Raw genomic sequence first — 144,179 nt, 5'->3', positions numbered from 1 at the left:
TGTCTCCTATTGTATATATATACTGCTGGTGTATATATGTATATATCCTGGGATTTCCTGCAGAGCTTGTCATCTTTGGAACATTCACAGTGGAAAATAAAAGTATCCCTAGTCTTCTTGTTCCCTGTGGCTACGATAACACAAAGCTGTGTTCTTTAGATACTTTTTGCTGCTCAAGCAGTCCATAAGAGATTTCCTCTTTGTCATTAAGCCACCATCATGAGCAAATTGTTTTGTCAGTTGGCCAGGACCTCTAGATACTCAAGGATCACGTTAGCAGGAAACTCCAGCTGCGTGTGTGGAGGTGGGGTGGCCATGCCTTAAAGAAAGTTTCATTTTTGTTTCAAGTTGTCATAATCTTTTATTGGGCTCAACAACATCAGAGGAAAACACGTCCAGGGGTGTTTCTACATCTGGAGCTTAGCTGTCCCGCTGAGGATAGTCAGGGTGACTTCAGGGAATAACCATGGAAAATGATGAGGAAATCATTCTAAGATGATCCAAAAATATTAGATCCTGTGTCAACCCCACATGTGCCCTGGGAAGAATCAGACCCTACCAAGGTCCCAGTTCTCTTCACCTCATCTAGCTGTAGGTCATCTACTGTTCATTTCTTTAGAGATGGGCCAGCCTATGCCCTAGCCAGCGTCTGCTCTGGCAGGAAGTATATATGAAGCCTTTAGCCAAGACTTGTTGATCCATTGTACCCAGTTAATTGGAGCTGCCTGTGGTTTAATTTGCTTAACTTGCTGGACTCCCCATGTGTTTTCGGCCAATACTAACCACCTAGTTCTTGATTTTAGTTCAACCGTCTTCACTCTGGTTCAACCATACTGAAGTTCACCTATACTCTGGTACTCTAGATCTTTGTTCCATTACTTATACTCTAGTCTGTGATTTGATCTTTGGTTGTCACACTCTTCCTAACCTCAAACTTTCCCTTTTAGAGCCTGTACAATGATTCTCTCGCAGCCTCAGTTCCCACTGACACCCAAAGCCCACCTGCTCCCTGATGTCAGCTCTTGAAATCAAGACATCCTTACTCCTTGACTCCACTCCATCTTCCCTCAGGGTGGAGCCTCAAGTTCAGGGAAGAAGTAGAGTGAAGGATAAGGTTAGACTCCAGGAGAGTAATAGGATGGGGATGGGAGAAGGTGAGAGTCTATTGCCTACATTTCCTGGTAACTTACAAAACTGGACATTTAAAGGTATGATCAGGGCTATGGAATAAGTATGAATGTCTAAATAAACTCATCAAAATGGCTGAGTCCAAATAGCCCCATAAAAATATGTGCTTTGGCTGCCCATGTCCTGCATGACAATAAGTGTTACAAGGCAACATCAATAACTTTCATGTTGTAGCACTTCTGAGTTTAAAGATTGTCTTTACATCTCATATTTAACTGATTTTAAAATTATAAGATACATTTTTTCATATATATATATTTAATTAACATTTCTCAAACTATATGCATCTTACAATCGGTGTTTTATAGTCAGTGTAGGCAAGGTGTCAGTTGTTACCCTCACTGTTGTTGCCTACTTCTTTTTAATAATCAATTTTGTTATTGAAGCACAATTAACAAACAATGTTATATTAGCTTCCAGTGTACAGCATATTGATTCAACAATTCTATACATTATACAATGTTCACTATGCAGTCATGATAAGCATAGAGAAGTTGTGACAACATTTTTACTACTATAAACATTTTACTACATTACCTATGCTGTAATTTTCACCTCTGTGACTTACTTATTTTATAGCTGGAAGTTTTTACCTCTTAATTCCTTTTATCTATTTTACTAGTCTCCTTAACCCCCCTCCCCTCTTGTAACAACCATCTTGTTCTCTGTATAAAAGTGTCTGTTGGTTTGTTTGTTTAATCATTTGTTTTGTGTTTTAAAATCCACATGTGATAAGTGAGTTCATATGGTATTTGTCTTTCTCTGTCTGACTTATTTCACTCAGCCTACAACCTTCTAGGTCTATCCATGTTGTGGCAAATGGAGAGATTTCATTCATTTTTTTGAATGACTAAAATTCCATTATATTTTATACCATGTCCTTTTTATCCATTCATCTATCGATGGACACTTGGGTTGCTTCCATGTCTTGGCAATCGTAATTAATACTGCAACAAACATTGGAGTGCATATATCTTTTTGAATTAGTGTTTTCTTATTCTTTGGGTAAATACTTAGTAGTGGGGTTACTGGATCATAGGGTATTTCTATTTTTAATTTTTTGAGGAAGCTCCATCCTGTTTTCCACAGTGGCACTTGAAATTTGAAATTGATTTTCAGATTGAAATTGAAATGAAAATGAAAACCACAATGAGATATCATGTTACACTTGTCAGAATAGCTAGAATGAAAAAGACAAGATATAATAAGTGTTGGCCAGCACGTGGGGGAAGAAAAGGAGCCCTTGTGAACTATTGGTGGGAATGTAAATTGGTGTCATTGCCTAAGTTTTATAAATGCCAGCATCAAAGTTTGCAGCATGAGTGACAGCAGCCTGGAAAAGTCCCAGGGACAATGTAGGGCCAGATTCTTTGGTGGGAGAGAAAGGGAGGGAAAGATGGTGAATCCCATGGGTTTGACAATTCTTACCGAGGAGGTTCAAAAGAAGGCAAGATCTAAATAATTGCAGAGCCAATTTAGGAGATCAGTACAATTGGCTTCTTGCTCTTGGATGGATTCTTTTAGGATGCACTGTGGCATTAAAACTCTTCATGGCATAGAGGACAGTTTATATAGCAAAACAATAGCTTTTAACGATGCTGAGTCAAAAAGCAGTTTGGAAGACTTAGAGGAAGACTGTGAAGATATTTCTAATTTATTTCTCTCATGTTTTCCTCTTCTATATGTCCATATTATTATAAAACCTGTGTCTAAAGAAGACTAAAACAGCCCTTCCAGTACACAGAAGATAAAAACACTCCACAATGTGAAAATGTTATGTCATAGTTTGACAAGTGTTTCTTTTTCTTTCTTAGAAATGGTGCATCTTCTAGGCAGTGACTCACAGATCATGAAATGTGTATGCCATTTGGTCATTGAGAAGCAGACGATACTTTGCACTGTTGTGGCCCACAGGTCCTCCCTTTGACGTGACATGGATTCTTAGTTGACAGGATTCATTAGAGATGTGTCAGTTTCCTTCTGCTCTGGCGGACTGATTTGGCTGTGGCCACAGAACATTCCTTACTTCTTTGTTTCAGGACACTCGCAGTGGCTACCTACATCAAGATCTAGGTTGATAATGCCTTTAAAATTGCTGTGCCTTCTACAAAGCCAAGCTCAGGGATGGAATAGTGAAAGTACAACTAAGTGCAAAATATCTGCCAAAATGTGCCGTGTAGCCTGAATAACACAGGGAGGGACTGTCAGGCAGTTCCTTGCTCAGCCAGCAGCCCTAAGAAATGTAGGGAAAGTGTGATGAGGAAATATTGCAATCCAAGAGCATGGAAATCAAACTTTGTGTGATCAATGCTACCCTTCAAGAGTCCACAGTGCTCATGCTAGGATTTGATCGTAACCACAACATTTAATACTTATATTCCTTTGGGGAGAAAGACTGATATCTTATTGTTATATTCACTTTCCTTTCCAACAGCCACCAGTTTCCTTATTGGGGATTACACTCTCTTGTTGGACATTTTTTTGGCCCGAAGACCATCCTGGTTGCTGCCTCTCACTGCCTCTCCCTGCATCTCCACACAGTGGAGGCCAAGGGGCCAAATACTTCCTCCATCTGCCCACTGCTACGGCCAGAGTGTCAGCTCAGGTCAGTGACAGACATAGGCTTGACCAATCAGATGCTTGCTGTTGGGGACTTTGAATTCTGTGCATGTGACATAGGAAGGAGAGGAGTTTCAGAAGTTGGACTCATCACAGTGGTGAGTGTGGCTCACTGGTGGCTTTTCTGGTGCCAGTGACGTCTTGATCATGCTGTACCTGTAACAAGGCTATTGCCTTATTTTATACATTATGACCCTTCTCTCCAGGCCTTTCATGGTTCTTTCTGTCCCAAGACTGTACTTTCAGCTTCTCTCACATTCTGAGAGCCCCAAATAGTATTCCCTTAGTCCCTTATTGCTTGGAAGAGCCAGAGCCAGTTTCTATTACTTGCTGCTAAGAACCCTGATCCAATTCCGCTCATATGGGACAAGTGGTATTGCAAAGGAGAGAAGAGCCTAAAGAATTTTTCCAGGTGTCTTCTTTAGAGTTGTTAGAAAGGAGAGAAGAAGGAATGGAATCTTTCTCTAGAGATCTTTAAGAACACAATGACGTTGCATCTAACATAGGGTGGTTCTGACAAAAGGATAATAGATACGACGTTTCATGGTTTCTTTTCCTCAATATTAGGTGACTTGTGTGTTATACAGATGTTCAACAGAAGCGTTTAGGCTGAGAACACAGGAGTCCTTGTCTCTAATAGCTCCCATCCTATCTTTTTCTCCCCGAGGTGCCAAAGGAGGGAAAGCCAGATTGTTTACTATTTTAAAATTAAACTTCCTTTCTAGTATATGCACATGTCTTAGCCTTGTCACACTAAGAACTGCCACCCCCCCCCCCCGTGCCAATGAAATCATACAAATCAATGGGAGGGGCAGTCATTTCGGTGACAAGCAGATCTAACTCCTGGAAGAAGGTGGTGGGGTATGTACACGTATTTTTGGCATTCAGAAATGGTTCCTCTGTTTATAAAATTATCCTGGACACTTCATTACATATTTCATGGCAACAGACAAAACAGAAGTGGCAGCCAGTGGCTCATGATGGCAGAAAGATTAGTATACTTGGTGCCCTTGGTGAACTGTACCAACAGATCCATCAATGCAGGAAGAGTCAGAATTGCCCATATCTGAAGGTGGTTTGGAGGTGCTCAGCAGTCTTGCCCTAGCTTCTCTGCAGCATGGAGGACTATGGCCCCAGTTTCTTGAGTCCCCATCCATTTGGTTCTCTAAGTCAATGCTATGCTTTGCATGGGAATTACACTTCTCATCCCCAGCAGGAGGACCCAAAATGTGAATTATTCTTCCAGTTAGAAGCAACGTATTTGACTGGCTGGGCATATTTTTTATGCAGCTGCCCAGGCTTAGCAGTTCTACTCCAGATGCTGAATTTGCCTCAGAAGCACAGCAAGTGCTGACAACATAGCCTTGGCCAAGAGAGTCCAACACGCTGGCCACTAAGTTCTTCCTCCTTTTCCTTGGTGTTACAAGAAACGAATGTAGAGGGATTTTTTTTTTTTCAGTAACTCTTGCTCTAAAATTGGTTGGAGACATTAGCGCAACGGTGCAAGTTTCACTTGCCCAGTCAGGAATGTTTCCGTTAGTTACACATAAGCTAAGGAGAGATTAAAGATGAATATTTCTGTAAAAAGGAAAAAAAAAAGATATAAAGGAACTTGAACTTAATGGTAAGCATCATGGATAAAAAGCAAGGCTAAAGTAGTCAGTCTCCGGGCAGCACTTCCGAGTTTCACATTTAGAGATTTCTTTCATTTCTCAATGAAATGAAACTTGATGCTTTAAGCCTTATTTGCTCACATTTCAATTTGGGAAGGGTTGGCAGGGAACTAAAGATGAGATCCTGTCCCGGTGTGAAGTAGGAGAGATAGCTGGGAGTTGAAGAGCCCACTTGGGAAAAGGATAAGCTACTTTGAAATGGGTGGGAAGTGTCCAAGACAAACATAAGCCCCTCTATCTGGTGAACTTGAATCTGATGTATGTCAGAGTTCCCTGGGGCCTCTTTCCAACAGAGACTGCTGGACCCCACTCGCGGGGGTCCTGAATCAGTAGGTCTGGGTTAGGGACCAAGAATTTGCATTCCTAACAAGTTCCTAGGTAAGGCTGATGCTGCTGGTCTAGGAACCACACTTGAAGAACCACTCATCCAGAACCCTGGGTTGGTTAAAGCACATGTGAGGCAGAATATAGAGTTTCATGATACCTATTGTCTCCTAACACCCATGGCTGTCATAGCACCTGGTTTGCAAACCTATTTAAATCTGCACAAGGGCCCAACCTCTGTGATAGGTACTGGTTAACGTCTTATAAATCTTAGAAGGAAGTCAGGTATCTTTATTGACTCTCTAAAACACTCTAGAACTTTCTCCCTGTCTCAGGCAATATCTCTGCACACAGGAGAGGTTAGAACTTCTTTCCTGGAGAATAAGTGTAGCGGGCACATCAGAAGAAAGTCCAGGTCCTGTTGTTTATGGCATTATGTAAAAATGAGGAAATGTGACTTTAAGAACAGAGATGGTTCCTGTAATTCAGAGCAATCTTGATATTGTCAAGGTGCTGGCAGCATCCATCCTTTGAATCTCAAATTCCTGCTCTTTGACATGTTCTTCCAGGCTGCCCTGGCAGATTGTTGGTGGTCACCGTGGAGACAAGGATGTCATTCTGGCTCTTATTACTTTAGATGGGTTCTTCTTGTTATGAACAGTTCAAGGACTTCTCAGTGAATGAGGCAAGATTGTCTTGGTCTGCTGAGAAGGGAGGAATGTATATGTGTGTGCATTTTAAAATGTAAGTTTTCAACTATTCTGTTCTAAGGATCCCATTACACTCTTCAAAATTATTGATTGCCCCAAAGAGCTTTAGCTCATGTAGTTATATCTATCAATATTTATATTAGAAATTAAAATGGAGACTTTTAAAAAAATTATTTATATATTTTGAGAAAGAGGCACAGTGCAAGTAGGGGGAGGTGCAGAGGGAGAGAGAATCCCAACCAGGCTCTGCACTTTTAGCACAGAGCCCAGTGCAGAGCTCGAACTCATGAACCTGAGCCATGATCTGAGGTCAGATCATGATCTGAGCTGAAATCAAGAGTTGGACACTTGACTGACTGAGCCATATGGGTGCCCCTAAAATGGAGACATTTTAAAAATATTTATTTATTAATTCATTTAAAAATAAACACAACCTATATTTTCAAAAATAAAGATAATTAGAAGAAGAGTAGCATTGCTTTACATTTTTTGAACCCCCCTTCATGCCTGGCTTATAGAAGACACTGGATATTTGCTAGAATAGCTTGAATATGGAAGACCATTTTATTATCCTTTTCAGATAATTGTGGATATTCTTATTTGTTACTACATCAAAATTTAACCAGTGGCATTTTCTTAAAGATCAGTTGCAATGTAGAATCCAAAATCATATCCATGATCTATTAATACTCTGTTACATTAAAGTCTGTTGGTCTTTCTTATACTCTGGATAGAACTTTCCTTAGGCTTTTTGTTTGACACATAATAAAATTAGTAATTTTACTGCTTTATCTAGGGTATTTTCAATTGAGGTTTTTCTTCATCCTCTGAGTTTGTGATGGTGACGATTTTAATGGCTACTGGTAAAGCTGGTTTGTGCTAAGACATCAACAGTGGTACCCACCATTGCTTCTGTATGAATGTCAAGAGAGTGGAAAAGGTAAATAGCATTTTGGTATCATTCGGAAGGTAGTTTTGACTCCATGCACTCTCTGGAAAGGTCTCAGCGACCCCCAGAGGTTCATGGACCACGGCTTGAGAGCCACTATGCTAGAAGACTGAGGTAAGAACTATACCTTACATTTTTATCTTGCTGGCTCTCTGATCCTTTCATCTTTCAGCGTGATTAATAAAGAAAACCTCAAAATCACATTAAAACTCTTCTAATTTATTCATGACATCTAATTACAAGGCAAAACAAATGACCAAAAAAAAAAAAATTGGAAAGTCTCTGGAATGCAATAAAAATAGTAATTAGTAACCCAATGGGGAGTTACCCTCCTGGCAGTCAGATAATGAAATACAGTATAGTCTAGAATACGTGGGAAAATATAAGCTTGAACTTGCTGTAAACTTATGGGAACTATCATGAGAAACTTAAGAAAAGTGGAATGCAATCATGTCTGCTAGGTTTTTGTTCTTTCTGTTTGGTGGAAGTAATGGGTATGACTGGAACCTCTGAAAATCCCATGGTGCAGTGGGGGAGAGGCCAAGCACAGAACTAGGGGTTTGAGGAAGACCTCTAGGGAAGGGGTGGGTAGGAGGAACGCTTAAATGTAAGAAGCCCCGACATTGAGCCTAGGTACCCCTGACCCTGAGCTGTGTGCTCTGTTCCTCCCCAGCCACCTGCTGAACTGGATCTGGCCACTCCAGACTCTGCAGAGATCAAAGAGCAGCAGTCTAGCCTCTGAGTCAATTCCGAGGTAGCAGTCATTTTGCATCCATATCCTACACCATCCTAGATCCTTGCCTTCACCTGACACAGAGGCTTGGCACTCCTTGTCTTGACTTCTTGTCCTGTAGACCTCTAACTTGCCCTTGACTCTATGGCTTTAGAAAAAGCATTCCCCAGGTTTGACTTGGCTCTTGGGGATTCTGGCTCTTTTCTCACCCGTCTCCCCACATAAGCCTGGTCCCTGGTCTCAGACCTGAATTGAAAGCCTTGGCCTTGACCCCCACCTGACTCTCTGGACTATTGGTATTTTGATACAGATATCCAGTCAACAAATTTTCAGGGCCAATGGGATTCCTCGGGAAGCTCAAGAAACCAAGAGAACGATCTGTGGTGTCGGTATGGCCATGATAGTTAATGAATTGTCTCCTCTTAGAGAGTTTCCTTCAAAAAAAGTCTCCTCTTAGAGAGTGTGTTGGCACTGTCTGTGCTGTTGACATGTAGAACCAAGGAAACTCAGGCCATCCGGTTGCTCACCAGCCCCACCCCGTCAAAACAAAAGTAGCCATCAGGATTCTTTCAGAGGATTAAATTCAGAGTTTGACCCTTCACACACAGATTGAAATGATTGGAAATGAATGAGTCACTAGCCAAGGGAAACTTTTATAGGAACCTCAAAACTATTCATGATGGAAGCACAACCCTCCAATGACTTGCAAAAGAACTCCAGAGATCACTGAATGCAGCTCCAAGGTGGCATAAATGTTGTTTGCCCACCACTTCATCTTCAGAGCCCATCCAAATGTCTAGCACATAGTAAAGGCTCACTAAAGATCTAACGAGTAAAGGAATGAATTAATGGAACCTCTGGACAAGAGCAAGGGGACCTTGGACATAAGGAAGAGGGATCTGCTGTCTCCCTAGATCTTCTTCCCATGAGTTTGGATTTCGAGGTTCCTAAGCATGATCAATGATACTTCCAGGCAACGAAGATGGCCTTGGCCCTTTGGAGACCAGTAGGGAGTAAGAAAAAGAAGCAGGCATCCTAGAAAGGAGGAGATGACAGTATTTTGATGACACATGGTCTGATTCTGTTAGTTTCTTTGTTTATTTCTCTTTCGTTATCTACAAACTTTTAATTTATTATTCCAGTGCTGTTGCAAATGCATTGTAGGGAATAGATGCAAGAGTTTCTGTCCACATTTAGGTCAAAGCTTTAATAAGGGGCCGTTGGGGCGCCTGGGTGGCTTAATCGGTTGAGCGTCTGACTTCAGCTCAGGTCATGATGTCGCAGTTTGTGAGTTCAAGCCCCGCATCGGACTCTGTGCTGTCAGCTCAGAGCCTGGAGCCTGCTTCCGATTCTGTGTCTCCCTCTCTCTCTGCCCCTCCCCTGCTCATGCTCATGCTCATGCTCATGCACTGTCTCTCTCTCTCTCTCTCTCTCTGTCAAAAATAAATAAACATTAAAAAAAAAAAAAAGGGCAGACCCTTGTAGGCAGGCTTATAGTAGCCCTAAAAGCAAGGGTCTCCAGGGAGGCAGGCGTCAGAATTACAAGGGCCCAGCTGATCTTCCTTGGAGGTTCTTACTTCATTGATTCTATTTTTTTTTCTTTTTTTAGGAAAGTCAAAGTTTTGCCCGCCATATTATCTTTGACCAACCTGGCTCTATTACTCTCCACTGCTTGGCATGAACAGAGGATTTGTGGGAGGCAGCGGCTAGAGCACATGCACATGGCATTGACCTGTGAACTACCTCTAACATCTGACTGTGGATCACAGGGTTGTCCCCACTGCATCACCAGTGTCAGCATGGGGGTGGAGGACATGGGGCCACCCAAGTGACGGGAGCAAATGACTGCAACTGCTTCGGAAACATGTCACACGAGTGTGTACTGTTGACATCAGCATTGTTGGGCAACCACACTGAGAACACAGAGTGTCCGTTGAGGGCAAGACAGTCTCATGGGCAGCTTTCTGATACGACTGCTTTTAAGTTTTAGAGACTTAACCATGTAGCTGGACCCTCCAATGAATAGATATTTTTCAGACAAGTGGCCTTCACAAATGGAAGGTGAGCTCTCCTTTTTTTTTTTTTTTTTTAACGTTTATTTACTTTGAGAAAGAGAGAGAGTGGGGGAGGGACAGAGAGAGAGAATCCCAAGCAAGCTCTGGGCTATCCGCATGGAGCCCGACATGTGGCTCGATCCCACCAACTGTGAGATCATGACCTGAGCCAAAATCAAAAGTTGGATGATTAAACAACTGAGCCACCCAGCACCCTAAAGGTGAGCTGTTTCTAGTTCCTGATTAAAACAGCAGTGAGGAGCTCTAGGGCCAATTCAGCTCTGTAGCCGGGTGTCTACGCTTAGATCTCTACAAAGGCAGCCTGATGTTAAAACCCTCTGAGAAACTGGTGGTTGCGGCTGCCATGTTTCGTTTCGCGACTCAGCATATGATAATATATTTTTAAAGTTTGTACCAGATTTACTTAGAAACTAATGTGATACCGCATTCATCTGTTTGCCCTCACTCCCTAGACTCCACTGTTGCATTTTGTCACAGATCTTCTTCTCCAGGGCGGTCAAAATCTCCCAACACAGCACAAGTATAGTTCCGAGGTTAAGAACATGGGCTCTGGAGGTGGATAGACACGTCCGAGTCCCGCTTTTACTGTTTGTGCAACCTCACGGGGATCCATCTGCACAATAAAGATGGTGGCACCCACTCATCAAGCACCCGGAAGGATTAGTGGTAATCTACGTAATGCACTCATAACAATAAATGCCTGACCAATGATAATAAAGGCTTTGGGAAAATAAATATTAACATTTATGTCATCAATACACAGTTCCAATCCCCTAGGTTACTTCTACTTTAAAATGTTCTGTTCCCTTATCAGGCCAGGTGAGGGAACACGGGTTCAGGAGACGTGGTCATTTCTCGCTACCCTCCCCCCGGACGTACCTCATGCCTCCTTCAGGCAGCGGGTCAGCGTGGCCCACGTCCTGGGCTGCAAGAAACGGGTTTGTAAGAGCGTGTCCCTGGGGCTGACAGGAGACTGGGAACTCTTCTAAACACGTCCTCCTGGAAGAGTCCATGGTGCTGCTCGCTGGGCTGCGCCCTGCAGGGAACAAGCTGGGGGCGGGTGCCTGCTGGCCTTAAGGACCATCCATGTGGAGCACTCTGCTCCTCCAGAGTAGGCTGCATGGGTGCGGTGTGGGATGGGTGCTCATGTCACGGGTGTGGCACGTGTCCGTGGTGTGGCGTGGCGTGCATGTGACGTGTGTGTGTGTGTGTGTGCGCGCACTTGTGTACGCGTGTGACGTCGTTGGCTTCGTAAAGAAGGGGCATTTCTTGGGGGGGGGGGGTCTCAACGCGTGCCCGTGTGGGGCAGTCACCCCACGTCGGCATCCGGCCAGCCTTGCTGAAGTGCTTCAGGCCCTGGCACCTGTGCCTTCTGGATCGCGGGCCAGCCTCTTGGAGAGAAGGAAGACTGTGCCCCAAGATGGGGCGATGCCAGCCGCGTTCCTTTGCTTCCAAGCAAACCAGCCTTTCCTGAGCTCCACAATGACAGCCCCGCCTTTTTCCTGGCCCGAGCGTTTGCTCCTTTTCCTCCAGCATCCAGGGACCTCAGCGGAGCTGCCTCGCTCCCACCTCCTTGCAGCTGCCTGGGGCGGGCGGCATGCCCAGCTTTGCTCCCCGCCCCCAGCCGTCCCTGCTCCCGGAGACTGGGTGGGGTCTGCTGTGCGGGCCGAGGTGGGGTCCGCAGGTGAACCCGACCCCAGCTCTTGCCTGCTGCCTCAGAGTCTCCAGATTGAACCTCCCCGGGTCATCCGGGGATCAGTAGAGCCTTCAGGAACGCTGTCTGCACACGGTGTCGTTTACCACGTGGGAGGGCCCTGCAGACCCACAGCTGGGACAGTTGGAGTCAAATTTTCTCCAGGTGGGGGACCCAGAATAAAAACACCGTGGGGAACCCTCCATGCTAGGCCAGGGGTCTGAGGTTAAACTGGCTGCGGTGAGGTGCTTCTGGTCTTTCCGTGGGGGATTTTGTCCCCACGGTTACTTTCAAGGTAGGAAAATAGCAGATTTAGAATGAATGCTTCAGGACTAGATGCATGTTGGTTGTTTTTTGTTTTTTTAATGTTTATTTATTTGTTTATTTTGAAAGGGGAGGGGGGTAGGGGCAGAGAGATAGAGGGAGAGAATCCCAAGCAGGTGTCCAGGGTCAATGAGGAGCCCAACGAGGGGCTCGATCTCACAAACCTTGGGCTCATGACCTCAGTTGAAACCAAGAGTCTGACACTTGACCGACTGAGCCACCCATGCGCCCCCCAAATTAATCTGTCTTACAGTGAGCAAAATCACTCCTCCCTGCTGTCAGCAGGAATGAGACAGGCTGAACCCATTTGATGCCGAAGTCAAGGCTTGAGCAAGACAGATCACTCACAGGGACGGGCAGAAGGCATATGGCTTAGAATGAAGGAAAGAGGAGGGCAATAATCCGTTAAAAACATGCTGAGGCACCTGGGTGGCTCAGTCGGTTAAGTGTCTGATTCTTGGTTTCAGCTCAGGTCATGATCTCAAGGTTTGTGAGTTTGAGCCCCACGTGGGGCCCTGTGATGACAGCACAGAGCATGCTTGGGATTCTCTCTTTCTCTCCCTGTCTCTCTGACCCTCTCCAGCTTGCTCTCTCTCTCAAAATAAATAAACTTAAAAAAAGAAAAGAAAAGAAAAGAAAAAGATAGGTTAATTTAGTTTCAGCCTGAAACTGTTTTGGAAGTACTTACAGTCTGAGGCTATCACTGCTGAATCTGCATCTAGAAAACCACAGACATAAAATCCTAACTACCTGGAAACTTAGAAAATGAACATCCCATACCCTCACCACAGAGTGGGAGGGGTGCTTTGCCTTCTTTCCTTCTGTCCGTCCCCTCCACCTCCCTGCCTTTCTTTTCCATCCTCCATCCCCACCATCCCACCCCCACCCCTTCTCTCAACACCCTAGTGTCTGATTATCTTAAAAACAAAGAGAGTATGGCTTGTCCCGATGGATGCCCTCAAGGAAAGACTTAATTACTCAAACAGGAACTTCCTTGGTGCCTCAGGTTTTGGGATTATCCCCATGGAGCCTGGTGGGGTGGGACTGGGGATGTAGTTACCAAAATGCTGGGAAGAATCTCCTTTCACATTTTCCCTTTTCATTTGCCCTCCTGGCAAAATGCGAGGTGGGGCTGCAGTGAGGTTCTCAGGTATTTCTATCCCATCAGCGTGTCCTTTTTTGGTTATAGAGTGGAGTTTTGTGTTGCTTATGCTTCTGTGTGATGTCAGATTGCCTTAGGACCCTAGGTTTCTTCACCCCCCCCCCACATCTAGGCTTCACCCCAGGGTGCATGACTGTTCTCTGCCACGGCCATCCGTCACCCAACGATTGTGACAAACGGGAAGCCTGCCCTGACCGTGAGTCTGGTGGCTCCTGTCACCTCTGGGGGCTGCCGGAGACAATGTCTCATACTCTCAAGTCCTGACCAATCTCATGGTCAATGTGTGGGTGGTTGGACTTTGACAGGACCCAATTCTAGCTACCATATTCTGAGCACTTGTTCGGCTAAAGTACCTTCTCATTTAACCTCCAAACAATCTCACACTGTAGGCACTACTATTATCCCCCATTTTTCTGATGAGGGAACTAGGGCTCAGACAGGTTAAGTGTCTTGGCTAAAGTCACACAGCTCATTGATGCAAGCCAGGTCTGTCACCAGCACCAGAGTATTCTACTCCCGCTAGGGTTACAAGATGGGACAGTAAACACTTGAGGAAGGAGGGCTGACAGAGACAACCCCAAACCTCTGCCTGCCTTCCCAGGGACAGTGTATCCGACCCTTGGGGCCGGGAATGTTCACTGGGGCTCTTGTTTATGTCCACAGCTGAGCTTCAGGGAGCCCCTGAAAACCCGCCTGAACCTGTGTGCAAGATGTGGTGGGTAACGTGTGGTATGTTTTTTTCCTGAAGAAAGAATGCATAATTTCAGTGACCCTTGAAAGGTGTGTGTCCCCCAAATGTTGAGAACCCCTGACATTGTGACAGGGTCACATCAGTTTACCACACTGTCTGCCCCTCTTTTACGCTTTCTCTTGCCCCACCTCATCATCCCTGCTGATCATGAAGAATCCAATGCAGAGCTTATTTGATGGTGATGTGAGGTGAATGGCCACAAAGGCGGTCAAGCCTGACTCTCACCTGCCCAGCTGCCACATTCCTCCTGAAGTCTGCCCAAACTCCATGGATTCTGGACCAACTCTGGGTGGAGACGTTGGACACAGAGCCCAGGGAGGCTCCTGGCCAGCCCACTTGGAGGTGTTACAATAGGGTGTGAGGGTCTGGATTCACTGGTGTGAGGGGCAGTGGGCCAGCATACCAGCTGAGCCAGGGTCCCTGCCTCTGTGTGCTGGGCCCTCACTGGAAGCTTCACTTGGAATCATAGGTGGCCTCACCCCCACTTCCGGCAGGGTCTTGCACTTGAGGGACCCTCCCATGACGAGACTAGTACTGCTCTGCTGAGCAGAGAGAAGTTATGAGAGTCAGGAGACAGACCCCTGGTCCTTTTGACTCATTTTCTTAAAGTAGGAGCTTCAAGATGAATTTCACATGCAGCAAACTTCAGCGGGGCAAAGGGTACAGAAACGAAAGCGTCAAACACCAAACATTCCTAAACGATAAATAGTTTTCTTCTGAATAGAGGTCATGTCAGAAATAAAACCCTGTGAATTATGAACAATCACAAGCATGCTGGACCCCGATAATTGCGGTCCAAGTTAAGAGGAGCCTTGACAACAATCTGGCCTTCACTTCCTACGAACTCTTTTTCTGAAACTTCCCCGAAAACCATGACACCTCCATTCAGTTTTGCCAGTTGTTTTTGGTTGAAGAAAACTGGCCTTAATAATGGGGGAACAAATTTCTTTTCATTCTTCCTTCATTCCCACCCTGTTCTCCAACCTGAAAACAGCCTGCCTTTGATGAATTAAGACGATCTTTCACTCCACAAAAATGACCACGATAAACGTGTTTTGTTCTTGCACCTGGGTGGCTCGGTCGGTTGAGCGTCTGACTCTTGGTCTGACTCTTGATCTCGACTCAGGTCATGATCTCACGGTTCGTGAGTTCTGAGCCGACAGCACGGAGCCTGCTTGGGATTCTTTCTCTCCCTCTCTCTGCCTCTCCCCTGCTCATTCAGTCTCTCTCTGTGTCTGAAAAATTAAAAACAAACAAACAAAAAAGGAGTATTTTGTTCTTTTCCTTAACTTGTATGGTTGATGTATCCTGAAACTGGATAAGAGCTGAGTTTTCCACCGAATCTGGTTAACAGCAGGTAAATATATCTGAAAGTCCTGTGGGCATTGATTTGCTTGAAGCCAACAATTGATTTTAGCCCTGAGCTGCCTTAAATCATTTTGGGAAGAAGGCATGTGCAGATATATTAATAAAGGATTTGGACCCTGGTTCATAACCAGAATGTGGGTCCCAAGCTGGACCAGGAATTGAGCCAAGGGTCCTGGGTCACCCCTTTGTTGCCTGTTTACTGTTTGGATAGAAGAGAAAGGTCCTGGGGAAAGGCCCGATGTTAAAAGAATTTCTTCCCTCAACCACAAGTTTTATAATTTATAGAGAATAGAATACAGTGCAAATAAAGTACTTTTTATTCTGGCCTTTTGGGAGAACGGAGTCAGAGATAGGAATGAGGATTGCTTGTTTGGAGCCACCGGGGAGAGGCAGGTTCCCAGGATGGGTTAGCTCAGGTCATTCAGAAACTGACTGCTGGGCCCCTGTCCCTCCCCGACGTGTGACCTTGAAGAAGCAGCTTAACCTTCTTGCCCACCCATTTCCTTATCTGTAATATGCAGATAGTAACTGGCCTCCTGGGGTTGTCTTGAGGATGAAAGGAGTTAACATATAAACTGGCTCCTGGAAAGCACTAGATAAAAGCTACCTGTGATTGCTGCCCATGTAGCAAATATTGTAAAAATCACCTTCATTCTAGAGGATGCCAGAGCCTCACTGGTTGGACTTATGAGGGTGTGATCCTCACCACCTCTTCTTTCCCCTGCCAGAATTCTACTGTTCCAGACAAAAATCTGTTTCTCCTCATCTTAAAGGTCTTTTGGAAAGGAGAGTCCACCAATTCCCCAGTTATCTGATCCGTAACAATCCTTCCAGTCAGAAAGTTTCCTTATAAGTAAATTAACCTCTCTTCTTGAAATTAAAGCCATTTCCTCTCATTTAAACCCCTTTAAGATGGAGAAGTGTTCTCTCCTTAAAATAACTCTCCTATATTTAATTGCTTGATGAAATCCCGTTTCTGGCTTTTCTTCTCCTGAAAAGAATTGGAATCATTTAACTTTTCCCTAGGGTTCATTTCCATTACCTACTTGAATTGTTCTTGTTCTTGCCTTCCTGTTTTCTGTACCTCCCTCTTAAAAACCAAAGCCACGGCTGAAAAGAGTCAATTATGACAATTCTTGCTGATGCCGCGAGGGAGGGAGAGATTACTTCATAAGTCTTGTCCATTCTATTCCTTTTGTCTTGGTATCAGACTTGTTTTCATGGCCACGGTTAGACATACTAATGAATGACCCCCACACTTCAACTGAGGGGACCCTCCTTGAACTTCTTCAAGGTCTCACCCCTTTCTTCTACTTGTCGTTCACTATTTTCAATTCTTTCTGTGCCTGTTAAAGTGCTAGACTCACCTCCAAATGTGGACTTAAATCTATTGAGTGAGAAGGTGATAGAGAACAAACTGAGGGTTGACAGAGGGAAGGTGGGCGGGGAATGGGCTAGATGGGTGATGGGTATTAAGGAGGGTGCTTGTACTGAGCACTGGGTGCTGTATGTAAGTGATGAATCACTGAATTCTACTCCTGAAACCGATATTGCACTGTATGCTAACGAAAATTTAAATTAAAAACGGAAAGAAAAAAAAAGAAATTACTCAAAAAAAAAAAATTAGGTGAGCTCCTTGAGGCAGAATATTTGATGCTCTATCCCTGTACTCATCATGATTGATGCCTGGCTCACAGTAGATCTTCAGAATACATTGCTAGATGTCTTTTCTAAGCCATGCTAGCTATGTGAGGTCTTGTTAGGACTAAGGCTGGTCCTGAAGACTAATGTGGCATTCCTTGATAGACTTCCTCTCTCCCACATTCCCACATGGACATGGCTGGGAAGTGTATATAGATGTGACTTCCCTCAAGCAGTGTGTACCCATATGGAGATGTGGTGCATAGATTTTTTTTTTTTTTTTAACCCAAGCGCTATTTTATCTCAGAGTTGGATGTTCTCAAGAAGCATTTGCAAAACCTCACAAAGGGAAAACCTGATATACTTAGGGCCTGGATTCCATTCTGATGAGCTCTTTGGAGAGATATGGAGGGAAAAAGCCAGACATTGTGAAATCAAACCAACAATTACAATGTCTTATAACTCCAACTTGGTTGGGAATTATTGGGTAAAGTCACACTTTCCACAGGGTCACTGTCTCAGAATAGTGTTCTTCAGAGAGAACTACATAGCCACTTGTTAAATATACATAAACCAGATTTATTTCCATCTATGCCAATATGTGTCCCCTCCACCCTCGTCAGCTGGCCCTACTCCCTGCTCCTGGCTTAGTCTCTTTCCATGGCTTTGCTAATTCTGTTTTGTTTTTGTTTTTACCAGGGTTGCCCTGCCCCTTCTCCAGTCCAGGGACATCTCATGTAGCATTTAAATCCACCCTGAGCCCTCCTTTCTCACCGTCAGTATTCTCTCTTTGTTCATATGTGCAAGGTTTGTCTTCCCAATTACTCACTCCTGAAGATGAACCAGGGGATGCACTTCTTTTCCAATTTTAGCTCCCAGCAGAGTTTAGTACAGAAGACAGAGCACTAGATCAGTAGACTTCAAACCCAGTCAATTTCCAGAGTTACCTGAGAAGTTCTTAAAAATATCTACCGAATCAAAATCTCTGGAGGTGAAGCCCAACAATCAGCTTTTCACTTTTTTTTTTTAATTACAAAAATGTTTTAAATGTTTCAGACAGTAAGTCTGATGATAGGTCAAGTCTGAGAACTACCATAGTGTGAGAGGAATCTGTGCCAGGTCAAAGTTTTTGGTACTTAGGTGATATAGCTGCTGAGACTTTGACGTGGTCCCACAAAACCAAAAAGGCTTTCTTCCTAAGAGGTGCTCTTGAGTCGTTACCACTGGAGTCCCTGAGAACATTTGGCTGCTATGACACTGTATACATTGAGATACTGGCTTTTCCTTTCCTACAGATATTTATGTACTTACTCATTTTGCATCACATCCACCTCCAAACTAAATACCACTGGCCTTACTAGCTAATCGATTTTGCATCAAGATGAACAAGGCTTTGCTGGTCAACTATCATTTTTCATCCCTCCTACCGTGAAAGATGGCTTCTCCTTGGCAGACATACAGGATAAATTCTGTTCAGCTTAGCGCTTATTAGTAATGGTTTTGTTCATGACATGCTTGTTCGTTCTCAGAAGGTACAGTCCCAACCACTGTCATTACCACATTCACCATGCTTTTCTAGACGTGCCTACTTACATGTGGCAGTGGGCCATTCATTTGTTCAAGAATAGTCCAGGCTGCAGGCTCTAACCTCTAGACACACGCAGTCAGCTTTGCTCAGATGTTTGACTGTAGCCTTTATAAGCTCTGGCTTGGACTCTCCCATAAGCTTAGGATATGCTTTAATATGTTGACATGAAAAACTTTCTGAATCTGGAGGCAACAAATTTCACTTCCCATGTGCTATCCATTTATTTTATCTTAAATTACCATAATATCAGTATTAATAAAAACCATTTATTGAGAACCTCATACGTGTAGGACAATGTACTAGGTAGGTGTTGGGACTTCAAAGATTAATAAGATAAGGTCCTTGCTCTTTAGAGGACCATGCTCTGATGGGAGATATAGGATACCATTCATAAAAAAACAATTTAGAAAGCCACACAGAAGATATCAAGTATCAGATGAATGGCTCAGGATTCACTAACCACCCTTAGGTTTTGAAGGAAGGCTTGACCATCGAGTACTTGAAAGTTTCGTGGGGAACTTACTACCACATGGAGACTGGCGTATACCAAGCACTCAGTAATCCCTGCCAAATGAATGAATGAATGACTGAGTGGATGGCGCTAAGATAGGAGCTGTGCCTTGGAATATAGGTAGGGAATGTTCAAGAGAAGAAGAAGCACGCACAAACACACACACACACACACACACACACACACACAGCTTCTTTATCAATGGAGCATGAACTTATTTTCAGGGAGTAACAGGAGTGAGAATACAGCTCTTGTTAAGGTTCACCTTTTTTTATTGGTGGTAAGCACTTACTGAGCAGTAACTACATTAATAGCACTTACTAAATATTGTTCATTTAGTAAGTAAATTATCAGTAAGCAAATTCTTAGTGCTTGAAGAAGTAAATTATCTTCAGTATATAAACACTCACTGTGCAAATTCTTTGATTCACCATAGAACAGGGAGACAAAGAGATACCTATTCAATCAGCTGAGCAATGTATAGTCACTACCTGGTTTATTTTATAATCAATTAATTTCTATTCTACCTCTTTCCAAAACACATTTGATATCGAACAATGTATAAGACCTAAGATAGGAGTCTTCTTGCAGTTTGGGCTAAAAGGAAAGTACATGAGTGACTTAGAACGAGGAATCAAATAAGTTTCTGGGAGAAGAAAGAAAAAAAAAAACCTTTCTCCTTGCTCCTAATTTCTGAAGAAAACTTTTTCATAGGGCTATTTTTATTCCTAATCCCTGGTTAATTGCTGCTATTCCCATTTTTACCAGCAGTGGCTCTCCTCCTACCAGCTAGTTAGCCAACTTTTTATGTGCCTGGCACTGTTCTAAACCCGATACACACATTAAAAAAAAGTTCTTCCTACAATCGCCCTGTGAGTAGGTCCTCACCTCTTGCCAGCAACTCTTTTTATGTGCAGTCCTTCCTAAAAGCAGCCGGATACTCTCTGTGAGTAGGTCTTCTTGAGCCTGGGAATCCACAGAGGGTGAGCTGACTACGGACGGCAGGAAACCTGCCCAACGGGAGATAAGAAGATCCCACTGTGGAGACAACTTTGATCTCCAGTGAGGAATAGGCACACAACTATGTCTCATCTGAGCAGCTCAGGGAGATTCAGGAGGAGGTCTCAAGGCTCAACAAGAGAAGAAGCACCTCTGGTTGTCAGGGACACTGGATTGCTCAACCTCCGTCTTAGTTGTTTGGAAGAAACCATGTGTGGAGGCCGATGCCCTGAAGTTGGAGTCAAAGAAGACGTTTCCAGCTGTGCTCATCAGAGCAGGCCACTCCACATCTCTTAGCTCCAGTTTCTCCTGTTAACTGAGGCAGGGAAGGAGGTCTGCCCTCTCTTCCGGGGAAACAGATGAGGAAGTGTGTGTAAAGCATTGAATATGAAACCTACAACATATGATCCAGCCCCAATTTAAAAATTGATGTGTTCTTGTTTCTACATGAGACCTAAGAGTCACTAAAAGTCCTTATTATCTTCTTTTATTCTCTTTCTTACTTTTGTGTCCCCTTCAATATGCCCCAAGTCCTGGTAGCTGGCTGCCTTTCTGCCCTGCCTGTCCTCTTCCGATCCTCACTTAGGGTGACACGACCCACCGTAGATAGGAAAGGAACAAAAAAGAGACGAAAGGGAAGAATATTTATTGTTGTACGAACATCCTTATTTAAAAAAACAAAAAGGCAATTGTGGAACAAATAATCCACCCATCAGGTGTCACCCTAACCTGGCAACTCAGTCTTCCCCACACCGATTCTAATTTACTTATATGCATTAATGATTTTCAGATGTCTGTGATCACAGACAGGGTACATTTTGTGACTCGTAAGTTCTACTTACTGAACACTGCTATGAACAGTTCCCAAGTTGCTACATCACTTTCATAATTATTTTTGCTACTGGTTGTAAACTATCCCATGGGGCAAAGCATCTCATGATGAAAATCCCAATTTTATTACGGTTGGACATTTAGGTTTGTTTTAATAAATAATGCCATAATGAATACATTGTGTATGTAGCCTTTTTTTTTTCTCCTAATGAATTAGAGGAAAAAGTGTTTATAATCTATTTTTTCTAAAAGCCAGGCAGAGTTTTCTAAATTCTCCACACACTGGTATTTATCAGCCTTCGCTGACCTATTCTGCTTTATCTTGCTTAATCCTCATGGGATCTTCTGGTCAGGGAGGCAAGGAATTAGCTGCTGTTTCTAATCATGATTTTTTTTCTATCAACAAGCCTCTTAGAATGCTGTTTCTTGTTCTCTGAAAAGGACAGAAGAGTTATGTAGATAGCCTCATAGCACTTGCTTCATGGTCACCAACTTTGGAGACATGACCCTATCCAAAGAATAAAAAGGAAGTCTACCCAACAGCATGAACGTGCTGCACAGAGTCCCACTCAGGCTCCTGGCAGGTGCTGGTTCTTTGACCTAAAGCAGAAATGGCATTGATAGCTGTATCACTAAGGGTCCGACCAGGAAAATGAGAGCAATTATAAGCATTTACAGCAGGGTAGTGACCACAGATAATGGAAAAGCCAAGAAGCCAAATGGGGGTGGGGAGGCAATTGAGAGATCAGCCAAGGTGGAAGCCATACTACCCCCGGGCTGAAGGACAGAGACAGAATCATCTGGTAGAAGTTGGGCCCAGGGAGCCTGGCCCCACAGAGCCAAAGTCATGGGGGAGGAGATGTGGCCCTGCTGGCAAAACGATCAGAGGCAGAGAGAGAGAGAAGGAGAAATACCCTGGCTTCTCCTCCCTCCAGCCTTCCAACCAGTGCCTGTCCTTGGTTGAACCCAGCTGGAAACCAGGTGTCTTGAGAGTCTGTGACATACAACTTGCAGGGGTGAGCATCCCCGCCTCCCCCTTGATACCGAGTGAAGTAGGGAAAGGATGAGGAATGAGCCCACGGGCAAACGAGCTAAGAACGAGTACAGAATCACATTGTCAAATACTCATTCAAAATGGCGCTGAGGCGAGAAAGGAAAACCCTCTGCAAGTGCTGGGCAAGAAAGCAAAAGGTACTAAATGGTTTGGTTTTAAGTCACCGTATCAGCCACACACAAGAGCATTGTTAGTTATAAATGGTACCTCTAACTACTGGGAGCCAAAACATTATTTATTGAAGACCATCAGTAGGTCACAGAACCTCCAGGAGACCCAGATCAGGCAGAGAAGCTGCACGACCAGGAGGGAGCACAATACAAGTTTTGTTAGGGGGCTGTGGGCTTTTGCTACAGAGGCAGGGCCAGGCCCCTGAGCTCACCCAACAGACACCCAATAGACACGATGACTGGCCTTCCTTGGGGCTGCCTCTGAGAGCTGATGACTCCCTGCCAAATGGCATTGACCTCCTGTAGAATGGATTCAACACCTTTCCTGCCTCTTCCTGGTCTTTACGAAGTTGAAGGCAGCTGAACAACCAGCCTGTGACATACGCCTGTGCCCCAGCTGCAAAGGAGGCTGGAAGAAAAAGCCTGGTTTCTGCTCTGAGAAAGGGTGACAACCACGGAGTGAGTTGTGTTCACCTCACCCTACAAAAAATTCATATGTTGAAGCCCTAACCCCCAATATGACTGTTTTTGAAAGCAGGGCTTTTAGGAGATAAGTAAGGTAAAATGAGGTTATAAGAGTAGGTCCTAATCTGATAGGATTTGTGGCCTTATAAGAAGAGGAAAAGAGAGAGAAAGAGAGAGATGTTCCCATACGTGCAAAGGCCTTTGGAGAAGGTGGATGACAGTTTGCAAGCCGGGCACTGAGTTCTCATTGAACCTGAGGCTGCTGGCACTCTGATCTCAGAATTTTAGCTTCCAGAACCATGAGAAAATACATGTCTGTTGTTTCAGCTACCCAGGCCATGTTATTTTGTTATGGAAGCCTGAGCAGACTTAGACAAGGACTCAATGTGAGAAGTCCACGTTCACCAAAGGAAGACTGTTCACAAGCCGTGGAGTGGCCACGCATATGATAAATGTCCAGCACATCCACATAACCTTCTTTTGTTTACTGCAGAATATTATCAAGGTCTTGCCACCTTTGTGACCATTAGAAAGGATGCAAATAAGAGGAGGCGTAGCGGCACATCTACTGAGAAGGTGCAGCGCTACTGACCCCACAATGCAAGAAATCTGGCTCCTTTTGTGCCCCAGACCCACAGAGGGGACATCTGCATCCTTTGGCCATGCGATAGCTCTGTTCTGATGGGCTCACACCAGGGAAACTAGGCTTTACCAGAACTTAGCATGAGAAGTGAGCTTAGAGAATACACAGATTCTTTTCCACCTGGTGCCAGATCTTTCCAGGTCTTCTGACTGCTCTAGTTGTTACAAAGATTGTCTTTTTCTAACTGCTGTTGATCTTTCTGCAAGGAGACTCTTCCTCCACAAATTCCAAATTAAAGGACCAGCTAACGGGGCGCCTGGGTGGCTCAGTCAGTTAAGCATCTGACTCTTGATGTCGGCTCAGGTCATGATCTTATGGTTTGTGAGCTCGAGCCCCACATCAGGCTCTCGGCTGACAGCGTGGAGCCTGCCTGAGATTCTCTCTTTCCCTCTCTCTCTGCCCCTCCCCTGCTCTCTCTCTCTCTCTCAAAATAAATAAACTTAAAACATTTTTAAAAAAGGACCAGCTAACAAAGGATGTGTAAAAGTCAGCCCAACTCAGGGGCAGTGTTAGAAGGACAGACCCAGCGTCATCCCCGGGAAGGCTATTTCAAGAACACCTCATGTTAAGGGAGTGTCAGACAATCCTTTTGTTCATTTCCTTTAAGACTGGGTTCCTGTGGAGTAAGACTGACTGAGTTATGTTTGTAGAAAACCCCTAACAGAGTGTCCACTTTACATGTCTTTTACAGTATTAGGTTCTGGGGATAAAAAGTTGAATAAGAGGTCATGATCTCGCAGTTCATGAGTTCAAGTCCCACGTTGGGCTCTGTGCTGACAGCTCAGAGCCTGGAGCCTGCTTCAGATTCTGTGTCTCCTTCTCTTTCTGCCCCTCCCCCACTCAGGTGGGCACTCTCTCTCTCTCTATCTATCTCTCTCTCCCCCATCCCCCCAAAATAAATAAAACATTAAAAAAAATTTTAGAGGTTGAATAAGATATCATTCTTACTCTCAGAAAATGCATAGTGTGCTAAGAAAGGCAAACAGAGAGATAATTGGGGTAGAGCTACAAGAAATGCAAGAGAAAAATAAACAAAACATGATGAAATCCTGCAGGAGGAAGCAGCTAACTCTTTTGGAGAGACCCAGAGAGGGTTTCAAAGACAAGGTGCACTTGGGGATGATATGGAGAGGGCCTGAGGGTGCTTCCAAGGCTGCTGTTTGAGAGAACAGTTGGATGCAGCCACTGTAGTTTCTTGGGGATGAAACTAGGTAAGCTGAGGCAGTGTGCTAGGTAATGCCTGAGCGAGAGTTTCCCTGATGAAGGAATAATTGAAATGGAGACTCAGGGCCTGAATACGGGTTTGGTGGTATGAGGAGGTGTGTCTTCCATATTGAAAGAGACTCCTTGTTCATTTTTTCTACCTCTAAGACAAAACACCCTAACTCCAATCTCTGCCGCATCCACTCCACCCCGCTGTGGTAGTACCAAAGCAGCCATAGACAGTCCATAGATGAGTGAGTGTGGCTGTATACCAATAAAACTTTATTTACAAAGCGTCTGGATTTGGCCCAAGGGTCATGCTTTGCCAAGCCCACTTCTATAAGATGAGATCTGAAAATGAAGTCATCACTGACTCCTCGTTTGTGATTTTGTAACGTTTATTTTTGAGAGAGAGAGAGAGAGAGAGACAGCCTGAGTAGGGAAGGGGCAGAGAGAGAGAGGGAGACACAGAATCCGAAGCAGGCTCCAGGCTCTGAGCTGTCAGCACAGAGCCCGATGCGGGGCTCGAACTCTCGAGCTGTGAGATCAAGACCTGGGCCGAAGTTGGAAACTTAACCGATTGAGCCATCCAGGGGCCACCCTGGTTGGTGATGTTGAGGTCCGTTTTGAGGTTGTATGTGCAGGTACTGGGGAAGGGCGCTGGGGGACTCGGGAAGGAAAGCCACGTGCAGATCAGAGAGGTCCTGGCCCCAGGGAGGAAAGGGCCACGTCAGGAGCACGGGTCCCGCACATTCTTCCTCGCCGAGCACCTCTTGACCCGCTGTCTCACTGCCGCTGCAAACTGACTGCCTACGTCCGGGCCAGCTGCTGCTAGGCAGGAGCTGTGGTTCGTCCCCGAGGTGACCGTGCACAGGATAATTTATATTTTGGTGTAAACCCACCTCGAGCTCCTTTGAGATGAAAGAGTCTATATAAAACTGAATTATGACCCTGCTTAATGGGAGCACTGCTGAGTTTTTCCAAAAGTGGAGTTAAACCCCTCTGGCATCTGGGAAGGGCTGGCTGTAAAGGACTGTTGGCCATTTCAGCGGCTCTAGTTTCTGCTGTTGATCTGCGAACGATAAATCATTCTCCTCCTCCGAGTCCAAAGTGGCATTTCTATTTGCCAAGATACTGAGGAGGAAGATCTCCAACTGGTCTCAGCTGAGGCTGGATCTTTGCTTTTTCAGTTGTTTGGGAAGTGAGAACACACACGCACACACACACTCACACACTCACACATGTTAATCTTCCAGAATAACCTATTCCAGAATAGCTATTCCCTTACCCCATAACTTCATATGGCTTGTTCATGATACCGGTTTTGTTTTTACACAAAAGGTGTGATTTGGTCCTCCTCCTGTGTCATTCCGTACTTTTAACCCCGGAAGACTCCTTTATTCGTGTGGAGCAAAGCTGTCTCCAGGTGTCACGGTCTCCTATCGGTGGCCCAGGGCTCCTGAAGCCAGCTCCATGCTGGGCTTCCCTTTAGACAGTATCAGACAGGGCACACCAACGTGTCTTTTTTTAGAAAAGACCATAAGTGTCTTATCTTACTCCTTTGGAATTTTCCGCAGCTATTTAACCTCTAGTTTAGGAAAAGTTGGTTTGAGGGTTCTTCAAATGTCCCCGAGCTCTTACATCAGATCGGCGAGCTCATTTCACTCGAGGTGGATGGTGCTTCTGCTTGCCAACGTACCTCATTTCCATCTCTCCTCCCTTCTGACTAGAAACCTTGTGGTTAAAATAACACACAGCCTCTATTCACGGCTCAAACTCAGAGCTGCCATCGGAGGCAGATTGGGGATTTCAGGAAGTCTCAGAAGACGATTCCGAGTGGCTTTCTCCATATTCAGTTGTAGACCCTCGTGAAGACTTCAGGGATCTGGTCAGGTAAACGGTTTCTTTTCTTTTTCACTGTTTTATTGAAAGGGAAATATGATTAAGAAAATTGTGTCAGTAAGCGTTGGAAGAAGCCAGCTGATTTCTAGCTTTTGACTCTTGAACGGGGCTTGTGTCTGTTTTTCTGAAAGGGGAATCGAGTAAGAATCTCCTGGAGAGGAAAGTGCAGGGGCGATTCTGTTTCCGGAGAGAGGGCTGGGGGTTTGAGGGAGCGATGTGCCTCGGTGGGTCAACAAACCGCATTTGGGTGTGTGCAGGTCGTGAAAATAGGAAACAATAGTTGGGTTGGTCTTACTCTGTGCAGCTTTTGGAGATTGGTCACGTGACCAGGGCACAGGGAAGTGAGTCCCAGCCCTATCTTGTGATCACATCTTTTTATGGAATAAAACTAAACAGATTCTCCTTCCCTTGCTGATTTCTCCTCCACTAGTTGGGTGCCACCATAATCTATCTATCTATATGTCTGTCTATCTGTTTGTCTATCTATCTATGTATCTATCATCTCCCACTTCTAGAAATCTGTGAAATGTATCTCTACTATCTTATTTTTAAATATTTTAAACTCATGCCTTTCTCCAGTGATAGTACATTAAAGATTTATCTTATGTCTATTTGTCAAATGCATTAACATTTACTTTGAACACCTGTAACTATGGCATCTTGAAACAAAGTAACAATTCAGGGGCGCCCGTGGCTCTGTTGGTTAAGCGTCCAGCTTCTACTCAGGTCATGATCTCACAGTTCGTGATTTTGAGCCCCACATTGGGCTCTCTGCTGTCAGCACAAAGCCCTCTTCAGACCCTCTGTCCCCCCCGCCCCCCACCGCCCTTCCCTTGCTCGTGCTCACTCTCTCTCTCAAAAACAAACATTAAAAAAATTAACAAAACAATAAAATAATTCATTTGTAGAGTGAGCCATTTTTCTGAAAAATTTTCCACCACCCCTCCAAGTCCTTCTTCAACTATGCATTTTTTTTTTTTTGCAAACATTTATGCCTATGGAATATTTCAATATATCTCACCCTGGCTGGGTCAGGTTCTGTTTACTTGCTGATTTTCCCTCCCTCTCTCTCTTCCCTTCCCCTGCCCAGACATCTTGTTTCCCTTTATATTTTAATTTGAAGAAAATTCCATTCTTATTTGGTGATAGAGCCAAATCAATCAATCAATCAATCAATCATTGGTCAATTAAACATTTATTCAAGTGTGATCTATATGCTCTGTATTGAAATAGTTACTAGAGGGGCGCCTGGGTGGCGCAGTCGGTTAAGTGTCTGACTTCAGCCAGGTCACGATCTCGCGGTCCGTGAGTTTGAGCCCCGCGTCGGGCTCTGGGCTGATGGCTCAGAGCCTGGAGCCTGTTTCCGATTCTGTGTCTCCCTCTCTCTCTGCCCCTTCCCTGTTCATGCTCTGTCTCTCTCTGTCCCAAAAATAAATAAACGTTGAAAAAAAAAATTAAAAAAAAAAAAAAGAAATAGTTACTAGAGTCGCAGGAAGGTTATCTCAAAGTCTATAAATACCATCACTATGTTTATCATGTGTTCTGACTCCTCCATACATTCAATAAATAATTACTAAATATTATCAGTACAAAATGAAGTGGGAAATTTCAAACTTGGGATTATAGGAAATGCTGAAGCAGTGACCCGACCACCATTCCTGAGAGTTCATTACATGCCAAGTACTAAGCTCAGCACTTTGGTCATCTTGTTTTCTTCTCTTAATAGCCCACCTTTGATGCGGCAGGAAACTGAAGCCCAGGGAGGGGTCAGGTGCCCAGCCTCACATGGCTGATAAGCAGCAGACTCGACCCTCAGAGCCTCAGTCTAGCAGGTGCTCATGCTCTGGCAGGCGTCAGAAAATGTGTCCCAAGAAAAGGGCTTAGTGGGCTGGGCCCTAAAAGTGGCCAAGTGGCCAGAAGGAGCAATTCTGAGGGCGAGGCAGGGTGGGGGGAAGCGTAGGTGTGTCTGGGGGACTGTGCAGGGGTGCGGTGATGGGAGGCGGCAGGGAAGTGCTGGGAGGAGAGAGGCAGAGGTGTGGGCACAGAAGGAGCATTGTGCCCGACTGTGGAGTGAAATGAAGAAAGGGGGTCAGATCACCAGGAATATCGTACGGAGCTGCCGGCATGCTTTTCTAGTCCCTGCCTTTCCTGGTAATTGCAGGGCACAAACCCTCCTGCCCCAGGTCTGTGACAGAGGCTTCTCACCTCAGCTGAGAGGTTTCCTGGACTCTGCTGTTCAAGGAGCACCCTGTGGCCACCCCCATTTGCTGTTCTTGCTGTGGTAAAATGCACATAACACAAAAATAGTCTTTTTGAACCATTTTTACAGTGTGCAATTAAGTGGTGTTTAGTAGGTTCACAACATGATGCACCCATCTAATTCCAGACAAGTTTTCCATCATCACAAAGGGATATCTTACACCCTCTAAATCCTACACTCAGTCCCCACTCTTCTAGTCCCTGACAACCAACCACTGATCTGCTTTCTGTCTCTATGGATTGGCCCATTCTGGACATTTCAAAGAGACGGGATCATACAATATGTGGCCTTTGGTACCCGGTTTCTTCATCTTGGCACCAAGTTTTAAAGTTCATCCGCAACGTAGCATGAATCAATACTTCATTCCTTGGCATGACTGAGTGATATTCCGTGGTGTGCGTCCATCACGTTTTGCTCATCCAGTCATCACTCGATGGACGTTTGAGTCGTTCTCGCCTTTCAGCTGCTGCGAACAGTGCTGCGGTGACATTCATGGGCAAGTTTTTGTTGGAGCTCATGTTTTCAGTTATTTTGGATGAAAGCACAGGAGTGGGATTGCGGGGTCATTTAACTCCACGTTAAACTTGGTGAGGCGCTGCCACACTGCGTTCCACAGGGTCTGCGTCACTTCACGGTCCCGCCAGCATGTGCGAGTGCTTCGATGCCCTCACGCCCTCACCAACGTTGGTTACTTCCCGTTTTTATTTTATTACAGCCATTCTGGTGGGTGTGAAACACTGTGTCGTTGTGGTTTCGATTTGCATTTCCCTCATGACACTGAGCATTTTTTCACTCGTTTGTTGACCATTTGCTCCGTTCACATTTTATTCCCTTTATTCAGCTCTATTCTTTTTTTTTTTTTTTAATAAATGCTTTTATTTGTTTTTGAGAGAGAGAGAGAGAGAGAGAGAGCATGAATGGGGCAGGGGCAGAGAGAAAGGGAGAGAGAGAACCACAAGCAGGCTCTGTGCTGACAGCAGTGAGCCCGATGTGGGGCTCAAGTCCATGAACCATGAGATCATGACCTGAGCCGAAGTTGGACGCTCAATAGACTGAGCCACCCAGGTGCCCCTCGGCTCTATTCTTGATACATAAGTCCTGTGATTTACCACTTCTTGTCACATTACATGTTTATTTATCTGTCTCTCCTGTGACTAGGTGATCTCCAGGGTCAGGGACTCTGTTTTGTTCATGGTTGTGTCTCAGTACCTGGGACAGGGTTTGGTACTGCAGGGACTTGGTATGTATTTGCAGAATAACTAAGCATCAAATTATGCTTATTCCCCACAGCCCTGAGCCTGAGGCCTCACCTTCCTGCTGATGGGTTAGCAGAAGGGCAGCACTGTGAAGGGAGAGCCAGAGCTGGTCGGTACATCAGTCCTGACCATGCTCCCACCCTCCCGACCCTCAGCTCAGGTTGCTAGAGCCATACTACCCTTCTGCCATCCACCCACCCTTTGGATTTTGGGGAGAGAAGTGGGAACAACAAAGTACTTATAGAGATAGTCAAGGTTTGAAGTCATGAGAGCCAAAGCTAAGGCGGCAGCAGCAAGAACAGAGTGGGAGGAATACCTGGCAGGGGGATATTTAAGGAAAAATCAGTAAAACTAGATGACTGGCTGAAGTGTCAATCAAAGTAACTTCAAATTTTGAACTTGGAAGGTTGAGAAATCAGTGGCACCATTAGCCATTAAAGGAAGTTGGGAGAAAGAGTGTCTGGGAACAGGGGAAGGGAAGCTTGCTTTACATTGAGTTTGAGAAGAAAACAAGAGATGGGAACGTGCATGCTGAGGTGGCAGTGGCAGACACAGCCCTGGACTCGAGGAGACCAGAAGGAAGATCCTCTTGATAAGGGAAGGTCAAGCATCCAGGACATCAATGAGATGTCCAACTCAGAGAATGGACAGAGCTCCAGAGAGAAGGGAGAGAGGCATAAAGAGGGAGGGAAATGCGCAAGTGTTGCACTGGTAAGTGTGGGTAGAAGAAGAGGGGGGAGCAAAAGAAAGAGGGGCAAGGGGAAGGGCACAGGGAGAAACCTAGAGTTGGACAAGGTTGATGCAGAAGGGAGGAAAGTGAGGGGAGGTAGGACACAGATGAGGGAGCACAACAAAGGAAGTGGGGAGGGAGAAAGGAGAGGGAGAGGTGGGTTAGGAAGAGGAGGAGGCAGTGAAGGGTTGGTATTCCAGAATACTTTCCACCTATTCAGAAGCAAGAGAGAGAGAGAGAGAGAGAGAGAGAGAGAGAGAGAGATGGGGAACAGAGAGAGATTTGGCAATTGACTTGTGGGTCCACCTTTTTCCCTGCCCCCTCTGCCCCCTCAGTCTCTCCAAACACTGTAAAACTAGCCTCACCTGACCGCCTGCAGCCCAGGACCTTCCAGATGAAAGGTTAGTAATGAGTAAAGTCCGGACTTTTCATTCAGAGAGTTTATAAGGACATTCCTGAGACAGGGAGCCTTTGAAGCCTCACATGGCTTCTTTGCCCCATGGAGCAAAGTTCTGCCCTGCACATGGGTATTCTCTGCACTCTGTGGAACCATGGTAGAGAATGACCTCAGTGCACACGACGGAAGTATCTAAAGATCCCTGAGCACAGGGGCATGTGAGAAAAGCAGCCTGGGGAAGAATGAAGGAGCTCGGCCCTTGGAGGATGGTGGGGAGCAGCTCCAAGGGTCTCGGTCTACAGCTCTGGTTCATGTATTTCAACCGGCTAAGTTGGGCCAAGGACTCCAAGCTCAGCTGCATCCAGATGCAGGGGTGGAGACAATCTACTCCCAAAGTGTTTAGTGGGGAGCGTGTTTATGGGAACTTGCCAAAAACATGTGTGAGCTATTTTTTTTTTTTTAATATGAAGGACATGGGGGTTTTCTCTTCCATCAAAATGTAGGCTGACCTATATTTATGAAGAAGGCACTTATTACTTAGGATGGAAAACTTTGACTTGGGAAAGAGTATTTAGTGGCAGAAATCTCCTCTCACAGACTCCATGGAGACTCCAGTGAGGGGATGGTCCCTGCTGTCCTTCCCTGCTGGCTAAGGACACCGAGGAGGGTGCTTGGTGTCACCGGGGATGATGGGGATGATGAGCCTCTCACTTTGTGTCCCTGTTCTGAAGTCTTAATAAAGGGTCTTCTGAAAAGAGATTATGGAAGAGAAGTGCAAAGAAACCAGGTGCAGGGCTTCTTGCATACAGCTGTGGTCTCCCTACCTCCCTAGCACACCCAGCTAGGAGGATAATAACTGAGAAATTAAACGGGAGAACGGGCACCTTGTAAGTTATCCAAGCTTAAAGATGTATAGCCCAATGTGTTGATCCAAATTAACCCTCTGTGCTACTGCAGGCTTTGCAGTGATAAAATTCCAGAGAATGTACTCGCTTTTACATGATGCACCCTTCCCTGTTGTAAAACATCTGTTTAAAATAATAGATGATGTTTAAGGCATCATCTATAATAATGGTTTTAATGTTCTGGCATTGTGTTTGAGCAGAAACACTGGTAGGGGTCTTAGTGCCGTAGGATGTTTTATCCTAGATACTGCGGCTTCCTAGATATTGCCTCTAGGATATGAGTGATTACATGGGTTAGCACAGTTGGATTAAAGCTGGGTCTGAGCCATTTCAGGATTTAAGATGTAAAACCACCATTGTGGACTTTTGCACACAAACTGTAAAAATCAGCCTTTGATCTTTTATGTTTATCAAAAGTAGTAATGCCAGTTAATGCCAAAGCTAATTTATAATGGCAGATGATGAAAATAAAACAGCTACCCCACTGGCTTAATTTAGGCTTTGAAAAGTATTTTTTTAATGTTTATTTATTTATTTTGAGAGACAGAGAGAGAGAAAGAGAGAGACAGAGAGCATGATAGGGGAAGGAGAGAGAGAGAAGGAGAGGGAGAATCCCAACTGGGACTCCACACTCAGCCCTGGAGGCCGATGCAGAGCTCCATCTCATGACGGCCAGATCATGACCTGAGCCAAAATCCAGAGTCAGATGCTTAACCAACTGAGCCACCCAGGGCATGTAGGCTTGAAAAAGTATATGAGGAATTATTTTCTAATAGCCTTACCTTGCTGATTCTTAACGTTCTTAAATTAATACTGAAGTCATGTTTACGTTTCAGCACACACGAACTGAAGGTGAGGAATTGGGCCAGAAAACTGGCAGAAGGAGCCCCTTCGGGGTTAGATGTCACCCACAAGACAGGGCTGCAGAGAAGCATTGTGAAGCTCAGCTTTTGTCTTCTTGTCATCCTTTTCGATGCCAGCCGTAAAAGGGTGTCTAAAAATTAGTTTCACCTCTCCCCTGGGTACTCTCCTAAGCGAAATCATTGCCAACTAGACTTAGCAAAGCAGGGCAATATGGCACCACAGTTAAGAGGGTAGAGTTAGAAATAGAACCCACTAGGTTGGTTCCCGAGTCTGCCTCTTTCCTAGAACCTCAACTTCCCTAAGCTTCAGTTTCCTGATCTGTAAAATCAAAATAATAAAAGCTCCTAGCCCTCAGGAATGTTATGACAATTAAGTAAGTTAATGTATGCAAAGCTCTTAGCACATTCAATCCGAGTTAACTATTATTATCTCAGGTAACCTGTGAATAACAGAAGTGAGCTGCCATCTTTCAGCCAATTGCCAGCCTGCCTCTTTTTTTTCCCTCCTGTGAGTTTAGTTATAAAGCACAGCTCTGATGAAGTTACTCCCCTGCTCAAAACTGGGGGTGGGGGTGGGGGTGGGGGCTGGAATTAAGTCCAAACCCCTACAGCTGCCATGAGGGGCCCCTCCTGAAGGTGTTTCTCTCTTCCTTCCCACCAGCAACCCTCTCCAGCCCTGTGAGCCCTACATTCCAGCACCCCTAAAATCATAGCCCTTTCCTGCAAAAGCCCTATGCCCCAAGCCCTCTCTCGGTGAGTTAGCTCCCAATTCCCGCATTCTTGGTGCCCTTTCCTCCCCATCTCTGCCTGCTGGCTAGTCCCCATAAGAACCAGTCAAGCTGGAGTTAATTCCTTCTGGTGGGTTTCCATGATACTTTGTGCCTTTACCGTAGCACTAACCATGCTCACTTTGAATTATGCCTCCTGTTTTATACAGCAAGCTCCCTGAAACGTGGAACAAGATCTTCTTCAATTTTATGCCTCATGTAGTACTTTGCATGCTACTTTGCCCATAACCAAAGAGCAGAAAAGGTTGGTTGAATTGAACTGAGAAGTTGTAGGTCTCTAATTGTAGGTCATTCGAGTAACAATAGGGATAGAGGAAAGGTTTGTTTGGGATCAAAAGATCTGGATATTTAAGTGTGTGTGTGTGTGTGTGTGTGTGTGTGACTTAAACACACACACACACACATATATAATATATATAGATTTCCTCATCTATGAAATACACATACAACATACAAAGTTCCTTTCAACTCTAAATCTCTATGTATCTGGGTTACTGGCCTTCCCCCATTTTTTAAAATGTTTGTTTATTAATTAATTAATATATTTATTTATTTATTTTGAGAGTTTGAGTGGAGGAGGGGCAGAGAGTGGGAGGGAGAGAATCTCAAGCAGGCTCCTTACTGCCAGCGCATAGCCCAACGTGGGGCTTGAACCCATGAAACTGGGATATCATGACCTGAGCTGAAATCAAGAGTCATATGCTTAACTGACTGATCCACTCAGGTGCCCCAAAATGTTTACTTATTTTTGAGACAAAGAGAGAGCATGAGCGGGGAAGGGGCAGAGAGAGGGAGACAGAGGATCTGAAGCAGGCTCTGCACGGACAGCAGAGAGCCCAACGAGGGGCTCGAACCCACAAATCACAAGATCATGACCTGAGCCAAAATCTGACGCTTACCCGACTGAGCCACCCAGGTGCCCCTGCCTCCCTATCCTTATACGACACCTGTAAATATTATGGCAAAAGTATAACCAGGGCTCTGCCCTCTAGAGCCATGTGAAGTTGACTAGGCAAGAGGTGAGTCACCAAGAGTGCTCTGAAAGGTAGTGGGCCACCTCATCCTCTGGCCCAGCTGGCCTTTCCCAGACAGGGGCCACGGCAGAGTTGGCTCATTATTTCAGCCCTGCTTTTGAAGTCAGAATGTGGCAGGTTTTCTGTTCTTCATTGCACTACCTCACATGCATGTTAGTACCTTGCTCACAGGAGACACCCCATAAATATCTCTTGAATGAGTGGATAATCTTTCATCAAATTAATAATAATAATAATAATAATTTTAAACACGTCTATGACAGGAGTCTGTGCTTAAAAACAAACCCACAATTTTTACTGAGTAATGGATCCTCCTCTATACATTATACATATACTAGCTCACTTAATTGTTACAACATTCTGTGGGTTAGGAGCTACAAATTCAGACTTTTTGTTGTTGTATCTAGCAGTGATCACATAACATTATTTGTTGAGCTTATCACTATCCAAAATTATTTTATATACGTTCATGTTTATTATACTTCTCCCTATAAATGGAGATACGGATTCCCCCCCCCCCCCCCGCCCCCGTCATCTTATGCATGGCTGTTTCCCTAGCATAGTGCCTGGCCCATAGAAGGTACTCAATAAATACTCGCTAAAGAGAATTGTGATTTATATCAAGACTTTGGTACTAAATAAGGTCTAGGAGAAAGAGATAGTCATTTAACCAGTGAAGCAACCTCATTCTGAAAAAGAGAATGCGGCCTGAGGTATAAGTAGTTGGTTGAGTTTAGGGAGGGGGGCGGTGTGTAGACTAATGAAAGTTTTTTTTTAACCCTTGATTTGTTTAGATAAAACTGTAATGAGGCAGAAAATGGGAAGATGGGAATCCCCTGAAGGTTTTGGGAATGATTATCAGCGACCTTTCTTTCCTGATGTTGTCTGTTTTGAAGGTAGGGAGTAAGATGAGTTGGGGATAATTGTAGGTTTCATTTTCCCCACTTTTTGATATTTTTAAGGGCAAGCATGAAAACTAAGCAGATCAGGATTCCTGGGCGGTTCAGTCTGTTAGGCCTCTGACTCTTGATTTCAGCTCAGGTCATGATTTCATAGTTTGTGGGATCAGGTCCTGTGTCAGGGTCCATGCCAACAGCACAGAGCCTGCTTGGGATTCTCTCTCTTCCTCTGGTCCTCCCCCATGTAGTCATCTTCTCTCAATAAATAAATAAATAAATAACTAATTAAAAAAATAAGCAGATTGGAAATTTAGAGGAAGTCTACGGAAGAGATAACAGAAAAAGCCAGGTGGAGGATAAACTAAAAATCTCAAAAGCCAACACAGCTTTCCTGGCAGACAGATGGCAAACAAGAAGTTCAGAGGCTATCAGTGAAATCAAGTGAAGGAAACAGTGGGGAAAAATAAAAAAAAAAATGCACTGTTAAGAAAAGAAACACAGACGTAGTTCAGTTTGCCAGCATGAGAGCTGACTATTTTAAGGAAATGAGAAGTTTGGAGGGTGGGGCAAAGGTAGTAAGTGGAGCAAATAAGGGAGCAGTAGGGGGATTTTTAGGTTAGAGGTTTCATGGCAAAAAGTTATGGGACAATAAGAACTTTGGCATGGTGGTTAAAGATATAAGTCATCCCAGAGACTAAAGAGACTTTACAAAAAGATGCGAATGTGTTAGGAATCAGAGGACACCTGTCATTCTGAAGATCTTACAAACAAACCAGAATTCATTCATTCTTTCATTTATTGAACATAAGCCAGCTACTGGGGCTACGAAGATGGATGAATTGGGCCAAACACAATCTCTCTCTTAGAGTATGCAAATCAATAAATTAGATGATCTCACTGGTGAATATGTATGTTCAAGTAGGTGTTCTGGGCAAAGGAGTTCACATGGAAGCATGAATAACAAAAGAGCCAGGTCTGCATTGGCTGAGGAGGGTTGGAGGTATAAGCAGGCTTTCCAAGGAGTGGCATTAGAACTGGGATCTTGAAAGGGAGAGGAAGGAAGTTGGGTGGAAGAATCCTTCTAGATAGAGGGAACAGCATATGCAAAGCCCTATGGAGGAAGGTTCATGGCACCTTCAGGAAATAGAAGGAAAACCTGCGTAGCTAGAAAACAAAGAGTCAGGAAGTTGGGATGAAGTAAGGCAGGAGAAGTAGACAAAGCCACATAAGGCAGCCCAGGAAGTCATGGTCATCGTCTAGGGATTTACCTCAAGAGCAGTAGGACATCATATGGAACTACAATTTCTTCCTTGTGGGAAGGATGAGATGCACGGAGTGGCTGGGCTTTTCAGATAACCAAAATTCACTCATTTGTGTGCCAAAAATGCCTATATTTTTACCACCTTCTATGGACAAAGGTCTGGATGAAGTTTGCTCATTTTCTATCCTTCCTGAGGCTTACATCCCTGAATTCTTAACATTTTTCTCAATGGAGCAATGCATCAGATATTGTACTTCTGAGGTATAAAGGCTGCTTGTCCTATGCTCAGTAATCCTAGACTATTTGTCTCTTTGAGTCCTGGTCTGTTTTCAACCTTTTTCATTTACAGTTGCTGCCATTGTGTCTGCCTCTCTACATAACTGAACACTCCAGTCTGTTGTGGAATGAAAAATCAGAGAACCAAATCAAGAGGCTTCAGATGAGCTTGAGTACATGGGCTTTGTGGCTCCCTTGGTACCTTTTAGGTTTCCTCCTATGCGCTTTGATGCTCTAAGTGGCAAGGTGACTGGAGTGGGTTTCAGCTGGTACCTTAGAGCTGTGTTGTACAATACGGTAGCCTCTAGCCACATGCGGCTGTTTAAACTTCATCAGTTAACATTGAGTAAAGTTAAAAATTCAGTCCTTAGTCTCATTAACCACATTTCAAGTGCTCAATGACCACATGTGGCCAGTGGCCACCCTAAGAGACAGCACAAATCTGAACACTTCTATTATCACAGGAAGTTGAATTGGACAGTACTGTCTTAAGATGTTGGTGGAGACCATGAACTGAATAATCTATAGTCTTGTCATTCATATTTTTAAACATCTATCTGACAGTGACTCTAGGCATGTACCAAATGCAGAACCGGATGTGGCCTTTCTTGTTCCTCCAAGCTTACAAAAATACATCCCGTAAATTGTTCCTTTCAGAATTGTCATAATTACTGTAATGCTATTGAAGAAATGCTTAAAGATCTGCTATTTCCAGCAGAGAAATGGACTCCAAGCTCATTAAAATTCTACAGTTTCTCCCTGGAAAATCTGAGCTCTTCCTTGATTCACCTTCCCACAGTGTCTCCAAATAGATACACGTTACATATATGCCATGCAGCCTTAATTATCTGTTGGAGAAATTCAGTGGCACCGCCCGAGCCTCCATCAGTTACACCTCAACTTCAGGAAACCAGGTATGTTCAGGAACCTGAGACCTTGGCACAAGCAGATGCTCATTAAAAAAAAAAAAAAAAAAAAAAAATCAGCTTGTTGAACTGATGAGCTAGTTATCCTATGTTCTGAGCTCAGAATAGCAAATGAAGAAGAAATAGATTGAAGATAGTCTGGCTGAATGTTATATAAAAGTCATGTCAAGGTGTGATGAATAATGCATTAGAGATGCCTTGATTTTCATTATGTGCTAGCTTGAGAATGTGGTCTGTGTCTAGATGCACAGATCATAACGCAGTCATAATGGCATGGATACAGGATCACTAATCCCTGGGATGATGCTGTAAGACAGGTAGCTTTCTCGTTTTATAGATGAGGAAATTGAGGCTCAGGGAGATGAGGTTAGGGGCACAGCGGGAGTCCAGCTCAAAGCTGTGGTGACTGTAGGCCCCCAGGGCTAGCTCTCAGATGCTTGTTCCTCTGTCTCCTGGGACAGGACAAGGCAGGCAGGCAGCAAGGCAGTGACTGGGAGAGCAGGACTTTATGGTCCAGGCTGCTCAAATTTTTCTGGAATCTTCTCCTCATTGTAGCTCCTCAGGTGACGGACGGATGGTATGACTTGTGTGCACTGAACCTTGACTCTTACTGACGGTGAAAAAAAAAGTGAAACACGGCATGTTTTTTTTGTTGTTGTCAGCTGACTCAACATGGCATGACTTTCAGAGAGAAGTTCCGCTTTATTTAAAAGCGACAAATAAGCAAACAGAAACAAACAAACCTGCAAAAAAAAATTCTCCAGGATGAATGGGAACAGCCTACCTCCTGCTAATTTGGTCATTTGTTATTACTGCTGCTTCTGAGAGAAAGTACTGTCCATGGCAAGGCTAGGGTTTTTGGATTCTGCAGGGCCTCTTCCCTAGAGAAACTTAACAGCTAACCTGAGTGACTCATACATGTTTTTTCTCAGCACCTGTCTTGTGTTCGGCACTCATGATCCAAGGGTCAGTGAGATGCAGTCCTTACCCGAGAGGAGTCCGTGGTCTGGCCTGGGAGAACCACGCATCGGCAAATAATTAAAACACAGCAGGATAAATGTTATGATACCAGGACATAGGAAGCGTGAATGACTTGAGTACTAAATGCATACGTTCAACCCCAAATCTCAAGTTAGGTCAGGGTAAATGAGGATGCCAGCTTAGAAAGGGGACAGCTAGGAGCAGGCTGTGGTTAGCACTGAGGGAATACAGGCACGATGTCTGGGACATAGGCACCCATTGCTGAGGTCACAGGGCCACTGGGAAAGCTGGCCCAGGACTTAATTTAGAATAATAGTTTTATAAACCACTGTTCACTCAGAGAGAGAATCAGTTTTAATAATTGGCTGGTAAATATCAGCAATACTGAACTAGAAGTGAAGAAATGGGCCTGGTGACAAAAATAACTTCAAGAGATGAGAGTCATGGACTCATCCATCGGGGCAAAATTGGGAACTGCAAGTTCACTGGGGGCACGGACCATGGAAGGACCTAGAATCCCAGGGCACAAAGAGCGGACATACAGTTTGTCCCAAGGCCACAGGGAATACTAGGGAGAAGGATGAAATGATCAGAGGGACTCAGAATCACACCATAGTTTACAATGCACCAGCCTGAACCCATCCTGGACTGAAGTCTAAATCATTGGGTCCAACATCCTACTCAGACAATTTGAATGGAACTTATCTCTGGTGAGAGCTAGATGTTCTCCTTGGCACTTCCGAATGGGGGACTTTGTAGGCTCGTTTTAGAGAGAGTGTGGGAGGAGGAAAAGATGGGAAACTACCCCACACCTCAGTGAGTTCAGGGACAGAGAAATTCGGGCAGAAGATTGGATAATGAAAATGACGGAGACGGGCAGGCTAAATCTGTGAGATGTGTGGGCAAGAAGAAAATAAGGTAGGAGTGGGTGGCTGGCCTTTACAAAGGCAAGAATGGAGCTTTAGTTTAGAGCAGTGAGAAAACCAGTTTCTTTCCATAAGACCACCACCTGTCTCCCCCAAGACTGTGTGGGGCGGAGTGCAGGAGGCAGTAGAACTCCTTTGCTTTCAACAAGAAGGCAGGCATTCTGTACAGCCCCCTGAGCAGCTACAGCAACTCCATAGCACCTGGTGGTCTGACTCACTCCTTTCTTTGCGCCTCCCATCATTCACAGCCCTCCCATCCTGCACCAGTGCACATGTCATGAATGTTCACCTGGGCTTTAATACCAGTGATGACAAAGCAGGAAGGCAAGTTCCTGCTGACTTCCTAGAGTGACCCTAAAGGAAGCATCACTTACCTTTCTTCTATATGGCAGTGCCTTCTTATGCTCACTGAGTCCCTGGGGGCCTACCAAGGTTCTAGGCGAGATCAGACTGAGTCCTAGGAAGTCCCCTCTAAAACAAGATGCCCAAGCTCTCACATGAAGCCTAATTATTGCAAACAATAGCCAATAACCCAATAGTCTTTAAACAAATTTTTAATGTTTATTTATTTTTGAGAGAGAAACAGAGGGCAAGCAGGGGAGGGGCAGAGAGGGGGGAGACAGGGAATCTGAAGCAGACTCCAGGCTCTGAGCTGTCAGCACAGAGCCCAATGTGGGGCTCGAACTCACAAACTGGGAGATCATAACCTGACCCAAAGTCGGATGCTCAACTGACTAAGCCACCTAGGGGCCCTGCCGATAACCCAATATTCTACACAACCAACCAGTTTAGAGTTTACTTTGGAGATGCTTATTAAGGAAACTTGACCTCCCCGGACGTCTGGGTGGCTCAGTCGCTTCAGTGTACGACTCAATTTTGACTCAGGTCGTGATCTCACAGTTCGTGAGATCAAGCTCCACATAGGGCTCTGCACTGACAGCATGAGACTGCTTGGGATTCTCTCTCTCTCCCTCTCTCTCTGCCCCGCCCCCACTCATGCACACATATTCTTTCTCAAAAATAAATGAATAAACATTGAAAACAAAAAGAAACTTGACCTCCAAGTAGTTGCAGGTATTTGCAGGAACTCAAGGATGCAAGGCATTCAGCCATCCCACATGCAGACGCTCAGCACCCCACCCACCCTCTTCCTCCGTTTGTCCCACAGTCCTGAGGGGGCCAGCTGCAGGCCTTCCGTTTGTCTCACACCTGTCCACAGGCAGCTTATATGCACCAACGATTTTACTGAGTTGCCAATTCTAAATAATCCAAACTGACACGGGTGCCCAGATGTGAAAAACAATGGGCTTGTAAGCAGCCCTAATATACGGACACCAAAAAGTCATTCTAGAGTAAGCATGCCGTTGGGACCCACATGGGCAGAGTAGGAGACCATCTGTGGATTTGGGTAACATTTAAACCACGGCCAGCGAGCGTGACACCTTAGTTGTGGCTGAAGGCAGATTCCTTTTATTATTTGGTCTCAGGATGTAGATCAGAGCACGGGCCTTTCACATCTCAAAATCGGAAAGTACAGTAGACTTAACATCCGGGACCTTGGCATATGTGCACGTACGAATTTGAATTCCTTCCGTAGTATATCCTTTCCATTATTTTCTAATGTATCAATGCCATCTATTTTCTGGCAAAAACCCACGGCTCACTTGGAGCTTTTTGCACTTTTCACTTTCAAAATCAGCATACTTCGTTGGCTTTCTTTACAGAACTTTTCCTCAGCAGAACACTTTCAATGGCGGCTCACGAGAGTTACTGAGCAGAAAAATGGCGAAACCTGAGTTGAAATGCAGATGCCAAGCAGTGAGCCAAGCTGGTCGCCAGCTAAGCGGCTGGCCCTCACCCCAGACAACTGCTCTTGGGCCATTCTAGTCCATGCCTCAGCAGAAGAACAAATTATTACATGTCACAGGCTTTTGGGGTTGTTCACAGAGAGTCCAGACCAGGAACAGTTGACCTGCAAATGTCCATCATCCAACGTGCTGGCGCTGGCACTATTATTGATCCTGCCTTCAGGAAGGAAAAGGCTTCTTTTTGAAGCCTCAGGAGCCACTCACTATGGGGGCTGTGTGACCTACGGCACTGGGCTTTGTGCTCAGAGGGGAGACTTTTGCTCAGGATGTTGGCCATGGGTTCAGGTGTCCATGAGGAGAGCCCTCGGGTGTTTCTTCCCTCCAGTGGGGCTGCTGGCTCCTGTTTGCAGGGCCTGGGGGTTGAGTGGGGGAGGGAAGGGTGGTTGTGATGGTTTTGATGACTATGGAGGCTCCCAGCTGCTCTGTTCTGCCTGCCACCATAAGCCAGGAGCTGTGGTTAGGCGCTGCTGTGCAAATAGGTGTCTTTGGCCCTTCCTGCCGCCATGGCCCTACTTGGATCTCCACGTACAACCGCCCATTCTCCGACCCCCTGCCCGGCCCCTGTCTCCACGCTCCACTCTTCTTTCTCCTTCCAGAGGATCCCTCTGTGTTGTAGAAAACGTACTCTGTGATTTTAGACCTAAAGTAGGTTGAGAAGAACTTACTAGAGTTTCGAATATGGTTATTGCCGTCATGAGGACATTCAAATAGCTTTACATGCATTTCCACCTTCTTAACTCCTACACTCATCTGAGAAAATTTGACGTCAGTTCCCATGTGTCAGCCCCCCCCCTCCTTTTGACAGGAACTTCCTTTAAAGATAAATTTAAACAGAAATTCCATTATGCCATTAGAATCTCATCCAGAATCGCATCTATTTTTGAACCGTTTTTTCTTAGCGCTGTTTAGTGATCTTTTAATTATGCCAAACAACTGTCAGAACTCAGATTGCAGAGCTGCTCTCAAATGTACCAGTCATCTTTAAGTCACCATATTGTTACTCCTCCAGAGCTTGAATGCTTTTGTTTAGCCATGAAAACGAAGACAAGCCTCTGCACCTGTGGTCCCAAAAGAAGATTCATGAGTGTGGCCCCGCCCAGCTGGGAGGGCCCAGGCCAGTGCTCCATGTTCTCTAGGGGCTGGGTCTGGGCCAGGCTGCCATTTCTAATCTTGCCTGGGGCCTGGCTCTAATTCCCTCTCGCGCCCCCTATCTTATTTATCAATAGCATGTGAATTAGAGCAGAAGCTAACAGACAATGAGCTAATCATGGCCCACCCTTCTGCCTAGTGAGGACAGCTGTGTCCCAGAGGCCCGGATGAGCCACATTCCCTACAGTGACTTGATTTTCAGTTTCTGGAGTCCTGCTTCTCATGATCTGGTAGGACCTTTGGTCGAATATGGAAAGGGATTTAGGAGTTGACAAACATAAGATCTCGAATGTTCACATTTTTCTTCTTTTAACTCCCTCTTCTATCCACATCCCTCTGTGATTTCCTTTCACTTGTGCAAAGATTTCTTCTAAAACATTCCTCAAGCAATCAGCAAGTAAGCAGGTGGTGTCCCGGATGAGTTTTGCACTTTGATTTATTCTTGGGGTATTTTTAGTGTCATTGGCTTTGGAATCCAGGGAATATACAGAACACCATTCATCACGCTCCTGGACCAGCAGCTTTTTGGCTGATAACCCCTAAATTAAAGATGATAATACTTAATTAAATAAGTACCCATTAGGTTGAGAAGGAAAACGTCAGCATATTCTCTAGTCATTAGTAAAAGTTAACCACGTTACAAATCACCGATGTTGACTACTGGGACCCAGACATTCTTTTATCAATTTTCATAAATATAATTGGGAACAAAACCAGCCAGTCATTTTGAATTTATATTGAAACAATTGTGTTTCCATACATCATGAATAACTTTTACAGAGCAGAGTTGATGTGTGTGTGTGTGTGTGTGTGTACTTTAAAAGCCCCCAAATACAGAAAAGTCTTTCTATTTGCTAAGCAGCCGGCATCTGCTGTTCTAGTCCCACGGATTAACTCATCCACAGTGACTTTTCACTCTTTCGGATAAATCAGACAGCGTCACTGGCTACAAAAAGGGTGGTGGCCAGCCTGTGTGCTACGAAACAATTATCCAGCAAACTCTAGATATTTTTAGGTGTTTCAGAAGGGACTTCCAAAAAGGTCTTCCAACATTTTGTCCCTAGACAGCCATTAGCAGCAGCTAAGAAAATATGGAAGGAGCATCCACATTTCACACCCCTCATCCCTGATGTTCCGCTGAGATTCGACAGATGGAAGCACAGCGGTAGCTTTGCGAGTAGCTGCCAAATAGGGCAGCCAGACGAAGCGGGGCGAGAAGAGGTGCTGTTCAAGGTGCTGAGAGACGGATGCTCCTCCTGCCTCCTCTCAGGTAGCCGTCCACGGACACCGTGGCAGCTCCTTCCGCTCACCAGTTAGAGGCCGCCGGAGGCAGAGGCCCAGCCTCACCACCAATGGAAGGAAGCCGCCTAGCCCTTCATTTCACAGATGGGGAAACCATGATGCAGAGAACGGAAAGCAACTTATCAAGGACACGGGATGTTTTAGGAAAGCCCCAGCCTCTTGACTCTCATCCCAGTGGTCAGTCTACCACATGCCAGGGTGCTGTTTCCATCACAGAAGCTAAAAAAGGGTTTAAAAACCAGATCCCTTTTGTCATCAATGGTTTCTAAAATTTTGCCCTGAAGACGGGGAAAGACCCTTCTTGATTTGGGTTAATGAGTGTTATTTTTTAAACATCACCTCCCTCCGTGGGATAGAGATCAAGGCCTGGGAACCAAATGAACTTCATCTAATTCCTGCTTTTGAATCACTGGGTTTTTTAACTTTATTTTATTTATTTTTTTTTAAAAGAAAGAAAACTGAAATTGAATCAGGGCCTTTATCTTGCTATCTTCCAAACTATTTTTTTAATATGAAATTTATTGTCAAATTGGTTTCCATACAACACCCAGTGCTCATCCCAACAGGTGCCCTCCTCAATGCCCATCACCCACGTTCCCCTCCCTCCCACCCCCCATCAACCCTCAGTTTATTCTCAGTTTTTAAGAGTCTCTTATGGTTTGCCATAACTTTTTTCTCCCTTCCCCTACAAACTATTTGATTTAAAACCCGAACACTGAGCTGGCAGATCTCTCCATTTGCTCTAAGTAAACAAACGAACCATGAGGCCTGCAGTGAGGATCCCTCCAGCTTTGGCTGAGACCAACAGACTGAGAACAGCGTTGTGTTCTGGCGCTCCTAAGGGTGACGATTTTATCCTGAACTTCCCGTGGGGAGAAATACTGGCATTTTCTATTTTAATACTAATGATCTCTCTTTGGGTATTTGAAGCTGGTTCACACTGCCTGTTTATAATGTTCACACTCAGACGCCTTTGCTCTTTTCACCAGATCCACTCTCTATCTTCATTAGTTTTAAGCAAAACTTTACTAATGGTCAGTGAGGTGCCAGGTACCATGAAAGAAGAAAAAACTCCCCTGACTATTCCTCTACCACATTCAGAAACAGTTGAATCAGGCAGTTTTCTTACAGATCAAATGATGTTGGAGAATGTGGTTTCAGTCTACTAGCCAAGTGGGTTTAATACCGTGCCCCTAAATTAGACCTGCTTTCAACTTCGGACAGTGTTGCTGCTGAACAACCACGGCCCCCGCCTTGAGGACTGACTGTGTGTATGATGACTGGGAGGTTTGGGAGAGGAAGAAAGAAGGTGCTGAGTGTGTTCAGTTCCTCCCAGACTTGACAGTGAGATGCCACCTTGCCTCGTGCCTGGGGTATGGTGTGTGCAGGAGTGGAGAGCCTGGAGTATGACTCTGTGTCACCAGTGGGGAATATGGCTTCCTACCTCCAACAGGTGACCCTAAATCAGAAGGGCTAGGCTTCCTGCCCAAGTCTCCAGACCCCAAGTCTGAGATTGGGTCCTCTATACCTACCTTCTCTTCTGACAGATAACAGCAAGAGTTCTTTAGCAAGACATAAAAATCTACCAAAACTAAGAAGTTTGCTCTGTTTTTTTAAAAAGGAGAGAAATATAGCAATATACCTTTTAGAAAGTTATTTCCGACTTCTTGGGTCGATTGAATTGCTTTTTTGTTAAGAAGTATATGAACATTTCTATTTATTTTTTATTTTAATTTTTAAAAAATGTTTTGCTTATTTTTGAGAGAGTACAAGTGGGGGAGGGGCAGAGAAAGAGCAGGATCTGAAGCAGGCTCTGGGCTCTGAGCCATCAGCACAGAGCCCGACATGGGGCTTGAACTCGTGAACGGCGAGATCATGACCTGAGCTGAAGTCAGACATTTAACCAACTGAGCCACCCAGGCGCCCTGAACATTTTTACTTCTTTAATGTTTATTTATTTTTGAGAGAGATGGTGGGGGTGCTAGGGACAGAGAGAGGGGGTGACAGTGAATCCCAAGCAGGCTCCACACTTCAGCACAGTGCCCGATGTGGGACTCAATCTCACAAACTGTAAGATCATGACCTGAGCTGAAACCAAGAATCAGATGCTTAACTGGCTGAGCCACCCAGGTGCCCTTATATGAACCTTTTTTAGATCATATGCCTCAAATTGGAAACAATTCAGGTCTACTGAATTCCCCCATCTCTTCCTCCAACATATGAGCTATGGGACGGATCATGGTTAAAAAGCAAGGATGTCTTTTGTCAACTGGAAAACAAAAACGAAAACAAAACACTGAACAGCTTTTTCAATAGTGGGACTGGATTTACACCCAAGCTAGACAGTAATTGAGGACCCTAATTTGTGATGTGACTCTCACATGACAAAAGTCACTGTTGAAAATCCAAAGCTAAGATAACTAAACTTCCCAACTTGGGCTACTGATGTCATCCGGCAGGCAAACCAAGAGAAGAGACCTCTTGATTGACTTGTCTATCGCAGCTCATTTTGAACTCAGTAGTAGACTCTATTTTCTGCCCTGTCAGTAAAACACACCCTTTGGGTTAATGCTCTGCACAGCTGACACACAATTTGTACTGATTTGTCTGCCAAAGGACAACTCAGTCCTTTGTGGCGGGGACAAGTTCAATGTCCAAAAAGCGGCAGACAATAAGTAGACGTTTCTCATTGTTTTTCTGGGCAGCTCATCTTTTGTGCACTTTATACGTGTTCATTCTTCCTTGAGGAAAAATCCTTTAAAAAAATTTAAATGTACTGGTTGATTTTTCTGGTGGCAGTTTGATGCTAAAAAAAATTCTGAATTTTACATTTTCCAAAAGGGTTGGTAGAGATACAGAGTTTTATATATTTTGTCCATAAAATCCCATCGCATGCTCCATGTCATTTCAATTTTTAACCTTTCGAAGGAGTTCATCTAAACAAATAAGCTGTATCGAGGGAGAGCTAGATTGGTGATAGAATTTGAGTAAACAAAGCTCTCTCCATTGCTATAGATTTCTACTGCACAGGTGAGCAGGGGAGGCAGTTAGGAGCCCACAGATCAGGCAACATCACCCTAACTCCATGGACACTCTTAGACACAATAGGTTAACTGAGTTATCAGTGATGCTAGAGATTAGGGCTCTTGGCCTAGTTACAGTGATTGGAGGGCATCTTCGAGGTCAACCCATCATTTCCCACTCACACACACAGTTTTCAACATCCGCCCTTGGTTCTCATCTCTTTGGCTCATAATGTGTATTATCCCTCACTTGGAAGCCCTTTCTTCTTCCCATCAGGTGAGGGCATTTCATTCCCTTCAAGTAGCCTTTTGTGATTACAAGGCTGTCACTGACCTCCATCTTTGCAGGGTTTCTGCAAAACCTGTGTCCCATATGTCTTCTCTCTAACTTGATGGTAAATTTGTTGAAATCAAAGACTTTTATTCCTTACAGAATTTTTGAACTAGAAGGAATCTCTTATGGTAAAGAAAAATGGACCTATGTAGTAATATGACTACACTTCACTGAAGTGTAAAGACCCATACGAAGTCACTTGAAAATAGTGGCAGATCGGGCAGATGGTCCACCCAGAACTGGGCCACAATGTGCTCATTTTATAGTGGATCATTTTATTTAAGCCTTGCCTGACTTCACAGTTTGAAGGACTGACTTTAACACCAAGTGTCTAGGTCATACCAAAAGACACCTCTTGAAATAGTGAAAATGTAAAAGCTGAACTTGAGTTCATAAACAAACTAGAAGATTAATGAACAAAAAAAGTTTCTATAACTGGAAGAAAAGTCACCAGTGAGCATCAGAGTACTTATTTCTGTATTTCTAATACTGTATTAGTACCTAATACTGTATTTCCAGTATCAGGATTGGAATGTACTGCTAGGTCAAGTATGAGGACTTTTACTTTGTTTTTGTGGGGGAAGATACAAGGGCAAATCAATCTGAAGACCATGTGAGGGCAGAAAGCACAATGAATGGTTTCCAGATTGTAAATAATTTTATGTGAAGCTAATTGGATTTACTCTCTTACCTCATGAATAATAAACATTTTCAGACTCTTTACAAGTGTTTTGGTCAATTGCATGTTTCCCTTCTTATGGTCTACGTGCCTGATTTCTGTTCTGATTCAGTACTGACTTATGTTCAGGCTGAAAGACAGAAGTTTCGTTTGGTTCCCATGTAAAATTATGGATTGAGTCATTTAAACACAGATTGGATGGCTTGGCAAATAGACATTTGAGCTTTAGTTATTAAATTAAAAAAATTTTAATGTTTATTTTTGAGAGAGAGAGAGAGAGAGAGAGATTGCGAGTGGGGGAGGGGCAGAGAAAGAGGGAGACACAGAATCTGAAACAGGCTCCAGGCTCTGAGCTGTCAGCACAGAGCATGACAGGGGCTCAAACTCATGAACTGAGATCATGACCTGAGCGGAAGTCGGATGCTTAACCAACTGAGCCACCCAGGGACCCCTAGATTTAACTATTAAATTAAAGCTCTCTTGGCTGTCTGTAGCCCTGTATTTTGTTTCTGTTGAGTAGAGCAAGATGCCCATAAATAAATATATTTGAAATCTTGACAGCTGTTTGTGGTCATGTAAAATGTTGTCTGGGAATCTTTTATCAAATCATTCAGTAGATCCACATACACAGATATCTGCAGAAAATCTAATATGAGGGACTATTTATAGAAATGATCCTTTCGAAAATGCTTGCTCAGCATTGGGTGGAGGTGGTGGGAAGGCAACAGAGAGAATGCTTGGTTTCCAGCTGGTCTACCTCTAAACCATTATCGGACCCTAGACAAGTAATTTGCTTCATCTGTAATCACTTCTGAAGGTTTCACCAATTTTAGAAAACTCTACTTTTGTAAAATAGGAGATTATTTTTTCCCCTCCTTCTTATGCTTACTATAAGAGAGAAAACATTTCTACAAATGGGGACAGGAAAACTATGCATTTCTGGAGACCCCTGGAAATGTGCACCTGGAATTGGTCTGGAATCACCTGCATCATCTTTTAAAACACATATTGAATTAATTTTCAGACCATTTGATCAAAAGCCTTTTTTTTTTTTTTTGCATTTTGTGACATTCCTTAAGAGCAAATTGTCATAGTCGTCCCATAGCAAAATTTTTACAAAAGAATCCGTATCCTAAGGGATTAGAGTAAGTGAGAGCTTTTCTTAGCAGTACCTGAGAACTGACTCTATTTTTCATCCTTCAGGAAGCTGCATTTGACAGCTAATGGATCTGTTTTGTTCTAAAACTACCATCTGCTCATGGAACTTTTAAAGGTTTCTATCATCACCATTATGTGTGAGATGTATAAATATATATATTCAGAATTACTCGTTTCTAAGAAAAAGGCAAAAACACAATTACACTTTGACTTCAAAGGTGTAACATTTAAACAAATGTGGCCACGTGGAAATTGTAGCAAATAAATTTGATACATCCGCCAAATCCTCGCCATGCACACATATGATATCCCTGAAAACTAAAAGAACATTTTGTTGCAACAGAATTGCAGGCAACGCTTGAGGTGATATTACTAGATAGAGCTTGCGAACAAGGGTCTGCTGATTCCAGGAGCTGCTACACAGCGGCCGTGTGCCATCTTTTCAGGGATGTGCTTCTGTGATACTGGTCTCTTTTCTAGTTAGAGGAACACTGGTACTACCGTGGTACCTGCTGGCATTTGAATCCCAGGGTCTGGTTCAACTCCATGCCTTAACCTACCCAACTTGTTTGTCTACCTTTTCTTCAACCCCGTGGTCCAACTACATCCCTGATAATGGCAATGCTAGTTCGAACTGGGTTTTTGTCATCTTAAACCAAAAAAAGATGCCTGACTGATGTATAAAATGTCAAAATAAGGGTGTCTGGTTCAGTCGGTTGAGCATCCGACTTTGGCTCGGGTCATGATCTCGCTGTTCGTGAGTTCGATCCCTGCCTTCACCTGGGGAACTATGGGTGGTCAGCAGTAAGGAGGTTTGGGCCACAGCGAGGATACATTCTATTGTTCTTCAGGGAAGTTGGATTACGAACAATGCGTGATACAACTTTAAAGCAGGACTGCACCGGTGAAAAGAGAATTTGTTTTCCTCTTTCCGTAAGCCTACAGATTCCTGTCTCGTGGGAGAGGAGCTTAGGGAAACAGCTGGGCAACAGACGCCACAGACAAGAAGATATGGGCTGAGCCAGAGGAGAGAGTTAAAGGAAAGCCTCAGTGTGTGCAGACCTGGGCATTGCTGCTGGAATTGTAATCGAAGGGGGCCCGCAGGGCGATGATGATGGGGAGCATTCCAGAAGAAGCCTTGGCCTGTAGAAAGGCAGAGAGGAGAGTGGGCCTAGCACAGTGGACTGAGGGTGGTCAGAGGTGGGGCCGTCCTACCCAGGAGAGAGGGTTGATAAACCAGGAAGCATTGGATTAGGAATTTAATATAGGAAGCGGGTGATGTAGGATTTGAATTCGACAGAGACTTTACCACAGGTTCACAAACGGGAGTAGGGTGATGATCGGCATTCGATTTATGTCAGATTGTTCTCCAGGCTTTATGTGGGAAATCCGAGGGAGTAGAAGAAGGTCAATGGCAAAGCCCCAGACAGCACATTGTTGACGAAAGGGACAGGTCCAAAGGACACAAAGTGGTGACTGTCTGTTAGGGAAGAAGAGGTGAGGAGGGAGGGGCTGAAGAGGATTCCAAGCTTCCAGCCCCAGGAACTGACTGGAGGGCACCATTTGAAGTGGGTGCCCTTTGAAGATGGGACCAGGGGAGGGGGAGAAGGGGAAACAACACTGGATCTTCAAGAAGACAGAAGTGATGCTTAGAAACTTGGTGGTTCTTCCAAGATGAGAATTCCAAAAAGAAAACAGGATTTTTTTTTTTTTTTCACTCAGTGACAATTAGATGGAACCACTGGACAGTAAGAGGATCAGTTTGATCTGGACTCATTCCAAAGACATCTCAACTCCTCAACACAGGTAACTCATTAAGGGAACCCTCCTATAGATTTTATTTACTGCCAAGAGATTTGTATGGATATTATTTTTACTCTTGTTCATTCTTCAGGACAGGGATGTTTGAAAAATTAAACAAATGATGAATAATAATTGGGAATAATTGTGCAAGTAAGACCTGAGCTAAATTCTTTCTATAATATATTCTCATAATCTCAAGAAACCGTTCCAAGTTTTAGGCAGGGGAGACAAATGTGAAGTCCTAGTGTTTGGTTTTCATAAGTGCAGAGTTAATTATGAGCATAGGTGTGATACTCCAGAAACCCTCCTGCCCACTGCCCTCAAGTGTTTGAATGGGAGCAGCCATGTTGTGTATCATTTGACCTAGCCCTCCAGCGCCCAAACCCCTATCCCCATCACAGCCAATGGAAACCAGGTCAATGAGCTGACACAAGGTCAGCCAAATCCATGGCCAGAAATCCAGAAGGCTTGGAAAAACAAAACAAAACAAAACAAAACAAAACAAAACAAAACAAACACTCCACCCAGAGATGATGGTGATTAAGTAAACCAATCAGATTGTTTCTCTTGGTAATTTCCCTCTTTAGAAACTCAAAGAGCCCCACCTAGAACAGTAATATCTCCCTCACTCTAAAGTTCACATGTACCTTTCTGTTTGCTGCTAGTGAGCCAGAAGCTCCTATACTTACTTGACCTAGTAACGAAGTCAGATCCCTAGACCAGCATCACCAGCACTTTCACTGGTGTTGAATGGAGGAGCCTCACCAGAGCCTGACAACTAGAGCCCGGAGCCAGATTTGAGGAGCTCTTACCACCCTCTCCACCACACCCAATACAGTTGCCGGCTTCAGGGGCATGTCAAAGAGATGACCAGGACATCTCACCACCCATTACCAAGGTGTATTTAAGAGCACTGGCCACACCCTTTCTCTCCTGGGTGTTCTCCCATCGGTCCCCCATCAGGGGTGTGCCGTCGTCCTGAGGGTCACCAAGGAGAAAGGCTCTCATATATCTAGTTCAAAAGAGGAATGCACGATTGTCCTGTGGCCTTTTTATGTAGGAGTATAAAGGGGCCTGCTGCCATCGGCCAATCACCTGAGAAGCAACTTCTCTGACTAATCGGTCCACATACAGCTCTTTCCAATTATCACAGGTATAATTTATGGGTCTTGCTGTCGGGTCAGAGCAATCAGCTTTTCCCTCAAAAAGCAGAAAACCCTGAATGGTCACCATTTGTCTAGCTTTTCAGCCATTAGAGAATCTATTTCAACTATCTTCACAGGCTTGATGGGTGATTTGCCTGGTTTGCACTAAATGGCAGGTCTCTGAAGCCGCGGTATTAAAAAAAGAAACCCTTCATCCAGCCCACTGGGATTGCAAAGTGTCTTTCTTGATTCAGATGTTTGCCTTTCTACAATTGCAATCAGTCTCTGTGTGCTATGTGGTTGTGACAGTTACACGATGGAATCCCTGCCGAGCTGCTCTGAGATTTGTCAGGAAACAGGCTGCACACAGACACTATTTCGTTGACCAGGGCGAGCTTCTGAAATTTCAAAGGACAAACCATACCTGTCTCAGTGACCAAATTATTAAGAGTATGGAATGCAAATGAAAACCCCAATGAGATACTGCTCTGCACCCATTACGGTGGCTATTTTAAAAAAAGAAAATAAAAAAAATAACAAGTGTTGGCAATGGTAGCGGGAAATTGGAACCCCCATTTATTGCCGGTGGGGTTGTGAAATGGTTCAGCCAATGTGGAAAATAGTTTGGGAGTTCCTCAGAAAGTTAAACATAGAGTTACTGTGCAATCTGTAGCTCCGCCCATAGGTACATACTGAAAAAAAATTGAAAGCAGGGACTCAGACAGCTATTTCTATTTTTTTTTAATGTTTACTTATTTTTGAGAGAGACAGATCATGAGTGGGGGAGGGGCAGAGAGAGGCAGAAACACAGAATCCAAAGTAGGCTCTAGGCTCCGAGCTGTCAGCACAGAGCGAGACATGGGGCTCGAACCCACGAGCTGTAAGATCATGACTGGAGCCGAAGTCCGCCGCTCAACCAACTGAGCCACCCAGACAGCTATTTCTGCACCAGTGTTCCCAGCAGCCTTATTCACAACCGTTAAAAGGTGGGACAACCCATGTCCATTGAGAGATGAGTGGTAGTCTCAACACCCAGTGGACTATTGTTCAGCCTTAAAAAGGAATGAAATTCTGGCACATGCTCCAACGTGGAATCTTGAAAACTTTATGGGAAGTGACATGAGCCAGTCACAGAATGGGGAGTGTTATAGGAGTCCACTTCTGTGAAGCACCTAGAATAGGTACATTTAAAGACAGAACATAGAATAAGAGGGTATCAGACGCTGAATGGGATGATGAGTGGGGACTTACTGTTTAATAGGTATAGGGTTCGGGATGATGAAGACGCTTTGGAAATGGACAGCGGTGGTGGCTGTGTACCATTGTGAATGTACTTAATGCTATTGAATTATAACGCTTAACAATGGATAACATGGTGGAAAGAAAGGTACATGTCTTCTGTTCAATTCCCTGCTGAGGGCAGCCCGATTCCATATACCATCTTCTGCTCAGGGTTTGTGAAAGAAGCCACACCCCGGGTGTCACCTTGTCACAGAGAAGACTAGAAGCTCTGACTCTGGGAGGCAGGTTTCACTGGACAATTCCGGCTGGCTTGCAGCCGCCTTGTTAATATTCTCCACAATTCCAAATGTCTTCTTAGATTTTTTCAAGTTCAATCAAATACATGTCCGTGTATTTGCCTGCCTTTCTGGGCAAGCAAGTTCTGCTGGGGAATGTGCCTTCCCCTCTCCCTGAGAAACCCTTTTAACATGAATAAAACATGGGCCTGAGCAATTCAGCCTTCCCAGCTGGTTCTCACCAGCTTAGAGTATGTCTTTTGTTCCCTTCTACCCTTGACAAGCATGATGGCTTTGCTCTCATGCTGACTTCTATTACTGTGAAGTTGAGGATAACAGGCCTTCCCTCGGTCCCTTCTAATACAGACTCTGGTCATTCACAATGCCATGCTGCCCAGGACCACACGTGTGTCCTTATATTGTCCTACCTGCACACAGATAGCCCTTCACAACTGCACTGCAAAATTCGAGAAGGGATAGCCAGACAGCCCTGGGATGCATCCCCTCAGGGATGAACGTGAACAGGGAAACGTGAACCCCTGTTTCCACATCTGGCTGCATGAGATCCACAGTCTCAGAGGATGATGCTTTGAAACTCAGCTCAGGCTGTGGTTTCCGCAATCAACAAACACCTGTACAGTGTAGCTCTTTTGACTGAATCAAGGCATTGGCATTCTATCTCTAGAAAGAAGGAACTCTTGTCAGATTTCTGGGTAGGCACCCAGTGCTCCAAAAGTCCTGTGTGAACCATATTTATAAATTGGAAGTGAAACCACGTATGCCCCAGGAAGCATCAGGCTAACTCCATTTGTCATCTCGGTCGAGAAGATTCAGAACAAATGGCAGTGCTTGGGACAAAGTGTTATAATGAGGATACAGTGGTGGGAGCCTGTGGAGAACAGAGCACACACATGGGCATGACAGCTTCGTTGCTTTTTACCCCAGTTCTTCCAAGGGACTTGCTTCCCCCTGAGCACGCGTTAGTAAAGCAAAACACAACTGCCCCGATTTTTGACTACCTTCCCCCACCTCCTACCCACTTCCGATTTTTCCACTGGGCTGCTCCATAATCTGATGGCATGATTCTGACAGGCTGGCATCTGTCAGTGCTTGGTGTTTGGCATTTCTGACGTGACACTGGCTTCATTTTATGCGAGGGTTTTCTTCCCATCTAGAATGAATATAAGTTCCTGGAGGGGGTTAGGCGTACCGCTTAGCTTCAAAAATCCAACAAAGTCGTAGCAAGCCTTGGGTACTCTGTCTCCTTGGCTGGCCATCAGCTCAATTATTACATAGAAACTACCCAGTGTCATCGGTACTGACAGGAATGTGAAATCAATTAGGCCATTCCAGGGAGTTGAGACAAAGCTGTGTGAAATGACACCGGACTAACAGGTCTAATGAGAAGAGCATGTTGTTCCTCAAGAATCCTACTAAAAACATATTGAAGGCAACACGTAACAGAGTCTGTCACATGTGGGCTTTTTTCATAGCATTGCATTAGGTCCTCCATTTCCAAAGCACATTTATTTCCTTCAGAGATTAGGACAACCCTAACCCATTCCATTCTGGATTCCAAGACCTTTCTCCCCAGGGAAGAATATGGTGGTGCCTCGAAGTCTACACAGAGTTCCCGTTTGTGCAGCCAGAATTTGAATAAAGTCATTAGAGCCTTTAAGAGCTAGTTTGAGGTGAGAAATGGAAAGGGGTGGGGCGGGGGGCGGGGGGAGGGGGGTGGGGGGAGGGTCTGTCTTCCAAGCAAGTTCTTGCTTTGCTTCACATATGAGAAGCATCATGTGTTGGGATGTGATGGATACAGTAAAGGGAATGGTCGGCATGCCGTGGGTAACACATGCTCTATGACCTTCCTCCTCCACAACCCTGCTCAGAGGATTCCAACACCCCTTTTGGATTCCTCATCCACGTGGGGATCGCTGGCAGCTGGAGGTGAGCACACAGCTGCAGATATTGTCTTTCCCTGGCAACCGTTGCCGTGGGTTGTTTGGGCAGATGCAGAGCCATATACACACCAGAGCTACCCCTGCCATGACCCACTCATACATGAAGAGAAAGATTGTCCACCTGGGAATGTAGGAAAAGCCAGGCGCCGATAGCCAGGCTGACTCCTCTGGATATTTAGGCTGGAGAATTTGGCCCCAGATACATCAGAGTATTTCATCTTGAAATCACTGGAAGTTTCAGTGGGCTTATAATATGGTTGCCTTACTTCCACCTTGGCCGGTTGCCTGCTTGGCGCCCTCCCGTTCAATTTGGAAGAAAGGGGTGAAAGGCGGTGAAGTAATGTCCCAGCCACAGGTACGACATGTGTTAATATCCAAAGGAAGAGTCATGTAAATGTATCCCGCTCGTGTAGGCTTCAGAGGATATACTTGGTTTAGTATCAGATGGTTATTTTGTCCACAGTATTTTTGTCAAGATTTCTAACACATTTATTCATCCTCTCGTCACTGGGCCAAAACTGGTCTTCTAAATCCTAAAAGCTAGTTCTTTTACTGCCCTATACACACTTACACACACACACACACACACACACACAGAGCCATATGCTCAGATTAAGCTCGGAGACTTCACATTTTACATTAAGTAAGAGTCCTTTTATTAAAGTGTTCTCTTGGAATCCTGTGATATCTGGGCTCCCTGGAAAACTGAAGGTACTCTAAATATCCTGCTTTACACACTATCTTAACTAAATTCTTTATGATATTTCAATAGCTTTAAGGACTTCTTTTTTTATAGAAGTTTATTTATTTATTTTGAGAGAGAGAGAGGGAGCACGCAAGCAGCAGATGGGCAGACAGAGAGGGAGACAGAGAATGCTAGGAAGGCTCCGTGCTGTCAGCACAGAGCCTAACCTCGGGGTTCAATCTTACGAACTGTGAGATCATGACCCGAGCCAAAATCAAGAGTCAGGTGCTTAACGGGCTGAGCCAGCCAGGCACCCCACTTTGAGGACGTCTAACCTTAAAATACACATGCTCTCTGCAATACCACTTTGTCGTCTGGAGAGAAGGGAGGAAGGAAAGAAATACCAATCTGGCTTTCCATCCAAAAGGCTAAGTGGAACAGTCTTTCTTAAAATTTGTTAATCATCTAGTATCTCTGTAACATTTTTCCTATAAAAAGCAAATGAATTTAGAAATAGTTTCCTCCCTTGGCTCTCAACAAATGAAGGAGCTGTGCTCATAAGTTATATTTAGTGGCCAGAAACTGACGATACTAATAGCTGTCATTTGCAGAGTGCTACGATGTGCCAGGTGCTCTGTGTTTCTCTCATTCATTCTCCTGTGAACCCGATGAAGAGGGCAGCATGAGACCAGCTAACATTTATGGAACGTTGACTCTGTACTGAGGACGCTCACTAAATACCTCATTTAATCCTCATAGCAAGACCGTGCTCTGTATCGCATAAAGAAACTGAGGCTCAGAGAACTGATTTCCCTAAAGGTGCACAATTCATAAACAGCAACATGTGCATCCAACCCAAGTCTGTCTGACTCTGGAGCCCAAGTATTTCCTCCTTCAGGTTTTGGTACCTCCTGACAAGCAGGGGAATTGGGAGGCACCTTTACTGGGAATGCATTCAGCTCCCCCAGGGGGGCAGCCGGTCCTTTTGCAGTTAATGAGACCTACAGAGCCAGCCAAGAGGTGGTACCGGATGACTGTGAGTAGTAGCAGGTTAATATCAGGCTAGGTCACAAGCTGTGGCTCGCAAACTTTGGTGCTCATTAGAATCAGGGAACTTGTTTTAAGGCAGGTTTCTGGGCCCCGCCTCTATGTTCCTGGCCAATGACAGCTAACCACCTGTTCTTTTCCAAACAGCCCATAACTTCACCAATTCATACTTCAACAGATTCGGACGATGACATTTCCAAGCTTAGTGGTTTATGTTGTGAATGGCAGTCGTCATCAGGTATCTGGCCATTAAGAAACTCACAATCTGGGGTGATGAAGGAGGCCTTCGTGCACATAGGAAGGCTGCAGAAGGCACGCACTTATTTGGAGATGTTAGTAGAAATAGTGTCTGCCATAGCAAGGAGTACAAAACATAGCACGTAACCTGGAAAATGGGAGTGTTAAATAAATAGACGTAACTCAGCAGCGGGAGTTAGCTGTGAACTTAAAGAGGTTTCATGGCACCCGCCTTTCTGCGAAAGAAGAGAGCATTCTGTCTTCCCAAAGCAAAGATATATTGGTGTCTGTGGGGATCCTTCTTACTGTCTTTATATTAGCATTTCAAATCTGCCTCTAAGAATATCTACCTGTCTTCTAGCTTTTTAAAATATTCTTTTAAAATTTTGTTATTTACTTTTAGAGAGAGAGGGCCAGAGAGAATCCCAAGCAGGCTCTGCACCATCAGCACAGAGCCCGATGTGGGGCTCGAACTCACAAACCGTGAGATCATGACCTGAGCCAAAATCAAGCGTCGGCCACTCAACCAACTGAGCCACCCAGGTGCCCCTGTCTTTTAACATTTAAATACATTCCTTTAAATGTAGTTATGAAGACCCTACAATTTTACATCAAATGACTGAAAATCAGACTTACCATCCTGCAACCACTTCAACATTATTTTGTCCTCACGCTCTTCGGTCTGCCAACATTCCCATTCCCCCCCCCCCCCCCCACCCCGTGTTAGTGCCCTGTTCATACTACGGTTCATTAGGACAGCTGGATAGATAGATAAATAAATAAATAAATAAATAAATAAATAAATAAATAAAACGGAACAATTTACTGAGGGGTAGCCGTGAAGAATTCATAACTAGGAATGTTCTTCTACATTTTAAATGAATCCTTCAACATACAAAATCCATCATAACCTCGTAAGTAGGCATGCCTACTGGTAAACAGGTGGCCCCCGATAAAATAAACAGGTGGCCCTTGACCACGGATAAGGCAGTGCTCTCTGGAAAGGATAGTCGTTGTGTTTATGAATATCATCTGTTCCAAGAATGTATAATATTATAGCTCCAGTGTATGCTGTATAGAGAAGGGGGGAGAATAGGACTGGATTTAATATTACATCTGTGACTGGTTAGTTATGGTAACCTTCAGGTATTTGGTGGTTTCAGCTAAAGGTCTGATGCACATTCCAGGCATCAAGAACTATAGGGAAGACTATAAAAATGTTTAGACAAAGAATGAATACATTCACTAGTTTGAGAAAACTAGAAAGTACATGCAGTTCCTGCCGTCTTGAGAAAGGCACTCAGTTCGGCCTCTCACCAAGAAAATGTGCTCCTGGTCCCCATGCAGGAGAGGCCCCAATGATGGCACTTGCAGGAATGGAGAGTCTTGCGGGGCCTTATCAGCAAAGACTGGGGAAAAATGAACTCGGTTATCAGGGGAGGGTGGGTTACAAAAGAAACACGGCAGTAACTGTTCTGGAACTTGCTAACCAATGTTCTAGCCAAATGAGACGCTGGGCTACTTTTTAACTACTGTTGATGTAAGGCTGGCTTCCGTCAATTTATTTTCTTTTCCCTGAATTATGTTTCATGTCTGTTTGTTGCCTTCCTACAAACTACTGATTATTCCCTTTGCCCTCTCTTATTTGCATGTTGTATATTGCCTGCTTTTAGAAAATTTAATTTCTGTTGGATTACACCAAAGACACAAATAGCATGCAATCTGCCTGATCTCTATGTCACCCAGGTACTTGAAAGGCTCATCAACAGAGTTTGAGGAGAGTAAGCTGTTTTTAAGACAGAACACGGAAAAAGCAAAAGCAAAACTCCAAACAGATTTAACACAGACAGAAATAATTCAAGAAAACCTAGCCCTTTTCTCAAAGTGCTGGCTAGCCATTTTTCCTGTGGTAACCCTTAGCCCTCACCTAAGTGTTTTGACCCCATTCGTATGGCGAGGATTTACAACTTTGTATTTGCACAGTGTGAGTTTAAATGATCACTCTTCATTTCCGAGGTACTCACCAATTCAATTCAACAGATAGCTGTTTCATCTAGCTGCCAAAGGTATGGTGCTCGGTTGTGGTAAACAGCAGGACTGATTTGTACCTGGGTCTTAATTTATAAAGGTGACTGAGTCACAACCTGAAGATGTAAGTACCATTGGAAGAAAAGTTCCCGGGCACCTAGTGGCTCAGTCGGTTGAGCATCTGACTTCGGCTCAGGTCATGATCTGTGGTTCGTGAGTTCAAGCCCTGCATTGGGCTCTCTGCTGTCAGCTCCAGAGCCTACTTTGGGTCCTCTGTCTCCCTCTCTCTCTGACCAACCTCCCCCCACCCCCACCACTCACATGCATGCTCTCTCAAAACAAATGAAAGAAAAGTTTCAAGTCACTCACTGCTCCCCTAGAAACAGGCATGGCACACCATGCTGGACCACAGGGGAAAGCACCAGGGTCCATCAGGAGGCAGAAAGAAGCAAGAGAAAAGCACAGACCACAGCCTTTACTGAGGTCTCTGTGCAAAAGGCAAGGCAGGGCTGGGGAATCAGCGGAGGGTCCGCTGGTTTGAATAACTCTAGTAGGTTTTGAGGCAGGTGGAGAGGAAAGGGGCTGCCTGGGACGATTAGGTCAGGGAAGACACTGACTTGGTGTGTGACAGGTAGATAAGGAGGTGGTTTAGAGGATGGGCTCTACATCACCAGGGGGTTGTAAACAACCATGGCCATCAGGTTGGCCCTGTACTGTGATTGATAGATGCCAAATAGACAAGCAGAAGGGTGAAGAAAACACGGTTAGGATGGGGATGATCCTAGTAGAAGGGGACAATCCCTTCCACTAGGAACTCAGAATCTAGTAGCTGGACTAAACACATGGGTTGATGAAGCAAATGCAAGGCATGCCACGATCAATGCTGTACCAAGAGCTTAAACAAGATGCTAGAGAAGTTTCACAGAGGCGAACAAGCAAGCTTGTTCAAGCAAGACATAGAAAGCTTTCTTATATGGGAGATTTCCGATATCTTCAACACTCAACTAGGAGCACTTCTTCAAAATCAGAGCACCCTGGTAACAAATGCTGCCCTTATGTACGTGAAAGACAACAAGTCAAGACCTAGCAAGTACCTGGCACATAAGAAATATTAAATGAGGGCACCTGGGTGGCTCAGTCAGGTTTAGCATCCAACTCTTGATTTCGGCTCAGGTCATGATCTTGCTGTTTGTGACTTCGAGGCACGTGTTGGGCTCTGTGCTGACGGTGCTTGGGATTCTCTCTCTCCCTCTCTCTCTGCCCTCCTGCACGCTCTTGCGTGTGCTCTCTCACTCTCAAATTAAACAAATAAACTAAAAAAAAAAGAAAAGAAAAGAAACATTAAATGAAAGGTAGTTCACACTTCTCCCCCCCAAGTCGGTGTCCTTTTTGTGTTGCTAGCCATTGCCAACTTAATAAGAGGCCAATATGTCATTCTCTCCCCCAATGGAAGCATTGCATTTTTTTTCAATGAATGTTGGTAACCAACTTGTATCCTTTTTGTTCACATAGTTCCCATTTTTTAATAAGAAGTTGTATGTTTTTTTTTTAATGTTTATTTATTTTTGAGAGAAGACAGAGCATGAGTGGGGGAGGAGCAGAGAGAGAGAGAGGGAGACACAGAATCCGAAGCAGGCTCCAGGCTCTGAGCTGTCAGCACAGAGCCTGACGCGGGGCTTGAGATCAGGGACCATGAGATCCTGACCTGAGCCGAAGTGGGACGCTTAACCGACTGAGCCACCCAGGCGCCCCAAGAAGTTGTATGGGTTAAAGAAAATGCTAGAGTTGTTTTTAGTTGATCCCTGATTAGCTGGTATGTGATGGCAAGAGAGGCGGCTCAGGGCTGCCCATGTCTGGACCACTCTGTTGTCGGCCACATCACTGTCTTTTTGAAGTCACGTGTGCATCTCCCTTCTACCAGTGGGATCCCAGCCAGCCACTGTCACTCCCTGGAGGACAGGAAAACAAGGTTTCCTTAATGAATCTGGGAAAGAATCGCAGACTGCAGGCAGGGGGATGCTTGGAATGTTCTGTCAACCACTAGTAAACAGAACCCTTTGCTAGGGTGGTGACAGGGCTTGGGAGAGAGGCAGAGCTAGGCTGTTTCCCATTAATGTGTAGCCTCATGGAGGAAAAAAGCCAACAAAGAGATAGCAAATGATTAAAAATGATTTTTCTTATGCAATAACCATGCAGATTCATTCTCCTTAGAGTGAAGGTATATGATTAAAAATATTTGTTATTCTTCTCTTAATCCCCAGGATTGTCAATTTTCTGTCTGGGTTGATGCCAAATCTTCTAAGTCAACAGCTAACAAACAGCTATTGCATTTTATTCACAGGGGGCATCGCTGTACCATTCCTCACCATCATACAATGATGTTGATGACTACTGTATTTTTTTTTTAATTTTTTTAAATGTTTTTATTTATTTTTGAAGGAGAGAGAGACAGAGCATGAGCCAGGGAGGAGCAGAGAGAGAGGGAGACATAGAATTTGAAGCAGTCTCTAGGCTCTGAGCTGCCAGTACAGAGCCCGACGCGGGGCTCGAACTCACGAACCGTGAGATCATGACCTGAGCCGTGCCTATCATTCTGTTAGGTTTTGACACACTCTTTCTTTTTTTTTTTTTTTTAAATTTTTTTTTTTCAACGTTTATTTATTTTTGGGACAGAGAGAGACAGAGCATGAACGGGGGAGGGGCAGAGAGAGAGGGAGACACAGAATCGGAAACAGGCTCCAGGCTCCGAGCCATCAGCCCAGAGCCCGACGCGGGGCTCGAACTCACGGACCGCGAGATCGTGACCTGGCTGAAGTCGGACGCTTAACCGACTGCGCCACCCAGGCGCCCCATTGACACACTCTTTCTATTTCTTGGGCTCTATTCTTGCTTCTCAAATTTTATTTGTGTAAGAATCATCTGGACCTTTACTGGACATTCACTTTAAGAGTACAGATTCCTGGGTCCCAACTGCAGTAATTAGAAATTCTGATTGTGTCCGATGTGGATGAGGACCAGATATTCGGCTTCCAGTCAAACCCAACATTAATCTGAAATTAGGTGGTCCATGGAACGCAGTTTGAGAAACAGATTTCCAGTTTAGGGCTAAAAATAATTATGCAGAATAGCCTCTGAATTAATATAGACCATGTCAGTATCTAAAAAAAATATAAGGTTTATTAGCACTTGTTGACATAAAACCTTTTGTAGTTTTTGTATAATACTTATTGTCTGACTTTTAGTACAAGCCAACGAGAAGGATTCAAGATTTTATCAAGGACATTAATCTTTAAAAAATGAGAACTGGTAGTGTTTTTCAAACTCAGAAAAACATCAAAGAATATCTAAGTCAACGAAAGGAAACCGTATATTAGGTCATCACAAAAGAGCCCTAAAGCAAGGAGGGAAGAGGGTTATTCTAGGTCCTTGAAAAGGCAAGGAGTTAAAGAAACAAGGGTTTTTTTTTTTTTTTTTTTTTCGTTTTTTTTCTTAAGAGGCCATTAAGCATTCTTTCTCTGGTCATCGCACATCTGCCCTGATGACTCAATAATCCAAGTTCCTTCCTGAGTCTGTGAAATCCCTTCTCCAGGACTCAGAGAAAGGCGGAGACATTTGGGCACCCGGGGCTGGAATCTGGCTCACGTTCCCTAGCCGGTGCTGGGTTTCTAACAGCATCACGCTCAAAGTTGTTTTCAATCATATTTTATATCACATATCCCATAAGCAGCAGATAGATATTTTTGTCCTGTGTTTAAACCTCCCCGAATCAAGTAGGTAGGAACAAGTGACTGAAGTTGCACAGAAGTGGGGTGGGTGGCAATGAGGAGAAGGAACGTGACTCTTCTTACAGTCAAAATAAAACTTACACAGGTGGTTTCTGAGCGACAAAATCCTGACTTACGAAGAAATTTCCTTTCCTCTAAAATCATAACTGCCAACATATGCATACATGCGTATGTACAGCTGGCTTCTCACATATCCTGTCCACCACCTCGTGTCTATGCCCCTGTCACCAGTGTGGCAAATTGCCCAACGGATGGACCTCAAACTTTCATCCTCATCTGGGGAAGAACCACCCTCCCCTTTGTAACTCAGACAACTACCTACTTGTACTCATGTATCTTTTCAACCTTTCCTCCTTCTTCATTTTTCTATTTTCAAATCTTTTGAAAAAATCTCCCACCCTTCTCCTCGCTCTCCAGCCCCTCCACCACCTTCTATCCTCATGTTTTCATTTGCTTGTTCATTTGAAATGGCCTTAGTCATGGTTGGGAAGCAATAGAACAGGGCTGGTGACACATCAGTGCTGGAGAAAGAGGGAAGCAAAACATCTTGAAATGAGGTTGTCATGATAAAGAGCCAGTGCTCAGAAACCACAAAAATCTTTGAAATTGCACCGTCATCTTCTTCAGAATCTACAGTATCTCAATCTCATTACCTTCCTCTAATGAAATCTGCCTTTACCAACCTTTCTGCTGAGACACAATTTCTTATTAAACTTTATTTAGGTATGTTTAGCCTAGTTGCTGGTATTGCTTCCGTGTTTTCTCTACTGCAACTATATAGCATTTCAGTGACATTATAAAACTTCTGCGGGGGTGACCCAGAAACCCAACAATATAACATTGTTCTAATCAGTTTTCGGGCTGATAAATGATCTCGCAGGAATATTGAGCTCCATATGTGTCTGCATAGTGCTGGGCACGTATAGGCATTCCACAAGAAGAAGAAGAAGTTATTTCATTGATTTGACAAATTGAGGACAAATGGGAATTGTATGTCACTGAAGCACTCTGTCCCTGAAAGATGTGTTTATGGCAAGAAGCAATGTCACCACTGTGTATGATTACGATTTTCCAGAAAAGCCGCTGCGATTCATTGTCTTTTTTTCTCATCTTAACTCCTCCAGCCTGGAGATGATACCCTTTGCCTCTGCCTAGACACAACCCACCTGTCCTCCAGGGTGCCCTCCCAGAATGCCTCCCCTGCCGGCTCCAGCCCACAGAACTTTCCATGGTAGGGGCTGCCACTTTCTACATTTTCACTATGTGCCAGGACTGTGCTGAGTGCTCAAAAGGCCTTACTTACCTCCTTCAATTCTCATTTCCCAGGAGGCGAACACTGTCATTATCCCCATTTTGTTAGAGAGGAAATTGAAGTGGACAGAAGTAAAGTAACACATCTAGAAAGTGGCAGAAGTACCCCAAATCAGGATCCACACCTTCTTCCTTGAGCACCTGATCACGCTGCCCTGTCTGCACCGTCTCCCCGGTATGCTTGATGTGCGGTAGATAACGCACACACACACAGCATCGGATTTGATTGTTTCCCTTTTCCAGTGTGTTTAGCTCTTTTGCTCTCTTGGCCTATATACTCTTCCATAGTCAGCGTTAAGGGCAAGGGTCTTTGGCCTGATTCTGCAACTTCTGTGTGCCTCCCTGAGCCCCAGTCCCGGTAGTGAGGATCAAAAGAAAACAATCCTCGGACCGGGGTCGCCCATGGTGACAATGCAAACAGCTTCATGTGTTAATGCTGTTCTGACACTAAATCCACGGTGTGGCTAAGAGGTTTCCTAAAAATTCTGCAGGGATTCCAGTCTGCTCTGCCATCCATGTTTGCCCCTTGGACTTGACTTAGCCAACACCCTCTCTCTCTCTCCAACTCATCAGCAAACTTGAACGCTTCATGTCTTTTCTCTACTCTCCAAAGTACAAGGACTTTTGCCCCCGAGTGGACCTGGCAGTGGTCTAATCACTGCTGCCAGGGAAACGTGGAGTGGGCTACGAATAATTGTTCATTCTGCTCTGAACTCTCCCTCTGACCTCCTCCTTACTCTTGCCTTTAGGCAAATCCTACTCCTAGCCTCAGTTTCCTCATCTATCACAAGAGAGGATAAACTAACTGGCCTCTAAGTCTCCAGCCTATAGCTAAGGCTCTTAGAGATCTTTTTTTAAACGAGGAAATCCCAAGCACTAAGCTGTTGTCCCCGGCATTATTTACTGCTCCTCACACCTTCCATGATTGTGTTTTTCTGAAAGTGCGTGTGTATGGGTGTTTGTGTGTGTCTGTGTTGTATGTGTGTCTTTGTGTAAGTGTGAGTGTGTATATGTGTGTGTATGTGTGTGGGTTTGCCTGTGACCGAATGAGGGTGTTTGTATGCATCTGTGTGTGACTGCATATGGGTGTGTTTATATGCATCTTTGCGTAATTATATATGAGTGTGTGCATCTGTATACGAATATTTTTGTTTTGTATGTATGTGTGTGTGTGTGTGTGTGTGTGTGTGTGTGGACATTAGCACAGTGTTGAAGCCGCTCAAACCTAAGTGACAGGGAAAAAGAGAGAAGGTCCAGTCACCTGTACCTCTGGGGAGACCCACCCACGCAGGGCCCACCCGAGGCGGGTGAGCTAGGCTCCCTACTCCGGTGCCGCCCTCCCGCGGAGAGAGCCTGAGCCTGGAGGCCGCCTAGCGGGCGGGGCGGGGATATGGGCGGGGCGAAGCCGGGCGGTGGGCGGGGATGTGGGCGGGGCGAGACCGGGCGGCGGGCGGGGATGTGGGCGGGGCGAGGCCGGGCGGTGGGCGGAGATATAGGCGGGGCGAGGCCGGGCGGTGGGTGGGGCGGGCGGCGGCGGCTCCGGGCATGCTCCGCCGCGGCGGCTGTAAGCGGGGCGGGTCGCGCTGGTCCCCGGCCGGCCCGAGCGGCGGCGGCGGCGGCGGCGGCGCGGGGCAGCATGAGGGAGCCGCTCGGTAAGTCCCGGTGTGTCTCGCCCCTCCTGACTCCCGCCGCCCATTTGGCCCGTTCCCACGGCGCTACGCGGGCCTCGCCCCCAGCCTCCCGCGCGCGCCCCCAACTTCTCCAGCCCGGACGTTGCTCCGGTGCGAGCCTCCCCCGGCGTTGGGGGGCGTCCGCACCCCCGCCCCGGGCGTCCCACACGGTGCCCGGCCCGGCCCCCGCGGGCCGCACGCCCGCAGCCTCGGGGTGAGGGAGCGTTCGCTTTTGCTGGGAGGGGGCGTCCGCGCCCCTCAGGTGCCCAGCCCGGGTGCGGGACTCGCGGGTCCCGCGCCGAGGGCCGCGGCTGGCGTTAGCGCTCGCTCGGCCCTTTTCGCGGGGAGGGCCCGGAACGGCGGGGGTCGCTGCCTGGGCTCTCGGCGTCCTCCCCGCCGGCCCGGCTCCGGCCAGCCCGCTCTTTCGCCTGCGCGCCCCGACTTCGCGGACAGCACCCCAGGAACTGACAGCCGCTGCTCAGAGTCTCCGAGGTCCCCGGTTCCCACGGTGGCCCCCTACCCGCCCCCACCGCCCCCCGCCACCCCCCCCCCCCCCCCCCGGCAGTCCGGACCTGCCCGCGGGACGTTGGGAGCTCGTTGCTGCGCCCGGCGCTCCCTGCTCGGGTCTCCGCCCGGCCTTCCGCGCCCACCGCTTTGCCGGGTCAGGACCCGGGATTAGGGCGCTAATCGCCGCTGCTTCCCAGCAACTGCCCGGGGCTGCCGGGCCTCCCCGGCTGCTGGTGGTTAAGTTGGGGGTGGAGGGGGGGGAGAGAAAGGGTGGGAAAAAGGAAAGAGCCCCGCCTGAGAGTGCTGTAAATCTCGTTAATCAGCTCGTTTATGGGATCTGGAGCCTGCCTGCCTGCGCCGGGTCTTCGCACTTGGATCTCCTGAGTACCCCCACCCCACCCCCGTCGCCATCAGTTCACCCTAGAATGCCCGGGTTTGCGTAGATGCCCTGACCGCAGTGAGGTTCAGCACCGCTCTTGGTCCTTGTCACTGTAGGTAGCAGCCCAGCCCCCTTGGGTTCCTCTGGGGTTTTGAGAAAGGAGCTGTGATTTCACTACTGGAAAAAAGAAAAATGAGAACTCCTCGCCAGCGCGACCTGGTCATGCCCCATTCCTTGCTCATCCGTGCTCTCTAGGAGCAGAGGACTTTGGGGAATTAGCTTAGGCAGATCACCCTCCCTTTCCCCCTCCCAACACACACACCCTGCCACCCTCACGGCCATCCCGGCATCTCCTCCCTCTACCCCTATGCTCACCTCTCCCTCCCTTAGTCTAGTTGCCTGGCCTGTCTTAGGGAGACGGATGGAGTAATGTGGACCACACAATTTCAAGGGTGTGTGTGTGTGTGTGTGTTGCATCTTCAGGTCTTCCTTCTCTGGCTTTTTGTCTTTTCAGATTTGCAAAGAACAGACATCCTAGGGATTTGAGATGAGGGTTGGAAGATGGGGTGGGAGGGGTCAGGCTGCCCGAAATACTTAGACAAAAATGGCAGACTCAGTATTCAAAACTGAGTGGTCACAGCCTATGCAGGTAAAACTTCAGGAAAACAGTGCCTTGAGTCAGGCAGTTTTAGAAGTTAAGATGACTGGATTATGGCCCTTTGGCAAGGCAAGCGTGTATAGTGTTTTGGAACTCATATGCGGATTCTATTTCAGGAGAATTGTGATGGTTTTCATGTGAAATTGGGAATTTGGTAAATTCATGTGGTTTTTCATAATGTTGTGTGGGTTTGAACTTTCTATTTACCTTGCTATTAGGTGTCTAATTCTTAGCCACCAACTAAACAGGCATCCTGCAGGTCCCTAACTATTACTCTGGGGAGGCAACGTGTAGCAAACAGTTTTCACTCCCACAAGAGTGGGTGAGCAAATATTTGTTGAACAGAGGCCTTAATCTGCTCGGCCTTCCTCCTGGCAAACTTCACCCTGTGCTCCAGAGAATGGAAGGTCAGGCCCTTGGCAGGCCCAAGAGATTTAAGGGGATTGGGTGGGCGGAGAAAGCCTGTGCCAGGAAAAAAAGAAGAAAAAAAACAAACCAAAATTTTTTTGTCTTTCTACCTCCTTGGGATATAACTTAAAGTGCCCGAGTGTTCACATGCTCTGGAGGACTTGACAAGCTAATCAGAGTTAGCTAATAACGCATCTGAGTCGTCACAGACTCCAGAGGCATATGGCTTATTGTTCAATAGCTATAAAATGTAACTGGAGATTGGAGGTACACAAGGAGAGTAAATAAGGACCAGTTTTTCATTTAAAAAAAAAAACACCCAAATCTGAAAAGATCCTTGGACTATAATTTTTTTTAAATGCAGCTTAAAAATAAACTAGAAATGCTATCAGTAAAGACAGCCCAGAAGTCTGTGGTTCCGCCAAGTTCCCATTGTCCTTGTTGGAGAGTCCTGTAGTTTGGGAGGACAGTAAACACCAGTCGTGCTGTAGGAGTCCAGAATTTCTCCCTTAATGAGCTTGGCGGGATTTCACGCTAATTAATCTAGAGAGAGTTTAGAACACAGAGTGTTGCGTTGAAACAATTGTTCTGTTGTGGTTTTGATTTTGATAAGCGAAGACTATGCCTCTGAAATCCTTTAGGTCTATCGTTGATCCCATTACCGCTGTTTCTTTTTATTTATTTATTTACTTACTTTTTTGGTAACATGTTGTTTTTCACCTTTTGGATGGGAAGAGTTCTCTCACTCATTAAAACCTTGCTGCTGTGTTTTGTTCCAAGAGCTTACCAACTTAAGGAGTGCTGAGGGACACTTACTTGGTAAGGCCAGCAGCCTGGGGCGGGGCGGGGGCGGGGGGGGGGGCGCAGATGGGTCTCCAGTACTTTGATATATCCTTTAACCACTAACATTCATGTAAAAAATACAGGAACTGCCCTGATACTGAAATGTCAGTTATCTTGATTTAAATTTGTGGTATCTTGTTTAGAATTTGGACTGTTACCTTTACTTTCTTTAAATATATTCTCCAAAAACTTTCTGTAGATAATATAGTTGGGCACAGGCAGGCTAAACTAGTAAAGATTAATTATTAGACCATGAAATATCCTTGTAAGTTGCTGCTTGTTGGTGATCTGTCTGTAGCTTACCTATAAGCTTGTTTCTTCTGTACGTAAATCAAAGAATGAAGAGACACCAAGATACATTTCGAAGAAGAAAAAAAAAAAGGAGAGTGAGAAAGCAACTGCATGTATACAAAGAATAGGAGAGATAGAAACTGAACTGTTGGTGGTTATCTCTTGGCACAGTGGGGTTACTGGGAACTCTTACTTTTTTCTTCAACACTGAATTTTGCAGCGTTTACTTCTAGAATAACTTTACATGACTTTTGCAATTAGAAAATAATTTACAAGTTTTATGAAATGATTTAAACTTTAACATTATTATAAAACCTTGGCTCTTTTGTTCTCAAGATATTTTCAAAGAAAACTAGTGTGTTCTAAGTTTAATAGACCATTCCAGGAATCTTTACATGTGGAGTTTGACATGCATGTTGGTAGTGGGATTAAATTCTAGTCTATTGTAAGTTTTATGGTTATTTTCGCAAATAGCCAGAAATTCCAGAAGATTTAAAAAATCTTATCCAATTTCACTCCTTTTCTTAATGACCACTAATCTTTCAGAAATGTTAATGAGGTACTTAGGGTCTCATAAAAAGGGGGTGGGGTCACCAAAGCAATAATTGTGTGACCGAACGTAGAGGTGAAAGAGAAGATGGGAGCGTGTGTGTGTGTGTGTGTGTGTGTGTGTGTGTGTGTGTGTGTTCACGCAGGTCTTGGGGGAAAAGACAAAAAAGAAGTTAGAAGAGATAATATTTATGAAAAAAATAAAGTGCATAACATTTGGTACTTTGTTTCCCTTGTCTCTCTCTGTTTTGGAATCAGTGCCTTAACACCGACCCAACCCAGCAAGATTAGCATTCCAGAAGTCCTTTTGATCTGAGACCCAAGTTTTCCACCTCCTTTTTTTTTTTTTTTTTTTTTTGTCACCCTAAAGAAACTTAACTCAGGAATGGTTGCCATACTGAAATTATTACTTCACAGATTAAATATGCTTTTTATGTGGAGAAGATTTTAACAACTTGAGTGCCCCGACAAGAGCTGGTCATCACAGTATTGTGGTATGGTAACAACAGCGTGTGAGCACTTCACCGCGCCAGAGCTTACACTGAAACTGTTGAGTTCTTTCTTTCACTGAGATGGAAAAGAGAAATGGCAATCCTATTGTTCGTAATAAAGTACATAGAAAGCAGTAAATATCCATGTGTCAGTTAGCAACGTGCTTCATCCTGCTGTTAGGTCTTAGCTATTTACCTCTTGTTTAAAGAAAGTACTTTGTTATATATTAATCATAACATTAGACTGAAAAGTTGTCAGTGGAAGAAGTATTTACAGTGAACTGCCAACAACTTGAGGGACTAATTACATCTTAAATATGGAATGTCAGTGAACACAACTGAGAAGTTTTAGGTTTTCTAGAAGAGTAACAATGTCTAATCAAGACCTTTAGAATGCTGTTTTGTAATCTTGTATTAGATTTTTATCAGCAGAACATGTAACTAGGCTTCCTGGAAACAGGTTAAGAAACTCTGTAGCAGATAAGACCCATGTGCCATATACTAGACCCTTAGAACCTTATGTAATTTATTGCTCATTTATTTTTTTCTTCGGTGTTTCTTTTCATTGAGCCTTCCAAATACGTAATATATTTTCACAGATACATTTTCCTAATCCTACCTAAGAAACTGTTCTTAATTGCTTTTCTATCTGTCCATCTATCCATCTATCAATTAAGTAAACCCTACCCCTAACGTGCGGCTCGAACTCAACAAGCCCAGGATCAAGAGTCACATGCTCTACTGACTGAGCCAGCCAGGCACCCCTAAGTTTTTTTTTCTGATGGTGAGATCATATCAAGTTAAAGTACATGAAAGTGTCAGCATGTGGCCATTTTTTCCTTGAAAATGGCGTTACTTCATATGGCTCTACCAAATGCATTTCATGACAGGTCACTGTAAAATACAGTAAAATATAAATAAGAACATTAAAAAAAAAAGCAAACCAGAATAAAACACCACTGTTGACATTTTGATGTGTTTCCTTTTGGTGATTTTTCTCCTGTGTGTGTGTGTATGTGTGTGTGTGTGTGTGAAATTGCTATTGCACTGAATGTAGGGTTTGTATCCTATTTTTCTGTTTAACGTGGTACCATGAGCATTTCCCTGTGCCATTGTATATCTGAAAACATAATTTTATACATGTGTGTACATATTCTAGTCTACTGTGTGGATGCATCAGGGTTTTGTTTTGTTTTTTTAACCATATCTCAAGTGGACATTTATTTGGTCTAATTTTTTTGTCATCATAATTGAAACTTGGGTAAGTCTCTTTATAGAAGACTTTGTGGGTATCTCTGATTATTTCATTAGGATGGATCCCAGGAAATGAGATTATTAGAGTTTCAGGTTTTTGAAGATTTTATAATATATCACTTTTAAGAAAGGAAATACCCATTTACACACAGATACTTCCCCCCTCCCCATTCATACGCCCCCACAAATAGGAGAACCCTTACAGCTTACCATGCCCATACCAACAAATACTGCCTTCTGGAAACTTCGATAATTTGACCAGTGAATAATGGCATTTGGGTTTAATTTACGTATCTTTGATTACTGGTGAGAGTGATCATTTGTTTTACATTAAAAAAAATTTTTTTTTACATTTATTTATTTTTGATAGAGACAGAGCACAAGTGGGGGAGGGGCAGAGAGAGAGAGAAGGAGACACAGAATCCAAAGCAGGCTCCAGGCTCCGAGCTGTCAGCACAGAGCCCGACGCAGGGCTCGAACTCACAAGCCGTGAGATCATGACCTGAGCCGAAGTCGGACACTTAACCGACTGAGCCACCCAGGTGTCCCAATTTGTTTTACATTTTTAATTGGGTATTTGTCTTTTTCCTTTATTTTCAGTGCATGTTCTAGGCAAATTTTAAAAGGAAGAGTTTTGGTTGATCTCATGAGCTTATTAATAGTTTTATTTCATTGTCGTGGGGAGCCTTACAACTGTAAATACGAGAACAAAAACTATTTTTATTTTTAAGGCTGTAGAGGGAGGAGGAATTGGTACCTGTTATGAAATAACATCCATTTACCAACGTCTATCCTGGTGATGAGCCCCTAATCGACATACTACAACCTAGACCATTGCATCTGCAAGGGAGGATGTTGGCTGGCCTTGGGTCTTTATGTTCTTTAGTGCAGCCCAGTGCCTAGCACATTCAGTGTAAAACAAGTGTCCTGACCAACCTACGTTGGAATAAGTGTGCAACACCTGCCCTCCGGGACCCCTGGGTGGAGAGTTGCTGGATGGTGTACTCCATGGCCTCAGCCCCCACCCTCTCCTCTTCCTCTTCTTCGTGTGTGACCATTTTGCTCAGCTCTCTTGGTTGGCCTCTATGGGTGCTAATGGGGCCAAGGTCAGAGGTTCTGTCTTCGTGTGACCTATTTAGCTTTGTTCCGTGTCATGGCCACAAGCTGTACCCTTTTTACTGTGGCCAGCTGACTTAGAAACACATGCTGCTCATCACAAGGGTGAATAGGCTAGAGAGACAGACAGATTTCTAGAACGAGAAGGACCCCGAAGAACCTTCAGAGAAGACTGAAGCCCAAAGATGTTCCCTTCTTTTGTGCAGTGTCTCAGGCTCAATTCAACACAACAGATACATATTGAACAACGTGGAGAAACAGAAATTCATCCCTACAATGAAGGGGTGGACAGCTCTCTGCTTAAATGCTAATGGCTAATATGGAATAGAACTTCGAAATCTACCACAAAATAAGATTACTTTAAGTGGTCTCATTCCGGTTTTTTGGACAGGACAAATAATCTGATGAAAATCCACTCAAAAATGATTTGGAGAAAAAAATTTATGGGACTGGGTTGGCTAAATTAAAATCAAATTACCTGTCATCTTCTCCAACTGATAAGTTATTTCTGATTTCCGCATTTCTCTTAAATGACCATTATCTTAGTCACCAAGTAAGACATTGCACTTGTTTTCTTGAAAATTACTTGTATTACTCTTTTTCCCCCATCTCCTCTGCTACCAGCCTTGCATGTTACAAGAGAAGAGACATAGCTGCTCGTCTGCACGTCTGTCTGTGTTCCAACCACTTTAGTTGTCCACTTTCCCACCATACTGATTGTCAGGCACACTTTCCCCTGCTCGCCCAGACGCTTTTGTGGTTTCCCCTTGCCCAGATGAAGCCCAAATTCTATCAGTGTTGTAGATAAGAGTGACTATTTCTAGATCGATAGTTTTTCTTTTAGAATTTAGGTGGCTTTTTTTTCCTTGGAGGTTACTCACTCCTCTCCCATTTACCATAGCTGTAGTTTGTCTGCTTCTCCAATTCACACAACAGGTTTCACGATAGCTCTGTAGGAGCCTGAATCCAAAAATGACCAAAGAGGGCTACTGAAGGTCACAGAGCAATGACGTGATCTATGTGTGAATGAGTCCTATTACTGGGCATTGAAAATTAATACAAACACTGCAATCAAAACCTTACAGTCAAGTGAGGCATCAGGCCTTGTGGCTGTGTGTGCATATGTACATATGTGTGTGTGCCCTGGTGTGTATCGGGAAAGAATCCTGTAGAAGAGCCATCTTAACCCAAGAGAAGAAAGGAGATTTTTTTTTCCTTTTAAGTATAGTTTTGCACTTAAAATCTTGTTTTTAATGTTTATTTTTGACAGAGCGTGAGTGGGGGAGGGGCAGACAGAGGGAGACAGAGAATCTGAAACAGGCTCCAGGCTCCGGGCTGTCAGCCCAGAGCTCAACTCGGGGCTTGAACTCACAGACCGTGAGGTCATGGCCTGAGCCGAAGTCGGATGCTCAACCAACTGAGCCGCCCAGGCGCCCCTAGTTTTGCACTTTAATGTCACCATGCCTTTCATTTTTCCTTGTTTATATTTATACAGTATTTGGTAAATTAGGAAACTTCTATTGTCATCAAGGAAGGAAATTTAGATGGGTAAGCCTAAAATAGTAGTGAGGGCTTTGAAGCTAGACAGACCTGTGTTTGAACCTCCGATCTGCGCTTACAGGCTCAGGCCCTCAGCCTCAGTGTTCTTGTCTGCAAAATGGAGACATCCGTAGCTACCTTAGGAAGTTTGCTGGGAGCATAAAATGAAATAAAGTGTGCTTTCTCTCTGAACATGTTTGTTCTTATGTTAAATGTTTCATCTGTGTGAATGGTACTTAGATATTCACAGAATGAAAAAAATAAATATTTAAAGTGAGCTCATTTGTCTCTTGTGTCCTGGCCCAGCTGGTGCCAAAAGTCCCCTCCTTCCCTGAGTTCTATCCAGGCACCTGCACTGTCCTGATCCCTTTTCCTAGATGAACAAGGTAATGAACCAAAGTAGGGAAGGAAAACATTTCTTAAATGAACTGGCTGGACAATCATACTTACAGGGTGATCTTACAGTGCAGATCTACCCTGAGGTGGAGGATTTTTTGGCTTAGAAGCAGTCTTCCTTCCAGAAGCTTCCTTGACCCCTTGAGACTGGGTTAGGGTCCCTTCTGCCTATTTTCCTGCTGTCTGTACAGCAGGATAGTAAGATTCTCAAGGGCAAAGTATGTGTCTTATTCATTATACTTTGAGTATCTGGTGGTTTCTAAGCACTCAGGAATTGTGCTTCAATGTTTTGGGCTCTCCAAAGTACCACTTACTCTTCTAAGTGACTTGGATGGAGATCGAAATATCCATTCCCAAAAGATGAGATATGTGGGTGATATAAAGCAGGTTTGACCTTGGAAATCAAAAGTCAGATCCCAAGGGATACAAGAGGAATTAGGAAATGGTCTAAACTTCATGGCGAAAATTAACAACTAATATGAAGTCTTTCCATAAGGCAAGTAGTAACCCTTCAGAGACAAACTAGAACCACTGTAGCATGATAAATCCACAATCTTGGATTTACGTGGTGATTTATACTTTTATATATCTTTATTTGGTCCTCAAACAGTCTAGTGGGACAGGCAGATGGGAGCATTGCCATTTCTCAGATCAGGAAACTGAGGTTTGGTATAGTTAGTGACTTATTCCAGGGGTCATAGCTGGGGCTGGGTGCCAGCGGCATTAGCACTAGGATTAAAAGGATCACGCCTGATACTTTGTTACTCGAGCCATACCCATACCTTTCGAAGTTGTTAAATCCAATGCTGTAATAATTTACATTTATGGCAAATTTTGCTGTGTATTTGTATTTACAGCCACCCTGTGAGTCGGTGGGTGGGTGATCAAGTTAAATACTGTTGATTTAGAATGCTGGGATCTCAGGATCAGAAAGAGACTTTAAAAAGGACAGCTTTTTGTCCAGTTCGTTGGATGCCTGTCTCCTCGGCAAGCCGGCTCCTCTAACGGTGGCCGCTGTGACTGACGTGTGATGGGGCGCTTGCTACCTCTTGAGGCAGCCCATTCCGTCTTAAGTAGATGAGGATGCTAAAGATAGTAAGCAGAAGGTGATAGGGATTGGAAAACCCATGTAACTGTTCCCAGATCTGTCTCAGGTGGTGTTTAGCATGAGTGGAAATGAGGTGGAGGCCCAGGGGAAGAGTTGGGATGAGAAGGTGAAGAGTGTCAGCCCAAGGAGAGAAGTCCTCGGGGATCGGGTGGTGGCTGGGACCGCCCATTTGGGTTGTGGGCTTGCGGGTCATGCCCGTCGCTCTTCGTTCTCCCGCACGGCTCTAGGCCCGGTGTCCTGAAGCTGGCATGCTTTGTAATCCCGCTCCGCAGAGGCACCTGGCCTCCGTGAGGCAACACAAGTCCGGAGTTTCCAATAACCAGTATGCTTTTGACCTCACACCTGTAAGTTCGAGTTATGGCTCTTACCTTTTGAATCTTTTTTGAAAGAGGTTTATGGGTCGGCCCGGGTCGTCATGCCACTTGAGGGTTTGTTAAACACAATGTCCACGCGGACGTGACCATACCAGACCAACCAGACCATCTCCTTCCCCAGTAGGAAGAGGGGCCATGTGCGTGTTTGGTGAGGGCCCTCTCTCCTTGCACACTGGCAGGGGGCTGTGCCGTGGGCGCTGCCCGCCCCCCCCGTGTCCTGCATGGTACACTTGGCTTTTAAAGAGCCTGACACGGTAAGAGAAACTGAGTATAATCAGACCTACATTCCAGGGCTTACTGTGGTGCCGACTGTATGTGCAACATGAAGCCAGTCAGTGGGGGGGACCCTCCCCGATCTATGGGGGCCCTCCCTGATCTAAATGCTACAATGACATAATTGCACCCCAGATCTATTTTGTATACCAATTCCCTCTCTCATACACACGCACATGCAGTTTATCTAGTGAACTCCTAATCATTCTTCAAAACCCAGCTCAAATGTCCCTTTCTCCTTTTGTGCATTCATTCCACAGTTATTTATTGAGAGCAGGCTATGTGCTAGATGCCGGGGGTATAGCACCGCACAGAACAGGGAGCCGCCTTCGTGGCCTTGCCTCTGTGTTCCCGTAGCCCTCCCTGTGTTTGTAATGGGATCACTTTCCCCTGTGGACCGTAGTCCAGTGACTTGCAGTGGAATCCAAGAACACATGCTCGCCTGTCTGGTCCTTCCATTCCTGTGAACGGCCCAAGTGGTACAACCCCTGCGAGCCGTGCAGCAGGAGTGTCAGGAATGGCTTCTGCTACAGTAACCGCCAGGGCCTGTCAGCCTTCCATAAGACATGGGGGCCTCGTGGGAAGTGATCGACTTCCCGAGTTCGATGCTCTCTGTGCTGATGGCCGGGACTTTTCTGCCACCGTAACGGAGCATGTGGTGAAGAGCGAGGACGCGCCCGGTCAGCAGAATTGTGGGACGGGCCCCCGTAAGAATTCCCCCGACAGGAAGCACATGTGTCTCCCTTTCACCTGCACACAGGCCGGCAGGCATTTCCTGGCCATTGTTCGCGGGGGCTGCCACGGCGCCGTTTCCGTCCACCAGAGAAGTGGGGCCGGCTCTGGCCTAGCTCTTGCAGGCCTGGCCTGTGGCCCAACCTCCGGGGACGCAGGGCTGCTCCCCACTAGCCGGAAGCCACGGGAAAGAAGATTCCCCTGGGTAAAAACAAATACGGCCCCGCCTGTTTTACACCTGTGCTCACAGGTAGGTTCCTTCTGTTCTCCCGTGGCCCTGCTGCCCTGGGCCGGTTGACTTGGGGAAGTTGCCCAAGTAGAATTCATCTACCACGATGGGATTGGGCAGTGGCTCCAGAGGGAAGAGCTGCCCCAGGATTTGTTGGCGAGAAATCGGAGTCTTAAAAACCTCACGTCACAGGGGCGCCTGGGTGGCTCAGTCGGTGAAGTGCCTGACTTGGGCTCAGGTCGTGATCTCGCAGTCCGTGAGTTCGAGCCCTGCGTCGGGCTCAGAGCCTGGAGCCTGCTTCGGATTCTGTGTCTCCCTTTTTCTCTCTGCCCCTTCCCCGCTCATGCTGTCTCTCTCTCTCTCTCTCAAAAAAAGACAAACATAAAAAAAAATTAAAAACAATTTCACGTTGGAAGGGAGAAGTTGGGGATTGTGGAGCGTGCTGGGTGTGCGTGCTTGGCCAGCCGGGCCCGTGGTCTCTCACGATGCGCCCAGAGACCTGGGCTCTGCTCGCAGCAGCCCGGTGTGGCCGCCCCCCAAAGCCCCCAGAACGCCAGGGTGGATCACAGCTCCGTGCTGATTAGAGATCCGGCTCTGCCCTTTGAGAGCAAAAGGTATGGCTGCAAGATGACAAGTATAATAAGGTAAAGCCGGACACTGGCAGTTTCTCATTTTAGAAACTCAACGTGGTAATTGCAGCTTCCGCATCTGTATTTATTTTGCCTTCACTGCTCGTGCCCGTTGTTTTTGGATGCCCGGGGCAAGGGAATGGTGGACACTGTTAGTCATTTCATTGCTTCAACGCTAGTCCAGACTCTTCTGCAAGAGGCAGCCGGCACAGGGTGAGGTCCCCAGGTTTCCCGCCTCATCCTGCAGAGCCCGTGCCACGTGCACCATCCCCAGTGAGTTAGACGGGGCAGAATTGTAGGGAGAGCGGTCCCCATTCCTTCACGTTCCCAACCGGGGACGAGTTTGGTGGGAGCGAGGGGAGGAGGACGTGTCAGCCGCAGCTCCGGGGAGAGTCGGGCACCCCTCACGAACCCTCTCTGTTGTCCCTTCAGGGTGGGTGCTGCCAACGCGACGGGCCCGGCGGCCAAGCTCCCATGAAGCCAGCGCATTATGTACAGCGTAGAGGATCTCCTGATTTCTCATGGATACAAGCTGTCAAGAGGCATCCCGGCGCCACACGACGGTGACCGCGAGGGCCGCCGGCACGCCAGGTCCCGCGCGCGAGCTGGCCAGGGCCTGCTGAATGGGTGCGAGGATGGCCCCGCAGGTCCCCCCCCCAGTAAGCCGTCCCCGGGGAAGGGCCACGTGAGCGCCTCGGAAGACAGCCACCACCTACGGAGAGCCCTCGGGGAGCCCCAGAGCGCTTCTGCTTCTAGAGCTCGTGAGGCGGGGTAAGCTCCCACAAGAGCCTGCCGTTTTCTTTTGTCTCGGGGACTTGGTGGCAGGTTTGCAAGACCGATCCTTCAGAGAGAGGTGGGGAAGGGTGAAAGACAGGGGCGCTTCGTTCCATGGGCGGGGGGGGGGGTGTGGGGGGGTGGGGGGTGGGTGCAGGGTTCGCCTCACTGAGCACAGGGCCTGGCCACGGGAGGCCTTCGATGAACAGTGGTCAGCAGGTGAATTCTGTCATGGGAAACCCACGGCATTTTAATACCCACCCTCTGTTTTCCCTTAGAATCTCCTGACGTTGCCTTCACTAGGAATCGTTTAAAAACCCTGGAGAAGCTAGTTTCTGTCAGGCACACATTCCTAGTGCATCAGGCTTCCTTAGTAATTAGTATGTTTCAATATTGCGTACATTACAGCGTTGGAAGAGGTGTATGTCCCCCTCCGTGTATGAAGAAGAAAACCTTTCTTCTTGTACATTTGTGTAATTTCGTTGGCTTCCAACCCATCTTTCCCTTGCACACACTGGCCCTAATGTGGGTATCCTATCTGAATACAGCTGCAATCTGTGGGTGTTTTCCTACAACAAAGAAGAGGGCGGGTTGGCTGGGGGGCCAGCAGGGGGGTAAAAAAGAGGGAATTTGGGCAGCTTGCCACAGAGCCGCATGAGAGGGGAGCCCTGTAGCCCTCATGCACCTAGAGGAGTTTCCACCTCATGCACCTAGGGTTTCCACCTAGAGGAGACCCTTGTCATCACTTCATAAAAGTGCGTTTGTCTCCAGGGCTGCGTTAGGACCAGGCTCAGACTGGAGGAGGAGGGTTCTGCCTCTGTAGAGCAGGTTATGTAATTGTGCATAACCGGCAAGAAAGGGACCAAAGCAACCAGTGGAAGCAGAGGCCTGTCTTCAAGGGAAACAAACAAACAAAAAGCCAAGCAAACTTAAAAGGGGAGTGAGTTCAGTCTAAAGGGAAAGAAGCAGGCTTCCATGGTGAAAACTCACCTTTTCCCAGAAAGGATTTTCCATGTGGGTTGACGGCTTTCAGGTGAAGAAGGGAGAGGGTTCATTCTTAAAGTTTAGAGCGTTCAGCCCTGTCGTTATCGAGTAAAAGCCAAGGTGATTGCCTTCCACGTGCGCGGTGCAGTGAAAGCAGGCTTATGTTGCCACGTCAGAACCATTTCTCTGGCCAGGGGCAAGGGTTAGTGGCCAGGTTCAGGACGACACCCACAATGGAAAGGGACGTAAAACTGCTTTTATTTAACCTTGCCCTTCAGACTCACACTTGTGTCCACTACTGTCTTGGGCCTAAGTCTCTTTTTGGCCACATTCCCTGAAAAACACGCCCGCCCTGGATTTTGGAAGAGGCTGCTTTCGGATGAGTTGGCTGAGAATTAGAGAATTAGTGTAATTACCACTACACAAACTTGTGCTGGACTTTGTCCTGCCCTCTGTTGCTTCTAGCTCTGTGCTGAGTATATCTGTACCTTCCACCTTGGATTTCGGGGCCCTGAGGCTGTACCTTGTCTCCCCTTCTTGTGTGTTTCCTACGGAGTTTGTTATGGTTGCTGGATACACAGTGTGTTTAATATGTGCTCGTGGATTCAGTTCTTTCTTCCACTGTTGAGGGGCAGAAGTCCTCAACTTGTAATGAGGTAAAGACTGGGGCAGTGGAATCCCTACAAATCCCCTTGGAGGCTGTGTGGGGGCTCCTTCAATCTCAGAGGGCTGGATCAGAGATCAGAGTTGGGTCCCACAGTGGGAGGCAGTAAAATCCCCTCTAGAATGCTGTGTGGGCCATGTGGCCCCCACGCTCGTCTACAACTTGCTCAGGACTTTCTAGCCCCTTTGTGCTAACAGGTTTTTGGGGACCCCAGGCACTCACAGCCCAGCCCCTAGGTAGGTAGGCATTATCGGATCTGTAGGCAGTCTTTCTTTCTGTCATGAGAAGTGCTCAGTTCAGTGGCTTCGTGTAGCAGTGGGATGTCTTCGTACAGACGTCCGTGTTCTCGGCAGATCTGGCCGTGTCCCCCCAGTTCTGAGGGGGGCTGGTTACCTTCTGAGATGTATCTCAGCTGTCAGACTGAAGGTTGCCTTGTAGGGTAAAAACAGAATATGCATACGTGTTCGCAGAAATCCATGCCAGTGCCCAAAGCCTCCGAGACCAGCTGCAAGCCTTCCTGGGTTGAAGTGAAAAGATGTTTTCTTTCTCTAGTAGCTTATAGAGACCTGAAAACAGGAGGCAAACAGAAAAGCAAACAGAAAGGTAGGCAGGAGGATGCGTTTTCAGGAGAAAAAAAAAAAGTGCCTTGAGAGGAAATAAAGAGGTGCTAATCGTTAAAGCCTGAAAACTGAAGAAAAAACAAACCCAACAATACTTTGGCTTCTGTGAACTCTGAATCTGGATGAGCAAATGGTGCTTTGCCAAATCCTAGCCTCCAGGCTGCCGACCAGGGCAGCTGTGGTCCTGCTGCGTGCCCGTCCCACACGGCGACTCTTCTGGGCTGGGCTCCAGGTCTGGAGGGGCAGGGGGGCCCGGGAAGGGCAGGTGGGGCCCCCAACTCCACACCATCAGGGTGGCTGGGAAGCATCACGAGGGTACCCTCTTGCACTCTCTTAGGAGGGTTGAGGTTTGCCTTAGAGAGTATCCCCCCACCCCAGGCCAGTCCTCAGGGCCTCGTGGACTTCCCAGAGAAGGTGGTGGTCAAAGTGGTTTCCAAGGCCACGGGGGCCAAAAGAAGCCTGGTTTGTTTTATTCTGTTAGGAGAGCACGTTAGCAGAGTCATATTTTATAGCCAAAGGACATGAAGCCCAGAGGTCCTCGGTGACTCTGTAAGGGCCACTCGGAAGGAAGCCTGGCTTGGGCCCCAGGCTCCGGGCTGCCAGGCAGGCCAGCCTCTGCTGCTCCATAGCGGTGTGGGGCCCGGATCAGCTCTCCCCAGGTGGGGCCTGTCCCTGTTTGAGAGGGGCCTGCATTTCTCCAAGCTCCTTTCACAGCTGCCTTGTGGCAGACTGTCCTCTCTCACTTCCTTGTCCTCCGCCCTCTCTACGGGCACGAGGGGATGTGCGGTGGCTCCCAGGGCACAGCTGTGTCCCTTTCCTGTCTGGGGAGCTGCCTAAGGAATGCATCCTGTCGTGTCTAATCTAATCTAATCTAATCTAATCTAATCTAATCTAATCTAATCTAATCTAATCACCTAGATCAGATACGTGTGCACAACATGGCTTCTCTCTGTGATATTGTCTGTCATCTGGGGTGTGGCTTAAACATCAAGACTGCCTTGGGAGCATGATCGAGCTTCTTCCTTTCCCTCGCGAATTACCATCATCTTACAACAGAGTTTCTTATGTAAGGGCTGGTTATAGCCAGTAAAATGAAGAAAAAAGAAAAAAAGAAAAACCACAAATATGGAGCCTTGACTAGATTTCCAAACATGCAGGATGCATGTTTCCCAACTTGGCCGAAGAGGCTGTGCTTTGAGCTTGCACTGTTACCGCAACAAGTGACACGGAGATCCCGACACGGGCAGAGCATGACAGTTGTGTCATGTGGGGAGCTGAAGGAGCCGCTGGCTTGCTGAGAAGCTCTTGTACTCAGGTGGTGCAGACGGGCCCAAGAGTCACTTCCTGCTGGTACACACGTATCCGAATTAGTGAGGAGAGAGCTCCCTTCCAAAGCTCCGTGCAGGGTGTTGCACTGGGTCCTTGACCCCCTTCGCCTGCAGCGTCACCCCCCATCTCCGTATGGCCCTGCAGGCCTCCTTCTCCACGCCTGACCTGCCTGCCCTGTGCCTCCTCGTGCTTTCAGGGTGCCAAGCGCGCGGGGCCACCGTGTGTTCCCCAGCACTAAGCCCTGCCTAGAAGCACCCGGGGCCCTCCTCCCACTCCCCTTGGAAGCCCCACCCATCAGTTTGGTGGCTTCTTCGGCTCTCCCAGTCGGAATGACTGGCTCCCGGGTGCTCCTCCAGGGTTGCCACCAGCTTCCTGAAAGCTGACCCCATTTCTTTTTTTTTTTTTTTTTTAATTTTTTTTTTTTTTCAACGTTTATTTATTTTTGGGACAGAGAGAGACAGAGCATGAACGGGGGAGGGGCAGAGAGAGAGGGAGACACAGAATCAGAAACAGGCTCCAGGCTCCGAGCCATCAGCCCAGAGCCTGACGCGGGGCCTGAACTCACGGACCGCGAGATCGTGACCTGGCTGAAGTCGGACGCCCAACCGACTGCGCCACCCAGGCGCCCCGACATTTCTGATTCACCTCTGGTTTTGCTAAAGCCTATTAAGGAATTTTGCACTTATTAAAACACTCAGAAAAACTTCTTTTGATAAATTGGATGAAACCTAGTGCTTTCCACGCCAAGGCAGTTGTGGAAGTGCTGAGCATTTCGGAACATTGGGATAAAGCGGGATGGGAAACGGAGGAGGTTTTTCCAGCGGGAGGACCTGTGTGAGGCTGGGGGTGGGGAGGAAGGTTCCACTGTGACAGGGAGGGGCGCTGGCTTTCCGCGCCAGGCAGCTGAGGTAGCAGTTTTGACGGCTTTGTCCACATGCCAACTCCTGGGGGATGAACAGGGAGGGAGGGAGAAGGAAATGCGAGTCACAGACTCGGCCAAACTCCCACTAGGCCGAACGGCCTCGGTGGTAAAATTCCCCTCCTTTGTAGATTCTGTGGGTGCAAGAATCTACAATCTAGCCCACTTGAGTGAGACGGGGCAAGTTTTCGTGAGGCCGTACTGGGGCGGCTCGGGGCCCACTGCAGGGAGGAAATGGAGCCTGGCTGGGCCTCGCCGAGGTGGGAATGAGAAAACTAGGAGCCAAGGCTGGTAGTCAGGTGACTTCTCTCAGGGTTGTGAGTTGTTCCCCTGGGGGGCGCTTTCAGGCTGGGTCCCACCTTGTCTCCTGTCTCTGCATCTCCCCGCGCTTCTGCTCCCCCCTTTGCAGACCGGACTCTTCCCTTCACGGACGGTCCCTGCTTTCCAGTAACTGGCTCACAGTGACTTTTGTTCCCCTCTTGCCTCTATGTGACGGTTTAGCACCTGACGGCCCTGGTGACTGCCACCCATGTCTCTTACGTTTTTGAGACAAGGAATCATTAGTTGGGTTTTGGCCTTGGTTGGCACATCTCAGCCCTGTCCCATCAATGGGGACAGGGAGCAGGGGCTGATTAGGGGAAGGCAGGGTGGATGGGGAGGAGGGGATGACCAGATGTGGATGTCTGACCTTTACCTGCCCTCGATGAAGGGGCTACGGATGAGGGAGGTGAGTGCTGACCGTGTACCCCAAACCTGTTCTCTCTTCACAGGCCATTCATTTAGTAACTCTAGAGATTTGGCATTTCCCCCTTAAGTCGGGTACTCCAGAGACCTTCCCCTGATGCTAAACCACTCCTGAGTGGTCTTAGTTGGCAGACTGTGACGATGGAGATGCCGCAGGCTTTGCACGGAGGTCACTCCCGTGGTACAGGAAGAACCTCACAGGCAGCGTCAGGTGTCCCTGCAGGACTGATAGGTTCATAGCTGGAAAACCAGGAATGTCCTAAAACTGCACAGACAGTCAGCGTTCCACTTATCAAATGACTTGGTGCCAGATTTTTCTTGTATCCTAATTTTTGCCATCTAACCAACGACAGATACTTCTCGAGCGCATCCTATGTGGCATCTCTGTCCTCCCTCTGGCGATATGGAAAGGATGCTTCTGAAAGCTTACATTTACATCCGTGTTCAGAGACCATAAAGAGAAGTATTCTCTAGTTCGTCAGTTTGCACGCACTTTAGCTATTTGTGCACCTACTGTGTTGTTCCAAGCCTCGCTTGCCAACACACGCACACGCGTGCACACACCCGGGCACAGACACGCGCATGCACGCCTGCACCTGCCAAGATTAAGGAGAGAATAGAGGAAGTGGGCACGGGAGAAAAGCTAGCCGTTATCTATACGTGGAGGAAACTGCGTGCTTAAAATGTAAGTAGCCATAATTGAATAATACTTAGCTACCTTTAAAATATGTAAAAGACTGTTATCAGGCATTCACGGTTTCCTTACTGTGTTTCCTCTGAGAGACTATAATCAGAGGAAGCTGTAAAATAACTTAAGGTAGCAGAAGTTTGGATCTGAAAGTCATACCATAATAGGTTCTTCTCTGCTCGGCCCCAGGAATTCTGATAAAGATGTTTGTCAGTTAACCCTGAGAATAACTTGTAATTCTCTCTTGTCATCAGCAGCAGTCATAACCGTGTAGAGACATAGCAATCTAGAAGAGCCTCTGATGTGGCGGTCGGGGGCCTCATCTCGGGAGGTTTATATTTGATTAGCAAACGTCCGTTCTAGATGGTGCTCCTGGGTATGGCAAACAGTCACCTTTCAGAGGCTTTCTAAGCTGCTGTCCAATCATATCCTGCTTATAATGGTTTCCCAAGAAGGAATGCTTCAAGTTTAACGTCTGTTTCTATATCTCTCTTTGTCTTTTTTTTTTTTTTTTCAACGTTTATTTATTTTTGGGACAGAGAGAGACAGAGCATGAACAGGGGAGGGGCAGAGAGAGAGGGAGACACAGAATCAGAAACAGGCTCCAGGCTCCGAGCCATCAGCCCAGAGCCTGACGCGGGGCTCGAACTCCCGGATCGCGAGATCGTGACCTGGCTGAAGTCGGACGCTTAACCGACTGCGCCACCCAGGCGCCCCAATATCTCTCTTTGTCTTTATGAAATTACATTTCCACAAACGTTATTTGTCTTTTAGCTGCTTGCTTCGCATCCTAATTATTAGGTGGTGTTGTTTTGACCTCTTCACAGAGAAAAGTGCCAGCTGTTTGAGCTGGTGAGCTCATGAACACACGTGAAGAGGCAGACCCCTGGTTTTTCCCATGGTCTTTTCAAGAACAAACCCTTCTTCTGGCGTGCTTTGTTCTTGTTGTTAGGCAGTGCAACCTTTCGGAAGTGCCTGGAGCCGGCCTCCTCTCCTGCAGATACTCTCAGGGTGCTTTCCCGTCTGCAGTTCTTCCCAATAAAAAGCAGGAGAGGAGACTTGTGGAAGAACAGAGACGAGGATGAGGAGGTGCCTCTAGAAGAAATGGGAAGACTCCAGAAGCACAGTCTAGAACTTCATTTGTCTTGGTAGCTGGGCCTCCATCGAGAGAATTGTGAGTTGCGTTTCTTCGTCAGGTGGAGAACCGGGTTCGTAAGGAAGCCAGGACGTTTCCAAGTGAGAGGCACTGGATGGTAAGGATGTGAAACCGGGGTCCAAGAAAGCACTGCAGTTGGGTCTTCAGTTCTGGTTCACTTTGTTTCAGAGATGATGATGCCTCTGAGTTCTTGACGAAGAACAAAGAGCCTTAGACCAGAGTCTAGCTGAGGGTAGACTTGTACTTGATGTACATGACTGTGGGATCAGTGTCCTTATCTGTCTACACAGAGAGCCGACTGCTTCCTCCTAGCTCCTTCTGGCTCCGGTTTACCTTCCTTGGTGGCTGCCTCCCTCACTCTTCACTGTCGTAAGCTTCGCTTCTGAGGCACAGAGTGCTCCATAGACCGCCACGTGAGCGTGGGGGTGCCGACAGACTCGTGAAAGGGAAGTGAGGAGCTCGGAGTGGTTTGTTTCGTTTCATTGTCGATGGCGGCAGTGTGTGGATTGCGCCAGTGAAGACATTTTACCTTGGTGAAAGAATATCCCTGTTTAAGAGAAAATAGGAAAATACTGAGACAGTCTGCTTCACCTATTGGAGTTATGTGCAAAAAAAGGGATCAGAGCTTGCTCTTCCTGCTTTGTTGTAATAAACTAAATATTGGTTTTGTTCGACATCATCATTGTGGAAACGGGTGTAGCTTCTTCCTTAGAGACCAGCCATCACCGGAGGGGCAGAGTCTTGTTATGACAGTCAGCTATATCATTATTTCCTGTTATTGTGAAGGCCCATTGATTACAACTTCAAAAAAGACAATACGGGCCGAAAATAATCATCACAGAAGACAAACACTCAGTTCTTTCTCTCTTTCCTTTGTGCCCCTTACCTCCTTCCTTGATGTAAGGAAAAGAATTTCAAAATTATCTACTCTGCTGAGAATTTATTTTAATTGGGTTAATAATAGTAGTGATTGTTTAAAAAAAAAAAAAACAAGGGCTTATTGTGTGTCAGGCACTCTGCTAAACAGTTTAAATGCATTATCTCATTAAGCCCTCCCAACAAACCCAAAAAGGAAGGAACTACTCCCGTCCCTTGAGTATAAATGAAGAATGAGAGGCAAAAGCCAAGCAAAGTATCTTGCCGAAGGCTCTGATTGGAAAGCCCGCGCCCGGGCCGGGGGCTCACGCTCCCTGGCGGCTTGCCTCACTCTCCCCATTGGCGTACTGAGAAGTCCAAAGCCACCGACGCTCCCGTCAGCCCTGTCGACTCCGAGTAGCCCTCCCTGGGGGGCAGGCACAGGTACACTGGGCTCCCTCCGGCCTGACTGCAGGCCCCATCTCTTTCTCCTCTGCTCTGCCTAAGCCCTGTCTTCCGGAAGCTCAGACATTCATCAGAAGGTGATTAGGAACCAGCAGTAAATGCAGCCTACCATTCTTGTTGAGACTGAATTTTTGCTAAATAGTGATATGCATCCATAGTGTTTCCAGAACAGCCTCGTCTTTCCTGACTGATCTTTACGGTAACCTTCGTAGGTTAGGCTTAATCTTCTCCTGACTCCTATTTCCCCTTTCCAAAATTACCTTTTTATTACCCTGTGTCAGAGGGTTACTTACCTAGTATAGTGTATCGAATATACCAAGGCACACTGAAAAATAAAATTGCAGGCTTCCGGGCCCAGAGAGCATTAAGAGCAAATTCTGTAGCAGCAGATGGTTGACCCTCTCACGGAAACATGGCAAACATCTCACATGGGGCTGGTGAATATGAGTCACTCTGAAGAGATGCCCCAACGCCTCTGCCAATCTCCAAGAGAAGAGCTTCTCCCTTGAGGAGTATGAGGCTCCTTAAATGACCTGTTCCACCTTTATGCTCAGACTGTGCATTTGGACTAGGGCATGGCTTTTGAAGGAACAGAATTGGCACAGCTGTCCCCTGGTCCAGGACATGCCCACTGGTGTGGGAAGGCGGTTGGCCATACTGGCATCTGCTAGGCCAGCGGGCGGGCTTGCTAACTGGAAGAAATCACTGGACCAGGAGACCACTTGGGTGGAACCTCCCACCCTCCATGCAGGCCTCCGAGGGAAGCCCAGTTGGCTAGACTTTGGGGGCTGCTCACGGGGAACCAGGTTCAGGATTTTGTTCATGGAGGAGGGAGGGCATCTCTCCCATGCCCTCACGTATCAACACAGAGCTAGGCTGTAGTGTGCCTGGATGGTAACAAGTTGGTACAGCTGAGGACCGTGGAGTCAGAAGGTTATCCTGGAACATGTGAAACCATGGTTGAAAGTCATGTCAGAGGGGCGACCTGGTGGTTCGGTTGCTTAAGCGTCCAACTCTTGATTTTGGCTCAGGTCATGATCTCACGGTCTGTGAGTTCGAGCTCCGCGTCGGGCACTGTGCTGGTAGCCTGGAGCCTGCTTGGGATTCTCTTTCTTGCTCTCTCTCTGCCCCTCCCCAACTTGTGTGCATGTTCGCTCTCTCTCTCTCTCTCTCTCAAAATGAATAAATAAACTTACAAAAAGTCATGTCAAATATTGCCAATCTACGTAGGCTTTTACTTTTTTTAAAAGAAGGACAGTATTTTCTGTTGTGGTTGAAAAGGAGTCCTGAGAGCACTAACAGAAATGTCTTTGGAGGTTTTTCATCATTAGCTTTTATTACTTCAGTGAATGGGTTTGCCTGTTTTCCTTTAGACATGTTGTTTTTCACATGTTCACATTTCAGATATGTCCCAAGCAGTTTCTTATCAGTTGTTTCGTTGCTATCATGTCTCTTTTCTGTGATAAGGCATGGAGCTGTTAGCAAGTGTAACTTCTGTCTCACCTCGGTCCTGTTTTCCCAGGGGCTCTGTATAAAGACCCTGCTTGTCTCGTTGAACTTGTCCACACAATTTATTTGAGCTCTCACATTCCTCCTTGTTTTTCTTATCTTTTTCCCACCCTGTATTAATGTGTTCAGCATGTTTTTGTAAAACGTCCCATTGTTAACTTTTTTAAGATGTAAATTATTAGGTCTCATTTTTTTAAAAAGACAAATTTGATCTCATCTTATTTCCTCAAAGGTATTAGAAAACATATTCTTGGCCTTGAAGCCATGTGAGGGAGGACACAATTGAGCCAGGAATGGACATCATGCATGGTAGCCAGTAGATATCCAGGCTGATAACTTGTCCGAGGGAGAAATTTACAAAACTGCCACCGTGTGGGGTCCACTCACGCCTGTCAGACTCAGGCTTATACTGGGTACAGAATAGATGTTTGTTAAATAAGGTCTTTAGCACTATATCCTATGGCTTAATTTTAAAATAGATTATTTAAGGGGCACCTGGGTGGCTCTGTCTGTTAAGCATCCAACTTCAGCTCAGGTCATGATCTTGCGGTCTGTGAGTTTGAGCCCCGCATCGGGCTCTGTGCTGACAGCTCCGAGCCTGGAGCCTGGTTCGGATTCTGTGTCTCCCTCTGTCTCTCTGCCCACCCCCCCCACCCCCAAAAAATAAGCAATTAAAAAAACAGATTATATAAGCTTTCCCAGATGACCTGTGTTTACCTTAAATTGGGATTTTGGTGTATTGTACAAAGGAAGAAAGGTTAATCCAGAATGCTTAGCCATTTGGGTTAGTCAGGGCAGATTTGACAAAAGTTATAGAGTGTAACCTTTTTAGGTGGGCAGGGAAGAAAACAGACTGCATTACTTGTGTAGGTAGTTAGGGTCTGATTATATTCTTGCCCTATTTATGTCATTTTTTATTTGTCTTCTGATGGTGCTCATGGCACTTACATAGACAAATAGCACCTCGGGAGTCCAGCTACCTCTTGGCACTTAAGCACGCCACATGTTTACTGAGAAACCAGAATTTCCATTGGGAAAATGGGCAAAAGCGACACTGTGGATTTTTCCCCTAAAGTCGGTGTCCCGGCAACATGTTTATGGGACTATAAGGATCATGTGTGAGTGGTGCTGATTAAAGCCATTAAAGCCATGTGGTATCCACTCCCCGTCAGCTAAGGAATCAAGGCAGGAGAGGGGATTCTGAAGCAAGGCATCAGCCACACACGTCAATTATTCATTTTACTCTCTCTTAATCGGGGTTGTGACAACTGTCACCCCAGAAGCGGTTCATCCCCTAGCGTTTCTCGGCACATCTGTGATGCATGGGCGGTCATGGAGGAGTTCGTAAGGGAAGGGCCCGTGGCCTCTGGGGTTCAGGAGGGGGGTTCCTTGGCTCACCAGGGTGGGGGCAGGAGATGTGCACGCAGGGCTGAGGGTGGTGGCTTCCACGGGAACCATCCTTATGGAACCCGACCCGAGAGGTGTTCTGTTACGCATTCAAAGCCTGAGTGCTCAAAACGTGATTTTGATAACGACGAAAGCCGTGAAGACGTTGACCTTCAGCCACGCCCAGGGTTAACACAGCTGTCACTACGTGTAAGAAGTAAATGCAGAAGCACTTAGGCTGCTCAGTGGCAAATGCTTTACCTCAAATTGATCTGAAATATTTTCTACTTTTTCAACCCTTTCATTCAGTGGCTGCTTAAAAAGTTATCTGGGAGTGGGAGTGCGGGCAGGACTTGAACAGCAACCCTCATTTACTAAGGCAAGGAAGTAATTCCAAGACACTACTGCTACTACTATTAATAATGATGGCATGCCTTGGAGATATTTTGGGTTGGGTTATGAATTTTTTGGTTTTCTGATGCATATTAAAGCAACGTGTACACCATACTATAGTCTACTAAGTGTGCAACAGTGTTACATTTGAAAAAGCAGAGTATATACCTTAATTTAAAATATTACTAGGGGCGCCTGGGTGGATCAGTCGGTTGAGCGTCCAAGTTTTGATTTGGGCTCAGGTCAAGTTCCTAGGGTCGTGGGACTGAGCCCCGTGTCAGGCTCTGTGCTGAGCATGGAATCCACTTAAGATTCTCTCTCTTTCCCCCTCTACCCCACTCATGCTCTCTCTCCACAATAAAAAAAAAAAAGCAAAAAAACATATTGCTGAATTGGGGTGCCTGGCTGGCTCTGTCAGTAGAACATACAACTTTAAAAAAAATTTTTTTTAATGTTTATTTCTTTTTTTTTTTTTTAATTTTTTTTCAACGTTTTTTATTTATTTTTGGGACAGAGAGAGACAGAGCATGAACGGGGGAGGGGCAGAGAGAGAGGGAGACACAGAATCGGAAACAGGCTGCAGGCTCCGAGCCATCAGCCCAGAGCCTGACGCGGGGCTCGAACTCACGGACCGCGAGATCGTGACCTGGCTGAAGTCGGACGCTTAACCGACTGCGCCACCCAGGCGCCCCTTTTAATGTTTATTTCTGAGAGAGAGAGAGAGAGCAAGGGAGGAGGGGCAGAGATATATGGAGACACAGAATCCGAAGCAGGCTCCAGGCTCTGAGCTGTCAGCACAGATCCCAACATGGGGCTCGAACTCATGAACCACGAGATCATGACCTGAGCCAAAGTCAGACGTCCAACCGACTGAGCCACCCAGGCACCCCAGAACATGTAGCTTTTTATCTCAGGGTTGTGAGCTCGAGCCTCATGTTGGGTGTAGAGATTACTTAAAAAAAATAAAATAAAGCATTAAAATATTGCTGAAAATGCTGACCATCATCTGAGCTTTCAGTGAATCGTCCTTTTGCTGGTGGAGTGTCTTGCCTCGAGGTTGATGGCTGCTGACTGATCAGGGCACTGGCTGCTGAAGGCAGGGGTGGCTGTAGTTTCTAGAAATAAGACAACAGTGAAGTTTGCCACATTATTGACTCTTTCTTTCGCAATTGGTCTGTAAGATGCGATACTGTTTGATAGCACTCGACCCACAGTGGAACTTCTTTCACTATTGGACTGAATCCGCCCAGACCCTGCCTCTGCCTTATCAGCTGAGTTTATGGCATATTCTCCATGTTTTGCTGTCATTTCAACAGTCTTCACCAGGAGTAGACCCCATCTCAGGAAACCACTTTCTCTACTCATCCATAGGAAGCAACTTCTCATCCATTGAGCTTTGATCACAAGGTGGCAGCAATTCAGCCCCATCTTCAGGCTCCGCTTGTAATTCCAGTTCTCCTGTTGTTTCCCCCCCATCTGCAGGGACTTCCTCCACTCAAGGCTTGAATGCTCAATTTGTAAAAAAAAAAAACAAAAAAAAAACGTAGTATCTGTGAAGCACGATAAAGCGAGGTATGCCCGTGATCGTAATGATGGATGCTTACTATGCATTTACCATCCGTATTTACCATCCTGGCTCCCGCAGAGCGGCAGCCTCCTCCTGTGTGTTGGGAGTGGTCCCCCTTCAGACAGTCCCCACCGTTGTCCCCTCCAAGGCCTTCCCCTGCTGTCGCCCGGACTCCTCCCTGTTCACACCATCCTCTCTCTACCACCTGTCGGCTGCAAAGTGGGCTGTGTTGTAGAAGTCGTTTGGAACCACAAATGACACCTAAGCACATGGAAAAAAAAAAAGGTAACCTCAGAAGTAATCAAGGAAATGCAAATTAAAACCAATCAGGAGTTACTTGCACTTCTATAATAAGGAAACAAATTGACTGGAAAAACCAGAGATGGAAAAAATCAGCAAGACTGGTGCCCTGCACTGCAGGTGGGAGAGTAAATTGGAACCGAGGGCAGATCTGACGATATAGATAACATAATGCCCCCAACCCACTAATTCCTTTTCTAAGGATTTATTCTACATAACCTGAGACACGCTCAGTGTTTGTGAATGACAGTGTTTCTCAAAGCGTTTAGAATATAATCTACGTAGATGCCCAGCAGTGGTTAAGTGAGTCATGTGCATATGACACAATACTCTTCAACTGTTAAAATTATGCACTTGAGGAATTTTTCATTACATTAGGAGAAGTAAAACGGAGTGGCTAACTGAATGGGCTTCATGGAGGGTCACACTTCCTGGGTTTGAATCTTTCCCTGTTACTTACAAGCTGTACCACTTGAGAGAGCTGTCAAAAGCTCTCTGTGCCTCGGTTTCCTTATCTGTAAAAGGGAGAGAGAACAGTGGTTATAAAATTTAAAGGAAATGATTCGTCACACAGGGCCAGACACAGCGTAAGTGCCCAAGTACATGTTAATGTTACATTACTTCTGTACCTCAGTTTCCTCCTCTGTCCATGGGAATGACATCAGTTCCTATCTCCCGAGGGGTGTGGGTGCGCAAATGTACTGAAAGCACTAAGCATGGACTGAGCACAGAGTAACCGCCACGCAAGTGACAGCTGCTGTTTGCGCTGTGAGTGCAGGGAAACGTTCACAGAAAACCAGATCCCTCGTAGAGAACCAAGACTACTTGAGAACCCACATCTTCACCCACACAAAGACTGGAAGATATATATCAAGATAACTATCTCTGGGGGGAAAGATTCCATGGCGGTTTTGTTTTTTGTTCTTTCCTCTATTTTTCTGAATTGTCAACAACAGCTACATATTACTTTTATAATTTACAAAACAAATAGCAGTTTTGGAGCTGGAACATTGTCCGTGTAGCCCATGGTTAATCAGAGTAGGGGAGTGTGCCAGCGCTTCCTTCCAGTTGATGGTTTTTCTGTGTTAGGGTCCTGGTCTCTGGTCACTTGTACACAGAGCTGACTGTCATAGACAGTGTAACAGTTGTTCGGATTTTTTTTCTCCAGCTGCATTAGAGCAGAGATTCCAAACTCTGGCTGATGCTACTAGAATCGCTTGAGGAGATTTTGAAATATACGGGTGGCTGCTGGCTGGTCTGATTAGATCAAGATATTTGGGGGAGTGGGCCTTAGGCATAAGCATTTCGCAAAGGCTCTCAAGGACATTTCTGCTGTGCAGCCTGGTGATGGGGGGCGACCTAGAAGTAGGCTGGCGTTTGCCACACCCTGTCCCACCTGGCAGGGGCTTCTGCCACATGGACAGAGCCCCCCTTCTTCTGGTCAGAGTCGGCCCGAGCCGTATTCCCACATCATCTAAGTTAAGACTCGCCTGGAGGGCTCATTACAAAAATGTGGGCACCTGGACCCTAATCCAGACCTACGGAATCTGAACTTTGACAGGAGTGACGTGGTCGTGTGTGTATTTACTGAGCCCACTGGGTGATTCTTGCCATCAGGGAAGTGTGGGAACCCGGCTGAAGTCCTGGTTCCATCTCAGCTGCACACTGGGAATATCAGGGGCGCCTAGAAACACGCCGATGCTGGGTGTCCCTCCTGCCTCCACAATTCTGACGCAGTGGAGCTGGGACACTGTCTGGGCCTCGGGACTTGTGAAGTCATGGTTCCCAACAACTAGCAGTGATGGTTCTCACAGTGGGGTGCTGGGACCCCATCGCTTGGGCACATGTTAGAAATGCACATTGGGGAGGGGCACCTGAGTGGCTCAGTCAGTTAAGCGTCCAGCTCTTGATTTTGGCTCGGGTCATGATCTCACGGTTTGTGGGATCGAGCCCCACGTTGAGCTCAGCACTGACAGCATGGAGCCTGCTTGGGATTCTCTCTCCCCTCCACTCTCTCTGTGCCCCCAACCTCAAAAAAAAAAAAAAAAAAAATCAAAACTTTAAAAAAAAAGAAATGCAAATTGTAGAGTTCCCCGCCTCCCCCCCCCCCCCACCCGAAGCTGCTGAAGCAGAAACTGGGGATAGGACACAGCAGTCTGTGTCCTTAGCAGCCCTTTCATGATTCCTGCTCATGCTGACGAACCACCGCTCTAGGGTGGGGCTGTGAGAAGCAGGTTCCCAGACTGACTCCTGAGAGAACTCAGTGGTCTGGCCTCTGTGGGGCGTGGACTCCCAGTGGCCCATGACCACACTTGAGAAATACTACTTGCGAGTTTACCCTTGCTCCCTTGGGCATTTCAAACTTGTAAGGGCCTTGACATCTGTCAAGTACCACCAGTGGCCTGATGCTCTTGTGGGAAGCCTGCTGCAGAGACTCCTAGGCCCTCGGTGGCAAAACATGTGGCTGCCTTCCAACCATAATTAGTTGGGACGTGTTTTCTTTAAAGTCAGTAAGTACTCTGGTTAGGAATACACTTTTCAGAAGTACTGACCTGAGTTTGACTCAGAAGCAGACACATCCACATTTCTTCCGTGTGGTTCTTCCCCTGGTATAATTTCCACGCCTCTCTGTTTCGTAGGTTTTATCATCAGCCCGTGCTGAGGTGGTCCTCTCAGCCCCAGACCGCTCACGACCACGCCTACTGGAGAAGAAAAGGACAGGAGGTCGGTGGCTTGCTGGGGCCAAGGGCCCGAGAAGACCCAGAGGTCAGAGGGATGGCCCAAGCCCACAGTCTGCCCGTTCACATGAGGGAGGGCCCATGGGAAGTTGGAGGAAGGACAGAGAACGTGATGAAGAAGGCAGTTTGGGAAGAAGAGCTGAGAATGGCAGGACCTGCCAAGTGGCAGAATATAAGCCTGGAGAGCTGGAACCAGCCAAGGAAATTAGGGAGGCAAATGTCTGATGGTGATGGGGAGAGACTGTTTCAAGATCTGTACCCATTCGTGCAAGGAGAACATGTGCTGAATTCCCAAAGCAAAGGGAAATCCCAGTCATTGCCCAGGGTTCTTTCCCCTGAGGGCCTGAGTTGCATGGAAATTCCCATTCCATTAAATGACGGACATTTTCCAGGTGTTCCTAAAATGCCATTTTATCCCCCAAATTGTGCGCCAAATTTGGAATCCAAAAGGAACCCCGAGAAGGGGGGTTCCTCGGTCCCTTTCCCCCGGCCTAAGTTTGGGAGACCCCTCAAGCCTCCACCTTACGACTCCCACCAACACTCCAGGGCGGGCGTGGAGGCCAGTGACTCTCTGGACAGTCAGCAGGCGGACTTGTGCGTCTCCTACTCGACCAAATCCAGCGAGCCCCGGCTGGAGCCGTGCGCGCCCGACTCTAGTTTGGAGCCTCCCGTGTACGTGCCTCCGCCGTCGTACAGGTCGCCGCCCCAGCACATCGCAAACCCCTACGCGGAGGACACAGTGCCTGGGCCCGTGTGTGGTCCCCGTCAGCAGCAGCATCCGTTGGAGCCGGCCGGTCCCCCTGGCACCGGCAGTGAGTATGGTGCAAGCCCACACTCTCCTCGCGGGGTCCCTCAGCAGCCCCGGCTGACCACCGCGTACGACGGCTCCGTTCTGTATATTCCCTTTGACGACCCACGGATACGGCATTTTAAGCTGGCCCGCCCCCGGGGTTTCTGTCAAGAAACAACAGCCAACGAGAAGTCCTACAACTCTAGTCCCAGCACTGCCCCGGCCCCCGCTCATGGCAACGGTCAACAAGATGGTGCCGTTTTGAGCCCACAGAGTGTGAGAACCTCGCCGGGGGGTGTGAGCGGCCCGGCCACTGCCGATCCCAGTCTCTGGTGGCTGTGGGACCAGCTCCCCAGGGATGCGGAAAATGGCGCTCCTGACCAAAGAGCCCACGGCGCCGTGGGGGGAAAGTGGCCTGCCCTGGACGGCGGCCGGGGCGGGCACACAGAAGGCCTCGTCTCCCCGCCAAGCCCGCAGGGCGAGAGTACCTGTGAAACTCGAACCAAGCTCAAGAAGTTCGAAACTGGGATTCGGACCAAGAAAAGTTCAAAGAAGAAAATGAACGAGACAATATTTTGTTTGGTTTCCATCCCAGTTAAATCAGAATCACATCTGCCAGATATAGATACGAACAACAATGACTTAAAACAGGGCACTGATAAAAGGAATGGGCTTGATAAGAGCGCAGCCTTGCAGGAACAAAGTCTGCTGAGCATGTCTTCCACCGACCTGGAGCTGCAGGCACTCACAGGAAGCATGGTGGGGAGAACAGAGTTCCAGAAACAAGATCTGGGGGAACCAGAAGAAGGCAAACAAACAAATGACCTCAGATTCATTCACCCTGCACAACACAGAGAGCTCAAGTATTCTGGCTCGTGGCCAGGGCACCAGTACAGAGATCAGCAGACCCAAACCACTTTTGCAGAGGAGTCCAGAAGCGCGCTGCCCCTCCCCGGTCAGAAGCCGGGAGGCTCACCAAAAGCAGTGCTGACTCCAAAATACTCAGACCCTCTCGTCTCTGAGGCTCACGCGCCCACGGAGTTAGCTCCCGGCGACCGAAACGAGAGGCCAAGTGCTCATCACCCGAAAGGCCAAATGTCCCTCAGCCCCTCCAGCAACAGTGCTTTCTCAAGGACTTCCTCCTGCGTAAGCCAGGCACCTGTTTCAAAAGCCGGGCCCAGTCAGGCCTGCGCCGAGGGCCGTGGCCGCAGAGCCAGCCCCGTGCCCAGGGGCGACGTGGTGAAGGGGGAGACCACCGGCCCGTGCAACAGCAAACAGCTGTTTGGTCAGTTTCTCCTGAAGCCAGTTAGCCGCCGTCCGTGGGATTTGATTAGCCAGCTAGAGAGTTTTAACAAGGAGCTTCAGGAAGAGGAAGAGAGCAGTCCTAGCGGCAGCGACAGCGACAGCGACAGCAGCAGCGAGGACAGTGACACAGAGTGGCAGCCCGAAGGCCGTGCTGAGGCCACGGGCAAGCACTGGGGCTGCGGGGGAGACGGCCAGGCGTGGAGGGTTGAGGAGCCCGGGGCCAGGCCGGGAAGAGCCAAGAGTAAGTCCGAAAGCTGGAGCGAGGGGCAGAAGCCTGGCTGGCCTGGCACCCGTGCTCAGTGCCCGGGCCCCGTGGAGGTGGAAGGAGGCCGGGGGGCGGCGGTGGCGGCACACGGAGGCCCGATCGCCGACGAGGGAAACCAGGAGGTGGACCGCGCACTGAACACCGAGCCAGCCGTCAGCCCAGGTCCTGTGAAGAGAGCGGCTTCCTCCAGGTCAGGTGACACAAAACCAGTGCCCTCGTCGGATCCAGCCTCGCTGAGGCAGCCCCCGGGAAGCCAGGCACTGCCCCGTGTTCCCATTTCTGCCGAGCTGAGCCCAGCGACCCCTCGGAAGGCCGGTGGCGAGGAGGGGAGGAGCCCGCCGGTCCCGCTCGCTCTTGCCAACAAACCCCGAGGGCTCTCGGCGCCGGACTTGAGGTCTGTGGGACTGACGCGGGCACAGGAGCAGAGCGCCGGGAAGTCAGATGCGTCTTCAGGTGAAGCCAGTGCAATAGAAATCCCCCCAAATGAGTCCCTTCAAGCAAGGGCTGCGAGGATCCTGGGCATCGAGGTGGCCGTGGAGTCCCTGCTGCCAGGCACCAGGAGAACGGGACAGGACCAGCACCCCGAGCCTGACGGAGGTGGCCGCGGGCCGGAGGCCCCCAGGGAGGAGCCTGGGTCCGGTTCACAGCTGGATGACCCCGCAGCGTCCCCTGACGCCTTTTACGGCAGGAGAAAGTGCGGCTGGACCCAAAGCCCTCTCTTTGTAGGGGAAAGGGACAGCGCCCGTCGCGCTGCCCTGGCCGCTGAGCCCTCAGGTGCAGACGGGACTGTCCCCAGCAAGGCCCCCAGCCCCGAGCCTCAGTACAGTCCCCAAGAGTCCAGGTCCTTCAATCCCAAGGACATGGGGACAAAACCACCCTTCAAGTCCACCCTGTTCCATTTTATAGAAAGGACCCCAAATATGCCAGGCTCAGAAAAGAGGCTCAGAAGCACTTCCAAAGTGATTGAAAGTTTACAAGAAAAACTGGCTTCGCCCCCTAGGAGAGCAGACCCCGGCCGCTTGATGAGGATGAAGGAGGTGAGCTCCGTGTCCCGGATGAGGCTCCTGACCTCCCGGAGCGCTGACTCCACGGAGGAGGCCGAGGAACCGAAGGCCGAGAGGGACCCCGGGATGCAGCCCGGAGGCCCGGTGTCTCTGAACTCCGGGGACCTGGCTCGGAAGGCCGGGCTCCCGCTCGTGGTCTCCAAGGGCGCCCTCCCGCCTGAAGAAGACGGTCGTCCAACGGCACACGGGGAGAAGAAGACCGTCCATCAGGATTTCTGGTGCCCAGGTGAGGAGTCAGTGTGCAGGCAGGCGTTACAGAGTATTAGTGTGGTGCTCTGAGCGTGTCACGCCAGGCTGGGGGATGATGCCAGTCCTGCGCTGGTGAAGCTGATACTGTGCATTGTTGCCCCGAAAGGTTCTCCATTGTCCAAAGAATTATCCGGAGGCTTTCCTTAAAAATCAAGATCGGTAGTGTACCGTAAATGGTTGTATATTTACAGAAATTCCTTATGCAAGCAGCTATATATAGGTATCTATACAGACACATTTTGGGCCCCGTACCGTGCAGAGGTAAATCAGTAAAGTACTGGAACTGTGCTGCTGTACCGCGATGAATCTTGTAGGAGGCGACAGTGTGTGCTCTGCACCCTCCCTGAAAACAAGCGCTCCCCCCAGACCCCCACATGCTCTTTGTACCAACCTAATCATATGATTAAGTAAACTACGCAGCCCAGGATGCTGTCTTACATTGTACCTTCCAAAATCCTTTGGCCCTCATTTTATGTTTTTGCTACCGGCCATTTATGAAACTTTGAAAAGCTTTAGTAAACAAAAGGAGCAGTTTGCACTGTGTCAACACCCTAAACAGGGGGGCTCCATCGGTTAAGTGTCCGACTTTGGCTCACATGATGATCTCACGGTTCGTGGGTTCAAGGCCCACGTCGGACTCTCTGCCGTCAGCACAGAGCCACTTCGGATCCTCTGTCTCCCTCTGTCTCTACCCTTCCCCCTTTCACGTCCTCTCTCTCCAAATAATTAAATATTAAAAAAAAAAAAAAAAAGTTCACCCACCAGCCGTGTCCCATAAGGTCCCCTATGGTCTTATGCACTAAAGCCCAGGACAGAGAACTTAGGCAGCAGGGCCTGACACGCCTCTGGGCCCTCTCCCTTCTGTCCCCTTCACACCTTCAGAGTTGCTCTGGTTCAGACCACAAGGCGGGTTCCCAGTGGCGGCAACGGGGATTTTCCCCAAACAGTCTCAGCCTCAGCTCTGACACAAACAGGGATCTCTGTTTCTGGCGTTTTCTTCAGGGCTGGGGAATTATCGATTATGTATCCTAGAACTGATTCGAAGAAGAGTTGTACATGTCAGAAGGCCCACATGCAAACCGCAGACAGAAGAGACCATGAATCATTCACACCTTTTTACAGCGAGGCGAATCCGTTCCCTTGTGTGCGGGACAGCAGGGACCCTGGGTCCCAGGCCCACCTCCGGAGCCCAGCCCTCTAGTCTTCCTGAACACCCCCGTTCTCTGCTTCCTGTGGTGAAATCCAAGGATTTAAAAGTCAGTGGACAAGCTCGCTTGTTTTCAGCTAGAAAAATCCAGAATTTTTGTTTCATGAAACGCCTACTTGGCACTTTAAAAATTTTCCCACAAATGCAGTATGATTCTTCAATGTTTTTTTTTTTTTTTTTTTTTAATTTATTTTTGGGACAGAGAGAGACAGAGCATGAACGGGGGAGGGGCAGAGAGAGAGGGAGACACAGAATCAGAAACAGGCTCCAGGCTCTGAGCCATCAGCCCAGAGCCCGACGCGGGGCTCGAACTCACGGACCGCGAGATCGTGACCTGGCTGAAGTCGGCCGCTTAACCGACTGCGCCACCCAGGCGCCCCTCACAAATGCAGTATGATTCTTAGGAGTGTTAGATGGTGTTGCTTGGTTCCTTATACAAAATACATTATTGAAACAAGCCATTTGTCAGGGCTCTGTCAGATCATCTGACTTAGCAAAGTTGGTCTTTTCTGAGAAAGAGAACACTAGGATGTGGAACCATTGCCATAAGGGCAGAAAAAGCGTTACATGGCCCATGTTTTAAGCTGTTGGGATTTATTAGGTTTCTCCTCCTCTCTTGGTCCCCCCGCCCCCACCTCCCCAAATATGCCCACTTGCTTTTCAGTACGAGTTAAAATGAGTTTCTTTATCAGTCCTGTCTCATCCTGAGAATTGTAAGAATTTTAAAATAAGACAAATCCAGGGCGCCTGGGTGGCTCAGTGGGTTAAGCGTCCGACTCTTGATTTCGGCTCAGGTCATGATCTCATAGTTTGTGAGATCGAGCCCCACATCAGGCTCTGCACTGACATCATGGAGCCTGCTTGGGATTCTCTATCTCCCCTCCCCCCACTATCTCTCTCTCTCTATCTCTCTCTCTCTCTCTCTCTGCCCCTTCTCTGCTCATATGTTCTCTCTCTCTTTCTCAAAATAAATAAATAAACATTTTAAAAAAATAAAATAAGACAAATCCTGCTATAATAAAACACCAGGGTGTAAGATTTCTATGTCTCAGTCCATGGGCACATATTCTGGGCAGTATTTTGTAACACAGAAGTTTTAGTTCAGTCAAGTGCCCCTCAATGTTTAGCGTGATCCCTTGGCATGTGAATGAGGTTGGAGAGGTATCTGAAAACATGTAGATCGTGCCAATTTTAGTGTTAGCTAGCCATCTAAAACACCTCTTCCGTGACCTTATTTTTTAAAAAAAAATTTTTTTTTCAACGTTTATTTATTTTTGGGACAGAGAGAGACAGAGCATGAACGGGGGAGGAGCAGAGAGAGAGGGAGACACAGAATCGGAAACAGGCTCCAGGCTCCGAGCCACCAGCCCAGAGCCCGACGCGGGGCTCGAACTCACGGACCGCGAGATCGTGACCTGGCTGAAGTCGGACGCTTAACCGACTGCGCCACCCAGGCGCCCCCTTATTTTTTTTTTAAACATAGTGACTAACAAGTAGAATTTTTTTTTCTCCTCTCCACCTGATGCATTTGTTAATCAATAATGAAATGACCCAAAATCTAAAGGCAGAGAGATACTCATGATGCCACACAGATACCGGTGGCATTCTTAAGCAATTGCATAGCAGGACACCCCGAAGGACGGTTTCATACCCACATAGGGGCTCCGGTGAACCTCCGTCAGTCCTTCATGGCATGGTCACCAGGCCTACACAAAATCAATCGTCTGGAGAGGAATGTGGATCATGTGACTGAGATAGTCAAACTCTGAGATATGTTCACTTTTCCACTAGTCGTTTTACAAGTTAGAGTAAAGCCTTACCACGTTTTCACAGATGGACTTCTTGGACTTTGTTTTCCTTTTGATACATTTTATCATTTTATGCGCAAGAATTATCTCCGCCCCCACCCCTCCCCTGCCCCCCTCAGCCCAGTGTGCAGGAACCACTTCACTGCTCCTGAATTCACAGCCCACTTAGATTCGGATTTTGTTCTGGAATTTTAAAATAAAACTATACTGTGAGTATCTGTAACCTCCTCCCACCCCCACCAACATACACACATGCACACACCCTTCTAGAACTTAATGATCTGTGTTGTGATGGAGCGCCTACTGTATCATAAAGTATCTTCACACCGCTGAAAGACAGTCCTTTCAGCTGACATCTTTTTAGTGGTCTTTTGGGGCTCTGGCCAAGAAGTCAGCACTTCAAAACTAACTCAGGTGACAGCAGTCCATCCCTTCTGGGTGGATTGTGTTCCAATTCGGAAGTGTAATCCCAGGCACTGGCAGTGCTCAGAATGTTCTGGCTCCATCAGCTTTGGTGGCACACTCCATCCATATGGGTGCGGGAGGGAACAAGGAGAGACCAGCCAGGGAGGGTGCGATGGAGCCGTCTGAGAAGGCTGGATGTCAGCACGATGTCAATGGCAGTAGCCCTCGAGGGTGTTAATACACAAAATATCCACAGGGGTTGGGCCTTACTGAATTGTCTTCACCTGAAATATTGCCCACCAGAACCAGGATTCTAACTACTCAGTAACCTGTCTGTCTTCTAGACCTGCTAGCTCCTTATTACATGTGGGTCCTTGAGCGTTTGAAATGTGGCTCATCCGAACTGAGATGTGCTATACGTGTAAAATACATGCCAGAATTCAGAGACTTAGCAGATAGAAAAGTTTAAATTTCTCAACAATTCTTATGTTGATTACCTGTTGAAATGATCGTGTTTTTGATAGATTTGGTGAAATGGGATATATTATTAAAATCAATTTCACCCGTTTCCTTCCATTTGCCTTTTTTTTTTTTTTTAATTTTTTTTTTCAACGTTTATTTATTTTTGGGACAGAGAGAGACAGAGCATGAACGGGGGAGGGGCAGAGAGCGAGGAAGACACAGAATCGGAAACAGGCTCCAGGCTCTGAGCCATCAGCTCAGAGCCTGACGCGGGGCTCGAACTCACGGACCGCGAGATCGTGACCTGGCTGAAGTCGGATGCTTAACCGACTGCGCCACCCAGGCACCCCAACCTTCCATTTGCCTTAACACAGCTTGTAGAAAATTTTAAGTAATGTTATGTGGCTCACGTTATATTTTTATTGGACCTACATGCTCCACGATCTGAAGGAGCCCATTGTTCTCCAGAGTTCTAGCCCCAGTTCCCTGGCTCCAGGCCCTTAGCTTCATCAGTGGGGTTCGGGGGTACACGCACGGTCTGTGGAGGTGTCTCCCGGTGCCTGGCCCGAGGTGAGCTGCTCAGTGCCCACTGTCTGTGTACCTCAAGGCTCAGTGGATGCTTAGCCTCCTGGCCTGTCACCAGCTGAAAGCGTGCCCTTCCTACCGTGTCATCCATTAGTGACCGCTCTCCTCATTCTCGGTGGAGAAGAAGATATTTTTGCTCAGAGGAGGCCCCCCACTCAGAAGCAGCCCCACTCAGAGGCTGACTGAGCACAGAAGTGTAGCGCTCAGCTGTTCACATCCTGTGTCGTCACACTGGGCGTCGTTCAGCGTAACGTGTCAGAAGGCAGCCGACCCACCTGGACTCCACTTGCTTTCAGCCCAGTGGTGCGGTAAATCACGTTCGAGGAGGAGCAGACTGCTCTTCCTAAACGCAGACGCTTTGTCCTATCTGGCTTGTGATGTTGGGCTCAAAGTGCCGTAGGCACGCTCTTAGCGTCACGGTTGTCTTACGTGCGCTAAACATACGGTGGCTATGCCGAGAATGTGTGAGGAGACGTGGTAGCACATTTTGTGGCTAGAAAAATTGGGATGTACGTGGCCTTCGTGATGTACAGGGGTCCAGATGGGTTTGGGAAGAGATCGTTCTGCCACCGTTTTTATAACCGTCAAATTGTACCAATCCTCCTAGATTTCCTAAGCATTTTCTCTTAAATAAAAGTCAGGACGCCTTTGAGCTTCTGTGGCAGGAAATTCTGGCCGTAGGAGGCACACGTGTGGCCTTGGGGCTTATGTGGGTCCCGGAGGACTGTGAATCCCGGGGTGGTCAGATCAAAATCACCCAGCTGTAGGACTAATATCAGCTTCGGACCATCGTTCTGTATGGTGGCCCATTTTGGAAATGCAGCTCACTCGGGCCCAGGCTGGGATTTTCCAGTTGTGGGCTGTAGAACGGGTCAGTGTGGTGGCCCAGGCTCCTACACCCCTGTGCGTGGGAAAGGCCTAGAAGAGTGTGTGAACAGGCCTGTGTCCAGGCCTGGGCCTGTCTGCTGGCTGATGGCGGCCGGAGACAAGAGGCCTCTCATTGCTGGCCAAGCAGTCAAGATTTCAGGGTCCTCAAGCCTTCCAGGGACAGCATTTGATCACAAAGATGCATTTTTTAAAGCAAGATTTCAGTGGAGTTGTAATTTATAAGAAACAAAAACAAAACAAACAAGCAAACAAAATCCTTGGTATCAGCCAAGCATGCCTTTGCTGGTTTATGTGTTGTATTTAAAGTTAATGTTGTTCCACTGTGGACAACAGGAAAAGATTATCAGAAATTAAGCAACTAACATTTTTCTATCAATGATTAGGTAATGATCATACGTGTCCTTTTAAAATAGCCTTTGTAAGAATTTTTTGATTTTTTAGTTTTAGAGAGAGAGCTCGTGCTGGCTGGGGAGAGGGGCGGGGGAGAGAGAGAGAGAGAAAGAGAGAGAAAGATAAAGGAAAGAAAGAAAAGAAAAGAGAAAAGAAGAAAAGAAAAAAAAAAAAGAAAAGAGAAAAGGAAAGAAAAGAGAAAAGAGAAAAGAAAAGATCCCAGGCAGGGATCGTGACCTCCGTTGAAATCAAGAGTCTGACGCTCAACACTGAGCCACCCAGGTGCCCCGAAACAGCCTTTTGGTGATAAGTTTTTTTTGCCTCTCAGCGAAAATAATATTGTTTAAATGTTGAAGCATTAACTCTACACTTGTGGATTTTGCTCCCTAAACATACTTATTTATGGTCTGAGGATTAAACCAAAACATGCAAATTGAATATACTACTAATTTTTTTCTTTTTTTCTTTTTTTTCTTTTATACAGATTCATACGACCCTAGCAGAGTGGAGAGGGTGTGAGGAGACGCCAGTGAGCACGGGACTGCCAGAGTTTACTAACTGAGTGTTCTCTCGTTTAGCCCGACTTGCCCGTGTGTAAGCTGGAGACTACTGGCCCTTCGTGTACTGCGTAACATCCTTTACCACTGCCACCGAGAACTTCGTCGTCCCCACGGAATCGCTGTGTGGAAATAAAGCATTAGTCCGTTGAAACCATCTGTTTTTATAATATAAAGAGTGAATGCCTGTATTTGGAAAGGAGTCACATAAACTCTCCTTCATGACGGGTTTCGCCAAGCTGGTAGATAGTTTGGTGTTAATCTGGTTCTATGTGAAAATTCAAACGTGAGTGATTTTAAAAGGACTGTGAATGTCGTAAATTCCCCTCTGTGTCTCCACGGCCTGTGGTCCGCGCTTGCGTTAAGGAGTTTGGGACGTGGGCCAACTGCCCAGCGTCCCGGCGCTTTGAGTTTAGGGGAGACGTGATGAATACATCTGACCCATTTCTAAGCAATTTGGCCTTCTGCTGCTGTAAGTAACTCTGTTTATAAGTAGCTTGCCATCAGAGGATAAGAGCGATACCTTTTAAGTTTCTAAAAGATTAAAACTTGTACCATAATGTACTCAGAGTATTATTTATCTGGCAGTGAAATCCTTCGATCACTCGCAAACATGCCACTGTCTGCTTTGCACTCCGTACTATTTTTATGTTCTGTATGGATGTTTAGAAATCCTTTATATGAGAAATGACTGCTGGTTTAAAATAGACCATTTTAACAAAGTAACTCTATTTCTTTTTACAAAAATGCTATTTTTCTATGATGTAAACAATTGTGAGGTGGCAGATTTTTAAGGAAGTATTATTTTATTTAAGAGTCTGTATCCCTTTGTGTGAGAGGAGCCCCCAAAAGGGCTCGGATTTTGCTTTAAAGCACACGTCCCTTGCCCACTCACACCTCAGCCACTTTTATTTTATCTTAGAGATGTCACTATAGACAGTTTACAGGGTTAATAAACTTTTCATGAAGATGCTTTTGCAAATGTAGCTGTAAGGTTATATTTGAAAATAACCCTCTTAAAACCAGCCAACATCCTTACAACTATTTTTGCTGCCATATCCTCTAGGATTACCAAAAAAACATGGTTTCATCTTGATAGGTCCCAGGATCAACCGTGGGACCAAACTTTCCTCCCCCTTCCCCCTGCCCCTCTATGAAATATGTATTTTTATCTGGGATGGTCGTTAATTATTAGTCTCGGCATATTTTTTAAAAGTGCTAGAGACATTATATATATGCCATCACTGAAGTATTACGAGGCCTATGCATTCTGCTGTGTTTACCGTTGCAGTAACATGCACAGAGTTAATGGGTCTTCATGCTTCTGCCCCTCCTTTCTAAGTAAGGTGTTCTCGTTAGCGAACACTTCCTGAATGGGTTCTTGTCGCCTTCCTTCCGCCTTCCCTTTCCTGTCCTTCCTTCTCCCTCTCTCTCTTTCTCTCTCTCTCTCTCTCTCTCTTTTTTTTTTTTTTGTTGAGAAACCACCTTATCTATTTTTAGACATTTCAAATTCCTAAAATGTGAACTGTTGGGTGGTCTGCAATTTGGCCCGAAAACACCTCCGACCGGGCTTTCGTGGCCCGTTTTTATCTGTACCATCTGATCTGATTTCCTAAGAACTTCATGGATTTGGACTGTAATAAACAATACAGAACCGAAGTCGTCCTGAGCAGTCGCCTCAAATACGCTTCTCTGCAGTCTTGGTCCTTACCCATTACCCCGAGTCTTCTACTTCCTTCCAGATTTTGGCTCTTGTGAAAAGTTGTCGTGGGCTCTTGCTTTCCCGGCAAAGGACATGGGCCAAGTCTCCGCGTTAGGAGTGGCAGAAACTTCTTCCCGGGAAAAGTTTTAATGGGGAAGAGGTCAGTTACTCTGTTACAGTTGGTGAATCGCTCAAGTCATCTGAGAACTGAGGGGGGCCACAGGGAGGTCTTTGTGGGGGGTTCTTCCCTCTGCATTGCAGATGGAAGAAGGTATACGTGTATATATATACGTCCACATATAGGCACATACCTATATCCATATGTATTCACTCTGCTCTGACTTCCTCCTAAATTTGCTGATCCCATCTAAAAACTTCTTGTAATCAAAATAATTTGAGATTTAGCTGACTCCTCAAGAGAAAGAAAAGGATCCTGAAGAGAAAAAATTATAGTAATCTATGTAGATCACAAAGCAAAATTTCTTTCAGTTTCTATTTGAAATTGTATCATCTTTCTGAAACCATTCTGAATTTAGCCACAATTATCAATATTTATACTTTGAACCTTAATTTCTGGATTCCAGCCTGTATATAAATCTTTGGTGTGTGGCGAGGAGGATAACTTTGACAATTTGACTTTTAAACTTGCATATTCTGAAGTAAAACATTATCTAATCCAAAATAGCTTTCCTGGAAGTTTTGAACTTAATGCTGATTATTCTCTTATTATTACTGTTTCTCATACATATATAACTCTCCATTATTATTTGTGGCTGGAAAAAACAAGTGTTCCTATTTTGTGTTTGTCATTGTTTTCTCGCACGGATGCTAACTGGTCGTGTCTCGTACTTTGGGGCTTATAAAATTAAAAGCTATAATTTTGACCATTTGGACCAAACGTTACATGCGGCATTGCATATGAAATGTATTTGTCTTTTTTGATGTGCAGAGCAAGGGAAAGAATGTTGGTAATACAGCTCGAGTTCCCTTTTTTTTTAAGACAATTTCTAAATTATCGAAAACCAAGTATCTTCATTATCCCATTCAACCTTACGTTTCTGCAGACCGCAGAAAACCTCCCACTAATGGGGCACAGCTCCTGAGTGTGTCTTCAGAATTCTTTTCCATGCCACTTGGAACATGGAATTCTTTAGAAGTCCCTTAAAACACATCTAGTCTCCGAGATGCTGGTTTCCTCACTGAAGTCGTAGGTTAAGGTTTGGATCCACGTGCAAATTTGAAGTAGAACTTTTTCTGTTCTGTCACACTGTTGGTGAAGTGTTGTTAACGTGGAGCTCAAATGTGTAATAACGTGGATGGCTCCGGAACCAGACCCTGACCGCCTCCTGCAGCCACAGAATGACTTCCTGTGATGGCAGCTCGGCCTCGAGCTCCCGAGGAGGAAGGGCGAAGCCGATCCGCTGTGGACACAACTGCTTCCCAGCTCTGAGCAGAAACGACTGATGGAAAGTCTGATTCAGCCACCATTTCATCCATGACCCCCTCTCCTGCCCCCCCTCCCCGCCCCAGAGATTGTGTTTGTGTGTTTTGGCTATTTCGCTTTGTTTTGTTTTGTTTAAAATGATTAAGCAGTACACAATGAAGTGTCAGGTTAGCAGCTCTTGGAAAGTGACCAGCACAGCAGAACTCCCACCGTCTAAATATCTGAGCTTTAGAGAAACACTCCCAGCTTCCCAAGTTCTTGTGAGCAGTGACTTTTGTGTCTGGACCATTTTCTGCCAGATCCATCTGTGCTTAGGGGACGGAATGAAGGGTGGGAGTGCGTCTCAGGCAGGGCTCGTAGGCCTGGGGGAGTTCTGCGTTTTCTTTTGCTTTTGTTTTTAACAGCAGATTCTGTACATCTGTTTGTAGGAGGAGAGTTGCTACTCAGGACAGGATTTAAGAGACAGATTCCAAGTGACCTTTAAGAGTCTGCGTGGTGGGAGGCCCTTTTCCAGGAGTGGGGGTTGGCCCACTTTGGGACCCACCAAGTGAAGAAGGAGGGGGATGATAAAGAATAACATTAAAGAAAGAACACCCCACCCCCTAGCCTGCACGCTTTGTTTCAAAAAAAAAAAAAAAAAGAGGGTTAAGACTACAATTCGGATTGAGACCTCTTAGAAAGGTCGATACAGTCTAGCAATCTGCCCATTGAAACAGTCCTTGGGTTCATCAGCAGTGCAGAGAGGCGGGCAGAGTGCCTGCAGATTCCTGGCTTTGACTTCCGAGAGCCCCTATCGCAGTTGTGTTTGTTATAGAAGAGAGGGAGGTCCTGGTTCTGTGGCCTCTGCTCAGTGACTGAAACTTGAACCCGAAGGCAAGTCCAGATTGTCTAACCATTCGTGGCATTGCCTTGACTGGGAGTGAGGAGGAAACACTCCTCATAAGATCACCTGTCCCCTTTTCCATACAGAAGTCAGGTCTGCTGGGGCCTGTGGCTAAGCCGAAGGAGCAAGACAGCTCTCTCCTACTACCCTTCACTCCACCCTGTAGCAGGGCCAACATGCGTGACACTCACTGTCACGGAGCAAGAGAGAGACAAGAGCAAGTTCAAGTCGAGAAGCATATGGCAGAAATTAGAAATGAAAACCATATGTCGGAGCCAGGGAGAAAAGCAGTAACCTACGGATTATAAAAATCAATGAATTACTCCCCACTTGGGTCAGCTGAAATTTGAGCCCTCACACTCAGGCCTGTCAGGAATGCTAAGCAGAAGCATCTCAAAAAAAAAAAAAAAAAAAAAGAAAAGAAAGAAAGAAAACTCCTGAAACTTGGTGAAAACAAGGCTCTGTAACCCCACAGAAACTTTGTATCTGCTCATCATTTCTTTGGGCACCATTAATAACGTAAGGCAGGTAGAGAGGGTTCTAGGAGAAGGCACAACTGGTAATGGCCAATCGCCGGTTGCTGGTCATCGCCCCCAGTTCAGGCAGCACCAGAGGCCTTAAGGTGATGAGGGGTGGAGGTGGGTGAAGAGTAACGCCAGCAGAGCACAGATGAATGTCTCCCAGGAGCTCCTGTATCCGCACAATGTAAAGACTTGCTCTTTCAGGATGGCTGGCCTGCACAGTAGCACACGTATTCCAAATAAACATTTTGCATGAAAGGACCTCTGTCCATTGTCTTTGGCTGTGGGTGCACGTGCCGCCCTGAAAGCCTTTAAGGCTGGTCTTTGGACGGCAGCAGGCTGAACAGGGTGCAGCTCGGGTGGTATCGTAATACAGGGACGGGTGGCCCAAGGGGCTCTGGCACCTTTTGGCATTCACCGAGTATCGCCCGGGTGGGTGTTCAAGGTCCTCTTGGATCTCCCGCAAGGACTCGCTGACGCGGTGGAAAAGAGGCCTGTGGTCAATTTGGGGACTAGGTTTGAACTTGGGCTTCATTATGAGCCACATGGTCTTGCACATGTCCCTTCCTGGCTTCTGTTGCCCCACCTGCCCCTCTTATTCCTTGACTATAAGGACCAAACATACAGAGAAGCCCACGTCGTGGGTGTTCAATGAATGGAAAACGGATATAGACCTGGACCTTACGAGGGATGGGGAAAATGCTCGTCTGGGAACTCGCAGGTTTTAGAACCCAGGCCTTAGTCCCCTCCTAGGGATTCACTCCTTGTTTTTAGAATCCTGGCTCTGGAAGCACATGCAAAGTCCCAAACTGATGCTCTCAATTTGTTTCCAGTAGCCCAGGAAACTTATAAGCTGGTGTTTCTGAGTTTAAAAAGAAATGATTTGGTCTCTCTTTCCAACTTAAGCTCCTTCTTTTTTCCCCTTCGCGTCTGTAGATTTGTCCTCACTGCTTCTGTGTCTCTGCCTGTGTGGGGCTCCATGCTCGAGGGTTCCAGGGCCCTCTCACTAGTCTGACATTTCGGATCATGTTCAAATGCGGGTATGAAAGAGCTATTCCCGGTTGGGTGATGATTGAATCCACATAAGAAAATAAAACTGAAAAAGAAGTCCCTCGTCCAAAGTAATGCTGTACGATGAAATACGTAACCTAGGAATTGGGGGACCCATCCCGGGGCCTGGCTCTGCAGCAACTAGCTGCGACTCTGGCCACCTCCCCTACTCTCTCCGGAACATTTCACAAGTAGAGAAAGTGGGATTGGACTAAATTAACTGGTTTCTTCCAACGCTAAGATTATATAGTTATTTTTTGGCACAATTGGAAGTCCATGGGGTCTTTGCCCTGCCAGAAGGGTCCAAGAGTAAAATAACTTGAAAACTACGGCCATACATGACTGAGGACCGGGTCATCGCTGGGGTAGGGAGCCCTGCCATTTTTCTTTCACCAGGGTGGTCCATTTCTCCATTCCAACAACTTATACTTCTCTCCGCCTCGCCATAGTGTGGAACCAGCCAAGAGACTGACAATATTGAATTCTCCCAAACATATTTTTCTTATGTTAGAGCAGGGCACTGGGCGTTTATGAGCCTGGCTGGCAGCCCAAGACATTAATCTGCAGTGTCTGTAGAGAGTGCTTTTCTCACAATTTGCCTGCTTGGGGTTCTTTTAAATGCACTGAGGTTTGGAGATGTTTGTGTCTCCCCAGCAAAGTTGGCCTTTCTGCTACTACCCCACGCGTAAATCTTTCCCCAGGTTGTGTTTCGCAGGCTGGAAATGCTGTGAGTCACCCCAGTGCTCAGCATTTTGGGGACGATGGCTCCAGGGAAAACCGGGGGGCATCGGCGCTCCCAGGTGCAGTGGGCCTCTGGTTTGGCTTCGGCTGGAAGGGAGCGTCTAGCTCTTCTTTGAACAAGAGGAGGTCTGTGCCAGATCACGTGGAGCATCCATTTGCTTCCTCTCTTGGTTACCTCCCTCCGTCCTGTGCGCCTGCTGTGTTTACTGTGGCTGTTTCTCCCCAGCCTGACCCTACTGGTGTTTCCCCAGTTACGATGGCAGGGTCAGCTTGTGGAAACATGAAATCAAATGTGCTTTAACCTAGAGCCTTTTCTGAGTCCTTAAAATGTTCAACATGGGGATGAGGGGGCGACAAGGAAAGTAACATTGTTGGGTCCCCACTGTGGACCAGGTACGTTGTATGCATTGATTAATCTAATGCATATCACTTTACAAAAGACAAAAGGGTACAGGGAGGAGACGATAAAAAATTGCAGCCTGAAGCTAGCAGGAGAGGAGAGACTCAAACCTATTTTTATACCCCAAAGTCCATGCTGTTCGTCTTAGCTTGCTGTATCCTGGGAGGATGAGACAAGGATCCTCCAGGTAAGACATTCAAAAGTCACAGCTTAACGATACTAACTGCATTTGTTAGGATCAGATTCAGCTGCTTACATCAGAGAATTAGAAACAACAGTGGCTCAAATGAGATGGAAGCGTATTTCTCTCGTGTTTCAAAGGAGTCCAGAGGCAGGTGGTCCGGGACTAGCATGCCTAGTCTGCTCCAGCCTCTTCACATGGTGGCTTCCATCCTCAGGGTAACTTTCTGGTCCGCGGTGGCTACTAGGGTGCCAGCCATCTTGAACGCCTTCCAGGTAGCTGACAGGAGAAAGAATTCTCCTTCCAAACGAGTCACCTTCCTTTATAAGAGACGTCCAGGCCATTTGACACCCTTCTGCTTACATTCCATTGGCTGGAACTCAGTCACATGGTCAAGCTGGCTGCAGGGGAGGCTGGGAAATGTGGTTCTTTTTAACCTGGGCACTCTCAAGGGTCTGCATAAAATCAAAGTTCTATTAGTAATCAAGAGAGGAATAATAGTCAATAACTATAGGCAACCACCAAGCAGCCTCTGCGGCATTAAATTACCGACAGGCATTAGCCCCAGGGCGGACGGGTGCCCACCAGCCACAAAACAGAGCAGTCCGTGTGCCTTCCGCATCTCTGTAGAACGTTCGCGACGGAACTCCACAAGCAACACTGAAGATTCTGGCTCATGAAAGATTAAATAGGTTGCTTCAAACGGAGAGTTTTTAATGGTGCCTTTACCCCAATGAGGGAGCCACTGTGAAGCCAACAGGGCGAGCTGTAGGCAACCCCCCCCCCCCCCCCCCCGCAGTCCAGCCTTCGGGTCTGACAATGTCCCTTGCTTTCTAGGATATGCACTGTCCAGCGAAGGAAAATGATGTTTCCACGTCAGTGCTCATGAGGAAGTGTGAGGCAAGGTGACCGGCACACAAGAGGGAGCGGAGATGCCGCATTTGCGGGTTCTGAGGACCACAGACTGTGTCCAGCCGCCTCCAGGCTCCAGTGGCCACTCATCACACCTTCTGCCCGGAGGCCCCGGGCTGAACTCTGGACTGTCTTCACAGAGGTCCCAACAGTCCTCAGGAGAAAGTCCCCAGGGTGGGTGGGGGAGGGGCAGCTGGTGGGTGAGCCCGAGGTGGAAGGGGGCTGGCGTGGGGACAGCCACCGCGGAGATGGATGAAGCAGCGTCTCCTCCTGCCTCCTCGCTGGAAAGGTCTCGAGGGGGGGGCTTATGCCAGTGCCTTCCTGCCCAAGATGGATGCTTTCAGCCTTAGAAGTCCTGCAGTTGACCACAAGGGAACCGGACCAGAACTCTGAGCAGGTCAGATAGCACGTTTGACAGTAGAATATTCTGCCTCTCCAATTAATGATCTCAGCTGGTAAACGATGCAAGGGAAAGTCCCTGAACCCCCTTCCTGGTCATGGAGATTTGTATTTATAGATGCATCTCTACTGAAGCAGATGTGCCCCAGAAACTCTTTTTTTTTTTTTTTTTTTTTTGGCAGACATCATGACTAAAGGCAAAAATGAAACAGGAGCCACGAGAAAACATTTAAAGATGTCCAGGGTGTGGGGAAAAGTTGTGACAGGTAGCACTGTTCATGCAGTCTAACAGCATGCTCTGGAATATTCCAAAGGGCATAGAATACTCTCCCCGGAAGGTCTCCCCAAGAGGAGCGGAAGAGTTGAGCTCCAGTCGGGTGGGCGCGCTATGCTAAACAAGGGAGGAGAGGCTCGGGGAGTCGGGAAAGATGACCACCATATTTTCACAAACCTGGGAGACCTGCCATTATTTGTTTGGAAGCAAATGCTGTCGGTTAAAGGATTAGTTGCCTTGACTCTAAGTCCATCCCGATTTCAGAGATGTTAAGATGTGAGACAGGGACGTGCCCATGCAGTTGATGAAATGCAGGAACTGACCTTCACTCCCTCTCCCAGTCTGCACGAACACGTCTCTCCCTTGCTGCGGGGCTGGTTCTGGAATGACCAGCCTGGATGCCAGGAGCGCCAGGCCGTCCCCACAAGCAGCGGCCCCAGGGCTGTGGCTTGCAAACTTGGGTGTGTATCCTGTTTCCTGGAACTTGTTAAAAGAGAAAAAGAGGCGGATCCAGTGTATCTGGCGTGAAAACTAGGACACTTCTTTTTTAACTAGTAGGCATGTGACTTCCACGTCCGTCGTCCCGTAGACATTTGAGGAAACTCTTCTGGAGACAAGGCCGGAGGGGCACCTGGGAGGCTCAGTCAGTTGAGCCTCTGAGTCTTGATTTCTGCTCAGGTCATGATCCCATGGTCACGGGATTGAGCCCTACACTGGGCTCCATGCTGATGGGCACAGAGCCTGCTTGGGATTCTCTCTTTCTCTCTCCCTCTGCCCCTCCCCTGCTCATTCTCTCTCTCTCTCTCTCTCTCTCTCTCTCTCTCACTGCTTCTCTCTCTCTCTCTGTCTCTCAAATAAAAACAAAATTAAAAAATAAATAAAACAAGCCTGGAAGTGTTTTCACCAAGATGTCAACAATTGTTATCTCTGGGGTCGGGATCATGGGTATGGATGTAAGTGTGCATACATCGTTTCACTGTGTTTCCTATAGGAAATCGCTGTTGCATGGACCAAGAGGAAAGAGTTTAAAAAGAGACAGGAGAAAAACCAGCCAGTGAATCGAACTGGATCCTGAGCGGGGTCAGAGTTGCCCACGTTAACACAGGGTAGTTGGGATTTGAATGGGTCAAGGTGGGGGGCTCGGTGGGGAGGCAGACTCGGGGCTGTGGAATCTTAGCCACACGCAGCAGGTCCTGGCTCTGTCGTTGGAGTTCAGGGAAGGTGGGCGGAGGGCGTGAGCAGGCACGAGTGGGAGGAGAGCAGGACGCACCCTCCCCCTCCCGCCCTGTCTTCCCCACACAGCCTGGGCTGGCCCTCCCCTGTCTTTTTTCTTTTTTAAAGTTTTTATTCATTTTGAGAGAGACAGAGACAGAGGGCCTGAGTATGGGAAGAGCAGAGACAGAGAGAGAGAGAGAGAGAGAGAGAAAGAGAATCCCAAGCGGGTTCCTCACTGTCAGCATGGAGCCTGACAAAGGGCTTGATCTCTCACGAACCATGAGATCAAGACCCGAGCCAAAACCCAGAGTTGGAAGCTTAACTGACTGAGCCACCCTGACGCCCCTGGCCCTCCCCTGTCTTGATGGTGGGTCCTGTGGATGCCGAAGGAAGGACCCCTCCCCCACTGCAGAAAGCCCACAGATCCCGCATGGCCTCTTTACCCTATTCACTCTTCCCAGGGCCGTCCGTTCCCCTCACATCAGACCTCAGGTAAATCAGCAGGTGACGGCAGGGGTGCACCCCCATTCCTCCTGGTGCGTGCCTCCGCCATACTTTCAGCGTGGGACGACGCCTTTTATTACAACTAGGCATAAGATCAGGTGCTGGTTGATGGATTGTTGCCTGATATTCACTCCGAAATCTACCCACTCGATCAGCCGGTGCCAATGACTGATTTCAGATTGATTTCCATTTCAGTAGGAGAAAGGGATTTCTGTTTAAAAGGCCCCTGACCCTGAGCTGGAGGCCTGGTAGCCAGCCTCACAAAATGGACCCTGTAACCCTTGCTCTGTGGTTTGCACGTGCTTACGGAATCTTCTCCCACGTCGAGGAAGGCGGAACTTTGTAGCCAACGGCAGGTTGCAAAAAAGACGGTGCATGAATTCTGAAAAACGCATTAAAAACAAAAAAAAAACAAAACAAAACAAAAAAACACACCACTGGGGTGTCCAGCTTGCTGTCTTGGGTACCTCGCTTTGAGGGAAGCCTGCCTCCACGTCAGGATGTGCTCCTGCAGCCCGGGGGAGGGCGCCACGAGGTGGGGAGCTGAGGCCCTCGCTGCCAGCCAGCGCCAGCCCCCCACCAGGCCCTGCGAGCCAGCCGAGGAGGAGGCAGGCCTTCTCGCCCCCGTGGAGGCTTCCAGAGTCTCCCGCTGAAATCTCCAGGGTGGCCTCAAGGGACACCTTGCGCCACCAAGCCCGGCTGCTCCCACATGCCTGCGGAAATGATGTGGAATAATGAACGTGTCCCGTTGTTTTCAGCTGCGGTGTTTGGAGGGGATCTGTTGCGCAGAACTAGGAAACTGATTCTGGATGTTTGACCTTGAACCCGAGCAAGGAAGTCAGAAAGCAGAGGGAAACTTGTGGTCGCCATCAGGGAAAAGAAGAAGAAACAGAAGACTGGGGGGCTGGGGGGATTCATTCCGACAGCTTCATAATTTTGCCACAGGGTCTGCTCTGGAAGAACAAATGATACAAGCTGTCAGGAGAGTCACTTCCGCCTTTGGGAAGCCCCGAGTGCATGAGCTTGGACAGAACGCTGTGCTCGGATCACACGGGTGTGCCGCGGGGTCCCTACCACGATGTTAAAATGATTATCTTTATCATGAAGGTCTGTTACACAGAAGATGCCCTGTCAGAGTTAAAATCGTGCCCATATCATATTTGGTTGAGATCCGTCCCATGTACGTAAGGTCGTACCATGAGGAAAAATAAGCTGAAGTCTGCAGAATTCATTTCGTTTATGACAGAGCATCTTTATTCAGTTTAGGGACCTCCAGTGGATGGTCTCTGTGGAGGGTTTCAGTTTTTTTTCTTAATCCAGAGAAGTTTCAAGTCCCAGAACCATCGCATAGATCCCACACAATAGAGAGAAAACGTCTTGTGCAAACAACATGTGGTTTCCCAGTGCAGATTTCTCCATCATGTCTTGTTGGAGACAAGTGTTAGAGACACTGTGCCAGGCCACCCGTTTCAAGGCGTGGCGCTGGCCTGAGAACCAGGAGTCCCACGGAGGAACGTCTCCACAGGCAATTCCACACTGACCAGCTTGAAGACCCGCCTGGGTGGAGAATTCTCAGCCCGAGGAAGCTGGACCGTCACAGGGTCTTTACCAAGCTGGCCTGTAGAGTTTTGTCTATTCTTGAGTGGTTTTTGTGAAGAGTAGTGATGGCTCATAAATAAGGCCTCCTGTGTGGGAATAGGTCACCCATCCGAGAGTCAGCCCAGCATCTGCTTCTACACGGTTCTGTGTATCCCACCCACTGATTAAGTCAAAGGCACACGAGGGTCCAAAGGGGTGTAATTGTTTGGATTACAGCTGAACAAACGTTTAGTCTCTAATCTCCACTCCCCCCTCCTCAGTGCACACATGGAGGGCGGAGAATCAATTCCTGCCCATTGAGCTGGGGCTTGGCCACACAGCCTGCTTTAGCCAACGATGCATCAGCAGACGGGATGTGAGCAAAGGCTGGAAATGTGTTCACATGGTTGGGCTTTCCCTCTTGTGCTTCTCTCATTGCCGTAAGAATATGCCCTAGCCAGCCCCTCATTCCAGGAAAATAAGAGACACAGAGAGGCAGACCACCCCAGTCAACCTGAAGACCCATAGCTTGACAAGGGTCAGCTAACCCACAGATGCATGAGGAAAACTACCCTGAAATCTTTCTGGTTGCTTGTTACGCAGCATTACAATGGTAATGGCTGCTGACTGAGACATACGCTAATTCCATTTTTTATGTATATGCTATTACATTCAAAGGGAGAATTGTGCCTGAGGTCAAGGCCTTCAGGAATATCAAGAATTTCCTGGAGAGGGAGTGTACTCAAGAGATTGTCTCTCTGCCCTTTGACCCTGCACCTGACCCGGAAATATCAGTGCTCGATTAGCCTAGGACTGGTGCCTTGAGAAATCTCACCATGCAGGCTCACCCCCATTTATTCCTGGTGGTCAAGTTGAACTCAGGCTTTTCCTCTCACACTTCTTCAAAGGGTAATGATCTAATGATTTTTAATCATCAGAGGGCTCCTCTGCTTTTTGTACATTCAAAACATTTTTCTAAAATCCTGACGTGAGGAGTTGCTTTGCTCCTTAGTGTACAGATTATTTTCTTCGGACCTAGGTTTCTAAAGAGATGGTGACATGGTAAAAAATAAAGCGGGGGGCGGGGGGGGGTGGCGCCTGGGTGGCTCAGTCAGTTAAGCGTCTGACTTAGGCTCAGGTCATGATCTGGCAGTTCGTGAGTTCGAGCCCCGCGTCGGCTCTGTGCTGACAGCTCAGAGCCTGGAGCCTGCTTTGGATTCTGTGTCTCCCTCTCTCTCTCTGCCCCTCGCCTGCTCATGCTCTCTCTCTGTCTCTCAAAGATGAATAAACGTTAAAAAAAAAAAAAAAGAGAGAGAGAGAGACGGCGACATGGGAGAGAATGGGAAATAGATCTGAGGTTTGTGGAATCCGAGCTGAAAATAGTTCCATATCAACACTCGCCATTTGGGAGGTGACTGTAGCCAACAGTGTACAAAAGTCCCCCTCAGAGTCAAACAAAACTCCCTTCTTGTAGAGCTGAGCTTGCAGGGGTCCTGGCAGCCCCACGTGGCACACGGATGCTGGGGATTTTCACACGGGGGGATTTTCACTCGCTGTCTGTGTGGGAGAGTCCGCCGGGAAGAGGCCCATTCTTCAGAGTGGGAAAATGTGGGCTCTGTGCCTCGCTTCAAGAAAAGACCAGGGGCTGCCACCCTGCGCGTCTTGAACCAAGGAAGTGTCCTGCCGCTCTTTGGGCACTAGAGGGCAGCGTATGCTCATGCCACTAGAGGACAGAGTGCCTCAGCGCCCGGGGCCCTGCTGGATGGGACAACAGCCGCAGCTTTTCCTGCGGAGCCCACGTGGTAGCTTCTGTAGAGATCTAGGCTGAGGGACTTGGCTGCAACGGGCTGGCACAGAAGAAAGGCTTTTAAGGGATTCTGCTCCTGGACCCCTACCTGATTTGTGGAGATGTGCAGATAACCCACAAGCCCTTGGCTGGAAGCACATACGGATGGGCCTTCGGTGAATTGCGGTTCGGTTACTTACCTGTGTGACTGGAGCATGTCACCGTAGGAATGCATCTTGTGAGGATTAAATAAGGTCATGCCTGCTACGGGCTTGTCACAGCACCGTTCAACCAGTGTCAACAAGGCAGCCAAACTAGTGGCTTGGAAAGGGGTCCCCCCGTTGGGCATGAGCCCCCTGAAGAGACCCAGCAGGCAGGCTGCTGCTTCTGCACAAACCCCTGCCCCTTGGCGGGGGTGAGGGGGGAAGTGCCACCATATTTGTTGAAGCAGAGACCTCAGTCCCAGGCCATGTGACCTCTTGAGGCTGGCAACCTTCAGCTGCTGCACAGGAAGAACCCCTCAGGGCAAGACCCCTGGGGACAGAGCAGCAATGGGCGGGCAGGTGTGAGGCATTGGCTGACCTCCACCCCGCAGGCCTGTTCCTCTTGCCCCTCCCAGGCAGCTCCTGGATCAGGAGGCTCACAGAGGCCGATCCCCTGTGGCGCCTGATTGCTCCTGGGTGTCGCTGAGCTCTTTCCTATCCCTCCCTCCAGACATCCAAGTTGGCAGGTCAGGACAGCCCCTGGAATCATTTTGATAACCCAGAACAGAGCCTAGTTATTCAGGGTCCATATCACCTGTTTTCAAATGAGCTCAGCCTTGGAAGCTTTAGAAGATTCTAAAGGCAGTGAGTGCTGAGTGCCCCCCGGGTGTTACAATCTGTAGATTGTAGTGGAGATGAATGAGTGAGAGATCATCTTGCCAGTGGCCTGGAGTCTAGACTTCTCAGTGTTAGACATGGCAGTTCACCAAGTGGCTGGGTGGCCGTAGGCAAATACTTAACCTCTTCCTACCCCAGGCTCCCGATCCACCTAAGCGACAAAATGGTAACTTCTGCTTCTCCCTCCTCATGGGGCAATTGTCAGAATACGTGAAGTCGGATGCCCTACATGTGCACAGTGTGCACCCTTTATACAGCACTTCTGTGGGGAGATAATTCTCCATGGGTCTCCCACGTGCCCACAGAAGAGCTGACTGCTTTTGTTCTGGACTTTGCTCAGGACCAGCTTGCCAAGGGTGTCTGTAGAGCGAACAGCCTGGGAAGACAGAGGCAGTGCTGTCTCCACAGCAAAGGCAGGTCTGTTCACTGCCCAGTAGAATGAGGAGAATGTGTCTCTGTGGGGCAGAGCTCACACCAGCTCACCACCCATTCTAAATGCCATGGGCTTCCTGAGTGCAGGGTTCCTGTCCCGCATGGGGGTCTTATGTTGCCCCGTGAACTGGGTTTTAGGTTGGTGCAAGAAATGCTGCTACCCGGCTTGCCGCTATAGCTGTGAGGAGTAGAGTCCTTCATCTCTGACCCATGAGTCTCGTGTCTTCCACCACCACCCGCGAAATTGGCTGACTTACTGGCTAGTTTACAAGGAGGGCGGCCGTGCCCAACCCCTCGTTGAGCTGAACAAAAGTTTGAGCCAATGTCTCCTTTCTGGCCTCCTCAACCCCCTGAGAGCCAGACACGGCAGTATTTTCATTCCCATTTTGCAGGTGAGGCAACAGACGCTCAGGAAGTTTAGGGACTTTTCCAAGGTCAGCTAATATCATGGCAGAGGAGACCCGTCTGGACAGTAAGTGGAAACAATATTTCCTCCAAACCTCTCTTCTCTTCCCAAACCTGGATGGGGTAACTGGGAGTTACGTGTGTGCTTGCTATTAAACTAATTTCTGGTTCCCTACAGAGAGCGAGAGGTACCAATGGGATTTTGCTTTATTATCCTCTTGCTCAAGGGACCAAAGTACATGGGGGTTTCCCTCGGCCATTCCTCCTGCGTCTGTCTCCCTGGAGCCTCAACAGTCACATACCTGGACACCCGGGCCAGGGGGCAGCTGGTGGCCTCCAGGTGATCCCCTCTGGAAAGCTTCAAGCCACACCCATCAGCCAGGCTCTCTCAGCCAAGGAAATGCTGAAATGCCCGCAGGCAGGGAGCCCTGAAAGTCCCCACCTCGCCTCACCCTAGCCTGTGGGAGCAGGGAGGGGGCGGGCGGAGGCTGAGCTCCTAGGAGAGGAAAGGGCTGTGACTGCTGGGACTTGCAGCTTCCTCAGCAACAAAGGAGTTGGCACCGTGCGCCTGGAAGGAAGGTGATAAGAGGCGGCCAGCACTGGAACAGAGGAGGGGCCGTCCCGGCCTCACTGCGGAGGGCAGTACTGAGCTCTCTGAGGGGACTTCAGCTGAAGCCACGGGGCCCCCAGAACAGGGGCTGGAGTCCAGCTATGAAGAAATGCACGAGTCCGACTCTCTCTTCCATCCCTTTGTGTTGTGTTTTATGTTATATTTTATTCATATATTTTAAGTTTATTTATTTTTGAGAAAGTGCGCGTGAGCAGGGCAGGGGCAGAGAGAGAGGGGGACAGAGGATCCAAAGCAGGCTCTGCACGGACAGCACTGAGGGGCTAGAGCTCACGAACTGTGAGATCACGTCCTGAGGCGAAGTCGGACATTTAACCGACTCAGCCACCCAGGCGCCCCTGTTTTGTGTTTTCTGATAAAAGGCAACTCTAATAAACCTCTAACATTAGGTTCCAAACATCATGCGTGTGTACCTGCCTGTGTATATGCTTTTGTGTGTGTGTGTGTGTGTGTGTATTTGCATGTGTGTGTTTGTGTGCGTATATATGTATACGTGTATATCTTCTGTGTGTATATCTTTGTGTGTATTTGTGCATGTATATATTTGTATGGGTCTGTGTCTTTGTGTATCTGTGTGTGTGTGGAGAGTAGGATGAGGGTACACACTACACAAGGGGAAACAAAGGGCTAGGCTGCCATTTGATATTTGGTGACAACCTCAGGCTCCTGATACTCCTGATATCAGGCTCCCGACCTGAGCTGAAACCAAGATTCGGGCCCTAACCGACTGAGCCACCCGGTCACCCCACGGGTGGCTTTTTTTTAATAGCTCTCCAGATGATTCCAATGCACTGCAAAGACTCGGGCCACTCCGTCCGCACGGAGCACCTGGGACGCGGCCTGTCTGGAACGAGACACATTGTAAGTGGAAAGAAACTGCACCCCAGTTTGAAGGCTCCGTGCAGCACAAATGTAAAATAGCCCAATCTTTGTGTATTAGACGTTGAAATAGCATTTTGATATATTGGGTTACAGTAAATACATTGTGAAAAATAATTTTACCCGTTTCTTTTATTCAAAGGTGCTACTAGAGAATTTAAAGCCCCCAGTGTGGCTTCATTGGCAGCTCGCGCTGTATTTCTATCGGGTGCTGCGGCTCTAGCAGCCGCTTCGTGTTCCAGAAACGGGGCAGGGATGAAGTGGCCTGCCTGCCATCACGGACCTGTTGAGCCCAGGGCTGGATCTAAGGCAGCGACTCTACTCCCCACACCTGCCTCAGAGCCAGGCGGCCTCACGCTGGCTCTGGGTGCAGCCCCGCTCGGGAGAGTGTCAGAAGGAAGCTTCGGCTGGAAGCAGAAGGCATTCCGGTGGTTTTCACTGCCGGCCCCCTGCAGCACCCGGCAAAATGCCTGGCACCACGTAAGCAATCGACTGAGGCAGCCTGGGAAATTGGTCCTCTGTGAGTATTGCTTCTGGATGCAAAGTCCTCGCCCTCCAAAGCCTTTGCAATGCTGTCCCCTGCTGGCTGGTCATCGCAAATGCTCTGTGAGGTCCCTCGGAAGCAACCTGCATGTGAGTGTGAGTGCACGCGTGTGTACCGTGAGTCACAGCAGCGTGTGTGACATGTGCGTGCGCTGTGTGTTACGTGCATGTGTTGCATGAGCGTGTTATGTGCACTGTATGAGTTGCATGAGCGTGTGTTACAGGTGCACGTGCAGAGTGTTGTGTGCGCACGTGTTGTGTACGTATCGCATAGCATGTGACGTGCACCGTGTGTCGCACAAGCGTGTGTTGCATGCACACGCGCGGTGTCGTGTGTGCACGTGCTGTGTATGTGTATCGCATGAGTGTGTTACATGCGTTCCGTGTTGCATGAGCGTGTGTTGAAAGAACATGTATTGTCCACGCATGCTGCACGAGCGTGTGTTACCTGTGCAGGTGCTGCGGCTGTTGCGGCGAGCGTGTGTTGCGTAGGTGGGCGTGATGATGCGCGTGCGCACTTGCGCTTGCTCTAACACTCCCAAAGCGACAGTGTTCCTTATCTTACCTCTTCCCCCCATTCCCTGTAGCAGCAGTTGCTGGGGCAGACATCCTCGGTGGTTGTGGGAAGAGACCTCTGTTTACACGTCAGGGTCCCCAGACTTCAGGAAGGTCCTGCTGCCATGCTGGGTCTTTCTACAACACAAAATGGTTTCCATAATTGTACACAGATGTCCCCCCCCGCTGGCCACAAGAAGTCTCAAGTAGGACATTCTAGTTCAAACCTGTTTTGTGGTTCAGATGTCCCCTGCTTTGCACTCCACAGCTTGCTTTCAGGCTGGTATCTTCCTGGGGGAGGGGGCGGTGGGGGATTGAGAGCAGTGGGGGCAGACTTGGATTCTCCAGAGTGGAGATGCCTGATGCCAGGCAAGAAAAAAGAACAAGGCACAAATGTCTAATGGCCGAGCTTCTAGGAGACCAAAAGCACGTGGCATAAAATTCACACATCGGCAACGTGTAAATGAGTGACTCGCTCTCCCGCGCGCAGGCTCATCCGAGCGCGGCACATGAAGAACGCAGGTGGGGCCCTGGGGACCCAGGTGGCTTCCTCTCGGTCACTTTTGCAAGAGTAAAACTGAATCACGTTATCGCTACAGACCGCACAGGCAGGGGCATCCTGTAAATCCACTCTGAAAAACATTCTCTCTTTTCCTCCAAGGGGCAGTTCAATTGTGGTTTCTGGCCAAGAATCAAATGACTAGTCCGCTGGCGATCTCACTTTCAACATGGTTTCCTCATCCATAAAACAGCCCGACTTTTCTCAGTGGGGAGACAGAGGCTCTCTGGAGGTTCTGTATGCCCACAGCTCTCGGTCCTGGCTGTGCTGAGAATGACCGTGGTCCGTGTCTCCGTGCAGACCCATTCCGTCGGAACTTCTGGGTGTCGGGGTTGGGGGGGGGCGCCTGGATGGCTCAGTTGGTTAAGCATCCAACTCTCGATTTCGGCTCAGGTCAGGATCTCATGGTTTTGTGGATTCGAGCCCTGCCTCAGGCTCTGTGCTGGTGGCGTGGAGCCTGCTTGGGATTTTCTCTCTCCTTCTCCCTCTGTCCCTCCCCCAGTCTTGCTGTCTCTGTCTCTTTCAAAATAAATAAATTTAAAACTAAAAAGAAAAAAAAAAAAGAACGTCTGGGTGTCTGGATTGGGCATCGATGCTTGCTCTGGCCGGGCCAGGCTTACGTCCGTCCCATGATGGACACATCTGTCCTACTGTGCTCTCAGTGCTCCCGATGGCAGGTGACATGGCGGAAGATGGCTTTGGGAGCAGGCTCGCTCACATTTAACCTAACCTGGCCGAAGGGAGTCTTGACTGGGGGCGGGATCAGGACCCACTTTCTGCAAAGGAAATAAAGTCAGGGCCCGGCTTCCAGCCCCGGGCTTCTCTGGGCTTTTAGGTTCCGCTCTCTCCCTCCACCTCACCTCTGTCCTCTGCTCCTGCACAAACCCCTTCCTCTGGTTACTCTTCCCGGGGTTGCCCAGGAGGTGAGGGGAGGGCTCATTTCTGTCCCTGTCTCCAGCCCAGCCAGGTGTAGGTCTCTGGACTGTGCTCACATGCCTGGACCAAAAACCCAGGGTTTTGGTCCCTTTAAAGGGAAGGCCTTTTATTCATTTTTATTATTTTTCCCGGGCCTTTGCATTATGCACAGTTAGCTCTAACCATCAGAGATGGAAAGAGGATAAATTGGGAAGATAATTAATTCCTTCAGCACAGAAATTCTGCAGGGAAGTAGGAAAAATGTCAGGGTGCCCGTTGTTGGCGTAACCCCAGCCCCAGGCCTGCAGTGTCGCTAGGGAGGGCCCTAAACCCACCAAGTTGGCGTTTCCTCATCTTCTGTCAAATAACTCGTGCCCTCAGAACGCTTACTGTCTCTTCCCCGAGGCCTATGTTTGGGGGAAAGGCAGATGCCTGTCTTTAAACAACCTTTGGTCCCAAATCAAGGAGCATGTGGAAAGTTTAAGGGGTCAAGTATAATCTAGAGAGATTATAAAATTCCTTGGAGCGCCTGGGTGGTTCAGTCAGTTGAACGCCCAACTCTTGATTTTGGCTCAGGTCATGATCTCACAGTTCATGAGTTCGAGCCCCGGGTCGGGCTCTGCACTCATAGTGCAGAGTTGGCTTGGGATTCTCTCTCTCTCTGCCCCTCTCTCTCTCTCTCTCTCTCTCAAAATAAATAAATAAGCTTAAAAAAAACCACATTAATCCTTTTTTGAAGGGATTCCAGAATTTGAACTGGAATTCTTCATTTGGCAGATGCTGGTCAGAGTTCTCCCAGCCCTGATTTTCCTTTCTTCCTTTCTTCCTTTCTTCCTTTCTTCCTTCCTCCCTTTCTTCCTTTCATAGGACCACAAAACTCAAGTCATTTATACACATCGCTGCCTTCCTTGTGGCTGGGTGTGGCCACATAGCTCGTTGTCACCCATGGAATGTGAACAGAAGAGGTATGCGCCACTCCCGCCTCACTTGCCACAGACGGAATTTGCTGCCCTGGACTCTCTTTCCCCTTCAGTGACATCTCATGGCCTGGCTTCGGTCTGGCGGCCAAGGACAGTACCCTAGGAGACGGTGGAGTCGTGAGATGGACGTCTGGGTCCTTGCCAATAAAGGTCAAAGCTCTCGTTTTTAGCAGAGCTGTTCCTCCAGTATGGGGAGCATTAATGAGTGGGAAATAAGCATCTGCCTTTCTTAAGCCACCGATTTTGGGGCTGTTTGTTACCCAAATGCACTCCCTCCACTGTGGAATTTTCAAGGATCGCATCCCCTGCATCTAGGTTCAGTCCTCACGTGGCTATTCACGCCTATCTTCCCAAGAATGGCAACTTGCACGTCTCTATTTGCAAAATGCCTTGAATTCCATCCACTTTTCTTATAATCCCAGGTGCAGCAAAGGGTCCTCACAATGGAGTACCCTCCGACTTAGAGGCTGAGGTCTAACGTTAGAGCATGAAGTGCAGATCGTGGACAAAGTACTCCTTGAAGAGTCTTGTAGTGTTCCTCCACGTCAAGAGCATTCCTCAGGAAGCCCACGACGGGCCAGCTTTTCATCTATCCTGGATAAAATGTTTGAGTTGTATTCACAAGTTAAGTAGTAGAAGAAATGTCTTTACATATGTCTTTATATTCTCTTTTTCGTTTCCTTTTTGAGTAATCTCTACACCCGACGTGGGGCGTGAGCCCGTGACCCCAAGATCAAGAGTCACATGCTCTTGCAACCGAGCCAGCCAGGCGCCCCCTGGAAATTTGAAAGTGTTTATTGTGGCAAGATACTCACAATACAGTAAGGTCTTGGGTTCTGAGCACGTTCTCACGCTCACTTTCTCTAGGGCGCTGGTTCCCAATCAGAGGTGGATTCGTCCCTCAGGGGCACATCTGGCGATGTCTGGAGACCTTTTTGATTGTTATGGTTGGGAAGGGGGTGCTACTGGCATCTGGCGGGTAGAGGCAGAAATGCCATTAAACGTCTTACAATGCGCAGGGCAGCCCCTATAGAAAAGAATTCTCTGGCCCCCAGTGTCTATAGTTCTGAGGTTGAGAAACCCTGCCGTAAGGCATAGGCTTGTTGAAAGGCATGGGAGGTTAAGTTGTACATGCACTTTCCAGAGCTGCCCCCAGGCCCTTCCCTGACTTGCATATGCTTACTCTAGTTTCAATTTGAGTAAGTTACATACACCATTGCTGTTGTTCCTCTGGGCCAGACAGGACAAAGATGGCAGGATCATGGATCCTTGGCAATTTCCTTGAGGTACTAGCGTTCTAGAGACCAAAGATGTCCTATTTGGTTCGATCCCTGGCTGGTTCAGGAAGTTGCACCTACAATAATTAATAGTACTCTATCTGTTCTAATTTTTTTTTTTGCTTTCTAAGTGACAGAGGCTCCAACTCTCCTGTTGAAAAAAAAAAAAACACAACTCTGCTGACCTGCTGTTTTTTGTCAGGGACACCCCACAACAGCCAGTCTTAGGTCGTCTCCCCTTGGTTTTATCCTGGAGCATTTCAAGAAACACTCTCATTGTGCTAGGCTCACACCACATTAATAGTTGCTCTCCCGTGGCGTCTTCTTCTCTCAGTGGTCCTTTCTCCAGCCACGCCTTGTAAACCGGCCTGTCAACTGTCCTCACTGGAGCCAGAGCTCTTCTCTGAACCCCTCCAGTGGTCCCGCACCATGTTGGTGATGAGGTGCCAGATGTGAATGGACAGCACCTGTGTGATCTGCGGGAGTCTCTCCAGCCCTGCTCTGGGAGGCACACAGGGTGACAGCCGCTGTGGGGGCAAGCAGGGACACTTCGGAAGGCTTTAGTGCCTCAAGAGCTAAAACAGGCACCCCAATTCACAATTCTTGTGGGTGCCTTTGCTGGTGGATGGCCCCAGGTATGCCCTCCGTACCCGGGCACGTGAATGTGAGCTACGGACGAGCCACCTGGCAGGTCACACAGTCAGAACGATGACGAAAAAACCCCAGCAACCGTTCGTGAGGTTCTGTTGTGCGTCGGGCATAGTGCCTGCTGCTTAACATACATTGTCTCATTTAACCCCACAGCCTCGGGACCGTGACTCTAGGTATCAGTTCTGGGCACCGGGGAAACAACAGGGAATAGAGCAGACAAAATCCCGGCTCTCAGAAGGGCTGCATTCTACCCTTGGGTACCCAAGCCACGTTGGGTGGCTCAGTGGTGAAGCATCCAGCTTTTGATTTCAGCCCAGGTCATGATCTCACAGTTTGTGAGTCTGAGACCCCCATCGGGCTCTGCACTGACAGTGTAGATCCCGCTTGGGATTCTCTCTCTCTCTCCCTCTCTCTCCCTGCCCCACCCCCATTTGTGCTCTTTCTCTCTCAAGATAGACAAACTTAAAAAAAAGAGAGAGAAGGGCTGAATTCTAGTGAAGAAAATAAACGAAAATAAGGAAAATGCATAGTTCTTTAATTGAATCCTCATCTGTGATAAATAGAAAATTAGAAGTAGAACTTTCTTAATAGGCTAAAGGGGAACTCTAAAAATACCACCAGCAAGCATCCCAATCAATGATCATCTGATCATTGAAGGCTTTCCCTCTGACATGAGGAAGGAAACAAAGAAGCCTGCTCTTACCACATTTTTTTATGTTTATTTTTTATTTTGAGAGAGAGAGAGAGCCAGACACCGTGAGAGAGGCAGAGAGAGAGAATCCCAAACAGGCTCCACAATCAGCATGGAGCCTGGTGTGGGACTTGATCTCACAACCAGGATATCATGCCCTGAGCTGAAATCAAGAGTTGGATGCTTAACCAAGTGTGCCACCAGGCTCCCCTGCTCTCACCACTTACTATTCATTCTGTGACAGGAGGTCTTAGCTGGTGCAATAAAGCAAGAAAAATAAATTGATAAATAAATAACTTTTATAAGAAACGATACTGTTATATTGTCAGGCACAATGATTTTGAACTTAGCAGTTAAACTTTTAGGGTAAATAAGTGAATTTCTGAAGGTTACTGGATTTCAATGTTTTAAAAACTCAACTGCAGGCTGTAACAACACACAGTTAGAAAATTTGATTTAAAATGCCATTTACAGTAGAATAAAAAGTCAAATATCTAGGAACTAAAGTATTCAGTATCTCTACACTGACTGCAAAATACTGCAGAGAAATTCAAGAAAATCTAAATAAAGGGAGGGATATAGCATATTTACGTATTGAGCTAAAGATTGAATATCATAGAGACTACAATTTTGTCCCCAATTCTCTCCAAGCTGAATAAGTAGATTCAATGCAATTCCATTAAAAACACCAGCCATTTTCTGTAGACATTGGCGGATTCTAAATTTTATATGGAAGGGCAAAGGGAGAAGAATAGCAAAGACAGTTTTGAAGAACAGAGTTGGAAAGTATGCACTGTCAGAAATCAAGTTTATTACAATGCTACATAATTAAGAAAACGTGGTGTCGTCCCAAGAAGAAAGAATAGACCAGAGAAAACGAATGGGAAGTCCAGAAACACATCATCCCCTACGTGGTTGCTTGACTAAGACACTTCAGTGGCAAAGGATGTTCTATTCAATCAATTGTGCCTGGAGGTATTGGATATTCATATAAGAGAGAAATCAACTGCATCCCTCCCTTATGCTATCAATAAAACCAATCCCAGTTGGATTTTAGATCTATGATAGGGAAAGCATAAAGTTCTACAAGCTAATACAGAAGAATGTCTTCATGACTTTGGCTAGGCAAAGTATTCTTAAGCACACACACAAAAATGGGCTTAAAATTTTTAAAAATTTGACTATATTAAAATTAAGAATTTCTATCGATTAAAAGCTACCACTAAGAAAAAGAAAAGACAAGGCACAATGTGGGAGAATGTATTTGCAACTCAAGTCCCAACAAAAAACCTCAGATTTAGAATAAGAATTTTTTTTTTTATTAAAAAAATTTTTTTTAACATTTATTTATTTTTGAGACAGAGAGAGACAGAGCATGAACAGGGGAGGGGCAGAGAGAGAGGGAGACACAGAATCGGAAGCAGGGTCCAGGCTCTGAGCCATCAGCCCAGAGCCTGACGCAGGGCTCAAACTCACGGACCGCGAGATCATGACCTGAGCTGAAGTCGGATGCTTAACCGACTGAGCCACCCAGGAGCCCCAGAATAAGAATTCTTATAAATCATTAAGAAAAGGCAGATAGCCCAAGAGAAATATTACAAAAATACTGAATGTATACTAGAGGAAAATATCCAAATGGCCATCAACATATGAAAAGGTGTTCGATCCCATTAGTCATTAAAGAAATGCAAATTAAAGGGCATTTAGGTGGCTCAGTCAGTAAAGCAGTTAAGTGTTAAGCATTGGACCCTTGATTTTGGCTCATGTCAGAATCTCAAGGTTCTGGTTCTTGAGTTCGAGCTCCACAGCTCCATGTTGACAGCGTGGAGCCTGTTTGGGATTCTCTCTCTCTTTCTCTCTCCCTCTCTCCCTCTCTCCCTCTCTGCCCCATCCCATTCATGCACTCTGTCTCTCAGAATAAGGAAATAAACATTAATAAAAATAAAAATGCAAATTAAAACCACAGTGTAGTATCTGTACACTCACATCAGAACGGTACAAATTTTTTAAAAGATTGACAATATACAATGTTGGTGAGATATGGAGCAAAGCACACTACCCGCTCTGCCTGTCGTCACGTAAACTGCTACAACCACCTTGGAAAACTGACCGGGAGCGTCTATTAAAACGACATACATGAATCCTATCACCCAGCAATTCCATTCGTCAGTCGCTACCCAATATGTTGATCGAAAGATGTGCAAGAATCACTCCGAACTAGAAACACTGCAAACGGATAACTAAACTATGGTATATCCGTGCCATGAAATAAACACAGCATTGAAACTGAACAGGCAGCTCAGTCCCGTGACATGAATGCATCTGACACGCAAGAGTAAATGAGAGAAACCAGACACGAAGAGGACGGATTTTCCAGCTCCATTTATATAAAGTTAAGAAATAGGCAAACCTAATCTATAATGACAGAAGTCCAGGTAATGTACACTTGGGGAGACAGCTTGTGACTGTGGAGGGCTTCTGGGGTGCTGGAAATGTCCCATGTGTAGGTCTGGTGGTCATTACAGTTCAATGACATACGTAAAACACATCAAGCTGCACACTTACGCATAGGGCGGATTACATACTTTACTGTAATCATTTAGTTCAATTTAAATAATTAACCCATTAAATAAAGTCACAGTGTTAAAAAAAAACCCTCCGATTTATTCTTTGTGCAAATGGCGTGTGGGGGTGCAACGGGTACAGAACAAGGGGCTGGCGGCGTGGGTCTAGAAGCTGAAGAGCCGGGTTTTTTGTAACCACTCACACAGTCTCCTCTCCTGTCTCTTGAGGGAAGGGAGTTAAGCCTGATGATGACTTAAAAGTTGCTCTGCTAACCAAACATTCTACAACTGACCGTATGCAGTTATTTTTTTGGGGGGAGCAATCGAGACTCCCATACACGGATGACGAGAGCGTAAATTGGAGGCAATTTGGCAGCTATCGATCACAGGTTTTAGGACACACAACGTTTCATCCAGCAATTGCAGTTCTAGGAGTGTGTGCTTGCCCATACAGACCCACGAGCCTGGATGGAGGGTGTTTATTGCTGCCTCCTGAGAGAAAAAGCAACAATCTAAAGGTCAATAGGAAACGATTATGTAAAACACAGAGCACACGCAGAAGGGAATTTTATGCATGGCGCGGCCATTTAAAAGGATGAGATGAACAGACATGGAAATGTATTTACAAAAGACATTTTTTAATACAAAGTAAGTTCAAGAACCAACAGGAGAGGTGGTCTGACTTGGTCATAAGCAAGAGTTCTACAACCAGACAGCCGGGGCTCAGACCCTGGCTCTGTCATTTCCCAGCAAGCCACTGACTATCGGCATGCCTTTTCCCCCCTCTCTGTGTAATGGGGGTGTAGATAGTACTTACAAGGCTCTTCCGAGACTTAAGTTCTGCACGTTAAGGACTCAGGGTACCGGTGTCGAGCAAATACCTCCAAAATGTTATTTGTTACTATACATGTAGTGTGATCCCATTTATGAAAATCAAGACAATAGCCAATGGATAGGCATCTCGATAAATATGTGCAGATACACTTAAAGAAGAGCTATATCATAGTTTCCTCTCTATATGTATCAGTGACGTAATATTTTTACTGGTGCATTTCAAAAAGGCCACATTCTCTCAACCAGTCAAGCTGTATAAAGCAGAGAAATAGCTCCCAGCCCCGTCAACCCGGTTTTAGGATACGGTCTGCCAAATGCTCAGAGCCTCTCTCCCATTTCTGAAGACGCAGCCTTCTTCACACCCGCCCCACCCCTTCAACCCCACCTGCCGCAGCCCCACCCCCATCCGGTCCATTCCCTCTTTCTTTTTTCTTCTTTCCACCTCTAATCAGGAAAACATTCATCGGATATTGCAAGAGAGCATCATAAAGAAGCAGAACTGATTTTAAATAAAAAAGTATCGTTCCTTAACCGGTTCTATCAAACCAACATGCTGTTCTGGAAGGGACCACTTTCTCCAATAATGCTGGAATTTCCTGGAAGTCTTAGAGGCTAAGGGGTGTAAACTCGTACCAAAGGCTCAGACAGGACTATCAAAGTAACTCCCTTAGACACAAATGATGCTCCCTTGAATGTTCATCTTTCGCGCATACCCGCGGGAATGTCTATTACTTGAGTTTGACTCGCTTCAGGTTCAAGGCCGAATTGTGAGAAAGTTTTTAAGAAACCTAACAATCTAGTTTCCATAAGGTTTTTAATAGTCAGGGTACCACAAATATGGCAGGAGATGCTAACAGTCGGTGCGGCTGGGATGGAAGAGAGAACAGTTAGAGACATCTGGGAGGAAATGGTACTTCCGTGAAAGCTAGATAACATCAGATCAACAAAAAGCTGTTAAGCTGCGTGAGGAAAGATGGGAAGAAGAAATGCACAGAGCCTCCAGGGAAGCCTTTCTCCATGGGCTGGGTTTCTATTTTCATCTCCAGTGGAATAGTCCATTGGATTGATGGCAGGAGGAGTTTGGAGCCTAAGCTATCAAAGAAGAAAGTTACCAAAAACACATTGAGCTAATGTTGTTCCCAGTACAGTGTGGTTTTATACTGAAGCAACAAGTAGCCATGGAAGACTATTATTATTATTATTATTTTCATTGCGATAAGTGTACTCTTTAATCCCCATTACCTATTTCACCCATCTCCCCCTGCCCACCTCCTTATCCATGGGCACTTGGACTGCTTCCCTATCTCAGGTATTGAAAATAACGCTGCTATAAACATGGCGGTGCACACATCCCTTTGATTTAGTGTTTTTGTTTTTGTGAGGTAAATACCCGGTAGTGAGATACACTGGATCATACAGGAGCTCTATTTTAAATTGTTTGATGAAACACAATACTGTTTTCCAGAGTGGCTGCACCAGCTTGCATTCCCACCGACAGTACACAAGGGTTCCTTTGTCTCCACATCCTTGCCAACATTTGTTGTTTCTCTGTGGAAGATTTTTGAACAAGTGAATGACTAAATCAAAATAACATTTGAAAATTGCTAGTCAAGGGGCGCCTGGGTGGCTCCATTGGTTAAACGGCCAACTCTTGATTTTGGCTCAGGTCATGATCTCATGGTTCATGAGTTCAAGCCCTGCATCAGGCTCCACTAAGCAGTATGGAGTCTGCTCAGTATTCTTTCTCTGCCCCTCCTCCACTCATGCACATGTGCACTCTCTCTCTCTCTCAAAATAAATAAAACTTAAAAAAAAAAAGAAAAGAAAAATACTAGTCAAGCAACAAGGAAAAGTCCTTCTATGAGTCAATGGCCAATGGAATCCACTTTCTTTTCTCATTCAGACTTCTGCCTCTGGGTAGATTAGCCTGCTCTGCACACAGCCTTTCCTCCTGCAAGCTTGGGGCCCCCAGTGCTCCGGGTTGGGCCACGAACACACGAAGTTTCTGGGGAGAGGTTGGCAAACACCATTTCCAATTGTTTTGCTATAGGTGTCATGGGTTTAATGCCAAGACCTCTCACCTGTGCCATCTAGACTCTTGCTACTCCAAAAACGGTTTAGTGACCAGCAGCACTAATGTCACCTGGGAACGTGTTAGAAAGTTTCTCTGGCTCCCCCCCAGCCCTAGTGAAACTGTACTGTCACAGAATTTCTAAATGATTCATTTGCATTCTAGATCTCTGGGTCTCCCCTCCACCTGCCAGGCTTACCTGGCTTTATCCCCCACAGCTTTGCCTGGGCTCCCCATCCCACCTGTGGGCTCCACTGCCATCTCCCATGCTTGGCTTGGGTCTCTGGATACCCATCTCTGTGCCATCAACCTCTTCGCCATCGACATTTCTCTGATTATCTGCCTATGGAGACCCACATGGTTATGGAGACAACCAAAAAGAAGCCAAGAGTCATCAGAGAAGAAAACAGATCTGGTAGTTGATGCTCGTGACTTCTTTCTTCCTTTCTTCCTCTCTTTCTTCCTTCAATTTCTTTCTTTCCTTTTCTTTTCTTTCTTTCTCTCTCTCTTCCTTCTTTCTCCTTCCCTTCCCTTCCCTCCCTTCCCCTCCCCTCCCCTTCCCTTCTCTTTCTCTTTTTTTCTAGTCCTTTCTTTCTTTTGTTCTCTAATGTGCTCTGTGGACCCACAGCACCAGCATCCCCTGGGAACTTGTTAGAAATGCAAATTCTGGGACCCCCAGTACTAACTACTGAATCCGAAGCTCTGGGGTGGGGCCCAGCAGCCTGTTAAGCAAGCAAATTCTGCTTCCTCCTATTCAGGAGAAGCTCTGTCTGAGCTGCCTCTCATTGACTAACGCAGCCGTGGCAGGTGAAGTCACCAGCTTTCTTCAAGTGTTACAACCGCTCTATTGATTCCCATCTGTCCTGATGTATTTATTGATTTGGAAGACAAAATAGAAGATACCTGAATGCCTACTAAACTAGCAGATCATAATATCGTGAGTAGGCTGATGGTTCTGCGGTAATTTAAATACAGCAGAAGGCATTTCCAACATCTGATTATTGATCTGTGAGGTGGAGGAGTGATTTCAGCCCATTGTGTGAACCCAGCTCCCTCTGCCTCATAGGAGGTGATTCTGTCCCCCAGGTAGATAATTACAGACCCTCCCCCCAAGGCAGCCATCACCCCATCGGGTGGGAAAATGATCATCCAGCTGAAAATTTTTGAGACAAAGAAGAAATCAGATTCAAAAGCAGGTTTGTTTTTTGTTTTTTGTTTTTTGAGTTTTGTTTTTTTTTTTTTTTTTTTTTTTGGTGGGCGAAAGAAAGATTTCGGTTTCAAAAATCCATTTCCTTCCAGTAATGAAAGGCAACAGTTTTGAAGTTAGAGATGAGCCATGAATGAGCATTGAAAAAAGTGGCTCAGCACCTAAGCCTTATGTTCGCTCGCACTTAAGCTCAGCATATAAAACAAAGCAGAGGTGCAAAATTCCACATAAATGTGTTTCAGAACTTAATGTTCACCTTGACATCGCAGCCCAAGTTCACGGTCAGAAGTAACAGGGAGAGACTGTCGGGCCCCTGAAAGGAAACCGAGCCCTTGGGATAATTAAGGCCTGTTCTTAAAGATAGAAATCTGTGTCCGAGTCCCGGGTCTTGGGGCCAAGCTGTTTCCTGTGAAGCTAGGGTGCCCACGGCTCCTCCTGCTTCCTTCTCTGTGGCAATTCAATCACCAGGGCCTTCCTATCCCTGGGCCCTTCCGCCCTCTTCCTTCCCGTGGCCAATTCCTACTCATCCTTCAAGGCTCTGTTCATAATCACCTCACACAGAAACTCCGTGGCTGCCAGACTAGTTTCTCTCCCTTAGCTCAGCCGCCCCATGGTCCCCTGTCCTTCTCTCCTAATAGAGGGTGCTGCAGTTTCTAAATGTCCTTCTCAGGTCAGGATCTCATGGTTCATGAGTTCAAGCCGCACAGCGGGCTCTCTGCTGTCAGCACAGAGCCCACTTCGCATCCCCTGTCCGCCACCCCCCACCCCGCCACCTCTCCCCTGCTCATGTGTGTGCACACATGTGGGATCCCTCTCAAAAATAAAACATTAAAAAAATTTACTTCAGGGGCGCCTGGGTGGCGCAGTCGGTTAAGCGTCCGACTTCAGCCAGGTCACGATCTCGCGGTCCGTGAGTTCGAGCCCCGCGTCGGGCTCTGGGCTGATGGCTCAGAGCCTGGAGCCTGTTTCCGATTCTGTGTCTCCCTCTCTCTCTGCCCCTCTCCCATTCATGCTCTGTCTCTCTCTGTCCCAAAAATAAATAAACGTTGAAAAAAAAAATTTAAAAATTAAAAAAAAAAAAATTTACTTCAAAATCAGCACAGGGTGTGGAATTATTTGTTCCCATTAGTCAAAAGGTTGGCACCTAAGCAGGTATGATCTGACACACGTCAGAAACACGTAATCTGATTAAAAAATAAGCAGAGGACCTGAATAGATAGATTTCTTTTTTTTTTTAATTTTTTTTTAACGTTTATTTATTTTTGAGACAGAGAGAGACAGAGCATGAATGGGGGAGGGTCAGAGAGAGAGGGAGACACAGAATCCGAAACAGGCTCCAGGCTCTGAGCTGTCAGCCCAGAGCTCGATGCGGGGCTCGAACTCACGGACCTCGAGATCATGACCTGAGCCGAAGTCGGCTGCTCAACCGACTGAGCCACCCAGGCGCCCCGATAGATTTCTAAAAGAGACTTACAAATGGCCAATAAGTACATGGAAAGATGGTCACAACATCACCCATCATCAGGGCAATACAAATCAAAGCCACGGTGAGATATCACCTCACATCTTTTCAGATGGCTACTTTCAAAAAGACAAGAGATAAATGTGGGCCGGGATGTGGAGAAAAGGGGACCCTTGTGCAATGTCAGTGCGTATGTGAATTGGTGCAGCCACGGTGGAAAACAGTACGGAGGTTCCTCTAACTATTGAAAAAAGAACTGCCACATTATCCACTAATCCCACTTCCAGATCTATCCAGAAGAAAGGAAACCAGTACCTGGAAGAGATGGTTGCTCTCTCACATCCACTAAAGCATCTTTAACAATAGCTATGATATAGAAATAACCCAAGTGTCTGTCAATGAATGAATCAAGATGTAATATATATATATATATATATATATATATATATATATATATACACACACACACACACACACACACACACACACACACACCATGGAATATTATTCAGCCATCAAATGGGGAAACCCTGCCATTTGTGACAGTTCAGATAAAATTGAAGGGCATTAGACTTAGTGAATAAGCCAGAGAAGGAAAATACTGTATGATCTCACATGTAGAATCTAAGAAAGTCAAAATCATGGAAACCAAGACTAGAATGGCGGTTGCCAGGGGCTGGGAGTGGAGGCTAGAGAAAGTGGGGATTTGTCGGCAAAGGGGGTAGACTTTTCGTGATGAGATGAGTACGTTTGGGGGTCTAATGTGCAGCATGGTGAGGGCAGTCAAGAACATCGTATTGGATATTTAGAACTTGCTGGGAGAGTAGATCTTATATGTCCTCACCACACGCACACATAACCAACGGTGTGAGGTGATGGGTGTGTTAATTAACTCGGTTAGGATGATCATTTCATAACGTATACGTATAGAAAGTCATCACATGGTACACCTCAAATATACACAATTTTATTTGTCAGTATACCTCAGTAAAGTGGGGAAAAATCAAGCCATCGTCCAAAGGTGGCCACTGCAAGGTCTTGTTACCTATTCCTGATCAACTGTTCACTCCATTCTTCAGCACACGAAAGGCTATCCTTTAGCATATGAACCCTAGAAATCAGGTTTTTAATGTTGAAAACAAAGGATTATTGACTAGTGTGTTAAATGTTAGCAATAAGCCCTCGTTAGTGGAATGCAAGGAGGTCGAGATATGTGAGCTATGTGGATAGGAAAAAATATTTTGGAACTACTCCTCACCCTTGTAAAAGGGAGGCCTGTACCCTTAGGGATGGTCCTGGGGTTCAGCCCCAATGATCTTGTTTCTGATGGAGTTTTTTGAGGACGTTTTTGTTGTCTGATGCCCACAGATTCTGCCCACAGAATGTGCTCTTCTCTAGAACAAGCTTTTCACCAAAGGGGGGATTGGACACCTAAACAGGCAGCAAACTGCCTTCATCAAGCTCCCAAATTAGTTATCTAGGCCATTAGGGGCCTGCATGCTGCAAATAAACACTTGTTTAATAAGTGTCGCCGTGTGCGGTGAAATTTGGTCGAAAGCTTGCTTCTACTGTGAGCTGGTGGAGAGGTGGCGAGGATTACCAACTCCCCAGCACCCTGAATTTCTTCCAGGCTGCAGAGGCCTCCCAGAAAGAACCCGGGGCTGTGCAAGCCCTGACTGTGATCACTTGCCTTCCGTCTGGTTGTTCCTGGTCAAGTGTCAGGCAGGGCAGGGAGACCACGCGTTAAACAACTCATCGCAGTGAAATCCCTTCGAGAACGGATGGCCAAAGTGTTGCAGCCTGCCAGTATAGCCACATGAAGATAGCCCAGGAGTGCGCGGGAAGAAAATATAAACAGGCGTATGAGGCCTAAGTATGAGAATACATTTGCCAAGAAAATGCTGGGTTTTATGGGATCTCACAGAAAAGAAGGAAAGAAGGTTGGCAAGTAGAAAAACAGCAAGAGTTTTCATACGTTGCCTTTTTTTTAATTGAACTAATCTTTCTTTTGAGTTTTGGTCCTTCTTTGCCGTAATTTAAAATTCGCTGCTTCCATGATGGTTGGAGATGATGTACAAACACGGGGAGAGGAACAGATATTTTCGGTATTTTTAAAGTATCAAATTCATTATCAAGTTACCCCATACTTCGGTTTCTGTCATTTTCTCGTGATTCTATGTCAGCAGGGTACAGAATACAGCATGCGTAAGGAATTAAAAAAAAAAAAAAAAAAAACCCAACAGGAAAAAAGCTTCTCTGAGCGCAGATGTGTGATAAGTATCTGTTAGACTGAACGAAGAGAAGGCCAGAATTCCTTCCCTCTGGTGCTGATTGTCCTCATCTATCATCAGGCCTGAGCTGAACCTCACGTCATGGCCAAAGGCTCTTCCGACGAACTACTGCTCATTCCAGGACGGACGGTGTCTTCTGTCCTGTGGCTCACGTTCTTTTGACCAGCCAGGAGCTGCAGGCTAACCAGTGTCGCTATAGATTCTGCTCCACGGTTCCCCTGTACAGCTGGGTGGCACCCGGCCACATGTGGTTATGGCAGTGTGGCTGGTCCCAACGGAGATGTGCTCCAAGTACAAATACATACTGGGTTTCAAAGACTTCGTATAAAAAAAAGAATAGAGCGTCTCTCGGTTACGATGTTCATCCGATCACATGTTAAAATACTACTCTGGAAACATCGGGTCAAAGAAAATACATTTGAGTTTACCCATTTCTTTTTACTTTTTTAATGTAGATACCAGGAAGTTCAAAACGACGTAGGAGGTTTGCTTTTGGGTCTCGCATCGTATTCCTGTTGAAGAGCATTGGTCCAAAGAGAAGTTCTGTTGGAAAAGTGGCAGATGAAAGGAAGCTGGGCGTTATCTGGTCTGGAGGGGTCTTTGCTGGCACTTGACTTTGGCCATTCAGGGTTCCCGCGAAGATGTGCCCCTGGACCTGTCTAAATCAGGCCAGGTCGTTCCGAAACTCCACGTGGTCTTGTGGATGGATAGACACAATGATTTATCGTTCACTCATTCAACAAATACCTACTGACTACAGACTATGTGCCACACGCATTGTTAGTCCCCAGGCCAGAGACGCTGTCTTCTGAGAGAGAGAGAGAAAGAGAGAGAGAGAATTTCGATGCAATGAGCAAGATTCTAGAGCTCAGAGTTAGCAGAGTTCTCGTAAATAAATGGATTTGGAATAGGGAAGATAGTAGGATTCGATGTTCAGACAGGCCCAGGAGCTAGAGACTGAGAGGCATTTTGAGGAGTGCGTAGATGATCTCTAGGGGGAGAAGTGAGGAAAGAGCCTTCTACGCGTTCTTTTGGGAATCCTGTCAGAGATGGAGAGGGCTCTCCTCTCTCTCCCCGTTCCCCTGGGTTACTAATTTGATGTGAACATTAGGTTAATCACCCTCTTACTGCCTCGCTAGCCATATTAATGAAATATTCCACCTAGCACGAATGCCGGCCAGGCCTTCCTCTCTCCCCTAGGGAGCCATTCCCTTGCTCACGTGGAGTTGAACTTTTCTTCTCCCCTTTCGTTCTGCTGAGTAAGCAGACCCCGACTAACAACACCTGCATCCGACTCACTCTGCAACTCGAGCCAAAGGGTAGAGAGGCTGGTCTTTGCCGAGGGATGGGCTGGGCGCCGTGGGAGCGGCCAGGCGTCTCTCTTCCTCATTTCCTGTCAAGGGAGGCCACCGGGAGGTTTCATAGAGACTCGTGTCACAGTTCCATAGATAATGCTGCTAATTGCCACTGGTTGACACGTACCTTCTAACTAGTGTGCAGTCATGGCCAGTCCAGCAGGGACCCCTGTTTCCTCGGTGCTTCCCTTTTGGTTGAGCAAAAATTACACTCCTCATTAGAGCCTTAGGTAAGGTGGCTCTGTTGGTTAAGCGTCTGACTCTTGGTTTCAGCTCAGCTCATCATCTCTCGGTTCATGGCTTCAAGCCCCGCATCAGGCTCTCCACTGACAGTGCGGAGCCTGCTTGGGATTCTCTCTCTTCCCCCCTGCCCCCCTCTGCTCCTCCCCTGCTCTCTCTTTCAAAATAAATAAACAAACTTGTTAAAAAATAAGGCAGATTTTGGAACAAACGAGAAAGCAACACCAAATTGTTTCCTTCCCAAATGCAGCACTTTGAACATTTATATCCTAAAAGCATTTACTCACCACATATAAAGACAGTAGCTGTTGCTTAAATAAACCACTAGTTTAAGAATAGAATCATCAACCTTAACCCTAATATCCTTGTAGTCACTGTTAGTGGATCCAGGCTCAGTGTATATATATATATATAAACATTTGCCAGATAAGTCTACACCACGACATCATTATTTCTGGTGCTTCAAAACGTTGTTGTGGGAGCTTCTTAACATAAAAGTTAACATCACCAGTCATATGACCCTGATTATATTTGTTTTTCTACAGACAAACATTTAGGTCACTTTTTCCATCCCTTTCTCAAGCTGGGCATGGGGGCCATCGGATCAACTCCCCTGCTAAGAGCCTGGGACAGTGACCCAACCCCCCGCCCTCGCCCTGCTAGTGGCTGAGCAGTTAGGCTGGGCGGGGGGGCACACATCCGTGGGTGAACACGCATTTCTTAGTCAAGGGATACTAACTAATGCTAATCCTTATCTGCGGAGCACATACTGGGTTCTGAGCATGGGGCGAAGTGTTTTGCAGATGCCTTGTTTATTCCCTACCTTTTGAGGTGGTTTAGTGAATAGCAACCGAAAATCCAAACGCTCTCCATCAGTGGATGAATGGGTCAACAAAATGGGGTCCATACCTACAGCGGAATGTTATGCATCCTACAAACGGAAGGGAATTCCGACGTATTCCGTCGGAAGGGAATGCCACAGCACGGATGAACCTTGAAGACATTAAGCCAAGTACAATAAGTCAGGACAAATACTATCTGATTCCGCTTATATGAGGCACCCACCTAGAATGGTCAAACTCCTAGAGACAGAAAGTAGGCTGGTGGTCGTCAGAGGCTGGGGGGGAAGGAAAATGGGGAGTTAGTGTCTAACGGGTATGGAACTGCAGCTGGGGAAGACGAAGGGCCCTGAGACGGATGGTGGGAGAACAGCGTGAACATACTTAGGGTGCCACAGAGCAGTGCACCCTAAGTGGCTAATGTGGTAAATTTTATGTTATGCATATTGTGCCACAATAAAAAAAAAAAGGTAAAAACATTGTCAGGTGAGAAGCTGATATTACCAAGAGACGTTCTTGTTTGATCAGTTTGGGAATTCCTATCCGAAAAGAATCGTTTGTTTGGATCTTGCATTGTCTTTGTTTTTAACACTGAACAGTAGAGACGGTTTCTGGAAACTACCAACGTGATCTTTTTCCCAACGTCCTAAACAAAGAAATTTCTTTCTTCTGTTCATCATGATGGATTGAATTTGCCTCCAACGTGATGGGAGAACTTTGCCAAATCCCCCTGAATGTCTCCCTCTTGGGTTTACTACCACTCCCTGCTCAGGAACTCTGGACAAAAAGGATCCAACCTGTCTGGCCTGAAGTACCCTGGCCTCACGCCCACACCCACAGGGCCCATGCGTCCGAAAATCTGGACTCTTTCCTCTCCAGACACTGAAGATGCTGAATGAGGGCAGCAGCCCTGCTGAGGCTGAGGGATCGGTTTTATCTTGCTGTGGGGACTTAAACTACGGTCGTGTATGGAGAGTTCTTCTTGCCCTTCTCCATGATGGAGACCATCCCTGAAACGGAAAGCCCTAATCATTGCCAAAAGTTGCTGGTCTCCTCCAGAGACGCCTTAGGCTCTGCACTGGTGATACTTAGTTATTTATTGATAATTTGTTAATGTTCTTGCTATCTATAAGTGCCTTGATTCGCTTATTCGATACCCGCAACTTAATGGGGTGGATGGACAACGACATGCGATTTTGGGGGGGTGGTGAGGAAAATAAGACCAAAGAGATCGAGGGATTTGCTTAAGGCCATGATTCTTCCACTTACGCATGTTTCCAAATCGCCTGGAAGGCTTGTTAAAGCAGCGTGCTGGACCCCACTCCCAAAGCCGCTGATTCACGAGGTCTGCGTAGGCCTGAGCATGTGCCTTTCTCACAAGCTACTGGGGGATGGTGATGCTGCTGCTGCCCCTCAGGGGCCATGGGACGGTCACAGAGACGGTGGGTGGCAGGACCGGGCTGTGTCCCTTCCACCCCCAGTCCCGTGTGCCAACTGATGGTCGAGCGTGTGCAAGGGGTGGTGCCGATTCCTAAAATGGATTCCGCAAACCATTTCCCCCAAGAAGTGTCATCGTTTCACAATCAGGCAACTATGCTGTTAGCCCCTTGCAGGCAGGAATCAACGTCGTTTACCCCTTTCCCTCCAAGCTTCCTGCACAGTAAGCCGCAGGTGGCTGTTGACTACTAACGGACGTATAATTCCGCCAAGGGAAAGAATTCACCCAGGCCATCTACCGATTTCTCAGGTGTGCTTTACAAATGGGAAGACCAATGAGCCACGAGTTTCTTAGGCTGCACCCTCACCTGCTTGAATGCTCTTCATGATCATGTAGCTCAACTTGGACTTGATGAATCGAACGCCTCCTTTCCTCCTGCCTGGAGCACAGAAGGCTCTCCTCCCGGAGACAGAATCTGGAGCAAAACGCTGTGATGCCCATAAATCTCCCTCTAATGAATCGGGCCTGCAGGCTGCGTTAAATATGAAGCTGGGCAGCGTCTGCCGCTGTTAGCAATGCCAACAACAATATGGAGGCTGCTCACTGTCATCGGGGCATCGGGGAGGGGCTGAGAGGCTCTCTGGCTTTGAACCACCACATCTGCACCGCATTAACGTTGGGCCAGATGACTTCACGGGGTCTGCTGTGTTCCTGGGAGGGTTTTCTTCTCTTTCTCTCTCTCTGTCTCTGTCTCTCTCTCCCTCCCCATCTCTCTCTCTCTCTCTCTCTCTCCCACATACACACACACACACACACACACACACACACACACACACACTACTTTGTTCAAACTTCCATATGAATATATATCCTCATGTGACACAAATCATTTTAACTCTGAATTCTGGGCTCCGTCGGCCTGGCTGATGAGGTCTGACTCTTCTCTCCCAAGCCCACAGGCCTCCAAGGCTGCATGTCTAAATTGACTGGGTGCCATTTTAATTATTTATGTGTTTTTACTTTCTCAGGCTCTGCCAATAACAATGGGAAGCTCTCTGGTTTACATCAACAGGACACAACAAAACAAAATAAAATAAAACAGCAAAGACTCCATTTCCGAAGTGTCTGAAGGAGAGGAAAAGGACTTTCTGAACATATGCTTAACAATTGGGAGTTTTTGCTAGCAGTTACGCTTCAGAGAGAAGAGAGGAAACGTGTCTGCCCTGGAACAGTGTGAGGTACACCCCAGGGCAGGGCGAGCGAACTTGGA

The 144,179-nt window shown here is 46.8% G+C and overlaps 1 protein-coding gene across 5 annotated transcripts; it reads left to right on the top strand.

Annotated features, from left to right (window-relative positions):
* The first annotated feature begins 26,444 nt into the window (after window positions 1-26,444).
* JCAD (junctional cadherin 5 associated) lies at window positions 26,445-110,433 on the top strand. Of its 5 annotated transcripts, XM_086714646.1 has the most exons (5): window positions 26,445-26,567; window positions 51,314-51,397; window positions 78,989-79,327; window positions 95,549-99,297; window positions 105,550-110,433. In XM_086714646.1, exons 3-5 carry the CDS (start codon window positions 79,047-79,049, stop codon window positions 105,582-105,584), a joined length of 4,065 nt encoding a protein of 1,354 aa, XP_086570772.1. In that variant the 5' UTR covers window positions 26,445-26,567; window positions 51,314-51,397; window positions 78,989-79,046; the 3' UTR covers window positions 105,585-110,433. The 5 variants fall into 5 exon arrangements, with proteins under 5 accessions (XP_086570772.1, XP_086570773.1, XP_086570771.1 ...); XM_086714647.1 differs by lacking the exons at window positions 26,445-26,567; window positions 51,314-51,397 and adding an exon at window positions 66,623-66,762 and having other exon boundaries at window positions 105,644-110,433; XM_086714645.1 differs by lacking the exons at window positions 26,445-26,567; window positions 51,314-51,397 and adding an exon at window positions 66,623-66,762.
* Window positions 110,434-144,179: the final 33,746 nt, after the last annotated feature.

This window comes from Puma concolor, chromosome B4, assembly GCF_028749965.1.
Source record: "Puma concolor isolate L17-30 chromosome B4, mPumCon1.1.hap2, whole genome shotgun sequence".
Lineage (NCBI taxonomy): Eukaryota > Metazoa > Chordata > Mammalia > Carnivora > Felidae > Puma > Puma concolor.
Note: the sequence above shows the minus strand (reverse complement) of the source record. Positions and strands in the feature narration are given on the sequence as shown.

Excerpts from the sequence above, each read along its gene's own strand:
- JCAD (XM_086714646.1), top strand. The coding sequence starts at position 79,047 with ATGTACAGCGTAGAGGATCTCCTGATTTCTCATGGATACAAGCTGTCA. Across the intron at positions 79,328-95,548 it reads TCTAGAGCTCGTGAGGCGGG|GTTTTATCATCAGCCCGTGC; the intron begins GTAAGCTCCCAC and ends TCTGTTTCGTAG. Across the intron at positions 99,298-105,549 it reads TCAGGATTTCTGGTGCCCAG|ATTCATACGACCCTAGCAGA; the intron begins GTGAGGAGTCAG and ends TCTTTTATACAG.